This window comes from Carassius carassius, chromosome 14, assembly GCF_963082965.1.
Source record: "Carassius carassius chromosome 14, fCarCar2.1, whole genome shotgun sequence".
Taxonomy (NCBI): Eukaryota; Metazoa; Chordata; class Actinopteri; order Cypriniformes; family Cyprinidae; genus Carassius; species Carassius carassius.
In genome coordinates this window covers 3,543,339-3,687,517 of record NC_081768.1, presented here as the reverse complement: position 1 = coordinate 3,687,517, position 144,179 = coordinate 3,543,339, and the positions used below count along the sequence as shown (strand labels likewise).

General features: G+C 36.6%; 1 protein-coding gene and 1 long non-coding RNA gene across 7 annotated transcripts; both read right to left on the bottom strand.

The window, feature by feature from the left end:
• Positions 1-76,992: 76,992 nt before the first annotated feature.
• Positions 76,993-80,487, bottom strand: LOC132156469 (uncharacterized). The gene is made up of 2 exons (XR_009437430.1): positions 80,329-80,487; positions 76,993-77,598 (listed from the first exon to the last, which is right to left on the bottom strand). It is a non-coding gene; the product is annotated as an uncharacterized LOC132156469 (long non-coding RNA).
• A 2,475-nt stretch (positions 80,488-82,962) lies between these two features.
• Positions 82,963-130,433, bottom strand: LOC132156748 (fibroblast growth factor receptor 2). Of its 6 annotated transcripts, none has more exons than XM_059565749.1 (18): positions 129,938-130,433; positions 127,248-127,507; positions 119,351-119,617; positions 118,243-118,317; positions 114,759-114,928; positions 113,249-113,372; positions 107,719-107,909; positions 107,313-107,451; positions 103,885-104,081; positions 102,604-102,743; positions 98,490-98,611; positions 95,866-95,976; positions 95,334-95,524; positions 94,369-94,491; positions 92,116-92,186; positions 88,388-88,525; positions 86,363-86,468; positions 82,963-84,444 (listed from the first exon to the last, which is right to left on the bottom strand). In XM_059565749.1, the coding sequence occupies exons 2-18, from the start codon at positions 127,429-127,431 to the stop codon at positions 84,280-84,282; spliced, it is 2,514 nt and encodes an 837-aa protein (XP_059421732.1). In that variant the 5' UTR covers positions 127,432-127,507; positions 129,938-130,433; the 3' UTR covers positions 82,963-84,279. The 6 variants fall into 6 exon arrangements, with proteins under 6 accessions (XP_059421732.1, XP_059421731.1, XP_059421730.1 ...); XM_059565748.1 differs by having other exon boundaries at positions 103,879-104,081; positions 129,938-130,432; XM_059565747.1 differs by lacking the exon at positions 107,313-107,451 and adding an exon at positions 106,586-106,730 and having other exon boundaries at positions 129,938-130,429.
• Between the last annotated feature and the right edge of the window lie 13,746 nt (positions 130,434-144,179).

The following is a 144,179-nucleotide window of genomic DNA, read 5'->3' as shown; positions in this document are numbered from 1 at the left end:
GATTTAATTTTATATATATATATATATATATATGACCCATTTAACCATCTGACCCAAATACAGAAATATCAGCAAAAAATATTTATAATTATAATTTAATATTAAATGTATTTATTTTTATTTATTCAACTTTTTTTTGTATTTTCATTTCATAGAATAATGTACCTTTTTAAAAATACATATACATACACACATACACACACACATATATACACACAGATATATGTATATGTACATATATATATATATATATATACACACACATATATATATATATATATATATATATATATATATATATATATATATATATATATATATACACACATACACACATATATACATACATATATATACACATACATACATATATATATATATATATATATATATATATACATACAGTACAGACCAAAAGTTTGGACACACCTTTTCATTCAAAGAGTTTTCTTTATTTTCATGACTATGAAAAATGTAGATTCACACTGAAGGCATCAAGACTATGAATTAACACATGTGGAAATATATATGGAATTATATACATAACAAAAAAGTGTGGAACAACTGAAAATATGTTATATTGTAGGTTCTTCAAAGTATCCACCTTTTGCTTTGATTACTGCTTTGCACACTCTTGGCATTCTCTTGATGAGCTTCAAAAGGTAGTCACCTGAAATGGTCTTCCAACAGTCTTGAAGGAGTTCCCCGAGAGATGCTTAGCACTTGTTGGCCCTTTTGCCTTCTGTCTGCGGTCCAGCTCACCCCTAAACCATCTGGATTGGGTTCAGGTCCGGCGACTGTGGAGGCCAGGTCATCTGGCGCAGCACCCCATCACTCTCCTTCTTGGTCAAATAGCCCTTGATGCCTTCAGTGTGACTCTACAATTTTCATAGACATGAAAATAAAGAAAACTCTTTGAATGAGAAGGTGTGTCCAAACTTTTGGTCTGTACTGTATATTTATATATATTTCTATGCTGATAGTCTAGTCTTAAACAAGCTAATCTTCTGCCACTAATCTAGACATAAACATATAATTCATATACAGTGTAATCTTCTGTCCATCTAATAAGGCCTAAAAAATGTTATTGGATTTTCAAACCTTGTAAACAAAATTTGAGACGAAATTCACAGACAACAACACAATCAACATGAGCAGTATGAACTGTCACGAACCCCTATCATTAACATTATATGAGCCACATTACTTTACAGTGTACAGCTCTGAATCATTTTACAGCGTTTCACGGGCTGATAACATTAAATGAGACATTTGTCACATGTGTTGTGAGATCATAACCGGCCTGGCTTGTGCTCCTCAGAGATGGATGTGTATAAAGTGCTCTCTCCTCCTCATATGCCAGCTGGTGTTGTGTATTTTTGCAGATATACAGTACACCGTGTGCCCTTGGGCTGTGTCCTTTATAATGTGGACAGTGTTGGAATAAAATGTCATGCTAGATATCTAGCCGCTTGTTTCAGCATGAATATTTATTTCAGTTCCTGCGAGCAACCCATATATCACATATAGAGTAAATATTCTGACAATATGAGTCTAATAGTTTCCAGCACTCCTGCAGATACAGAACACATGGCTGCTGAATGTGTACATTTATAGCACTGATGGTAACATTAGGTTTTGACAAAGATCAGTATAAAAGACAGTATCAAACACTACTCACAGCTCATCCCAACTGACCTCATTGGGTTTGTTTTGCAGCTTTCTCAGAGTTCATCACTTATGAATTTGCAAATCGTGATGATGATGTGATGAGTGTGACATTAGCAATCTCATATTCTTTCAGCAAAGCTTTGCATTAGTTGTGTAATTGATGCTTTATCCATTTTATCATTCCTGTGATGCCGCATATTGGTCATGCAAATCTGTCTTTTCATAAACTGGCTAAACGAGTATTTCCTGCAAAGCTTTCTCACTATTCTTCATCAACATGAATATAAACTAAATTGTACAGATATCATTAATAGCAATTTGCTTCCAATTTGTTAACAGACACAACTCAGCTCTGAAAGTCATGGTTAATGAAGTATAAACACAACTCTGTGGTGTTTACATGCTGTCATGAACATGACAAAAGCATTAAAAAACTCAATTCTACAGCAGCGATGCACCAAAAAGCAACTTGCAAGACCAGTTTTGGGGAATGTTGCTTTTAAAAAGTATTTAAAAAATATTAAAATAAATAAATAGACTTTTAGATTAGATTTAGTATAGCATTGTAGATTTTAGCATTGTGTACACTATGAATTTCCTTTATTGTACAAAATGATGTACAAGGCTGCATTTATTTGATAAAAATACAGGAAGAAAATGTCAAATATTATTACAGTTTAAAATAAGTTTTCTATCTGAATATATTTTAAAATGTGATTTATTTCTGTGATCAAAGCTGTATTTTCAGCATCATTCCTCCAGTCTTCAGTGTCACACGATCCTTCAGAAATCATTCTAATATGCTGATTTTAAGAAACATTTATTATTATTATTATTATTATTATCATCATCATCAATGTTGACAACTTTACACAATTTTGTAGAAACTGGAATTGAACATTTTTGTGTGAAAATTCATATTCCTTTAATGCAAGTAGAGTTCTAAGCTCGATGAAAGAAATACAACTTTGACATTGAAGGTTTTGACCCTTGAAAGGACATACTGTATGTGCGTCAAGCCTCTCATTAAATTCTAGGAAACATTAGCTGTCAAACTAGTCTAAAAGAGTACAGAGAAACAGACTGATGCAAAGTTAAAGAAGTTGCTCTGCTTCAAAGAGCTAATTCTTGCCTATTATTCTGTGCCTAGACCTGCCTGAGTATGTTTTCTCTTCCCCAAGGAGGTTTACTTTTCGGAAAATCACTTCTCTATCCCTTCCACTATCCTATTATCCAGTTCTCCACCTTTCATCTCACTATGTATTTGTTTTGCTGTGTCCATGGGTCATCTACAGGTCTACGAGGAGTGTCTGGGGAGGCTTCAAGGAGAACATATCCTTAGCTTGCTCATTCCTTCACAGAGCCACTGTTATTTCTGGAGGGTGTTGGAAGCAGGTGTCTCTACTTTGCAAGGGTGTAAAATTTAGTGGGTAAGCTAAGGACATGTCCCTACCAATATCCAGTGAATACTAAATTGTCTCTAGCAATCATTTTGATCAAAAAAATAAACATCTGTTATCTGCTGGTTTTCATGTTTAATGTTATGCTTAAATATAATTTACAATAGACTGAATATTTGTAATTTAATATACAGTAAAGCTGTCTCTACCACAACACAAGGGCTTTACCACAACACCAACAACAAGGCAATAAATAATTTCTGATTTCACGTTGATTTCAAGGCCAGTTATACATTTAAACAAACACTTTGATCTGGAATGCGACTTTTAGTTATAAATTTATGTGACATGAATTGGAATCCAATTTTATATGTTTATATATATTTGTAAGTATCATATAATAAATACTATTATATATGAGCACTGTGCATATTTGTAAAATTTCCTAAAGTATCATGTTTAGTATCACCTGAGAAAGTGTCTGGTTATCAAATGGATCAGTTGTGACTCAAAAGTGCTCATTACAGCAGGACATTCAGTGTGCTTGATGATCTCATATTGGCAGAAATCAAATGTCTACTTTTTTCTGAGTCACTCTTTAATGATCTCCCTTTATTTTTTCACTCTACAGTTTTTATCCTCTGTCTCAGGTTTCCTGATGAGGAAGCAGCTGTTTGACAGTCAGACTGACAGGCTCATTAAGAGCTCATTATTACCGCATGCTTCCACATGACCTTCAGAGGACGAGACTACAGGCTTCTGACCCGAGCCCGCCGACATCCACCCTGCAGGAGAAACAGATGAAGCCAGCCTAATGTCTGTTCGGGCAAGGCCAACCTTTTCAGGTTAAACTGGATTCAAGTTCAAGCACCCAAAGGGTAGGATTCCAAACATTCAATTCATACTAGCATATCTATTCTGCATTAACACTGTCAAACCACTAGACATCTGTAAACAGAAAAGAAACACTCAAAAGATTTCAAATCCAGAACAAATATTCAGCAGACTGAACCAAACAGATATGAGTCAAAATATCAGATATCAGTCTCTCTCTCTCTCTCTCTCTCTCTCTCTCTCTCTCTTTGTGTGTGTGGAGAATCTGAACATGTTTAAACATTCATTAAAACTCTCCTTGGGCAAAAAGGCAGCAAAGCATGTAAAAGGATTATGTGTCAGAGGTAATTATGAGAGATTAAATGTGTTTTTGTTTGCACATTGTTATTTGTTTCTAAGCACTGCAGGCAAAGTTGAGTTCTTGGAAAGAAGATAAAAATATGACTAATGAAGAGTACATCGCTTATGAGGCTTTCATAACAAATCCAGGGATTAAACGCTTGATTTAACATCGCCACCTAACAAGAAAACCTTATTCACTGCCACATTATATAAAGTGTTAATATCTCAAATTAATGTTACGATTTAGGTGTGTTTGTGTTACAAAATTAGCAATTTATGAGTTTATGCACTGAGAAACTCAAAGTCAACATGAAATCAAAAGTTACATTCTTAAAAAAAAAAGAAAATCTCGTTGTGCACAATTTATTTGTTAAATTTTTCAGTTATTCAAAACTCCATCCATCCATCTTCTTCCGCTTATCCGGGGCCGGGTCGCGGGGGCAGCAGTCTAAGCAGAGAACCCCAGACTTCCCTCTCCCTAGACACTTCCTCCAGCTCTTCTGGGGGGACACCGAGGCGTTCCCAGGCCAGCCGGGAGACATAGTCTCTCCAGCGTGTCCTAGGTCTTCCCCGGGGTCTCCTCCCAGTGGGACGCGCCCGGAACACCTTCCCGGGAAGGCGTCCAGGAGGCATCCGGAACAGATGCCCGAGCCACCTCAGCTGACCCCTCTCGATGTGGAGGAGCAGCGGCTCTACTCTGAGCTCCTCCCGGGTGACTGAGCTTCTCACCCTATCTCTAAGGTATCGCCCAGCCACCCTTCGGAGAAAGCTCATTTCGGCCGCCTGTATCCGGGATCTTGTCCTTTCGGTCATGACCCAAAGCTCATGACCATAGGTGAGAGTAGGAACGTAGATTGACTGGTAAATCGAGAGCTTCGCCTTGCGGCTCAGCTCTTTCTTCACCACGACAGACCGGTACATCGACCGCATTACTGCAGAAGCTGCACCGATCCGTCTGTCAATCTCCCGTTCCATCCTTCCCTCACTCGTGAACAAGACCCCAAGATACTTAAACTCCTCCACTTGAGGCAGGAACTCTCCACCAACCTGAAGTGGGCAAGCCACCCTTTTCCGACTGAGGACCATGGCCTCGGATTTGGAGGTGCTGATTCTCATCCCAGCCGATTCACACTCGGCTGCAAACCGTCCCAGTGCATGCTGAAGGTCCTGGCTTGATGAGGCCAACACGACATCATCCGCAAAGAGCAGAGACGAAATCGTGTTGTCACCAAACCTGACCCCCTCCGGCCCCTGGCTGCGCCTAGAAATTCTGTCCATAAAAATCATGAACAGAACCGGCGACAAAGGGCAGCCCTGCCGGAGTCCAACACGCACCGGGAACAAGTCTGACTTACTGCTGGCAATACGAACCAAGCTCCTGCTCCGGTCGTACAGGGACCGGATAGCCCTTAGCAAAGGGCCCCGGACCCCATACTCCCGGAGCACCCTCCACAGGCCGCCGCGAGGGACACAGTCGAATGCCTTCTCCAAATCCACAAAGCACATGTGGACTGGTTGGGCAAACTCCCATGAACCCTCCAGCACCCTGTAGAGGGTATAGAGCTGGTCCAGTGTTCCACGGCCTGGACGAAAACCACACTGTTCCTCCTGAATCCGAGGTTCTACTATCGGCCGGATTCTCCTCTCCAGTACCCTGGCATAGACTTTCCCAGGGAGGCTGAGAAGTGTGATCCCCCTGTAGTTGGAACACACCCTCCGGTCCCCCTTCTTAAAAAGAGGGACCACCACCCCGGTCTGCCATCCCAGAGGCACCGTCCCCGACTGCCACGCGATGCTGCAGAGGCGTGTCAGCCAAGACAGCCCCACAACATCCAGAGACTTGAGGTACTCAGGGCGGATCTCATCCACCCCCGGTGCCTTGCCACCGAGGAGTTTCTTGACTACCTCGGTGACTTCAGCTTGGGTGATGGACGAGTCCACATCTGAGCCCTCAGCCTCTGCTTCCTCAATGGAAGACGTGACAGCGGGATTGAGGAGATCCTCGAAGTATTCCTTCCACCGTCCAACGACATCCCCAGTTGAGGTCAACAGCTCCCCACCTTTACTGTAAACAGCGTTGGTAGGGCACTGCTTCCCTCTCCTGAGGCGCCGGACGGTTTGCCAGAATCTCTTCGAGGCTGACCGATAGTCCTTCTCCATGGCCTCACCGAACTCCTCCCAGGCCCGAGTTTTTGCCTCCACAACCACCCGGGCTGTAGTCCGCTTGGCCTGCCGGTACCTGTCAGCTGCCTCAGGAGTCCCACAAGCCAACCAGGCCCGATAGGACTCCTTCTTCAGCTTGACGGCATCCCTTACTTCCGGTGTCCACCACCGGGTTCGGGGATTGCCACCTCGACAGGCACCGGAAACCTTACTGCCACAGCTCCGAGCGGCCGCTTCGACAATGGAGGTGGAGAACATGGTCCACTCGGACTCAATATCTCCAGCCTCCCTCGGGATCCGGTCGAAGCTCTGCCGGAGGTGGGAGTTGAAGATCTCTCTGACAGGAGACTCGGCCAAACGTTCCCAGCAGACCCTCACAGTACGTTTGGGTCTGCCGAGTCTGTCCAGCTTCCTCCCCCGCCATCGGATCCAACTCACCACCAGGTGGTGATCGGTTGACAGCTCCGCCCCTCTCTTCACCCGAGTGTCCAAGACATACGGCCGGAGGTCGGATGAAACGACCACAAAGTCGATCATCGACCTACGGCCTAGGGTGTCCTGGTGCCACGTGTACTGATGGACACCCTTATGCTTGAACATGGTGTTCGTTATGGACAAGCTGTAACTAGCACAGAAGTCCAATAACTGAACACCGCTCGGGTTCAGATCAGGGGGGCCGTTCCTCCCAATCACGCCCCTCCAGGTGTCACTGTCGTTGCCCACGTGGGCGTTGAAGTCCCCCAGTAAAACGACGGAGTCCCCAGTCGGAGCACTTTCCAGCACCCCTCCCAGAGACTCCAAGAAGGCCGGGTACTCTGCACTGCCGTTCGGCCCGTAGGCACAAACGACAGTGAGAGACCTATCCCCGACCCGAAGGCGCAGGGAAGCGACCCTCTCGTTCACCGGGGTAAACTCCAACACATGGCAGCTGAGCTGGGGGGCTATAACCGGCCTTCGACTGCCGCCCGATTGTCTAAGCACCGGCCCCTTACGGTCCCTCCTGTAGGTGGTGAGCCCACGGGAAGGCGGCCCCACGTCGCTCCTTCGGGCTGAGCCCGGCCGGACCCCGTGGGGAGAGGCCCGGCCACCAGGCGCTCGCATACGAGCCCCAACCCCGGGCCTGGCTCCAGGGTGGGGCCCCGGCTGCGCCATACCGGGCGACGTCACGGTCCTTAGATTTAGTCTTCTCATAAGGGGGTTCTGAACCGCTCTTAGTCTGACCCGTCGCCTAGGACCTGTTTGCCTTGGGAGACCCTACCAGGGGCATATAGCCCCGGACAACATAGCTCCTAGGGTCATTCGGGTACTCAAACCCCTCCACCACGTTAAGGTGGCAGTTCAAGGAGGGGGTTATTCAAAACTACATATAATTATGTATTTTTAAAAGCATAATAAACTATTCAAAGGTTTGGGGATTTTTTTATTTTTGGTTTTAAACAAAACTGATCATTTTAGTTAGCGAGAATGCATTAAGTTGATAAAAAGTGACAGTAAAGACCTGATGTAACAAAAGATGCCGTTCTTTTAAGACTTTAAAATATTTCTTGAACACTAAATCAGAATAGAATGATTCAGAAGGATCATGTGACACTGAAGACTGGAGTAAGGATGCAGAAAATTCAGCTTTTCATCACAGAAATAAATTACATTTTAAAATATATTCAAATAGAAAAAAGTTATTTTAAATTGTAATAATATTTCACAATATATCTGGTTTAACTGTATTTTTGATCAAATGAATGAAGCATTGTTGAGCAGAAGGATCTTCCTTCACAAACATTTCTGGTTCTGTTTTTTTTTTTTTTCAGTGAAGGAATAAAAAAAAGTTGATTGCAACTTTTTATTTCACAATTCTGCCTTTTTTTCTCACAACTTCAAGTTAATATCTTGTCATTCCGATTTGTATCTTATTTTTAATCTTTTTTAAGAATTGCACATTTATATCTTGAAAATCTGACTTCTTGTCTTGTCTTTTTTTTTTTTTTTTTGGCAGAATTACAAAAAAAAGTCAGAATTGTGCTGTATACATTTAGAATTACAAGAGGAAGAAAAAAGCCAGAATTGTGAGAATTGTAATTTCCTTTTTTTTCTCTCTCTCTCATGGCAGAGACAAGCTTCCACAGAAACAACATATCCCAAATAAAGAGTCTAGTATTCATTGCAAGAGAGAGAGAGAGAGAGAGAGAGGGGAGTAGCAATATTTCTTTCAGCAGGTTGAAATACCTGCCTGGAGCAGCGGGTTTTGTAGTAATGATGATGAATGGACATGTGGCGCATGTGGAGTGATTACTGAAACAGTCTGGTCAGTCCTCAACATTAGAGAAATCTGTCCAACAGGCTGCACATGCTAGAACAGTTTCTCCTAACGGAGATGAATGTGGTGAGAGCACGTGTGAATATTGTATTTATTACAGTCTAAATCTGAACAACATTTCCACTCTCTTTTGCTGATTCGTGCCTTTCACACAACTTTTTAACTTTCAGCTTCAGCCAAATGGTTTCTAATGGTAGCCATCTCACAACCTGCTTCACATTTAAGCGTGAAAATAAAAAGAGGATGGAAAACACACACACTTTTCTTTTCATACAGTCAATCTCTTGTTGAAACCCAGAGTTTCTGTATGCATTGCAGACCCTTCACTATACATGTGAGCAAAAAAATATGTAATATGATTTTATACATTGTTGCATTACGAAATGTGTTTCGCAATTATGCAATGCATTCTGAGGGTACTAGTTTGTTTTACAGCTCAACATCTGCCATATTTATGGCTTACACAAAGACAGAAGGAGATTCAATTCACAAAAAAAGGCTTTTGCATTTGTGTATATTGTTTGGCACATCTCAAGAAACAGGTTTATACGTCTGAGGAACGTCCGGAGGGAATTTATCCTTCTGTACACACTCGACACGCACTGACTCATTCAGCCCGTGATTAATTGTCACCGTGGGATCACATCAGTTTAACCGCACACAGCTGAAGAACATACAAAGACGGAGAGAAACCAAAGGACTAATAAAGGGATGTCAACCAAATTGCAATGACATTTTAATCCACCATACACTCAATTGGAAGTCACCATTCACAAAATATTGATTACGTTCATATTTCTAGTACTAGTAGCGCTCGCCACAACAGAAACTGCTGGGATTGAAACTGCTCCAAAACCACATGACTCAATGAAGAAGAGGACAGAAGAGAAAAAAGAAAACAAGGAAAGAAAAAAGAGGGAAAAGTGTTCTGATTTAGCCAACTTGCAGTAAAAGTGAATACAAGTATTGTCAATTGCACTTATATAAAAAAAACTGACTAATCACGTTGGTAGACCATTTTTCTAATTAAAGCAGAAATACATCATCAAACTCTGTGGAAAGGCACCATAGGGTGCCGTATTTTTGTAGTCCAATCCAGAAGTTTGCATCAGCCTTGTCCCCTTAAAAAAAAAAAAAATACCTAATAGGATTTTTAGAGGTATAGGGTTTTAGAGTATTGCACAAAAATATCTTATTTTGTGTTCTGAAGCTGAACGAAGGTCTTAAAGGTTTGGAACGACATGAGGGTTAGTAATTAATGACAGAATTTTCATTTCTGAGTGAACCATCCCTTTAAATATACATACAAAAAGTAGCTGCTATTTTCGACAAGATTATGAAGTTTTGCATCTGATGGATACTTTACGATCCCATAATGCCATAGGACAGGAACTGGGAATGGCAATGAAGAAACTAATGCTGGTACTGTAGGTCACATGACAATGGCAATATAATGAATGCAGTATGTCACGGAGCGCGTGCCTGTCACTGAGCGCGCGCCTTCACCTCTCTCCGGTCTCATGCGCTCCTTGTCACCTGAGTTCCAGGACTGCAATTCCCATCCTTCCCTTCTGCTATCATTAGTTTCCAGCCCTGTCTGGTTTTCTCATCAGCATCATCATATCCACCTGTTAATCATTATCCCCCCTTTATCTGGACTGCCTGGTTCTGTGTTTCTCTGTGAAGTGTTGTTTTACCACGCTGCATGTTGCTTCGTGCTACCTTAGTGTTTTATGCTCTGTGCATCCTTGGTTTGATACCTGCTTCAATAAAGTCCTGCAGATGGATCCGACTGCCTCTACTTCGTCATTACACAGTACATATGGATTCCATACATAGAACATAGAACATACTAGAACAATCACTAAGTAATTATTTATTCAAAAGAAATACCTACTCAGAGAGTATACGATTACAGACGCCACAAGTCAGGTGAAAAAAATGTAAAAAAAAACAACAAAAAGTTAAAAGCAAAAAAAAAAAAAGGTAAAAATGTAATATCCTCCAGACAAACAGGAAGTCCTGCACCAACCTCATGCTACTGGATGAGCCATACACTGACATTTCAGCACAGCAAACAAACAAAGTCAGAGTGTTTAGAAGGTCAGGACGTCAACCTACGAATGGCTTTTTATAGTTTAACAGTCATCTGTGCACATTATGATTAAATTATTGTAACAGTAGAATTTATTTTGGAGAATATTGGAAAGGGAATGCTGAACCTGGTCTGTGTGGTGAGCGTGTGTTTCACCTCTCTGCTCCGTCTCTTCATAGTTCATCTCTGTTTTCATCTGAGCTGAGAAGATGCTGTACAGGTTCACGCTGTCCTGACGGCTGCATGAGTGAGATTTATCCACTTCCTGTCCCTCTCCAAAAACAGGGCATGTTTAGTGTCAGATTTTAGCGTGATATATGTGACCTTGAGACAGCAGTAATCCTGCTTCTGGTCTCTTTGTTTCACAGCTTGTCAATCATGCAGTATATATAACCATGATAGTGGCCCAAAAAGACACTTAAAATGTCTGAATGCTGAAAATATCATTGCATTGGCTGTTTTTCCTCTTCACTTTTTTGATCAATGTCATTTAATCAGCAGTTTTGGTGATTTTTGTGGATATCCAATTTGACAACTAGTGTCTTCATTTTGTTTGTTTACCACAGGGTTATTACAGTTAACTAAGACTAAAGCTAAAATCATTCAAATAACTAAAATAAATATAAGCAAAACATTATTTTCAGTTAGTTGCCATTTTTTATTTTCATTGAATAACTTGATGTAGTAAAATAGCTTAAAACAAACATTTTACAATTGTAAAATAATATTATAAATAATAAATAAATTCTTCTAAAAAAATAACTAATTAAAATGACAAAAACACACAAAATTATTAAGATGAACTAGCAATGTTCATTTGTTGTTCAATGTTCTTAAACATGTTTTCATCATTTATTTATCTTGGTTAATGTTAGTTACAATTTTAGCATTTACTAATTTTTAGTAAATATTTAGTAAACTTTTTTAAAGATCAAAAGTTGTATTTGTTGACATCCATTAATGCACTGTGAACTAACATGAAAAAAACATTGAAAACACTGTAAAAATATATAGATTCTTCATGTTAGTTAAAAAATTAGCCTAACTATTTTTAGCAAATGAGACCTTACTGTAATTTCAGCCAAAGCTTTTAAAAAATTAAAATTAAAACAGAAAATATAAACAATAAAACTCATTCTAAATATTAATAAGAACTATAATAGTATATCAAGTGTACAAAAATAACACTTCTAAGTGGCCTCAAAAAATGTATTTATTTATTTATTTATTTTTTAGGTGTAATGTGTGTTTGAGCTTCCTTTCAAATAAATGTCATTTGGTTTTAAATTTTATTATCTAATGCTGTGAAATTCAGACATTTGTAAATTTGAATTTATTGTCCAAATACGTTTTGGAGCCGCTGAATATGAAATAAAATGTGGTATAGGACAGGTTGAAAATATTTAAAAGCTCTTGCTAGTTAATGCTCTACCTTAATAAAATGAATATAAATCATAGAAGGATATGTAATGTTAACAGCCTGCTTGTTCCATCAGTCACCAGGGTTCAGTATGGGTGACTTGAGAGCGGGCACTAACTTTGAGTCATAAACTGGCATTCTGCTGCCTGTCACCCACGCCAGTTTTTATATATTTAAGCAAATGTTATGGAAAGGAAAATAAAAGAGGAATATATGCGTTAGTGTGAGCCCACTCCAGGTTTGTGTCAGAACTTCCTGTGGGCCAGGGTTGGGTAATGCTTGGGCTGCGGATCATCATCGTGGCGATAGTGAGGCTCTGGCAGGGGAGGTGACAGGTCGCCTGGTCCAAAAGAAACACAGCGAGATCTCTGTGTGTGGGGTGTGTGTGTGAGAGAGAGCAGCAGCAGGTCAGGGGCAATCACTGATTTAACATTCAGAGACGGTCTCACGCTGACCTCAGTGGTCTAGTCCAGATCAGTACAACTCATGAGACCTACAGTTAAATGCTCAGACCTTGCCAACGACTGAACTCACATTTGCAGACAAATACACAACCAACTAATCACTTACAAAAAAATAAAAAAAACCTGAGAAAAAATAAAAAACAAAAAAATAGAAATTTCACTCAGACATTGCTGGTCAATTTCACAAATAATTACAAAGAAATTTGAAATAACAAATTAAATTAAACAAGAAATTGTCAAGTAAAAACAGTAATTTCTTGTACTACATTCTCCAATATTACTCCAATATAAGCCTCGAAAAAACCAAGGTATACTAACAAGAAATGTTTCGTTCAGAGTTACCTGTTTTTATTTTATTTATTTTATTTTTTTATAATGTTAGCACATTTTGCATAATCATGTATTCATCATTAATGGAACGTTTTAATCCCTGAAATGTATAAGCTGGATGTTCATGTTTTTGTTTTTGTTTTTATGTTACTACTTCTTTTAGAACATTCAAATGTAATATTATAATAATGTTTGCAAAATGATAAAATGGAATGTAAAAAATTTTTTTTTTTGAAGTTTTGAATCATAGAACATTCAGAAATAACATTTTCATTACATTTTTAACTAAATGGGAATGCTCTTTCTTGCTTATTTATTGAGGAAATTTTATTAAAGCCAAAATATACAGTATAGAAGATAAGTTGATATCTAATTAATTTTGAACAAAATGTAGCATCCCATTAGATGGCAACCGTGTAAACAATAAACATAATGGACTCTTAAAAATAAATTTTGATTTCATGGTTCCTTGAAGAACATATATATATATATATATATATATATATATATATATATATATACTGTATATAAAGAACTGATTGCTGTAAGATCTTTGGGTTTCAATAACATAGTTGCTAAAAACCCAGTCAATAAATGTAATAATCACTGCATGAACAAAATGCATCGAATGGTTATTTATGTAGAAAAATATACATAATTGTATTGGCAAAATGAAGCAATAACAAATCAAACTTAACAGTCGCTACAGCAGTAGCTCTCTCTTTCGTCTTGTTTAAAGTTTACGGGCCTAACTTGGAAACCCGGATGTCAAAATGATCAGAGTTTCCCAGTTGTAAACACGATTTGAGAGGCTATTAATGTCCAGTTTCCAATTGGGAAACTCTTATTTATGATAATTCAGATGTGCATGTGAAGACAGCACTAGGCAAGCATCACTACTACGCAGTGACTTGCAAAGAGACTTTTGGGCTTTTTTTTTTTTGGACCACCTAGCATCCATCTAGAACTCCCTAGCAACCTCCCAGAATACCATAGCAACCACATAACACCATGTTAAAAGCCACATAGTAATGCACTGGCAACCATTCATATCATGGCCTCAAATTTTGCACAGTCCAGCACCCGTCACATTTTCTTTGGGAAATGAAGAAATCTAGTTTGCTTATTTAAGTTGCACAGCCAATTGTCCTCGAAAGGCTAGAAAATACATTACAGCTTACGTAATGTACAGAAAACAGACACTAAATCAGGCTGCAGTAAGTTAGGGGACTATCACATTCACAGGTCATTTGAAACAGTCGCTCACAATGTAAGCCAAACCGAGATAACAACAGGTTAGCGTGCCAAATCCAGGCCGATAGTATTGTGTAAAGAGTACGGTCTGTTACCAGTGTGACCGGCCTCTCGCCAAAACAGACCAGTTACATGAGCAATCAATAAATCCGGTACACCTCCAGTCACCTTCTGCTGCAAACACGTTATATGACCTATTTTCAAAAGAATCTATATTTAATAGATATATATATATCACTCTATAAAGAACTCATATATTAATTTTATAAATTTCCATATGTTAAAAACAAGGGTGAAACACACAGGGAAATAACTGAAATCCCCAGCATATTCTATTTTTATGGAGTTTTTAATGGTTTAATTAAAGACCTAAAAAGTTATGCACATACTATTGGCATATATGTATTAAATAGTTTACAAATCTCCTGTATAAGTTGTTTATGCATGGATACATATACAGTATATCAACATAGATGAGCTTTAGGATGGATATGTACACAGTAATATAGTATGTGCATACAGTCATACTATATTGTATGCATATCCATAAAGCTCATCTGTCTATGTTGATATATATGTTGTTAAAATGATAAAAAAAAATAGTTTATGCATTCAGATTATCATATACATGTTGGTAGATACAGTGTTTTGTTTCACATTTTCTTTGTATAAAATAGTAGGTTGTATGGGCTACAGTATACACGCAAAATTGTTTGTATCTTGTAAATAGATTATTGGAGTATATCATTCAAGAAAATGCTACTTCAGTTTTTCTACCCGTACTCAGTTTTTCTCTTTGTGAATTTTACTAGCTAATATCTGAGTGAAAATTATTTTAAGTAAATTCTACACCAAGTTTCAGTGTAATCTTCATACTGTAATGCACACCCTTCCTGTTTCTTCCTGGTCATGGGTTTTATTTTCAAACTCTTGCATCACATGAAGTTAAGAAATATTTTCACAGGAGAGCAGAGGTATTGTGCCTTAACCCTGGCTGATAAGCAGAGATCCGAGCAGCTTTTATCTTCTGAGACCCTTTGGCATGTGCACAGAAATCCATGTGCTGCGTCGCAAAGCTGCCTAATCTTCTCACAGCTAAGCTTAACATTCCTCCTCATTTCTTGAGGAGAGCAAAGAGGGGCCGTCTTTCTCTTTTGGTGGTGGGGGGTTGCTTAATGAAAAACAGTTTCTTTTGCAGGGCTCTTATCCACATCCGCTTCTGTTCAGGATTTTGCATGCCCAAGAAAACTCAAAGGATGATTTTGGGATGTAGTGGTTGGCACATTGAGCTGTTTTCTTATGATCAGAGCCAGTGTCAAAGGATTAGGTCACTTTCACATAAAAAAGTCCTGATAAATTACTCACCCCCATGTCATCCAAGATATTTCTGTCTTTCTTTCTTCAGTTTGAAAAATTAAGGTTTTTGATGAAAACATTCCAGGATTATTCTCCTTATAATGGACTTCAATGGCTACCAAATGTAGTTGGTACTTCTGCCTACGTCAAGCATGTCTACGTAATTATGTATTGCGTGAAGTCATGGACAAGCATCGCAGAGCAGTGCAAGGCACACATTTTTGTTAATAAAGCATATACTTTAAAAAAAAATTTTAGAGAACAACTGATTCGTTTCACTAGATAAGACCCTTATTCCTCGTCTGGTATCGAGTAGAGCCCTTTGAAACTGCACTGAAACTGTAATTTTGACCTTCAACCATTTGGTAGCCGTTGAAGTCTACTATAAGGAGAATGTTCCTGGAATGTTTTCATCAAAAACCTTAATTTATTTTCGACTGAAGAAAGAAAGACGTAAACATCTTGGATGACATGGGGGTGAGTAAATCAGGAAATTTTAATTTGAAAGTGAGCTAATCTTTTAAGGAGCTAATGATGCAGCTAACCTCAACATATTTGATTAAAACATTAAAACAGCTATGAAGTTGTAAAAAAATGTTTTTAACAAAAAGTGTTGCACACACACACACACACACATATATATATATATATACACACATAGATATGAGCGATCCTCATGGACTTGTGCCAGATACACAATATGAACAATACAGATAAACAAAATGCAAATACATAAATAAAATAACATTTTATATATTTTAAAATATTTAATATTTTATTAATTAATAAATTAATAAATTATATATAATTTATAAGTGAAAAGTGAAATTCAGCCAAGTATGGTGACCCATACTCAGAATATGTGCTCTGCATTTAACCCATCCGAAATGCACACACACAGAGCAGTGAACACACACACACACACTGTGAGCACACACCCGGAGCAGTGGGCAGCCATTTATGCTGTGGCGCCCGGGAAGCAGTTGGGGGTTCGATGCCTTGCTCAAGGGCGCCTCAGTCGTGGTATTGAAGGTGGAGAGAGAACTGTACATGCACTCCCCCCACCCACAATTCCTGCCGGCCCGAGACTCGAACTCACAACCCTTTGATTGCGAGTCCGACTCTCTAACCATTAGGCCACGACTTCCCATTATACATTATAATTCCCATTACACATTATAACTATTATTATTTTTATATATATATATATATATATATATATATATATATATATATATATATATATATATATATATATATATATATATATATATATATATATATATATATAAATATATATATATATATATATATATATATATATATATAAATAATAATAGTTATAAATTATATATATTATATATATTAGAAATATAAATGTAATTATTTAATATGAATAAATTATTTTAAATATGAATTATAACATCATTATTCAATTATTTTTTCAGCTATCCTTCTGTTCTATTTTTTTATATAATGAGCTGCTTCATATAGTAGCTACATTTGTGACGCTTGACCACAAAACCAGTCTTATGTGTAAATTTTTACAAAATGTAGATTTATACATAATCTGAAAGCTGAATAAATAAGCTTTCCATTGATTTATGGTTTATTAGGATCGGAAAATATTTGGCCAAGATACAACTATTTGAAAATCTGGAATCTGAGGGTGTAAAAAAAAATCCTTTGAAGTTTTCCAAATGAAATCTTAGCAATGCATATTATTAATCAAAAATTAAGTCTTGATATAAAATGTACAAAATATCTTCATGGAACATGATATTTACTTAAAATCCTGATTATTTCTGGCATAACAGAAAAAATTTATCCATTTTGACCCATGTAAAGTTTTTTTTGCTGTTGCTACAAATATACCCCAGTGACTTAAGACACTGGGGTTTTGTGCTCCAGGGTCACATTTAAGATTTAGAGGAAAGGATGCAAACAGTGAATTAGTGCCATTACTGACAAAACATCAATTAACTCTAGAAGTTACCTGAAGGGAATTATAATGCTAAAAGTTTAGAACTTACTCCCTTTAATATGTTAAAGTTCAAGCCTGTAACTATCAGCAAACTTTTCAACATTTATTGTGGAACTGCAGCCACAGAACAGGCCAGATGGACGGCTGACTTTGAGAAAAGGTACATCATCTTCTAACAGCCCTGTCCTTACCTTCATTCACGGGTCTTTTTCTTTGAATAGGTGGCACGGTAGGAGAACACTAAGGGACCGATGCCAGGAAAAGCAGTGAAAAAGGACAGATGGAAAGTCACCATGATCCTGCCAGTGCAGAACACTGTCTGCCAATGAGAAAGCTGCCCAAAGTGCAGGAATAAAACAAGCGGTGCTGGAAAATGCAATGAACCCTCCAGCTTTTCTCTTCATCTTCTGACTCTGTGCAGACTGGTATGATGAGTCACAAAGTTCTGCGCACGTTCTCATCTCAATACACTTTCCATTCCATCTCTCTCCTACATTACCAACCAAAACGGTACTTTGTTATAGTATGTTTTACTTTTATGATACTTGACCTCTGGGGACATGTGACAACAATAAAAAGTTGTATTTCAGACAGTCTACCAGTCTAAATTTCCTTTCTTAGCTGTTTCTAGCTCAAAAGAAGAGAATGGCACTAGAAACGCCAAGGTCATGGATTCAGTTTCCAGAGATGCATAAAATTATTTATTTTAAAGTCAGATGCATAAATGTACACTTTTTGAACAATCAATTATCAGTTCATACTGAATCAGATTAAATAGCGTTTGATGCTCCTTGCTCGATTAGCCTCGAATCAGTTAAAGCAACTGTATGCAGATTTGTGTAATTTTGCGACTTTGGAGCCCAATACAGTTAAGTGAGTAGAATTCCCTGCCTCAAATATCTCACTGTCCTAATTACAGTGGATTGTTGTAGTACACAAGCATTTGTTCCACATTTCACACTTTCCAAACCTACATCCTCCTAGAAAAGACGTTTGTGAAAAAAGCCATGAATGATTTTCACAATGATTTTGAAACTGATATTTGATGATTAAAAAAACCCACACACATTTAAATAAAGTTGCTTTAAGAGATAAATTACGTCTCAGATTGCTGGTCCTGCTAAACGACTTGAAGGTCATTTTAAAACATCTGGAATCTGGTTTATCTGATTTCATATATTATAATTGATATTTATAGCAGCTGTTTAAGTTCACTGTGAAGTTAAATTGTTATTGTTTCATGTAAAAAAAACAAACCTGTTTATTGTGCATTTAACCTAAATTCAGTTTATTATTGCTATTGCAGAAATCTTACCCGTTCCATTTGTGCATGACTGACAAGTATGCATCTCATTATTTTATTAGTTCATGTTAAAACTGTGAAGTCCAGATGAATTAAAATGTTAAAATGCAATTCAAATACTGAATCTTAAATGTTGGCCTAAATATTTTGTGAGTGCAGTTTATGCATGGCTTTTTTGAGACGCCCTCCTCATGCTCTTGCTTGATAAACCCCTCCTCATGCGTTCTGTCGTTTTGTTGAGGTATGTTTGCAGTTGCTGTGTACACAGCTCCTATAGCTCTCACAGCTCTCTTTTGGCCCGGGTGAGAGGCTCCGCGATAAGGCAGGCATTAGCCAGCTGTGGGGCCCCAGAGAGCTCAAACATTACACCACTGAGTAAACTCAACACGGGCCTCTGGAGGCACTGCATTGTTGTTCAGGCCAGAGTCGAGCAGGGTTCATGTTTGCAGAAGAAAGAACGTAAGTCATATGGCTGGCTTATCACAAGATCCGAGCTCTGCTCTGCCGTCTGCTCCTCAGAGACACAGGCAGGACTCCACTCTGTTTTTCAGATATTCTCAGCATCTCAAAAAAGTATAAGAACCTTTAAGCCCCACTAAAATATCTAAATACAATTGCATTAAAACATATTTGTTTGCACGCAAATGCTTTCATTCTGCAATTTTGCTCAGTGTGAGGATATCACACCTATTATATTTCAATCATTTATCCAGTGTTTGTTATGGAAATAATTTCTGCCTCCACAGGAAAAGAGTAAAGCTTTTGGAAATGACACACAAGACTGATGGCAAACAAATGCAGTTGGAAAAATAGTGTATGGACTCTTACCAATGGCAGATCTGCTCTGCAGCACCCCCTAGAAATATTTATGAGCTATGAGAAGACTTCATAAAGATCTTTTCTTTTCCACATGGCAGTACATAGAAGAAAAAAAAGGCAAAATACAAAAAAAGCACCACAAAAGTACCTTAAAATGCACCCATCTGATTCTTCAAGTCCTCTGCAGTACACAACGGCTTTGTTAAACTAGCCAAGTTATTCATAACTAAGTTAAGTTGTAGTAGTAAATATGTCATTAACAAGCAGTATACAGTAACAAATCAAATTAAATTGAATTAATTTTAAAAGGCATGTGCATGTATTAGGAATGATTATTAAAACATGTATTCATTCTTAAAATAAATATTAAAATAAATAAAATAATTATAATATTTCAAATAAATAAAGGATAGCTTGGATGTCATTATAGTAACTAGACACATTAAAGCTATATAAATAAACACAATTTGATTATAATAATTTGTTATTTATTAATATTAAAATAATACAATATTGAAATATATTATTAAATGAAAATATTTGACAGCAAAAAGATAGGCATGTATTAGAATTTATTTTTAAACCCTGTATTATTTCTTTAAATAAATATCAATATGATTGCATTCATAATTCTAATATTTCAAATAAATTAATTAATTAATATAAGATTCATTAGGGTACAAACAAACCAATTCAGACCACTCAGTGCTACCAGAGAGAATGAAAACTTGTCAGTTAAGAGACATGAAATCAGAAATGAACCCAGTATACATTCTTGGCTTTATTGTGAAAGTTTTATTTGTGGCCACGTGATCTGAGTATGTGACATGTCATGTATGCCCAATATTAGTTTCCTGTCAAAGTTTAAAACCTAAAAGAAGGGGATTGTTTACATCCCTAACTCTGTGAAAAATCGTAAAAGCAGTGTTGGCCTTAGCAAGAGCCGCTAATTAAAAACCTACACAGAGATGTCTATTTATACCCGTGCTGTGAATGGAAAAACACTTTAGGACCTGAATACAATGAATGAGAGGAGCTGTGGGGCTGCAGAGTAACAGAGCCCCTCTGTGCCTGATGACTCACAGTGGGAAGTGAGGACTGTAAACACACCTAAACAGCTGTCAGCCTCTTCCTGTCCCGAACCGAGCCCTCGCTGGCAGGACAGCCTATTGTACACATGGCACCATTACCTAGGCAATGTCCTCAAGCTCTGGGACCTGTCACAATAGGTTATGTTTCATTTCCACGGCAACTGAGAGCCAATCAAGAGTAATGGGGTGGCGGGACACAGAACGGATGGGCTTCCTCGCCGCAGACCCTTGCATGGATAATTAAAACAGGACAGGAGCCAGAAAAACAGAACAAGGGCATTTGTTGAAAGCAGCGTGTTGGTTTCAGGGCAAGTCTCCTGCTTTGTGATGCGTTGTGTTGTGCAAATGCTGTGCATATGAATGGAAACTTTTTTTTTGACTCACTTAAAATGGAGATGTTGACGTTCAGTAGACATAAATCTCTCTAGCCAGCTATTGTAGCAATAAGGTACTCAAAGTGTGCTGTATTATGAATAAATCTTGGCTGAAGGGCATTGTTAGGCACAGTGTGAAGCGGAGCTTTACCATAAATAAAACAGCTGTTGACCTATACTGTACTGTATATGTGTGTGTGATCAATATATTAAATTATTTAAAGTATACTGAAATTATCCAAATGACTACAAAAATAGACACTCTTCTTGAAATAATATTTATAACTTTTTTAGTTTGTTCAAGAACTAATTGACTGGTTATTTTGGGTAGAAATGGACCAGTTTACTAAAATAAATGAGACTACACAGTGGCAGTAGTAACAATACTCATCACTTTCATGGACATATATAGTATACTGTACTGTACAATCTGTGTGCTTTTTAGTGCATAAAGGATGATGTTAAAGGTAAAGTGTGTGTGTGTGTGTGTGTGTGTGTGTGTGTGTGTTAAAACACTCAATGTATTCATCTAAACACATTTGTTTAAACATCCCACAGTAACACTGGCTCAACTAATAAAGTGAGATTAGGGAAGAAAGATTTATGTCCCTAAAATAATAATGCAAAAATAAAAAACGAAAGCCTCCATGAATAGGTCCCAAAGATATCATTAAAAGTTATGGATCGTTTAATCAGCATAATGAATTACTGATTGATTTAGTATCAAGTTAACATCAGTTTTATAAAACAAGGTTTATCCAGGCCAGTTTTAAAATCTGTTTGACCAAACACACTTTATGAGAGCAGTACAGGCGGCTGACCTTATGAAAACCACATTCAGATCTATTAGATGTGTCAACGTTACTTAAAAACATTTGGATTTCAGTGGGGCTTTGGATATGAATTTTCATCTCAATAATATATTCATGTTATTTTTCTTATTTAATTGAGTTCATCACTGACTGAACTCATCACACAAGCCCCCTGCAGTTCCATCATGAACCCCTAGAGGCTGGTGAAGATGGAGGAATGTGCAACATCCCGGCCACCTGAACCATCTGAACACACTTCTGTTAAGAATCCATGGAGCGTTTTCCCAAGCTGTCAGAAGACATGTTGTTCATGCATTAGAATGAGAGATATCATCTGAGAAGTGAGAGAAAGCCAGCTTGATCTAATCTTCCTAACTCTGCTCTAACTCTCTGAAACTTAATGGAGGTTGTCTATTTTCATATGCATGCTTCAGATTGTGTGGTTGAGATGTAAATGTGGCAAAAACATTGGTGTTATTTGCATGCAGTACTTGCTGTCAGCTGAAGCCTGAAAAAAGAATGATCCTGTTTTCAACATTGATAAATTAAATGAAATTAAAGTTATGCATTTAGCAGACGCTTTTATCCAAAGTAACTTACAGTGCATTCAGGCTATATATTTTTACCTATCATGTGTTCCCGGGGAATCGAACCCCCAACCTTGCACTTGATAGCGCAATGCTCTACCAATTGAGCTACAGGCACACTGATAATAATCATAAATGTTTCCTGAGCAGCAAATCAGTATATTAGAATGATTTCTGAAAGATCATATGACACTGAATACTGGAGTAATGATATAAAAGTTGTCAATCTTTGAAAAATCTTTTTTTTTACCTTCACAGAGTGCATATTAGTACCTCAAAAGAACACGATCAGTATGATTATATGATAATATGATTAGTACCAAAAGTTTACATATTAGTATGTTTTAAAAAGACACTGCCCTAGTCACAACTTTTGTACCCCTGTTTTTTCTAAGACAATACACTTTCATGCACTGAATCAGGAAGAAACCGTTCTGCTTTTAGGTAATTTAGGACTGGCTTCTTGTATTTTTTTACAAGACTTTTCAGAGCTCACACAAATACACTGAAAACTGTAATTTTTCACAGACACATATTCTGCTTTTCCGTTTGCTGTGTTTTTCCTCTTTCTGTTTGGCACACCTGGTCTGTTGTTTACAGGATAGAGACATTAGTGATTGGTTGCCCAGAGTGAGGGTGGGGTTAAGAGTGACCCCGGGCCGGGGTTCAGGAGATTGACAGACCTGTAAGCCTCCTTAAAGCCCTGCTGAAGCACGACCAGGTGTGCTGGGATTCATAGTTAAAGACAAAATAACAAAGCACAAAGCTTTTTATTACAGGCCATATTATTGTTTCATATTATGTCAGTAAATAAAAGACTCTCTAAAGCTCAAAGCCATTTCTCCACTGATTAAATAATGGAAAATGCAGCAATTTCCAGGGAAATGCAATATTTTTGGATTGTTTTCTTACCTCTACTGTGCTTAAACGTCCAAACAGTAATCCATTAACCTCACAAAAAAAAAGAAGAAGAAGAAGAAGAAAAAAAATAAAAGGCTGTTTTAAGAATTTCCATTTCTTGGTTTTATCCTTTCAGTTTAATTTAGTTATTTAACCTCTTGAGTTAAAGATTGTTAAAAGTTTGGTAAAATTGTTATTATTATTATTATTATAGTGTTCATTATATAGCCTTCTATTTTTATTATACACACACAATATAATACATGCAACACATATTACTGCATTTTGAGTAATTATTTTAATATATATATATTTGAGGTTAGTTAGATTTCTTTAATGAAATGAATACTTTAATTTAGCAATGGATGCATTCGATTGATACACTTTTAAATTCATTATAAAATTATGATTAAATAAATGTAGTGATGTTTGCAAAGGTGCAACTAAGTAATAATAATAATAATAAACTATAATAATTATAATAATAGTATTTTAAAATAATATAGCATTATACAGATATAATATACAATATTTACTAATTATATATTATTGCATTTTGAGTAATAATAATAAAAAAAGAATAATATATATTTTCATTAGTTTTTTTTTTTAAGAAAGTAGGATGCATACATTGATACATTTTGAAATTAAGTTCAGATTAGACAAATGTGTACATTAAACTTCAGTCTGTAACCTGCATGAATAATACATTATGAATTATGGTGTTCACCAAGCCCAAATAATTAATAATAATAAACTATTTTAAAAACCATTTTACTTCCATTGACTTTTATCAAGTTTAAATTCAGACTATAAACATGTTTTTTTTCTCTTTGCTCTTTGGAGAAAAAAAAAATGTTTCTGAATATGCTCACTTTTAAAAAGGTCTGAATATTCCAAACATCCATGGCACATTTAAAAACTTTTAGAAATTGTTTGATGAAATCAGTGGACTTGGTTGTCCAGTCGAATTACTAGTATGAAATGACAAAGTTTTGCCCTCATTTGAACTGATGACAGCCCGCTAGAGCATACTTCGACAGCAGAAATTCATCTTGAAATGTGAGGATGCACATCACCAACGCTAAACTGCCAAAAAGTCCCGAAGCCAACAGGCCGACCCTGTGGGGGCATTTTGTTCTGAGTGCTGCGAGGAAATATGACAGAATATATTTTGACATGGTCTTAAATGCTCAAAGACGTTCCTCACAAGGCTTGGATGTGGTCCCTCACAGATAATCACACGGCCGTGTCATGCGTCTGATGCATGGCTCTCCTTACTGCGCTCTGACAGGCAGAATGGCGTCTCTACATCGGTTATTCACAGTCCTGACAGGAGATGTTAACAAACTTTTGGGATTTATCACTTCACAGCAGATTTGGATGCATTGTCCAGCGAAGCCAAACATTGCTAAGAGGTTCTGTTATTTCATTAGAGAGTTCAATGGCAAACGTCATTTGTAATATATTGCAATAGTATGAGTTGCTCATTGTTCAAATCGTTCTTTAAAAGCAAATTATATTAAACGGATCACAGTATACAGTAATATGGTTATCTTGAAGATCATTCAGATTTTCCCCTCAGGTCCATTTATAATGTTGTCAAGATTTTTTAATGCCAAAAAACAGCCATTATTTAGTGTTTCAAGACATTTTCCACCATCATTCTCAATTAAACCTTTTTTTCTGCTGTGCCCTTAAGTTTTCTATGCTTTATTCTTTTTGTCTCTAATCTTTGTATGCCTTTAGGAAAGTGTGAAGTACAGTTGAACGGTTATCCTCAATTTAGGGTTCAATTTAGAGTTTAGCCTAAAGACAGCATAAATACTGAAGCATCACCTTCCTGACAGCTTCAAACCAGTTCCAACATACAAGAAGCAATTTAACCTATTGAGTTACAAAAACAGTACCCAAAAAATCAAAATCAAGAACAAAACACCAATAATTTGAAAGGTACCATATATCATGGTTTGCACAAAAAAAAAAAAGAATATTAAGTTTTAATCATTTTCAACATTGATAATAAACAGAAGTAATTTCTTAAGCAGCAAATCAGCATATTAGAATGATTTCTGAAGGATCATGTGACACTGAAGACTGGAGTAATGATCCTGAAAATTTGACGTTTCATTTCAGGAATGAATTACATTTTTAAAATACATTCAAATAGAAAAGTTATTTTAAAATAGAATACATTTTACAACATTACTGTTTTTACTGTATTTTTAATCAAATAAATGCAGTCTTGGTGAGCATTAGAGGCTTCTTTGAACAACATTTTTTTAAATCTGACTGACTACAAACTTTGGTAGAATGAATGGCAAAATAACCATCATTAGTTATAAAGACTATGTTTCACGCAGTGCTGTAAGTGTATCTGGTTTGAAACGGCAGTTGTTTTGTCAGAAAGCAAGGTGTGATGCGTCTTCAACAGATTTACTGAGTCTTCTTGAGTGCACATTATTGTCTTGCTTATTCAGCAAAAGAAAATATACAAAAAGTCCATGACATGGACCAAGCAAGCATGAAGCAAGTCCAATAGTCATTTCCCACTATCCATCCTCTGATTTACAGTAAATATTTATACATCTTTATGCACTCAGCAAACCCATTGAAGCAATCTCACCAAACTGTTTGTGTATTTGTGAGCACCATTTGGTTGTTTTCAGTACATTTAAGCAATTTGTGGCTCGTCGCTGCACTTCTGCATTCACTGATGTAAACAGAAGGTTGTGCAAGTTTTCCTGATGGTTTTTCTGGGTTGATGTATGGAAATAAACAAACCACACACTTAAACATTCAGCTTCCAACTTTTTTTGTTTGTCATTTTGGCTACGTGGACACATCCCATGATTCTTTGCAGCAGTGCTGCATATATTGCACAGCTGCCTGTCACATTCTGCTCAATTTCAAATATGTCTTCTAAAATTTCTTGGTACTAATAAAAATTCACACAAGGGCACCAAAGTACTACAAATGTACATGTTCTATATCTGTTGAATCTAAAAAGTTTGCAATAATTGTAATTTTTTTTTTTTGTAATGTTTTTAAAAGAAGTCTCACCAAGACATATAATTCATCAAAAATACAGTAAAAACTGTGATACTGTGAATATATTACTATTAAAATGTAATTTATTCCTGTTATCAAATCTGTATTTTCAGCATCATTACTCCAGTCTTCAGTGTCACACGATCCTTCAGAAATCATTCTAATATGCTGATTTGTTGCTCAAGAATATTTTTTTTATTATCAATGTTTCATGCTTCATATTTTTTTGTTGAACCCGGTGTTTTTTTTTTTTTTTTTTCTGATTTTTTGAAGAGCTGAAAGCTCAAAAGAACAGCATTTATATTATATTTATATATATCATTACTATCATTACTGAATAAAAGTATTCTTTTTTTTTCTTTTCTTTTTTTTTTTACTTTACTTATCTTACTTATACCAAACTTTAAAATGGCAGTGCTTCACGGATTCCACAAAAAATATTAAGCAGTACAACGGTGATCAAAATTGATAGTAATACAAATTACAAAATAAGTGATTAGAATGTTTTCCGGAGGATCATGTGACACTGAAGACAGGAGTAATGATGCTGAATAATCAACTTTTCTTCTGAGAAATAAATAACATTTTAAAACATATTTAAACAGAAAACAGGTATTTTATATTGTAATAATATAACAGCTTTTTTCTGTATTTTTGATCAAATAAATGCTGCCTTGGTGAGCATTAGAGATGTCTGACCAGTTGTGTAGCTTGACAAAAAGTTTCCACATGTACGCTGAAAAATCAGTTTCTTCTTGCTGTCACAACATGCATCCGCTTGCCAAGAAGAAACCCTCTAGAGAACACAAGCGCTGTATTTCTGTTATTTAGCATCCACGTTATAAATGTGCATTGAACATTGCCTAAATCCTACTGTTTTCTTTTTCCCAAGCCCCTCAACCGGCTTTTAGAAACAAAGGAACATTGTAGACCAAGACTGAAGCCTTGTGTTGGTTTTTGTTCTTTCCTTCACCCTTTTCACTCACTAGTTTCTCCTGCCCGGGCTCATATTTTCTTTGCATGCTGTTTTATTTGTATGAAATCTGTAGCGGACAGGCTTGTGCAGGTGGGAGGCGAGCGAGAGTGTGTATGCATATGTGTGACCTGCGGGCTGCCCCTGCACAGTAGGCCCTTTGTGTACGGTGCAGGTTTATAACACCTCCGCACACACCCTCGCCCGCCTCCCGCTCTTTTTACAGTATCTCCTTTCTGTCGCGGCTGCAGCACATGGTCCAACTTCACCCTTAAATGCATACATCAAAATGCTGCGAGCTCTTTCTGGAGCATGAAGTCCAGTCAGATTTTCCACTCAGATGAGAATGTCTTTGATGCATGTAAGCCAAAGCTCCTCGGATACACCAATAACTGGCATGCTTTGTTGCTGATTAATTCTTCTTTTCTGTCATTTATGGTGTGTAAATGATGTCTAAGTATGTCCTGTGATTGTAAGCAATGAGTGTGAGGTCAGATATAATATGAATATGTCATTTTTGCTTTTTCCCCCTCTAATGTTTTCTGCAGCTAATCATCTACATGGTCATTGGCAAGTTTGGTAACTGGTATCAGGTTTGTTTTTCCTGCTGAACTGGAAGTTTGCGTTTCTGCAATGTGCCTTCTACTTGTCTTGTTTGACTTCCTGCTGACCTTTGACTCCTTCTTTAACTTGTATTATAAGCCTTCATAACCCGGTTTTGTTCTGTTACCATTAAGGTTTTTGACTAAGAATTCCCTAGGGATGGACAGACAGACAGCTCTGGACAAGATGTATTTTAAATGCTAAATATATACTGTAAAAAAAAAAATCAAGTGTATTTCTGAAATTGAAAATATATTTATAGTTTCAGTCTTACTAAACTGTATTTCATAATACATTTTCAGTCTTCCTGTGGATGTGGATGGATAGATCAAAACTAGATTTATAATGTCTACAATTATTTTAATTTTGTAAAGTTTTTGGAACATTTTAATGTTCCTTGCTGATTTTTAAAAGAATGTGTTAAATATTTAAATGTGTACATATAGACAATATAGACAATATATTTAACATAAATAGCAAATAAATATATATATAAATAAATAAATAAATATTATTTATATATATATATATATATATAATATATATATAAATAAATAAATAAATATTATTTATATATATATATATATATATATATATATATATATATATATATATACACAGTACAGACCAAAAGTTTGAAAAAAACTTTTTTTGAAAGAAGTTTCTTCTGCTCATCAAGCCTGAATTTATTTGATAAAAAATACAGAAAAAAACATTAAAATATTGTGATATATTAATACAACTTAAAATAATAGTTTTCTATTTGAATATACTTAAAAAGAAAAAAAAAATATTCCTGTGATGCAAAGCTGAATTTTCAGCATCATTCCTCCAGCCTTCAGTGTCACATGTAACATCCAGTCTATCACATGATCATTTAGAAATCATTCTAATATTCTGATTTATTATGAGTGTTGGAAACAGTTCTGCTGTCTAATATATTTAATGAATAAAAGGTTAAAAAGAACTGCATTTATTCCAAATAAAAATAAAAATTCTATTAATATAATATTCAAATAATATATTTTCTTTACTATCACTTTTTATCAATTTAACACATCCTTGCTGAATAAAAGTATTGATTTTATTAAAAAAAAAAGAAAAAAAGACCAGTAGTCTATATTGTTATTACAAAATATTTATATTTTAAAAACATAGCTTCTTCTTCTTCTTTTTTTACTTTTTATTCATCAAAGTATCCTAAAAAAGTATCACATGTTCTAAAAAAAATATTAAGCAGCAGAACTGTTTCCAACTTTGATAAGGAATCATCATATTAGAATGATTTCAAAAGGATCATGTGATAATGATCCTAAAAATTCAGCTTTGCATCACAGAAATAAATGATAATTTAAAGTATAATAAATTTAAAAACACTTATTTTAAATTGTAATAATATATCACAATATTACATTTTTTTCTGTATTTTTGATCAAATAAATGCAGGCTTGATGAGCAGAAGAAACCTCTTTTAAAAATAGTAATATTTCCAAACTTTTGGTCTGTATATATATATATATATATTTTATATTTTGAAATGTGTGTGTGTGTGTATATTTAATGTGTCTATATGTATGCATATATATATATATATATATATATATATATATATATATAATTTTTTTATAATTGTATTTATTTACATATATAGACAATACCTAAATATATTTTAAATAACATATTTATTTATAAAATAAAATAAAATATGTGTGTGTGTGTGTGTGAGTGTGTTTATATTTTTCTGTGTGTTTTAATATTTTCATTTGGTAATATATTGGTCAGTTAAATTCATTTTTTTTTATATTTAACGATCTTCTCTATATTCCACTTAAATATATGTATTTTAATAAGCAATGTTGGTCAACACTATTTTGGACATCGGTGGTCTCCTAGTCTGACCAGTTTACAAGTGGCCCTTCTAAAACCATAACCCAGACTGGAATGACCAGCTTGGCTGAGCTGTGAGACCAATTGACCACTTTATACTTGTTCAAGATGTTTTCCAGTAAACTCAATATGCTAGCTTGTGCGCTAACTGCTTGGCTAAAGGCCTGACAAATTTGTTTTTCACATTGTCTTTTCGGTCCAAAATTGTCATTTTGACTCCAAATATTTACACACACAAACACATGTTTTCTCCTCCTGTCTCCACCAGCCCATCTTGGTTACATGCAAATGCCGAAGATGCTCCTCGATCCAGCTCTAGACTTTCCCCCTGAGCAAAGACCGTGAAGTCCTCTCTCTCCACACAAACCACATTTTCCCTGGAAGAGTAAAAGCACACAGCGAACACCATGATCCATCAGTTAGAAAACAGAGACGGTCAGTCTGCTGGATATTGCCAAGCTACTTGTGGTTTCGCCTCCAGCGCAAGAAAAACACAATCTCCTGTCGAGGCACCACAAATAACAGCATAATCAACGATTGGAGCTTGATAAAGGAGCCACAGCTCAATACCAGTGAAATATAACAGATAAAATTGTGCTGTATGCAAAGAACCAGAAGTAAAAGATCACGTCTGTGGTTTAGACTCAATGTCAAATGTTAGCCGAGGTCCACTTTCACTGACTCCATTGTAATATCTGCACAGATCTAACGCAAGCGGATCGGATTCGAGGCCACAGAATCAAACCACAGAGGCTTCTGCATTGACATCACACATTACAAGCCCAAACCGAGCCCAAAACTTCAGACTTCACCACCTCCGGCCCCTTTGTTTATTTCTTCGGGTTTCCACAGAGCCATCATATGCATTTATTGTGTATGACACAGTTAACACAGTTAGCCTGCAACATTTTTTAAAGTTTTAAACCCTATGAAGTTTGAGGACAGACTTTGTAAGGATAGAGGAGGAATGTAAAGAGAGGGGGGCGTACAGAAAGAGAAAAGAAAATTTACAGCACTCTCCCTTAAAGTCAATATGAGTTTCGGATTTCATCGGCGGGGCTGCCCAGATTTATGTTTAATAAGTTTCAGGTGGTGAGGACAGGGGGAGTTTTGACTGCTTTAGCCGAACCACAGCAATGTTTCAATTTACACGGCAGCGGCGCGTCTGGAACAACAGAGCTACCTTTGTCCCGCGGGCGGAGGTGGTGGATGGAGGCAGTCACAAACACAGCTCAGCCTCGGCTGACAGCAGAAAGATGGAGCGCCACATCAATAGCTTATAATCAAAGACAGCAAGAAGGCTGGAGCAAACTGAGCACTTACGTGAGACTGACAAGAACCAATTAAAGCGAATCTCACAAAAATGAAGAACACGTTTGGTCATAGTTCATTCCAAAATCAAAAGAGTGGAAAATACTTTTATTTTATTTTTTCCCCCACATAAATTGAATTTGCTACTGGCATTATTATAGTTAACTAAAGCAAAAAGTAGAACCACTCTAGAATAGAATAGAATAGAATAGAATAGAATAGAATAGAATAGAATAGAATAGAATAGAATAGAATAGAATAGAATAGAATAGAAAAGAAAAGAATAGAATAGAACACATTTCCTTCACAACAACAGACAGGTACATCGACCACATCACTGCAGAAGCTGCACCTATCCACCTGTCAATCTCCCGCTCCATCCTTCCCTCACTCATGAACAAGACCCCAAGATACTTGAACTCCTCCACTTGAGGTAAGAGCTTTCCCCCAACCTGAAGGGGACATGCCACCCTTTTCCGGCTGAGAACCATATCCTCAGACTTGGAGGTGTTGTTTCTCATCCCAGCCGCTTCACACTTGGCTGCAAACTGTCCCAGCGCACGCTGAATGTCCTGGCCCGATGAAGCCAACATGTCAACATCATCTGCAAAAAGCAGAGACAAAATCATGTGGTCCCCAAATCAGACACCCTCCGGCCCCTGGCTGCGCCTAGAAATCCTGTCCATAAAAGTAATGAACAGGACCGGTGATAAAGGGCAGCCCTGCCAGAGTCCAACATGTACTGGGAACAAGTCTGACTTACTGCCGGCAATGTGAACCAAGGTCCTGCTCTGGCCATACAGGGACGGGATAGCTCTTAACAGAGGGCTGTGAGGGACACGGTCAAATGCCTTCTCAAATCCACAAAACACATGTGGATTGGTTGGGCAAACTCCCATGAACCCTCTAGCACCCTGGCATGGGTATAAAGCTGGTCCAGTGTTCCACGACCGGGACGAAAACCGCATTGTTCCTCCTGAATCCAAGGTTCGACTAACAGCCGAAACTAAAACTAAAATTCAAAAAGATTTTTTTTTTTTTTACTAAAAATTAAAAATAAATATATATATTTTTTTCAAAATATTAATTTTCATACTTAATTAATATTATTAATTAATATGCAATATTAAAATTGTAAAGATTATTTTTCCAAACAGAATCATAAGTTAACATATTTATGATAAATTTAAGATGATTTTACTACAAAATAAAGTATATAATTGCTGCATTACAGTAATGAGAATGAGTTTTATTTTTAGTATTCGGGAGAAAATAAAGAGAATAACAATTTTCCATTGCAAAAATGGGAATGCACAGGTAAATGCACATCTCTCTCTCTCTCTCTCTCTCTCTCTCTCTCTCTATATATATATATATATATATATATATTTACATATATACAGTTACACATACACACACACACACACGTTTCATGTTTCATTCAGCACTCACTCATTCTTTTGTCTTAATTCTCTGTTTTGTTTTTAAACTCTCTCTTGTTTAAATTTCACCTTCTTTATCATGTGTTTTTGTCTCTCCACACCCTCTGACAGACAGGCCTGCCCCTGCTCAGGTACTGAGAGAACAATCAGCCCTCTGTGTGCGGGAGTGGCGGGCGGGCGGGCGGGCGGGACCCCCTCAGGCGGAGGGAGGAGAGAATGAGGTGGGCCGGGGCCGAGGCAGGACAGAACGTGTTGGAGGAGTGTACACTAAACACACAGAGGGAAAAAACCTCCCTGCTACTCCCTGTTAAACTTGACAGCTAATCACTGCTGGAGAAGCTATGTTTACCCTCGCTTTTTACCACTACCAGCTGCTCTAGATCTGCCAACGGCATCATGATCTTAAAGTAGTAATAATAATAATAATAATAATACATGATAACAATAATAATACATGATAAAATAGCATTAAACAATTAAAATAAATACAAAATATATAAAAAGTCAATAATTAATCAAATAAAACTACAAATTAAAATTAGAAAATAACAAAAAAAGAAAAAGATAAAATTAAAGTAAATAAATAAGTAATAGAAATTAATCAATAAATAATAAAATGTTAAAATAAAAATAATTTCAATAGATATAGATCAGAAATAAAAGAGACATGAAAAGTAAAGAGACAAAACACACAGAACCACCCAAAGGATTTTTACATTTACATTTATTGACATTTATTCATTTAGCAGACGCTTTTATCCAAAGCGACTTACAGATGAGGACAGTGGAAGCAATCAAAAACAAACAAAAAGAGCAATGATATATAAGTGCTATAACAAGTCTCAGTTAGGTTAACACAGTACACCTAGCATGGGCTTTAAATAATATAATAAATAAAAAGAAAACAGATAGAATAGAAAAAGAATAGAGCAAGCTAGTGTTAGAGGTCTTTACACACACACACACACACACACACACACACACACACACACACTTTGCATAATAAATTAAAAGAAAATAGAATACAGAAAGATCACTGCATTGATTTTGCAGCCTTTTCCCACAGAGCTGCAGTTTATTATTGCTGTTTACTGAGACAGCTACTATTGTTCAAACTCAGAGTTAGCGATATGAATAAACCCGTAACCATGAGAATTATACTTCAGCATCATTTGTGCTAAAGTCACGAATGATACCTCAAACTGACTGAGTAGACTCGTGACAGAAAGCAAATGCACTGAACTCAACAGCATCATGGCACTCAGATTTTCTGCAGAAATCAAATTTATCTTCACATCTTTCCCAGTAGGGTTCTTGTGTAACTTCCAAGTTCAGATTGTTCTAGATGCCACAGTTGGCTCTGCAGGCTCTGAGATCATTTGGACAAAATGTTCGGTAGAAGTCATTATGAGATTTGAGACTGAAAAGGGCAAAATGGTGAAAAATAGCAAAAGAAAACCATCTTTCCAGAAACTGTTTGACCTTTAGGACATAAGAGTCTCTCGTTTATTATGGTTTTTGACAACTATGTACTGCCTGGTAAAATGTTTCTGGCAAAAAAACTGTCAAATTTCTGAAGATCCTTAAGGATACTGTAACATGCACTAACCGCTCCTTCAGAAGATCAAGCGCAACGTGAAATGAGACATAATAGCTGAACATAAAAAGACAGTGTTTTAGACATATAATAGAGCATAATGTTCTTCTGTAAGTCATTACCCAAAACTTCAGAGGACAAGAAACCAAAGTGAAATCTACACATGCAGCTTTTCCAGATAAATTCTTCCTAAAGAAATAGTTCAGCCAAAAAAGATGCTAAATATTTATTCACTCTCATGCCATCCAATATGTAGATTAATATGTTTCTTGTTCAGAACATGTAGAAATGTACTGTATCATTCTACCACTTGCTCACCAATGGATGTTCTGCAGTGAATGGGTGCCGTCAGAATGAGAGTCTAAAAAGCTGATAAGAACATCTCAATAATCCACAAGTAATACAAACCACTCCAGTCCATCAGTTAACATCCTGAGAAGCCAAAAGCTGCATGTTTGTAAGAAACAAATTCATTATTAAGATGCTTTGAACTTCATACCATTACTTCTGGCTAAAATACGAGTCCTCTATGTATAATATAATTTTCTCCTGTGAAAAAGTTGTCTGGTTTGAATCAGGAGAGAAATATGAGCAAGCACTGTTTACAAGCAAAAACTGTTCAAACCAGTTCTGAATAAATACTTTGGTGGATTTTGATGTAAGAGGACAACAGGAGGACGTTTCACCTGAGGAAGTCTTATTATAGATTATGGATTTGGGCCAGAAGTGTCAGTTAAAAACGCCTAAATATTGGATTTATTTAACTGATAAACTGGAGTCATTTTTCTATCAACTGTTTGGACTCTCATTCTGACGGCACCCATTCACTGCAGGGGAGCCTTTGGTGAGCAAGTGATGTCATGCTTAAATTCTCAAAATCTGTTCATATGAAGAAAACAAAAAAAAATGCAACTGAGGGTGAGTACATCATTTGGAAAAATTCGATTTTTGGGTGAAATATTCCTCTAAGAACACTTAGTTCTTAACTTTTTTTTTTGATTATAGGTACCAGAGGTACAGTAAGTACCATTGTGCTTTTTATTAAAGCACTTTAATACAGCATCAATTGGTTTACAGCAATATAAAAAAGCATCTCATGCTCAACGAATATTGTAAATGAACTGTGAATAAATATGCTAAAAAAATATGGTGAAAATGGATATAAAGATATAAACTCTCCCTTATACATTCATATACATTTTTAACCTATAATCATCTACATAAAAACATTGAATGGGCACGTCTATTATTTTTCTGTTGCAAAAGAATCTACTGTATAAGAATGGCATGTATGACTTTTACATGAACAAAGGAACATGCACGTATATTATGAGATATGTTACTCTATCATTGACATTCACATTGCAGACACCACACAAAGCAATCATTTAAAAACTTACTTAAATTACTATTGTATGTCTTTCCGTGACGTTTTGAACAGAAATGGGATGTTTTTGTCTCTGTGAATGCTGCAGGATGTGATACGGTTTCCGTGAGGCATGTTGATTTGTTTTGTGGGCGTATTGTGAGGCATGTAAAATCATACATGTTTCTTTCAGTGAGCGCACGCTTCGGCCCCCATCTCACCGCCACACACAAAAGAGCATTTCTCCCAGGGGGTTTCTCAGGTGTATCTCTTGTGAGCCTGACCCAATTTCAATGTCGTGAAAAATACAAAATCCGCCCAATGAAACGCCACTCCATTCTTCCTATGATTCAATCCTGCAATCATAGATGGGTCTGACTTTCTGCCTACAAGACTGAGCTTTATTCTATCAGATGCTTGCAAGATGGATACATCAACGCACTGTACATTTGGATGAAATCTGTTGCAACATGTTAGATTTACATGTTACTTTTTTGTTTGCTTGTTGGTCATTATCATCCATTACTCCTATGACAAAAATAATGACTCAAAAACTAGACAATTTTTTTTATTCAAAGATTAACACATTATTTAAAAAAAAAATGTTATGCTGACACCACATCCCAAAGTTAGTCATTAATAATAATAATAACAATAATAATAATTATTATTATTATTTCTTATATTTTTTTGCTTTTGATTTTTGTGCTTAACCAATAACCAATTTTGTGAATACATTTACATCCTAAAAATACAGGGGCATATCACAGTTATCAAATTTATATATATATATATATATATATATATATATATATATATATATATATATATATATATATATATATATATATATATATATATATATATATATTATAGTAGTATTTATGGAATTGGAGTTGTATAAACTTGATGTTTCTTGTGAGATTCTTTTCACAACATGTCACTAAATTAACCATGCAATTTTCTTGCATTATCAGAAATACAGTAAGTATGCAGATTCCGTGCGTTCTGGCCATAATTAGGAGATATAAATATAGCACACAGAGTGATATGATCTCAGGTCTGACACTCTATTCCTTTCCAAACAAAAGCAGAGAAGATTCTCACCCCGCTAGTCAAGCAGGGACTCCCTCACCGTTCGCTCATTCCCACGTGCTGTAAGACACACCACCAGTCAGACAGGCCACAGTGTAACCCGAACTCACTCAAGGTCAATATCGTAACCCGGCACCACCATATCTGCTTTCTACTTTCACACAGTGAATGGTGACATGGATTGCTCTAAACCAGCTGAACAGTTACACCTGCAATCAGAATCCAGGTATCGCTGTCTAATTTGTGGTGAAACCCCTGCCACGTGTGCACAAGCCTTTTCAGAAAATCAGAATGAGTCACAGTACATATCCACCCTATTTAACATCCATATCAGGTATCTGGATCACAAGATGTCATGCAAGATTACCTGGTATTAACATGAGTCTCAAATGCAGTTTGCAGTTTAATGACTCTATCCATCTACATTCATGCATTTGCCAGATACTTTTATATACAACCCGAATTCCGGAAAAGTTGGGACGTTTTTTAAATTTTAATAAAATGAAAACTAAAAGACTTTCCAATCACATGAGCCAATATTTTATTCACAATAGAACATAGATAACATAGCAAATGTTTAAACTGAGAAAGTTTACAATTTTATGCACAAAATGAGCTCATTTCAATTTTGATTTCTGCTACAGGTCTCAAAATAGTTGGGACGCGGCATGTTTACCATGGTTTAGCATCTCCTTTTCTTTTCAAAACAGTTTGAAGACGTCTGGGCATTGAGGCTATGAGTTGCTGGAGTTTTGCTGTTGGAATTTGGTCCCATTCTTGCCTTATATAGATTTCCAGCTGCTGAAGAGTTCGTGGTCGTCTTTGACGTATTTTTCGTTTAATGATGCGCCAAATGTTCTCTATAGGTGAAAGATCTGGACTGCAGGCAGGCCAGGTTAGCACCCGGACTCTTCTACGACGAAGCCATGCTGTTGTTATAGCTGCAGTATGTGGTTTTGCATTGTCCTGCTGAAATAAACAAGGCCTTCCCTGAAATAGACGTTGTTTGGAGGGAAGCACAAGTTGCTCTAAAACCTTTATATACCTTTCAGCATTCACAGAGCCTTCCAAAACATGCAAGCTGCCCATACCGTATGCACTTATGCACCCCCATACCATCAGAGATGCTGGCTTTTGAACTGAACGCTGATAACATGCTGGAAAGTCTCCCTCCTCTTTAGCCCGGAGGACACGGCGTCCGTGATTTCCAACAAGAATGTCAAATTTGGACTCGTCTGACCATAAAACACTATTCCACTTTGAAATAGTCCATTTTAAATGAGCCTTGGCCCACAGGACACGACGGCGCTTCTGGACCATGTTCACATATGGCTTCCTTTTTGCATGATAGAGCTTTAGTTGGCATCTGCTGATGGCACGGCGGATTGTGTTTACTGACAGTGGTTTCTGAAAGTATTCCTGGGCCCATTTAGTAATGTCATTGACACAATCATGCCGATGAGTGATGCAGTGTCGTCTGAGAGCCCGAAGACCACGGGCATCCAATAAAGGTCTCCGGCCTTGTCCCTTACGCACAGAGATTTCTCCAGTTTCTCTGAATCTTTTGATGATGTTATGCACTGTAGATGATGAGATTTGCAAAGCCTTTGCAATTTGACATTGAGGAACATTGTTTTTAAAGTTTTCCACAATTTTTTTACGCAGTCTTTCACAGATTGGAGAGCCTCTGCCCATCTTTACTTCTGAGAGACTCTGCTTCTCTAAGACAAAGCTTTTATAGCTAATCATGTTACAGACCTGATATCAATTAACTTAATTAATCACTAGATGTTCTCCCAGCTGAATCTTTTCAAAACTGCTTGCTTTTTTAGCCATTTGTTGCCCCCGTGCCAACTTTTTTGAGACCTGTAGCAGGCATTAAATTTTAAATGAGCTAATTAAGTGTGGATAAAAAGTGGATAAAAGTGTAAAATTTCTCAGTTTAAACATTTGCTACGTTATCTATGTTCTATTGTGAATTAAATATTGGCTCATGTGACTAAATTCCTTTAGTTTTAATTTTATTAAAATTTAAAAAACGTCCCAACTTTTCCGGAATTCGGGTTGTAAAGTGTCTTGTGTTGCTTCTAAGCTATTCATTTTTAAATTCATGCATTCCCTGCAAATTAAACCCATGACTTCGGCATTTCTGGCACCATATTATTTAATCATGAATTATTATATTTAGAACAAGCAAAAATTCATTTCAGTACAAATACTATCAAGGTGCACTATTTATTACAATTGTACTTTAAGTAAGTATTATTTAAATGCATACTTTTTTCATGTTGCAGTATGCTGTTTAAACTTGAGATGTGGTGCCAAAAATATTGTCAAAATGTAGGAACAGAAACTATATAGAATATGTTGCAAATAGGCTTTTCTTTTTTTTAAGCATTGATGGTATCTCATATATAAAATGGCTTTAAAAAGTGATTTTTTTACCCCCATCCAAACAGCCATTGTTGCCCAGATTTAAAATGTTTATGGCATTTTTGCTGAGAAGTTAAGCCTCAAGGAATATTGTTGTCCTCTCACAGTTTAATAGTTAAGATCTTAAGCCTCATGTGTATTCTGCTCATTTTTGCTAGTTAAATCTTTGCTTGAACCGTGTATAGCAAGATTTCTTCCCCTACCTTGTTGTTACTCTGTGTTCCTGGTCAAAAATGACTGACCTGCAAACAATTGCTTAAAAAATTCCCATTATGCTATAATATTTCCAAATATTAGATATGATCTTTTTATCAACTTGTTTTCTTTCAGTTATCAAAGGTTTTGCATTTCTTTTTGGATATTATTAATCATAGTATTGAAGTCATGCACCTCAGTTTTTGAGTGAACCATGCCTAAATTATCCATAAATAATGCTTTTTTTTCACTTAACACTGAACTGAGGTGCATGAGTTCTGGTCAATCAGGCCCATGACAAAACCCGTGCTAATTGAAAGAAATCAAGCTGAAAAAAATTGTTTGAATCCAAGATTTGGTGATAATATATCATAATGAGAGACATACTGTACAAGCAATTTAACAAGCTTGCCATTTTTGACTGGGAACAACAAATTAGATTTTTAGTACATGGCTTAAAAAGTTTTTATTTTATTATCCCAGTGATTCTTAATTTTATTATTGCAAACACAAACAATGTGAGAAGCTCTAAAAAAAAGCCTCACTCTCTCTAAGGATTTCACACCTTTGTCATAAACACATCAGAAAGCTTGAGATTTAGCAGGACAAATGAGAACACAGTCCACTTATCCAGCCTTCTTCCATTCCCAGTCAGATACAGAGACAGAGTTCTGTTCCCGACAAAAGCCAGCAGTGAAAACCTGTTATATTGTGAGCCATTTGTTGCTCAGATAATATAAACAGCATTTAGCTTGTAACTAGGCAGGGTCATGGATGTAACAGTGTCAGGCTGAACGTTTGTCCAACTGCTATGACCTCACCAAACAGAGCATAAAAAATATGTTTCGTAACATTTGACTTCTTCCAATAAAGAAATTGATTGTTTTAAATCATTGTAAACTCATTATGGAGATCCTTGGCTCGTGAAAAGTGAATGTGTGATCATGGAGAAGGCTGGAGAACCAGAAAAAAAAGCATGTCAATTCTAACTGAACTCTTTCCTTCAAACCTGCATGATAATATAATGAGAGTTTAGCATATCCTGCAGGATATAAAAGTCTGAGACCAGATCTTGGATTTTGATTTTGATTTTCTCTCTCATTTAAATCTGTAAATGAACATGCAAAAAACAGATCATACCATAAAAGGGATAGTTCAACCAAAAATGAAAATTTGATGTTTATGTGACATACAGCCAGGTATCAGAATTCGAGCTTTGCATTTAACCCATCCAAAGTGCACACAAACCGTGAACACACACACACACACCGTGAACACACACCCGGAGCAGTGGGCAGGCATTTATGCTGCGGCGCCCGGGGAGCAGTTGGGGGTTCGGTACCTTGCTCAAGGGAACCTCAGTCGTGGTATTGCCGGCCTGAGACCCACAACCTTAGGGTTAGGAGTCAAACTCTCTAACCATTAGGCCATGACTTCCCCTTCCCCTTTATCTGCTTCCCCCAGGACTTCCTAGATGTAGGTGACTTTGTTTCTTCAGTAGAACACAAATAGAGATTTTTAAGTCAAACCAGTCTTTCGGGAGAGTTCTAACAGTTCTAATAAAAAAACGATATAAATACTGTTCAGTTTCTTGATCGTTTTGTGTCTTTACACATCAATGTATCGTCACGAGCCACAGGGTTTAATTTGATTTTGTTTGTCTATGATTTTTTTCTTTTTATTGTATGTTTTAGCCGTGATTCCCATTCACCTCCATTATAAGACTGACAGACCGCAACGGTTTGAGCTAAAAGTCTCTGTTTGTGTTCTACTGAAGAAACAGTCACCTACATCTTGTCCTGGGGGTAAGCAGATAAATATCAAAATTTCATTTTTGGGTGAACTATCCCTTTAAATGAAGAAAATATACTTAAGACTTTTCACGATTTCTGCCACTAACCGTGTGATGTTCTTGTTTCCAGTGATATGATTTGAAATGTCTTAGATCATGCTGGAGAACATGATCATCAGGTTTTTGCCATGCCAACTCCAAACGCTAATACGTTTTTATTCACATCAAAAAGAAAATAATGTGATTTAATGTAATAGACATACAGTAAGTTTTATATATATGTGTGTGTGTGTGTTATGAATGGAGCTTTCACCTCAAACTAACATGTGTCTGCATGCATGCCCAGTGAAATCAATCCTATGGATTTAAGCAAAAAAGACTTTGTTACTCGTAGGAGAGAGTTTAAATGAAAGGGAGAATGGATTCTCAGTAGCACATTAGTAACAGTGGGTTTGTTTATGAGAAATACAAACAGTTGCATGAAGATCTCAATGTTAGAGAGTTTCTATATACAAAACCATATGTCTGATTAGAAAACTAAAGGCATAAGGCTAAAATCCTTTAAAAGATGCATGGTTTGAGGAATCATTTGTAGCAAGAATGTTGATGAAGTTAAATAGTTAAGCTTATGTATATGGGTTTGTTTAAATAAGAAATAGTAATGGTTACCCTCACAAACTACATTAATAAATAATGTGTCCAAACTTTTGGCAATATGTAACAAATTTCTTAAGCATTTTCGAAATGCACATACATCTTTCTACTTCAAACATACTCAAAGGTCAACAGAATATCTGCTTTACTATTACACAAAATAAAACTATTGCTTACAATGTTGCTAAATAATAAAAGCTACAGCCTTCACACATTGTGAATTTAAATCTTATATAATGCGTTCATAAAGAATGGATATTAATTCAAATAAAAAAGTTATATTTAAAATTTGACATTCTATATATTATTGTAGTGCATTCTTGGTAAAATGCAGAATTAAAATTTTTATTTAATTTAAATTACATTTTAAATAAAATGAATAAAGATGCGAATAAAAAAAATACATGCGTTTAAATATACACTACCAGTCAAAAGTTTTGTATGATTTTTTGTGTTTTTAAAGAAACACAAAATCTCTTCTGCTCACAAAGACTACATTTATTTGATCCAAAGTACAGCAAAACTGTTCAATTTGAAATATTTTTGCTATTTAAAATAAAGTTTTCTATCTAAATACATTTTGTAATTTATTCCTGTAATTTCAACGCTGACATTTTAGCATCATCACTCCAGTCACATGATCCTTCAGAAATCATTCTAATATTCTGATTTACTGATCAAAAATCCTTAATTATTATTATTATTATTATTATTATTATGTTGAAAACAGCTGAGTAGAATTTTCCCAGGTTTATTTAATGAATAAAGTTCAGAGGAACAGCATTTATCTGAAATACAAATCTGTTGTAACATTATAAATTCCTTTATAATAATATTTTTTATCAATTTAAAGCATCCTTGCTAAATATATACACACACACACACACACACACACACACACGCACACACACGCACGCACGCACACACACACATAGCACATAGCACATATATATATACACATATATATATATATATATATATATATGTTGGGATCTATCAGACTTAATGAGCATTAAATAAAACTAAATGTTGTATATGTGTAGAAAATTAAATAGAATATTCGCTCATATACACTGAAAGCTGCTCCAGTCACAGTATTTTACAATTACACCTAACTATTTGGTTAACATGTGCATAAAGTATAGTTTAAATGAGGTTTTAAAACAAAGGTGGAGACAGATGGGACGGGCCGGGGATGGATGTGCTGTCATTTATCAGGGGGTGGAAACTTTAGCCTCCTGTCGCCCACAGGGGGGAGACTTATCAACGCTCGCTGAAAAATGGACATGAGTGCCGTCAGCTGGCCGAGACTGGCAGAAACCCAATACACCCATGCCCCTCATTCGTCAAGTTCCTCCCTCTGCCTTCCTGATGTCTCTCTTCCTCTGATTTCCCGGACTATAGTTTACAATTGAATAACTCTCGGCAACAGAGCTCGTGCCATATGAGAGTGGGTATATGTGCTGTGCGTGTTTGCTCATGTCACATCCTCCGCTCTCTGGACTGCATGCCTGTCTTCACATAGTCATATAATCAGAGTCTGGAAGTCACTGAATCACCTCAAGGGTACAGACGAAACTCTCCATTAACACACGGACCCTAAACTATTTGCACACTTGAGTCACAAATGCAGGAATACTATTGCATTAGATAGAAAATATCAAACCAAGTGTCCTTAATTTTAAAGAATGATAGTACAAACACACTTTTACATTACATTTATTCATTTAGCAGACGCTTTTATCAAAAGCGCCTTAAAAACACAAAGCGACACTTTTCAAACAAGCGTTTGACAGACAGCACTTAGTTAACAACTGATAAATTGTAGGTGTTCTCATTATTATGGCCAGAAAAAAAGTTAAAAATGGGGCATAAAATGAAATAAACATACATTTTAAATGATAAAACAACAGATAACATGGTTCTAGTTTGTGTGATTCTCTAAACCTGTGGTTACTTTGCTCTGTGAATTTGAGAAGAAATTAATTTGTATTATCTCTAACAATCACCTCTAACAATCAAAGAGGAATTGATCTTGCAGCATTTGAGCAGAGACAGAGACATTTCATTTGATATTTTGCTAGTGCAATAAAATTGATGTTTTTTAAGTGAAACTGAAGTGTCCAAATAAAGTAAGTTGGGGTCACTTTGGAGCTATTTGACTTGTAATGGACATAAATGATCCCTCATATGATTCAGGGAATAATTTAATTATGTATCATTGAGATTCTACAAATGTTTGTATATTTATATTTTTATATATAATATACGTTTTAGTGATTTTATTATTATTATTATTAGGCATTTCAGTTATTATTCAGTTACAAATTATTATATTATTATTTCTTAGTATTTTTTGTTTTTTCCTCTCAAACAATGAAAGAGGTTTTTATACATTTTGTTTTCATGAACTAGATTTACACTCAAACATCACTCCCATTATCATCTGACAAGCTGAAAATAGTGTATTGACTGTTCTAATGCATAAATGAAAGGTTAGTGGAATTCCACATCCTTCCATACACTCCTAAAAATAAAGGTTCTTTATTGGCATCGATGGTTCTTGTGGAACCTTTAACCTCCACTGAATCTTTCCATTCCACAGTGCAAAAAAAAAGTTATTTTGTATTTTTAAGTACTTTATTAAAATTACTGATAATAAGAAAAAAATATTATTTTAAAAATAACTGTTCAGCAAAATGTAACTGAAATGTTTTTTCTATATGGAATTGTTATGAAAACCCCCTTTGATTTTTTTACAGTGTAAAATAGTAGCAACATTTGTTGAAATTAGCATGTATTTTCATAATATGGGATGTTACTAGGCATAATGTGACCAGTCGGGTGGTTTCCCAGCTCATTTCTTCAGTGTGCAGCTTTAAATACATAATACCATTTTATCATACCATTAAGATAAAGATTTTCTGTTTAATTCAAAAGCTGTAATCATTTTTGTTTTAGCTTAGCTGGAACAATAACCCATTAACATCCTTTTACAGGGTTCAAACTGGCAGCAGGAATGTTCTGACGTGTTTGTGCAGCCCAGCGGAGGAAAGCCCCGACATTCAGACCCACAAAATGTGTGATGGCTTGACAGAACATATTATCATGAATGAACCCTTGTAAATTTCCTTACACTCTCTCAAATTTCTCTCTCAGTGATGTGTGCACAGACAACCATGAAGACAGTGTTTAGCAAGAGATATAGACACCTGCAGAGAAGATCTAACTCTGGAAGAGAACGAGAGTATAATGTAGAGGTTTTTCTTTGGCACTGGTGGTGTCTTGCATCTTTGACATCCATGGAACCTTTCCATTCCAAAATGGATAGTGGAAAAGGTTCTTGGAGATTAAAATGTTCTTCGTTTTAAGAAAAAAAAATATTCTTTTAAGAACTGCCGACTAAAAATGATTCTTCTGGCATCACTGTGAAAACCAGCTATAATTGGTTAAGAGTGAGTTCTCTTTTTTCACCATACATAAGATCTAATGACATTCAAAAGAACTGTTAAATACAGTTTAAGTATTTCAAAAAAGAACAAGTTTTTTATACAGTAATTTACAGTGATAAATATGGAAGTCTGTTTCCGATGAGGGAATGAATGAATGAATGAATGAATGAATGAATGAATGGGAGCTTTTGACATCATAAATCCAACTATTTTTTCTCACAGTTGTGAGTTTACATATTGCAATACTGATTTTTCTCTTAGAATTTTGTGATATAAACTCGCAATTGTAAGAAAATATAGGAATTGTGAGGCTTCTTTGTCCTCAGAATTGGACCTTATAACACAATTTCAAGAAATGACACACTTATATCTCGCAATTCTAAGAAAAGTCGTCAGAATTGTGAATTTATATCCGGCAATTATGACATAACTTGAAAAGATCAGAAGTGAAAGCTAAAAAGTCACAAATATCTTTTAATTATTATTATTATTATTATTATTATTAGTGGTGCTTGCCGGAGGCAAGGCATCACTATTACTATTCGCCTTGACAAAACTTTGGCACGCTACTCCTCCCGCATTTTTTGTCGCAGACCCATGAATGAGATGTCAAAACGTGCGGCTTATTGAGGAGAGGTGTGCTATGACTTTTCTAAGCAATCTGACATACGATATTCGTACAGCGGACGAAGAAAATGTGTAAAAATATCCCATAGACTTAACATTGGAAAAATTATCTGACCTTATTTCTTTGGATCAGAAAGACATAGAGGCTTGGGAGTGGGCTCATTTGACTCGGCCTATCAAGCAGTCCGTATGTAGTGACCTAACAACTTCATATCCATGCCCTAGCAACCACTTTTAGCACCCTAGCAACTGTTTAGCTACATTTAAAAGCTATATATCAGCAAAATAACAATACAGAAACACTGACTCTGGCTTTTTGGATTCAGGCTGGCCAATAGTCTTTAAATAACACCCCATAAACTATATAGCCACACCATAGCAACCATATAGAGCACCCTAGCAACCATATAGCAATATAAAGTACTTATATCATGGCTCCACATCATCACACAGGCATCATGGGTGGCTACAGGGCGCCGAGTTTTGCCACTGCAAGCACCACTCACATTTTCTTCAGGAAATGTACATTCTAGTTATTATTATTATTCCGTGGTGAAAACACGCTTCCATAAATAAATCATAAATTGACGTTCCCAGTATTTTCTGTGACACGCTTCACATTTGCTTGTTTTTCATGAAAACTTTTTCTTAGTTTTTCTTAGTACATAATGATTTTGTAACATCTTGTATGTCAAACAAATATTATCTGGATTATTTTAGTGTCGTGTATTATCATGATGGTGTTTTTTATTTGTTTGTATAATAATGCGCACATTTCATATTAGTATTTAACTCAGTTTGTGGAAAAGCTACTTGAGATTATCTTCATCGTGTGACTTTCTCTTTACAACCTGTGTTTTAAGGATTATTGTCACTGTATAAAAGAAAAAAGTACTGTACAGTCTAAAAAAATATACTTTGGTATATTAACATTATTTCAGTACCCTAAAACTTAGAATGTTGCTATTATATTGTTTAAGCTAAAGATCTTTGCAACCACAGCTGCTGTTTTTCTTTTGTTGTTGTTGTTGTTGTTGTTGTTGTTTACTGTGTAGATTTAACTCTGCTTCCTTCTTTTTTTTTCTATTTTATCGCTGTCAGGGGGTGTAGGCTCATCGTACGCTTCTGGATGACATCTTCCACTGTTCATTTCCAATCAAGTCTGGGCACAGATAGGTTGGCACACAGCTCTTTTCCTCTTTCATGGCATGACACGTCTTTTGCCACAGGAAAAAGCACTCACATGGAGGTAAAAACACTTCAGGGAAGATTCAGACATCTTAAATAACTCCTTAACAAGTAACTGTTATTCATAAAAGCACTTGAAGCGGGCACTGCTCCATACTATAAATCAGAGCTTGCTGAGGGTGGAAGATGTTTGCTCTGCGTCTTTCCAGTATATCTGACTAAAATATTAGTTTTGTATAGATTAGAAAGGACTGATATTACCAAATGTTAGAATTTTTTTGATATATTTTGGATATTAAAAAAAACACTGAACTAATGAGGAACATTAAACTGAACTACAATGGAATAGAATAGAATAGAATAGAATAGAATTTATTTTTATGGACAGAAAACAGCTGAAAATATGGACAATAAAATAAAATACATTTAAAAAAAAATATATTTTTACAAATATTTAAAAATATTTTTAATATGGACACAAAATAAAATAAAGTAAAATCAAATAAAATAAAAAACAAACATTATACTGCAGATATGGAAACTCATCCCATTACTAAAATATTCAGTTGATGTGTCAGAGGTGTATCAGCTAATTTAAGAACAAACATGCAATAATAGGAATCGTAACTCTTCCAAACAGAGTCTAGAAATCTCAGTTTTCTTCACATGGTCCAAATGTGTAAGCAATACTGAACTGAATTGTTAAAACAATATTCATACTCTCACTCAACACACACAAGTCTGTTATTATAATTGGCTGCTGTGCCATCCATGTATTACCGTGAACTGTGTACTTTTATTAACTTTCTCAGGAGAGCAGGTAATTGAGAGGTGTCGTATGCCGCCTCAACCCGAGCCCAGCTAAAATTTCACCTTAAAGATCTCACACAGTTTGTATCAATCGCTAACCCAGTTTTCACTACATGCTTGGAAATATTTGCTGTATTATTTTTCATTTTCCACATGCGGCAGCTCCTGTTACTGCAATGGACTTACCAGGAGTTACAAAAACAAACTGATTTTTTGAAAAAGGGTCAGTCATCAGTTTCAGATCTATTGCAAATTCTTCTGCAAACATCAGTCAAGTTCAATACACTGCGTGTTTAATGTATTCTTATGCTCATACAATAGAATAGTGTAGGAGGACAAAAGCAAAGTGACCAGCCAGATATTTTGCAACTCTTTTTCCATTTATCACAGCTGTGCAAAGACATTTGGCACTGCACCACGGTCCTCTGCAGGGGTCAAGACGCTCACAAACTCAACTCTCAGCCCATCATCTTCACCGATCTGAACACTCTCTCACACTCCGTCTGAGACCCGAAGACCCTTTTATTAGATTTAACATTAGAGTATCAGGTTGAGATTTTCTTAATCGTATGAGAAATGATAATAAACAAAATTCAAATATCCTTTATGAAAAATTTAACTTGCATGACATTCCTTGAGGAAGTAGACCTATACTGTAAATGCAATGAATTTTTAAACTGAATGCATATATACTGGTTAAAAGATTGGGGTCAGTTTCTGTTCTTTTTATTATTATTATTATTATTATTATATTTATTTATTTTACTTTATGATGATAGGACAGTTTAGAGTCGACAGGAAGTGAAAGACAGGGGCGGGATTAGAAAAGGTCCTCAAGCTGGGATTCTTGGGATGCTTGTAGCACAACAGCACTGTATGACGGATCACTGCCAATGCTATTGCCACTAACAAGTTTATGCTTTAAAGAAAAAAAAATTATAATTATTTAGCAAAAATTATTACAATTGAGCAATTAAAATAATCAAAAGGTCCCAGTAAAGACATGGTACAAAAGAATTTCTATTTCAAATAAATTTTGTAATCCTGGTGGTGGTGGGGGGGTGATATGTCGTGGTTGGTTTCCACAAAAATATGCAGGACAATTGTTTTTTAACATTGATAATAATAGGAAATGTTTCTTGAACATTAAATCAGCATATTAGAATGATTTCTGAAGGATCATGTGACACTGAAGAATGATGCAGAAAACACAGCTTTGATTGAATAAAATAGAAAAAGATTATTTAAAATAAATAATTCTGAAAAAATATTTCTCAGTCTTTACTGTATTTTTAAATAAAAGCATCAGCCTTGGTGAGCGATGCAATTACTTTCACAGTTTTTGAGTGATATAGGCCTATTATTGTTACATTTATAGGTCTACAATTATACAAAATCATATTTAACTGAGAAAGTCCAACAATGATTTGATATCACGATAGGAAGACAAAGATGTGGTAGGTTGCTTTTAGTGATGACTAATACAGAGAAAAATTACAGTCAGAGCTCTTAATGTATATTTTCTATAATATACAATAGTATTCAGTCATCTCTTTGTCAGCTGCTGCTTTGGATATGTAAAACAAATCAACTATCTGCTACCAAACTTGGCCCAAAATTCTGAATCTTCTCTCATCAGATCATTGTTTATGAATAATGATGAAGATTACAGATATGTTTGACCTTCTCTTGTCTCCTATCACAGTCTGCCAGGCCTCTGACCTCCTCATCCACTCAGCTCCTCTCCTGACACATACTGGAAAAACCTCTGTTTAACCCCAGTAATTCTTCTACCTCATCGTAATCATTTTTCTAGCATGTTTATCTCCTGCTTTAGTGGTTCTTGCTAAGGCAAATAAAAGCCTACATACTTATATTGAAGTACCAAAGCAATGCACTGACAACCGCTCAGAATCAACCACACAGCACAAGATCAAGACCATAGAGTCCAATAAAAACTGAACAGTAAAGTCTCTTGGCAACCACCCACAACACACAACAGCATTTTGGAGATGGGTTGAGTAAGTGTAATGTAAAAATGTAATGTAAGGGTGGATAAGACCCATTATGGATAACCTTAACATTGTTTTTGTTTTGAATGATTTCAGTGAGTTATGATGGTCATGCAGGATTTATCATACCATGTTTTATTTCACTTCATTATCATTGCTTAATCAAATCACTTAGACTTTCCAGCATACAGTTATGTTTTAGGACTAGGTGAAGCCTAGTCTTGGCCTTTGGTTTATTCCTACGATGAGAGTCAAATACAATGTACTTGTTACAAATGGCTTATAAAATTACAGTCCTTGCCAAAACTTTTTAAATGAACCCACACACACTCACACACACACAGATACACATAAGCCATATGACGGAGGGTGATGATGGGCCAACAACCTCCAAACAGAAACCTTCCAGAAAAAAAGCTCTAATCGTCAACATAAATAGAAGTGAATCAATCAGAAGTAATCCCCCCAGACTGAAGCGATGGGTGGTACCAGCCTGTGCCCAGGTGTTAGCATTTTAGTAGCTGACAGAAAATAAATTCAACTGCAGCTTGTGTGATCTCACACACTGAGCTCATGGATTCTATGTGAATGAGAAGGAGGGGAGGGAACAAACCGAAATCAAATTAAAATGAAATGAAACAAATGCATAAGTGACAATTTTAAAAGCAGTTCTAGCCTGTTGGACAGCTTTTCATCTTCACTTTCAAATACTAAGTAAATAAATAACTGTCTAACCAACTAACATATACATAAATACATACATTTAGTTAGTTGCATATATAACAACCACACACACACACACACACACACACACACATATAATAGAATATACAGTTTGTACAGTATAAAAACCATTACACCTATGGGATGAACCCACTTTTCACAAAAACAAAAAAAACGTGTGTGTGTGTGTGTGTGTGTGTGTGTGTGTGTGTTTTGTTTCAAAATACAGAATAAAGCAGGAATTTTCATCAAAGAAAGAACTTTTAAAGACTCTCATGACTATTTTTCAAAGTCATTTATATATATATATATATATATATATATATATATATATATATATATATATTCAAGGTGTAAGAAATAATATAGTTTTACGCACACCATTTGAAATCAAACAGTTCAAACACATTAAACAAATTAATAATGATAATAATTACAATTTAAAGAACTTGCCACATGCATTTTAAATTGTATATGAAAAAGTGCCCCCCCCCATCATATTCAACACCCATATTTGGTATTGACTCATAAACGCCCGTCATATCAAACCTTCCTGTCTGCAGTCAGCAGGGTCATGCATGTGTCGACATGGCTTGGGATTGGATGTGAAATTATAGCATGTTCCTGTATACGACATCTTAGTTTAATGACACTGTTGGCGTCTGAAATAAGCCTGTGTTTGCTATGGCATCAGTTTAACTTAATGGAGGAATTATGAAGTAAATGGCCTAAAATAAAGCATTACCCACAGTGCAGAATATGCATGTTCCAGCATGAACCGCTTCTCCCACTCCATCAAATCATGCATCTCAAAAAGGACCTACTTCCATAGCGTCGGAACATATAGAAACTGCACCATTGTTTTTATTGCAATTTTTTAGTAATTTTGCGCAAATTACAGTACATGTGCGGTTTAATTCAATAGTTCCTGCAGTCATTCCAGCTAACAGCGTTTGTATGGTTCGTGGAGCGCTGGATCTGATAGGAAAATATAAGGGTCCCTCAACTCAAGACTATTTCCTGTAATCAAGCTGACTGTTACAGCACAGATTTATAAGAGATCACAGTTCAGTCCAAATGTAAGCATGCATCTACACTGACAAACCTACACATTTAAAATAGACTTTTAATACAAATAGAAACATGACTCAAAAACGTAAACGTAAATATGAAGATTAACACTTAAAATAAAAGTCTGTCTTTAAAAGTCTTCATTTATAAACATGCAGCTACATATACAAAAGAAATGGTTTAATATTATTAAACAAACTATTTTTACAAATTGCAAAGGAACTGTGAGTGGCGTTTTTCTGTACTTGCAGATGGTAGACTCTCTAATATTCTGGTTCCGTGTAAGGAATTATACATTATTTTTTGCCCAAAAAGTTTGGACTTTTAATTTCTGCAAAATCTCTAAAATGCTGAACTGTACATTTAAGATTCTAATCTCTCCATTAATATTACAGAACTTTAATATTTTGACAATTTATGTTATTTTTACAAAAAAACTACTTTTATTCAACAAGGATGCATAGAATTGATCAAAAGTGACAGAAAAAAAAACATTTATAATGTTATAAAAGATTTCTGTTGTTCTTTTGAACTTTCTATTCATCCATGAATGCTAAAATAAAATAAAAAAGTATCAGTTTCCACAAAATATGAAGCAGCGCAGGAAATCATTTCTGAAGGATCATGTGACACTGAAGACTGGAGTTTTGATGCTGAAAATTCAGCTTTGCATCACAGGAATAAATTACATTTTAAAGTATATTCAAATAGAAAACAGTTATTTTAAATTGTAATAATATTTCAAAATATTACAGTTTTTACAGTATTTCAAATCAAATAAATGCAGCCTTGCTGAGCAAAAGAGACTTCTTTCAAAACTTTCATGTGATATAGCCTTATTATTTTTTCATTTCTAGGTCTACAATTACATAAAATGACACATAATATAACAAACCCCAAACTTTTGAACAGCAGCATACTGTATTTTTGTCTGTGCATACTGATGTGCGCTGCAGAAAATCGTGTAATTTTTAGTCTGGCGCTTAATTACTTGCACACTCTTATCTTCAAGGAGCAGAGGTTATCCATTTAAACTGAGTTAACCAGATAAATATTGTCCTTGCCCAAAGACCCTCCTCACTGCAGATCTCCAGTCATGTTGGTGGTCAGTTTTAAAGGCCTGATTGTAGCAGGCGTTCCCGGATGACACTGGGCTCCATTGTGCCTGAATGCTCCCTGGAAGTCAGGTCTGCCAAAGCACCCTCTGTCTCTATCTGATGGCACGCAACGCTGATCAAGCCTTCACTGATCTTATTCTTGGCTTGGTGAAGCTTTATTTGGTCATTCGATAGCTGAACCTGATAGCAGCAGGTCCTAGAGGTCAAGAAGCTCATTGAAATCTACCACAACAACTATAGAGCAGGTGCGCTGAATAAGTCAAGCTTTTTGAAAGCATCACTGTTTTACCAGAGGAATAATTCAGTCTGTTAAACACACGCATGTTGTTCCAAACCTGTACGTTGTTATATTTAGTTTGCAATGCAAAAGAATGAATCATTACACGGCTCTATTCCATACATCGTCAGTTCATGGTAACCACACCTTTCAAATGTCAAAAACAAAATAAGCACCAGATAAGCATCATAAAATGTTGATATGGCCCCCTCCAACCTATTGATAGTGGGTTTTTGACCTACGGATTGCCCTCAAACCTGAGAAGATTCAATTTGGAGCCAGAATGACACTTGATCTTGTGGCATGTTTTTACATTACAATAACAGTTTCTGGTTAAAATGTCTTCTTTTCTTATTTTATTTGGATTTTTATATATGTATCATTGTTATTTTATTAATACTTTGGATATGTTTTCATTTTAATTTGCATTCAGTTTTCTTGCGTTTAATTTGCGTTTTTGTCATTTTTTTTTGTTTTTGTTTTTGTTTAAAGTAAAAACGGTTATGGTTGTAATTGTAAATATTTATAAAATGTTTTTTTTTTTCAGCTGTTTTAGCTGTACTTTTAATTTTGCACACTGCGTTACTTGATGCATTAATTAAAATTAATGCATAATGTTTTAGCAGAAAATTACCAATTAATTTTTTTCTCCAGAATATATATGTACTGTATATGCACATATTACTGTTTGTATTTTCATACTTGTATGTACTGGCATATATTAACCTTACTTTTTTTTTCTTTTCTTTTTTTGTTCTCTTATTTCTGTAATAGTTCAATGCTTGTATTTGTGTCTTGAGGTGTTTAATAGTTTTTTTAACATAATCTGTAATAACAATAAGCTGTAAAGCTGTAGAAATTATGATGTAAACATTTTTACCCTGATAATTTCTCTTTTGATCTCATAATTATGAGCTAGTGTATCATGACTTTGCTTTCTTATCTCATAATTATGGCCAATGTTAGTTTTGACTTACTGTGTGTCATAATTGCATCTTTTTAGGTGGCTTTTTAATCTCATAATTGTGGGGTTTTATCTCATAACTATGATTTTGAATTTTCTAAACATGATTTACCAAAGCATGATTAAAAAAAAAAAAATAACATTTATATAAACGAAAAATAAATAAATAAATAAATAAAAATCTTCATATATGATTCATGTATTGCATTCCAAGTTTTCCAAAATCACACAAAAGTTTTGTTGTTGTTGTTGTTGTTGTTGTTTTTGAAGCTTGACAGGCCCTCATTGTACGGAAAACACTTTAAAGTTAAAGAAATAAACAACAGCATATGGTTTTTAAAGGATATGAGGGTGTGTCAATAATGATACAGTGAACTATTGAAGCTTTCATAACAGGAATCTCTAACAGATGAAAGCATCCAGAAATGTAAAGTCAGTAAAGTCAGTTTTCCTAGTTGTGCTGCATTTTTGTTTCACAAATATATATTTGAACACTCCATATTTCAGTGGTGATAGTGTTAGCTTCATTGGCTAAATGTGACATGTTGGAGATGTGTAACATATACCAGCGGAGTTATGAGGTGATACCAGAGAACCATTGAGATGGCGCCGAACAAATAAAGTGATAAATACACACAATAATGTCATCACAGAGATAAATAAGATGAGACTAAACATTTGTGATTTGTTCTTCGAGATCTCGTTCGCGAAATCAGCAGTGTTTACTGTTGGCAGAGCATCTGTTGGTGTTGCTCTTTCTTGAAATCGTCACCAGCGTGATTTATTTTCCCTCTCCATGACCATAAACATTTACTCAAACCCATTAAACAAATCTAAATTCCATTAGAGGGATAAACAGAAATATCTTTGCATTCTCTTAAGCAGGCGCATGAGAAATTAAACAAAAGCAATCCAACAATGGGTTCAACCAAACGGCACCATATGCTCAGTGCTCCCCGATGAAATTCAACAAAATTCTGCAGATGACAGAGAATTTGTTTGTACTGAATTGGCCTACATACAACAACTAGCAGCGGGAATCATGTTATTTATAGTTCATCCTCTCATTTTAGACAAACCAGAAATAAAAATCAAGAAAAGACGTGGGCTTGAGTTTGGGCTGAGCATTAAAACAGATTTCATGATTCAGTTTGATTCAGATTCACAAGCTCTTGATTCGATTCAATTCCATATAACATTGATTCCTTTGAAAATATATTTCAAAAACTTCTCAAATTATGCTGGGAACCTTGGTAAATTAAAGCTCTTGATTTGATTCAATTCAGATGTCATTTTCATTCAGTTCAATAAATTATTTTGGAAATATTTTAGGAACATATCATGTAAAAAAAAAAAACTCTCTCAAGTTATGATTATGATACAAACTGTACAGGGAACCTTGGTACATTCATTCAGTTAAATTTTATTGTTTTTAACAATACATATTGTTTCAAAGCTCTTTTACAGAAATGTATTATATTATTATATTAATTAACAACAAAGCCCATATTGTTATATTTAATTGTTCTTTATTATTAGATATAATAATCATCACTCAAATAAAACGAGTTGCACATAAAAATTATTTATTTTACAAATTAATTAATACATACATAACATACATATATTTAGCAAAATGCTCCAAAGTTTTGAAATAAGCATTGGCTAAATGATCAATCTTGGGATTTAAGAACCGATATCAGTTTGTTAAAATGAAGATCAATTAAAATCGAGAAATCAAGTAAACCTAATGGAAAGCCTAAAGAAATTAAATATCATAACAGCCAGATTGATTTTGTTTTAATGCACACTGAGTGAAAAATTGAGATTTGTGGTATCATTCATGTCAGTAGCACAAATGGTATACGATGACTTACACAATGAAGTTACATAATAGCTGTGATGATGGTCTTAAAGCAAATGTCTGAGAAATAGGGGGGTTGGTCTAATAAAGGATCAAATTATTCTCAGAAAACTAGAGTTGGTAATCTAAAGTCTGGCAGCCTGCAATGACAAGTTTAGGACAGAAATAGAGGAGCCGTATCTGTCGCCCCAGAGCCCATTACTAGCTCCAGAGCTCGTGGCACCATCCTGTCTGTGAAGAACGAGCTGGAGAGCCGAGGCGATACCATCACAGCAGGACCAGTGAAACACTAGCTCCCCCCGGATAATCACACACAGGAGTCCCAGTCATATCAGACATATTCTATACACCCAGACAGCCTGCAGTAATGGGCCGTGAGGAGCAGTTAGTCATGTTTGGTTGCACGTCACTAGTATATCGTTGCACTTATAGCAAGTAAAAACTGATTTGATTTGCTGCACAAATTATGTCTGAAGACATGTGGAAACAAGCAACGGAACACTAAAGTAAATTTAAAAACTTGAAATAAAGATGAAATGAAAAAATATTATATTTGATTAAATAAATATAAGATATAAGTTTTTTATAATATATAAGATGAAAAATAAAACTAAAATGAGAACTGGAAATACATAAAAATTACAAATGGAACTAAAACTAATATATAAAAAATACTAAATAGTAATATAAAAAAGCAAAAACAAAAACACATAACATTAATAAAAATTAAATAAAAAAATAAAGTAAAAAATCTAAAATATAAACTAATTAGAAAATAACAGTGTATTAAAAAAAATCCAACCACTCACACTTTCATCAGAAAAAGTACAATTATAGATTTCAAAAAATTAAACTAAATGAAAATTAGAAATGTCACCTTGGCAAGAGAAATACGTTTCAGTTGAATTACTAAAATCACTAACTAGAAATACATCAAACTAAAACTGAACGAAATCTAAAACTGAGATTAAAAAAAAACTGAAATAGTAACTTTCTAAATAATGAATACAAAAGAACATAAAAAAAAATCAATATATAAAATAAGAAATTAAAAATCATTCAAATATAATATATTAAAATTACTAAAATAACACTGTGCAACTCACCACTCACACTTTTATCTTAAAAAGTGAAAAACTAACAAACTAAAAACTGTAAATGTTACCTTAAATTAAATATTGCACTCAAATTTAATCTGGAAATGCATAAAAACTAAAACTGAAATGTAAAAATCCCCAAATGTTAATATATACGTATATATATATATATATATATATATATATATATATATATATATATATATATATATATATATATATATATATACATGTGTGTGTGTGTGTGTGTGTGTGTGTGTGTGTGTGTGTGTGTGTGTGTGTGTGTGTGTGTGTGTGTGTGAAAAAATAAAAATCTAGATTTAAATGCAGCAGTAATGGGTTGATTTTAAACCTAATTCTGCTGAAGGAATAAAATGACTAAACTGAGTGATTTGAACAGGTCCAGGTATTTAAAAAGGCTTTAAATGACACCAAAGTTAAACGAGCCCAGTCTGTGGTCAAAGCAACTGCACTGTTAATGACTTTAGACTTCCTGAACTTGCATGGATATTATTCAACAGGCAATGAGTACAATGCCAACTTTAACACCGCAGTGTGCAAACAAGTACACAAACACTACATTAGAGCTGAACTGCTAATTACCAGCAAAATCACACAATCTGCAGCATAAGTGTACATTCTGAAATCCGTACAACATACTACAAAATGTGCACTTGTTTATTGTTTATATTGCAAATGAATGCTTGGACGTGCGTTCCCAAAGACTGATTGAAAGAGTGTGTGTGATGTGAATGTATTGGCTCCAGATCTGTGTTTGTGTTCATTAGTGTGTGAGCGTGTGTTTCATTTGTGTGAGTTCGGGGCACATTTCTTTGTTTTCGTTGGCCATTTGGAGGAAAAGAAAAATAACTGCTCTCTTAAAGCAAACACATATTTCACACTTCCTACCACAGCAAGGGACAGAGACCAAAAACATCCTCTGCCATAAATGACATACATGCACATACTTTCTCTTAATTTACTTTTAGTGTACATTGTTCTACAGATGTTTGGACTTGTGCTTTTCTACCCTCTGGGCTTCTTCGTAAATGGGTCACACTTAGCTTCCTCCCGCCCGAAAACGGGCGAAGCCTTAAAATTGTACTTTACTTTTTCCCAGGATAACCAATCAAATATATTTTTGTTCTATAATGTTTTCTGATTATTATTTAGAATTTTTAGAATTTTTTATGATACTTTGAATTAATTATATAATTTTTATGAGCTATTTTTTCCATTAGAATTAATATATCATTTTTTATTTTATATTTATTAAAAAAAAAAATTCAATAAATGCAGCATTTCACATCAAAATAGAGTGCCAGCCTAAAAAAAAAAATGTTCCAGGAGAAGAACTTCATCTAGTGGCTTTAAAAAATAGCCACTTTTGTGTAATGTCCTGTACCAGCCTGTAGGCTGCCTATAGCTTCCTATATATCCTATATAGAAAGGCTTTTTGATTCCTTTTGTTGTTTTAGACATGATTTCTCTATCTTATTCGTTTTTTTATTTAGATATACATTTAGATATTCTAAAAGATGATTACTTTATTTTCTTAACAAAAATGTTTAGATAAGTATCAGGTTTTGCATTATGATTACAATCAAACTATAGCATTTGGTTAGAAAGGGAACACAATGTGTGTGTGTGTGAGTGAATGTGTGTGTGTGAGTGAATGTGTGTGTGTGTGTGTGTGTGTGTGTGTGTGTGTGTGTGTGTGTGTGTGTGTGTGTGTGTGTGTGTGTGTGTGTGTGTGTGTTGCATTTGAGCGAGAGTCTCTTTTTGTATTTTTTATTTATTTATTTTTGCATATTCTCAAAATTTGCTGTTGCAGTCTTACCAGTCTCTCTCTTTCTCTCTCTCTCTCTCTCTCTCTCTCTCTCTCTCTCTGTGTGTGTGCGTCTGTGTGTGTGTGCATTTGAGCAAGTTTTTTTTTTCATTTATTGATTTTATGTGGAATATTCTACAAATTTGCTGTTGCAGTCGCCAGTTTATCTGTGTATGTGTGTGTGTGTTTGTGTGCGTGGGTGTGTGTGTGGGGGGGGGGGGTCTTATTTGCACTCTTGATGTTCTAGAGTGTCACCCCTTCATTGCTGTACACTTTTTTTCAGCACAGTTGCTGATCTGTAGCTTGTACCACCAAAAGTTTCTCTGAGTTTTCCTATTTTTTCGTATTTCCCATTCATTTCCTATGTCGCCTGTTTTCGGGCGGGAGGAAGCTAAGTGTGACTTTTTTTTTTACGACCCTTTAACATATCAGAATCATCTCCTTGATTTTTTTGTGTGTTCATATAGGTAATACAACAAAAGTCACCAAGTTTCATCCCCATCCGATGAAGCAAAAAAATTAAACATTTCAAAACGTTCAAGTTTTCGCCCGTTTTCGGGCGAAGAAGCCCAGAGGGTTAAGAGAAATCAAAATCCAACCAAAGATGCATGTTCATTCAACAGCTGTGTTACTAGTCTTTCTCTATAATGTTCAAATGTTTCTAAATGTTTATATCTGTTTTGAGAAATAAACACTTTTTTTCCATCAAGGATGCAATAGATTGTTCAAACATGACAGTAAAAAAAAACTGAACATTTTTGACATTGATGATAATAAGAAATGTTACTTGAGCAGCTTTGCGTCACAGGAATAAATTACACTTTAATATGTATTACAATAGTAAACAGTTATTGTTTAATTTTTTTACAATGGTATCTTTGCAAAAAAAAAAAAAACTAGCATTGTAATGTCTTAAAACATAAAAAAACCACTATGGTGTGTGTGTATATAAAGTGCTTTCGAACTATTAAAAAAAAATACTAATGACACATTTTTCTGTAAATTACAATTAATCACACCAAATAAATGCAGCCTTGGTGAGCATAAGATACTTGTATATAAAGAAAAAGAATATAGAGAAAGAGCCATTTATGACAAAAATATAAATATAAATTACAACAACATGTTGGGTACTCAAATACACAAAAAGCATGTGTAAAAGAACAAACAAAAAAAAACAATGCTTTTATTTTCCTAACACTCACATCCACTTCCAAATCTCTCAACACGTGGCATCTAGAAGTGTATCAGTGCCAGCTGTAATTACAGTCATTTGTAAAATCCCCACTTCCAGCTCCAGATTTGGTTTCAGAAAATCTATCAATACACAGTGTGCTAACCCTCTTAGCAAAGCCACCCAGATAATAAGATCTATCAAACATGATTCACCCCCTAAAATTTCATATTTGCCCAGTCTATGATTTATGGTGGTCATTATGAGGATTAAAAAATGTACTACATCACAAAGGTCCTTCTGTTTCTCTGTCTGACTGAGTGCTGTGTGTGTGTGTGTGTGTGTGTGTGTGTGTGTGTGTGTGTGTGTGTGTGTGTGTGTGTGTGTGTGTGTGTGTGTGTGTGTGTGTGTGTGTGTGTGTGTGTTTAGATGGGGCGATGATTTTTGTGAGCAGTGCTCCACACACTTCTGGTCTAAATGCTTCAATAACAACAAAAAGCTGAATCAGTAAAGCGTAATGCCTGCGTGTCCATTGTGCAGCAGAGCAGGGCAGTCACTCGTTTATGAGTGTGTTTATTTGTATGTACACGCTCATGCATGATCAGGACAGTCTGTGTGGTCTTTGGGGTCATGGTTTGGCCCTCATTGGCCCAGTGAGGGAAGTACACACTTTTACAGCCTTACAGCGGCCAGGTCTCAAGGGTCTGTGTGGTTCATGCCCAGTGTCCCTTGCCAACCCACATTTACTCAGACCACAGACCAAATGACTTGCCATTTGGACATCTACCATCTACTTGAAATCAGTCACCATTTCAACTAGATAGTATTATTGAATTATGTCAACAACAAAAAAATTGCTGTATAAAGTAAAGTGTGGTGTCAAGATGGCGTTTTCATAGTATGGTAATACACAATGGTACTGAATTTGGGATTTCTACAGATAATATATAATTTACATAATATAGAGTACAGTATTATTATAGAATCATGTCCAAAATAAAATATAAAATAAAATAAAATATTAAATAATTAACATGGTAAATTTGCAAACAAAATATGGTACTAGCAGAGTAAAAATGTCTTTAAAAACAACAAACAAAAACCATATTACTGTATTAAGTCAAGGTATGTAAAATGTATGTATACCCTAACAAAATATCCAGCTAATACTGTATATGACTGGGCAATGTTATGATATATATAATAATATAGAATATTTTATTATAATGGTTCCATGTCCAAAATATTTTATTTTAATTTAATTTAATTTAATTTAATTTAATTTAATTTAATTTAATTTAATTTAATTTAATTTAATTTAATTTAATTTAATTTAATTTAATTCTTTGTTCAAAAATGTTTTTTTTATATATAAATAAATAAAAAAATTATAGCAAATCATTAGCTAAAGCTAGACAAAAATTATTATACAACAAAAATACCCTAACAATATATCCAACTAATATATGACTCGGCAATGTTATAATATTAATAATAATCCAGAATATATTATTATAATGGTACCGTGTCCAAAATAAGTTCATTTAATTTCATTTATAAATAAACACTTTGTAAAAAAAACATGGTTTTCAAATATAAATGTAAGAAAAAAATATAGCAAATCATAAGCTAAATCTAGAAGAATTTTTTTTTTAACAATCTGCATAAACACACCAGATGACCTCTGTACTCAACTACAATCAATTAGATGACCATTATCATCCATCCTTACTATGCATGATACAAAATCTATTTGTCTTTGTATTGTTTAGTCAAAATGTAACTCGTTTCACATCTGAAATAACTCTCCTTTTCACCTGACGTCATCAAGAGCTTTTATTTCTCAGCCAATATAGATACACTTTTCTCCATCATCAAATCAAACCCCAGTGGATTAAATCAAGTCCTGCCCTACATTTGATCTCATATAACATCCCGTTTGACTCCGAAATACATTCGTTTTTACAGAAGGGGTTGCGATGTGGTTTCTTGTTGGATATCTGTCATGGCTCTTAAACAGTGCTGATCAGTAGTTTGCTGGCCGGAGGTGCTGATATATGGAGAGGGGAGTCGTTGTGAAACACATGTCCAGTCTGTTGGGTCTCTGGCGCCTGTACATCCACAGGACGTCCAGTGCCCCGCAACTGTGATAAAGAGCCTTTCCTCTGACCTGTGTACTGACATGCTCTCATCCCAACACGACACTTAGTAGCTTAAATTTACAACACCCTTCAAACCAAGAGACCAACACAATCTCAGCACTCAGCGGGAAGAGGATGAATGAGAGTTCATTCATAAAAACTTCCGGACACAAAACACAAAACCATCTGATTTACCTAAAGCTACACAACCTTGACACCCAAACGGCCACAGCATTTCCCTTTACTACTGATCTGTGTACATCCTGAGCATATTATTTAGACAAGTACAACTGAAGAATTCAAGTGGGTTTATTGTCTAATATTACCAAAGTGCATCAAATTTCAGATCAAGAACTATTCATCAAAAAATTTCAAGATAGTTTCTTATGTTCAAAGATTGTTGCTGCATCTCAATCACCTTATCTTTGCATTCAAATTACTTCCTAAATATTTTACTAATGGAGAATTGCATGCTTTCAAATGTTTAGCAAAATAGAACACTAGAACTGAGAAACATTACATCAAAAAAATTATTTTTAATCGCAGACTCCTTTTATTGCATACTAGCATGTGCATAAATCTATTTTTTCTTCTCATTACTTAACTTTTAGGTTCATGCATTTAAAACTTGCTGTTCCTCACCACTTAAATTCAATAACACACAAATGGCTATAACATAGAATGTACAAATTTCAACATGCAATGACTTTGAAGTACACACTAATTCTAATCAAATGATATGCAATATAACACAATCATGCCTAGGATGATTGTGGTGTAGTTTTAAGAGAAGGGATATTATATTAACATATAGGGATAGCATATTCAACATAAATCAAAGAAACTATTTGCCATTTCAAGAAAATATTAAACAGTGCACAAATCCTTACTTATGAAGTACTTTTTATAGACAGTCACTAGATATGTTTCCATCCAGAGCTGTGATTTTTACTTACTTTTACTTACTTTTACGCAGATATCTTAACTTGTGCAGAAATTGGAATATCACTTAAAAAATCTTTTTAATAACATGTATCTTGGTGTTATATAATGCATGGATGAAATCTTAGCTACTGTAAACTTTCTGTAAATGGGATAAAACAGCATTAACATTCTGGCACTTCTTTCATTATTCGGTTTAAGGGTATGTTTACAAGACAACAGTTGTACTAAAAACAATTCCTTTTTGCATTTTCACAATGTTTTGTGTACAAATGACAACATTGTTAAACGATCTCTGTTCACATGAATCAGCAAAAACAACTTGATCACTAATTAGGCCCTTATAAACAACCACTATGGTCACGCACACATGCACGCAAATTATGTCCCAGTTTTCAAAAACTTGCACTTGTACAAGAGTTTGTGTTTTCAGCCCCCCAAACACCGCTGTCATTTAAATCAACGGCCAAAACCCATAAAAACGTATAATTTTTATTTCCACCCCCTGAAATGACACGCAGGTTAATGAAAATTATTAATTTGTTTCAACTAACTTATGTTTCTCTAACAAAACGGTCCATCTCTGTAAAAATCAGATCAACTCTAAGAGCCATGTGGAAAAAAAACCTAGAAGTTAAAAGCTCAATGGAGAGATACGATGCTATCTATACTTCTGGGCTGCGATTGCTGCTTATCTTTAGACAGGAAACGCTGTAGTCAGAAGACTGACATCACTCACACACACACACACACACACACACACACACTAACTGAAGTGATCACTAACCAGAAGCCTCCTGTCTGGAGTCTCTCTGGCTCAGCAGGGTAAAGCTTTACAGGATTTACTCAACAGATATTAAATCAAACAGAATTATTCTGAGCTCTTAGAAACGTAACGTCGTAAATCTGAGAAAATGTTAGGAAGAATAAAAGATATTAAATTCATGACTTCTCTTTAACACACTTCTCAGCCATAACTTGTGCACATATTAGTTACATATCATCACTTTTATTCCACCAGTAAATTTATCACTGCTTGAATTTCAATATATCTGGCTATGCTGATTTATATATTTAGTCATCTAGTTTATCTAAAGCGACTTCCAAATGAGGACAACAGAAGCAATCAATTGTAGTGTTAAAATAACTAAAAACAGATCCAAAACTGTATAAATACTAGCTATACACATTTTAAAAATAATTAAATTAAATAAAAATGACAAATGCGTACAACAAAATTTCAAAAGTTAACATTAGATGAAAAACAAAAGAAATAAAGCTAAAAACTATTCAAAATATTAAAGAATAAAAAATAAAAGAGTATAATAATGATTGTAACATAACACTGAGCCAAACACCAAATATGTAATGTCTATGTACAACCACACATATACACACACACACACACACACACACACACACACACATATATATATATATGTACACACACATTTATAAATTCAATATACGGTATATATATGACATAATTTCCATTTAGTTTCTTGAAGTATTAAAATAGCTCAAATTAAATAAAACTAAAACGTAATAAATAACCTATACTGACACAATAAATTCAGACATAATTTAACTAAAATTAAAATGGCTAACAAATACAAATAATATAAATGATACGACAGTAGTTTACAGAAGAAAAAAATACTTTTATAAACATAATCAAGTGTAGTGGTTCTTAATTTGTGTTTTAGTTCTGACAGCAGAGAGAAATGCAAAAAATAAATGCAACTGTGCTGCAAAAAAATAAATAATAATTTAATAAAAGTTTTAAATAAAGCACCATTATTGGTGCTTTACAACAAAAAAGAAAATATATAAATGCTATTTCAGTCTTTCAATAAAAAGAGCTTAGAGAAATGGATTCATGCACCCGCTCCGAAGTTCTGATCTGAATCAAATGATTCGTGAACCAACACAAATCTACGAACATATCCAGGTAACCGGTTTACTGCTAGCTAGTAAAACTCTGTTAAAATGATGAGCTGCACCTCAAAAAACATTATGTGCATTATAATTGAGTTTGTAGCATAATTCAACTCATTTTAAATAGTTTGACCACTGCAAATCAGCTGGTGACAATTCATTAAGGAATCATTTAAGAAAGTATCCACTCATCTCGTACCACTTTAGTGAAATAGTTAAATTTATCAGTATATATTGTAATAGATATTGTATTTAATTGTATTAGTCTACTGTAAACAGACTGATAGTCAATGTAAAAAGAGCAAAGGGGAGAAGCAGATGAACACAAAACAGCATTACAACATGAAGAGCAAATGGGAGAGTAAAATTCATCATTCAACTAAACTGTGCTTGTATGTTTTAAACACTTCGGCTATATTATATGTTCTTATGTCGCTCATGTATTCAATGTGCGTTCCTTGAAAGCATGCCGTTTTCTAGCATATTCATTTTAATTTCTCAGGTAATATCAGTGGTATGATCTATTTCAGATGTGGCCAAAATCACAACAACAATTAGTTTAGACAATTTAGTGGTCACTGAATATTGATAGGGACATGTTTATAGCTTCCCTACTAAACTCTACACCCTTGCAGGACATACAAAAATGAGAGTGTGTTATGAGGCACGCAGTGTGCAGACTGAGTATGACTGAAAATACTGAACAAATTCTGGCAATTTGCAAGCCCTAAACAGCGTTTATGATTATGGCTTTGATTATAATGTCACAACAGTGTAATTAGGCAGGTCATTATAAATGGTTCTCTCAGTCTCTGGCGGGATCGTATGTTCTACTTTCTGTTCTGTCACTATGCCAAAACATTTGTGACCTCAATGTTTCCAGCATGCCGTCTATTTACGGCTCATTCACAGGAGCATCAATAGAATTTAAAACCCATACAACAGGGGATGGTCAACAGAGTAAGATCCTCTCCGACTCATCTGAGAACACCGATAGTTAATTGACAAAGCAGACATCATTCCAAATAAGGTTAACCGAGCACTAAACGAATGACTAGTAAACAAGTTAAAGGCCCAGACATTCAGGCTGCATTGTGTTTCAAGATCTTTCTAAGACTTACTCCTGTTTGTGCTGTTGATTTCCCTCCATATGGTGCCATGATGTCACTTCCTGTATGATTATGTCATTAAGGAAGCAGCTTTTGATATTTGAAGGGATTTTAACAAAATACTAACATGGTCAAAAGTGATTTTGAGGACAGGAAGAACATAGAAGTTGTTTAATAATTAAAACAATATTCACAAGATAACGTATAATAAATAAAATAAAAACAAAACATAATTTCATGAGACAAACTCTTGGCAAACAGTTTTTCCCCAAGTCAGGTTGAAATATAATAGATATATATATATATGTCTGGGAGTTGCCAAAAAGGTTACTTAGTTTCCTCAGAAGCCTGACTTTGCTTCAACAGCAGTATTTCATTATTATCATCTCGTGAACCCTTGCAGTTCCATTCAGAACCTCTAGGGGTTTGTAAACACCCTCTTCAGACCCTGACCCAGACCTCTGAATGCAAATTAGAGGTACCAGTGAAGAGAGAGTGCCAGCTGCCACATGTCCGCTGTAAGTGCTGGTGTTTATGGTCTGCACAGTGTTGCTCTGAAGTGGAGATGATGTCACTAACCAGCTCGAGATGGGGAAGCACTTCACACTGGGGTAAACAGTAACCAGGTAATGAAAGGCTGTCCACTGCCGTGAGGCCCGTGACCCTCAGCCGCGAGGAGCACGCATGACTGGTCTGTTCTTGTTTTAAAGAGACAATTTTATAATGTTGAATTTAGAAAATTTATACTTTCTTTCTTTTTTTAATTTTTAAAGGTGGAGAGGGTAATTTTAATGTTAAAGTACCCCAGTTTAATCTGCAACTTACAGTAAATGTAGTACAAATAGTACAGTTTGAGGTTGGTAAGATGTTTTTTTGTTGTTGTTGTTGTTGATGATGATGTTGTTTTTGTTTTTTTGTTTTTGACAAAAGTCTCTTACACTCACTAAAGATACATTTATTTGATCAAAAATACAGTGTAAAAAAAACTAAATATTGTGAAAAAATATTACAAATTCAAATAACTGTGTTCCATGTGAATATATTGTAAAATGTAATTTATTCCTGCAATGCAAAGCTGAATTTTTATCATCATTACTCCAGTTTTCAGTGTCCTTCAGAAATCATCCTATTATGCTGCTTTGCAGCTCAGGAAACAAATATTTTATTTATCATTCTTTTTTTTTTTTCTTTTTTTCAGAATTATTTGATTGAAGTAATGTTCAAATTCACATTAATTATTTGAAATATACATTTTTTTTAATAAATGTTTTTACTGTAGTTTTTGATCATTCTTGCTGAATCTCTAAAATATTTATATCTTTCACAAAAATATATATATTTTTTTTTTAAATATATATTGTTTTTGTAAAATATTTGTAGTGTTCCACTGATTTGAGGTTTCATTCATGTCTAATTGGTTACACATTGATTTCTGTTCCTCTTTGTTCACTTCCAGAAAGTTGGATTTTGGATAAAAACTCCACACAGACACAGGCAAACAGTAATTCCAGACCGTACCAAGAGGCATTTAGTGTTTTTGCGTGACTGAAGTTCATATAAAAAGACTTTGTCTCATAATTTGCTTGATTTGGATAGCGTCCATCAGCGAGGGGGTTTTATTTGGTGCTTTTGGTGTGACGGACTGAACCTTCGCTCACAAACCCCTTTCAATATGGTTCACACTTCTCAACTCATACTAAACGCACCATGAATCATCTGTCGTCATAACCAATGAATACAGGCTATTGATCTTTATAAACACGCTGGCATCCTCAGGGGCTTGACTTCTATCACATTCACCAACTCAGACCACTGACAGAATGAATGCTGAAACCGTAGACAATTGAATACGCTCGGCGGAAAACTCTCATTTCTCTTGCTCGTGAATCTATGCGGCAGACTTCCATTTGCTAACCATTAAATGAGCCAGATTGAGATCATCTTCCAAACCGACGTCTGCCTGTCCTCCACTGAACTTCAAACCACACAGTAATCGAGTCGAATGGATTTATAGCTGCTGCGTTTCAGCCTCATCAAAGGAAAGTGTCTTACAAGAAGTCAACACTTCTCACAAGCCAGTTTATTGATGCATCTGATGAGTTTCTGAATGAAACAGGATATTCAGTGTGATTTCAAGTGGAAAAATGAATTGTGCCCAAAAAGAGTAGGAACATGCTTTAAATAAGTAAATGGGTTGATTTTGATGTCTGTTGACTTTAGCAGTTGCAATCATGCATGCAGAATTCCAACTGAAACAGGCAACGTTGACGTCGTTGACAGACACAGTGAGTGTGTCATCAGCATCATAAATCATTTTTGATGACGTTCATTCGGCCAACACAAACTCCTTCCAGTTCACGAGTGCTACAACACATCTTGGCGTTCATAACCTGCATATCCCTTCACATTACCCAAAAGTCTCCAGGTTCAGAGCCACCCTTGTGAAAATAGAAGTGCACTTAATAGTACTGAGTTCAAATCTTAAAAGTATATTTTTAAAACACTGTACTTGCAGACAATCTAACATTAATTGATTAAAAGGCCGAAGTACTTAAAGACTTTTATGATTATGTTTCTTAAAACACTTAACTACACTTTTAAAAAATGCATTTTGTAATGATGTCAACTTTGAGTTTTTCTTTTAAAGTACATTGCAAATCATTATGTTTTAATAATCTTCTGTAGTGTTTTATTGCTGTATATTAGTATCATGGAGATACTATTATAATTTTTATGTTTTATATTTAAAAGTTTTAGTAGTTTTGTTCAGTTCCTCTTCAGGAACTCGAGCTGTGTCAAATGTGCTTTGGGGAACGCGCTTAGCGCGAGCGACTCTGAATATCGTGTGTAATCAGTCCAATAGAAGAGCGTGACGTCACAGGCGGGGTGACGTAAGCGACCAGGAAGCTATAAAAGCACGTGCCGCGCAGCTGGCGTCAGCTTTGCGTCTTTCAGCAAGCGCTCTGTGTGTGAATGTAACTTGTTTGTCTTGTGAGTCTTATTTACTGTTGTCGGTCCATGGCAGCTATGGTGGCCGCGGAGAGGCACTTATGGTTGACCCTGTCCGATATGAAAGAGCGGGACAGGGTCTGTCTCATGGACGCCCCGATTCAGCCGACTGGCCTGTTCGGCGACGCAGTCAATTCTGTTGTCGACAGGTTTCAGGAGGCCCGAAAACGAGCGGCGGCGTTCCATAAGTTCCTCCCTCATCGCTCTCTCGGGGCATCTGGGCGGGAGATGCCCCAGCCGCACCCTAGCTCCTCGTATCATGAGGCCCAGAAACAGAGCGAGAAACAGAAACTCTCGGCCGAGGTCTTCTAAGCTTAAAGATCTTAGGGCAGTCATAGAAGCTAAGAAGTCCTCGGCCAAGAAACCCTGACGCCAAAAGCCCAGGGTTTCAGAGGGCAGCCTCTGCTGGGGTAGAGCGGTAAACACCGCAGTACACGGTGCCCGTCTCGCCTCAGCGCCCTCTGGGGGCTGATCTGCCAACCCTGCCAGTGTTCCAGGGCGCAGCGGTCCCCAGCGAGCATCGTTCTCAGTATCCTCCGCCCGTGCGCGTAGCAGACGCTCGCCGCCCCTGCGGGGGCCTCTTACACCAGAGGTCAGTCTCGAGAGACTGATTACCTTAGTAGATTATTTAGCAGCGTGGAAACTACTGCCAAATGTATCTCAATGGGTCCTGCACACAGTAGAAAAAGGCTACCGTATTCAGTTCGGCTCTGCGCCGCCAATATTCAACACTCAAGTACACTCAAGGTCCTTGATAAGAAATCGGTATATTCTCATCATTGTCCAATACTGGAAAAATATAATTTATTGAGTTGGGAAAACACGATTAAGTATGCAAATGTATGCTTGATGTATAAAATTATTTATGGTTTATCTTCTCCGCCTCTTGGTCAGCTAGTTCGTATTAGAACAACTGATTATCGCTCTACAAGAGGTGCATTAAGACAAGACTGTATCATACCACTTAGACGAAGTAAATTTAGTCAATCTGCTTTTTCTGTTAAAGCTGCAAAAGAATGGAACACTATTCCAACAACTATAAGAGATCTAGACACTTATGCTTTATTTAGGGCTCAATTGAAGAATTGGTTAATCAGTACTCAGATCTGTCATCACTAGAATCTTATATCTGCGTATTAGATATAATATTGCTTAAAATATTATTACATCCTCTTATTGTTTGTATTTTGTTGCATTGTTTTTAATTGATCTTAAATTGTTTAAATAGATTTTTTTATTGTATTGTGTAATTATTAAAATTTCTATTATGTATTCTTAATCATATTTTGTTTAGGTTGACTTGTAACATCTTGTCCAGGGACTACGGATGAAAAATAGCCCTTGGCTAATTCTGGTACATTTACAGGAATGTTTTTATTAATGTACAATGTCCCTGTCAAACTAAATAAATAAATAAATAAACGGGGTCATCCCGATGAAAGTCGGCCCCAGGCAGGGTCTGGTTATGGAACGGGAAGTGAAAACCCTATTAGAGAAGGAGGCCATCGAGGTGGTCCCTCCTCAAGACAGGGAGTCCCGATTTTACAGCCGGTATTTCATAGTTCCAAAGAAGGATGGGGGTTGCGTCCGATTATAGACTTGAGGGTCTTAAATCGTTCAGTTATGAGATTGAAGTTCAAAATGCTCACAATCAAGCATGTTGTAGCTCAGATCAGGTCCGAGGACTGTTTTGTCACAATAGATCTCAAAGATGCATACTTCCACATATCCATCCTTCCACAACACAGGAAATTCTGAGGTTCGCTTTCGGGGGCGAAGCTTACCAATATCGAGTACTTCCCTTCGGCCTTGCACTCTCACCCCGCACGTTCACAAAATGTGTAGACGCGGCTCTTGTCCCCCTGCGCATGCAGGGCATCCGCATTCTCAACTATATCGACGTTTGGTTGATTTTAGCTCAGTCAGAGCAGGTTGCGGCTCGGCATCAAGATGTCGTTCTCGCACATATGGGAGAGCTGGGTTTGAGACTGAACGCCAAGAAGAGTGTAATTTCTCCAGTTCAGAGAACCACCTATCTAGGCGTAGTATGGGATTCGACCGCGATGCAGGCATGATTGTCCCCTGCTCGTATCGAGTCAATCCTCATCTCAGTCGAGAGAGTCAGAGAAGGCCAGTCACTTACTGTCAAACAATTTCAGAGATTGTTGGGTCTGATGGCAGCTGCTTCCAACATGATACCTCTTGGCCTGCTGTACATGAGACCCCTACATTGGTGGCTCAAGACCAAGGGATTTTCCCCGAGGGGCAATCTACTTCGCACTATCAAGGTCACGCGGCGCTGCCTCCATGCCTTAGACATGTGGAAGAAACCTTGGTTCTTGAATTAGGGCCCGGTGCTGGGAGCTCCTTGTCGCCGTGTAATACTACGGATAATACAACGGACGCATCTCTCACCGGCTGGGGTGCAGTCATGAGTGGCCACCCTGCCCGTGGTCTGTGGAGCGGTCGCCATCTGACATGGCATATCAATTGTCTAGAAATGCTAGCAGTTTATCGTGCACTGAAGCACTTCCTCCCAGACCTAAGGGGTCACCATGTGTTGGTGCACACCGACAACACATCGGTGGTCTCTTACATCAACCACCAGGGAAGTCTGAGTTCACGCCCTTTGTACAAGCTGGCGCACCAGATCCTGGTGTGGTCCCAGAGCAAACTCCTCTCATTAAGAGCAGTATATATTCCTGGGATATCTCTCATTAAGAGCAGTATATATTCCTGGGAAACTAAATATGGGAGCAGACATACTGTCGAGGCAGGGGCCGAGGCCCGGGGAAAGGAGGCTTCACCCAGAGGTGTTGAAGCAGATATGGAGAGTATTTGGCAGGGCTCAAGTAGACCTTTTTGCGACTCAAGAGACATCTCAATGTCCCCTTTGGTTCTCTCTAGTTCATCCAGCTCCTCTGGGACTGGATGCTATGGTACAGACCTGGCCGAGGCTTCGTCTGTACGTCTTTCCCCCTATTGCTCTGCTCCCGGGAGTTCTAGCGAGAGTACGCCGGGACGGGGTCCGTCTGTTGTTAGTAGCCCCGTTCTGGCCGGGCCGAGTATGGTTTGCAGACCTGGTCTCGCTCCTCGGCGGCTCTCCATGGGAGATACCGATCAGGACAGACCTACTCTCACAGGCGCAGGGCACGATAATTCACCCTCGCCCGGAGTTGTGGAAGCTGTGGGTGTGGCCCCTGAGGGGGCACAACTATTAGCAGCTGGTCTCTCAACCGAGGTTGTTGAGACCCTCCTCGAATCCAGAGCTCCCTCAACGAGGAAACTGTACGCCCTGAGGTGGAAACTCTTCACCTCATGGTGCAGAGACCGCCAGCTAGACCCAGCAAACTGCCCAGTTGATACAGTTCATGAGTTTCTACAGGCCAGGCTCTCTGCAGGGTTGACCCACTCCATTCTGAAGGTTTACGTGGCGGCCATTGCGGCCTACCACGCCCTTCTCAATGGCCAGTCTTTGGGAAGACACCCCCTAGTTACACGTTTCCTCCGCAGTGCGCTGAGGCTGAGACCTCCAGTACGGTCCTGTATTCCCCCGTGGGACTTGGTTGTGGTGTTAGAGGCAATGCGCAAACCCCCGTTTGAACACATTCAAGATATTTCAGACAGACATCTTAAGCTTAAAACCTTCTTTTCTGACTATCACCTCTCTGCGGAGAGTAGGAGAACTTCAGGCCCTCTCTGTGGCCCCCACTTATCTCGAGTTTGCAACTGGTATGACCAAAGCATTCATATACCCTCGAGCGGGATATGTTCCTAAGGTTCCCTCTGTTACACCACGACCTGTAGTGCTGCAGGCCTTCTGTCCTCCTCCCTTTCGGGAGCCCGACCAAGCGTAGCTAAATTGTATGTGTCCAGTTCGAGCACTGGACACATACGTCCACAGAGCTGCCCTGTGGAGAAAAACTGACCAATTGCTTGTATGCTACGGTCCCCCCAAGAGGGGTTCTCCTGCTTCTAAGCAGACTATTAGTCATTGGATAGTCAACGCCACCTATGAGTCCTCTGGTCGTCCCCCACTGTCAGGAGCCAAGGCTAGCTCTACTTGGGGTATGGCGGCCTCCAAGGCCTTCCTAGCAGGAGTGTCCATGCTGGACATCTTCAATGCTGCGGGGTGGTCCACGCCCTCTACGTTTGTTCAATTCTATGGCCTAGATACGCCAGTCACTCCAGGCGCTTCTGTCCTCTTGTCCTAAGCTTTGCTCTTCGGATACACACTAGGCAGGGGTTTGGTAGTCTAGCGGCGTTGGTATTCATTCCCCAAAGCGCATTTGACGCAGCTTGAGTTCCTGAAGAGGAACGTCTCTAGGTTACGTATGTAACCCTAGTTCCTCTAGGGAACGAGACGCTGCGTCTCGGAGCCATACCCCCGGCACCCCTGCTGGCGCTTGCTGGTACTCGAAGCTGACGCCAGCTGCGCGGCACGTGCTTTTATAGCTTCCTGGTCGCTTACGTCACCCCGCCTGTGACGTCACGCTCTTCCATTGGACTGATTACACACGATATTCAGAGTCGCTCATGCTAAGCGCGTTCCCCAAAGCGCATTTGACGCAGTGTCTCGTTCCCGAGGAACTAGGGTTACATACGTAACCTAGAGACGTTTTTCTTTTTTATTGTTATTTACATTTACATTTATATTTTTATTGTTTTTTGCATGTAGTTTTATATTAATTTTAATTTCAGTTTTAGTTTAAATAATTTTACAAAAAGTTAACCTATATTAAAATAAGAAATGTTGCCTTAGTTGCTAGATAAAATATTTCTTTTATATATTTTATTTCAGTTCATGTTTATTTCAAGTAATAATTGTTACTTAACGGTTGCAATAATTGCTAACAAAAATGTTTTAAAGGTTTCTCATTATTATTATTATTATTATTATTATTATTACTATTATTTTATCAAAGTTATGAGCCTGATTTTGATGTTCTATGTAACATACTAAATCAAATGTTACCACATATATATGTGTGTGTGTGTGTGTGTGTGTGTGTCACACACCTGGACTCATTTTGTGTGTTTTTGCCCCTGTGACCCAGTTTCTGTCTCTATGTGGTTTGATTAGTTCCCAGGTGTGTCTAGTCATTTCCGCATGTGTTCCATGTCCCTGTTAATTTAGTCATTCCATCCACCTGTGTTTTCCCTATTATCCCTTGTATAAAAGCCTTGTCCTTTCAGTTCTGTTTTGTCGGGTCTACTCGTCAACTCGTCAACTTGTCTACTTGTTACCTGTTACTTGCCACTTGCCACTTGCCACCTGTTATTTTCTACTTACCTTGCCTATGTTTGATTTAATAAATCCTTGTTTCGTTTATCCCTTGGCTCCGTGTTCCTTCCAGCAGCGTAACTGCGTGTTTTCCCTCCATTTTGTTTTCCGTTTTTTCACAATCTTTTTCTTTCGGTAGTGTGTCATGGATCCCCTCTATCGCCCCGACCCGTCCACTCTGGACCCAGAGCCCAGCCTACAATCTCCCCACGGTACGAGGCATAAGCCCGAGCCCACCGATGATGGAGAGCCAGAGAGCAACCCGTCAGACCAGGTGCGAGAGCCGGCGACACTGCCCACCACGAGGGAGCAAAATGTGGAGCGCCAAATGGGTCAAAATGAGGGGGTTTCCAATTCACCTATGTCAGTTTCTCAGTTAAGCCTAGGACGGGCTCCTGTTCCCCCGTTAAGCCCAGGACGGGCTCCTGATCCTCCTTTAAGCCCAGGACGGGCTCCTGATCCTCCTTTAAGCCCAGGACGGGCTCCTGATCCTCCGTTAAGCCCAGGACGGGCTCCTGATTCCCCGTTAAGCCCAGGACGGGCTCCTGTTCCCCCGTTAAGCCCAGGACGGGCTCCTGTTCCCCCGTTAAGCCCAGTACGGGCTCCTGATTCCCCGTTAAGCCCAGGACGGGCTCCTGTTCCCCCGTTAAGCCCAGGACGGGCTCCTGTTCCCCCGTTAAGCCCAGGACGGGCTCCTGATCCTCTGTTAAGCCCAGGACGGGCTCCTGTTCCCCCGTTAAGCCCAGGACGGGTTCCTGATCCTCTGTTAAGCCCAGGACGGGCTCCTGATCTTCCGTTAAGCCCAGGACGGGCTCCTGATCCTCTGTTAAGCCCAGGACGGGCTCCTGATTCCCCGTTAAGCCCAGGACGGGCCCCTGATCCCCCGTTAACCCCAGGACGGGCTCCTGATCCTCCTTTAAGCCCAGGACGGGCTCCTGATCCCCCGTTAAGCCGAGGACGGGCTCCTGAACCCCCGTTAAGCCCAGGACGGGCTCCTGATCCTCCGTTAAGCCCAGGACGGGCTCCTGATCCTCCGTTAAGCCCAGGAAGGGCTCCAGCCCTAGAGCTTACTTCAATGCCTACTCTTCCAAAATTCCCACCCTCCCACCCACTCCTGCCTCCTCCTCCGCTGTCGTCTGGCTTCCCCTCTGCTCGCCCTCAGCCTACCATCATTGTGGTGCGAGCTCAGCGGGACCGCCATCCTCCAGCGACGCCTTGGTCGGCGTCTCCCTCACCTCCACCTCCAGCCTCTGAGGCCTGGACTCCGCCTCGGCCCGTTGACCCGTCGGCTCCACCATGGCTCCTAGCTCCTTCCTCTCCGCCGTGGCCCGGCAGTCCGCAGGCTCTGCCTGGCTCCCTCGTCCCTCCGGCTCCGCCTTGGTCTGGCGTCGTCCATCCTATGCCTCGGGACTCCACTCCTCCGGCTTCGCCTCATCCCTCCGTCCCTCCGGCTCCGTCAGGCTCCTTCATCCCCTCGGCTACACCTCAGTCCTCGGTCACTCTGGCCTCACCGCGGCCTTCCGGATCCACATCGCCGCGTCAGTCACCAGAGCCATCAGTTCCGCCTAGGACCTCCGGCTCCTCCCCGTCACCCTGGCTCTTCGGCTCTCCGTCTCCGCCTCGGGCTCCTCCTCCACTTGCTCCGTTGCCGTGTGTCGAGTCCCTGGAGTCGGTGACCATTCCTCCTCCATGGCTCCTTCCACCGTCGGCCCCACCTTGGGCCGTTATGGCTGTGGCCTGGGTCCTGCTGGGTACCTCCTGCTTCAGATCCTTCCTGTCTCCTCCCTGGCTCCTCCCTCCGTCATCTCCTCCCTGGCTCCTTCCTCTGTAGTCCCTGTCTGCTGGCCCCCTCCTGGGAGGCTGTCCTCCACCGGAACCTCCTCCCAAGTTCCCACCCACGCCTCCCTTTGTTGTTTCTACGGTGCGAGGACGCACCTACCGGGAGGGGGGAGTACTGTCACACACCTGGACTCATTTTGTGTGTTTTTGCCCCTGTGACCCAGTTTCTGTCTCTATGTGGTTTGATTAGTTCCCAGTTGTGTCTAGTCATTTCCGCATGTGTTCCATGTCCCTGTTAATTTAGTCATTCCATCCACCTGTGTTTTCCCTATTATCCCTTGTATAAAAGCCTTGTCCTTTCAGTTCTGTTTTGTCGGGTCAACTCGTCAACTCGTCTACTTGTCTACTTGTCTACTTGTCTACTTGTCCACTTGTCCACTTGTTACCTGTTACTTGCCACCTGTTATTTTCTACTTACCTTGCCTATGTTTGATTTAATAAATCCTTGTTTCGTTTATCCCTCGTCTCCGTGTTCCTTCCAGCAGCGTAAGCCGTGACAGTGTGTGTGTGTGTGTGTGTGTGTGTGTAGTTATTCAGTAAATTATTATGTTTATTGTTTATACACTTTAATTTACTAAATTGCTAAATGAATAATATGTTTAAATACAGGACATACAGGTTTCAGTAAAATGTATTTTAGTTTAGCATGAATGTTTATCAGTACATTCGGCAGTGCACTTCAACTATATTTCAAAGACAACAGAAGTAATTAAGGTAATTACATATAAAGATGAATAGATTAATAGGAACTACTTACATGTGTCAGAAAAGTACTATTGAGGTCAACTAATTGCATTTAAAATACACTTAAACTATAATACATATTAATTTAATTGCAATTAACATGCAAAGAAGTGTCTGAAAACATTACACTCAGTTTGCACTTATTTTAATGTAAAGTATATTAGTTTTGTAATAAAGTATGCTAAGTATACTTGTTTTGCACAGGGGGGCTGAGTCTGCAGCACAGGGCTCTGGTTTGTTTTTCCATCATTTGTGGTTGGTTGCAGTTGGAGTTGGGCTGGGTTGAGATGTTGAGCCCAGCTGTGTGCTCTGCAGACGGTGCCAGAGAGGGCCTGGACGTCCGCCTAGAACCACAACTGCTGATGGCCCGCGCCTCTGTCAACCTGGAGCCCAGGACAAAGCACCTTTTCAGAACTCGCTCTCCTTCAGACTCACTTTTTTCCCCCCTTCCCTTTGGTCTAGTCATCTCCATGAGCTTGGGGGAAAAATGGGATTTATCATGATTTCCATTACAACTTTCATCCTGCACTGACTGAAATGGTCCTCACTGCAGAACACAAGATCCATAGGGCATGGTTGGATCCAGATCCAACTCCTCCCACCTTACATATACCTAAACCATCCCGTCTCCACCCCCTGATCCCTAAACCTACCCGTCTCCAGCCCCTGATCCCTAAACCTACCCGTCTCCACCCCCTGATCCCTAAACCTACCCGCCTCCACCCCCTGATCCCTAAACCTACCCGTCTTCACCCCCTAGATGTGGATCCAACCACGCCCCCTGGATCTTGTGTTCTGCACTGAGGGGCTACTGGACTGATGGATGAGGATGGCTGTGTTCAAGGCGTATCTTTTTAGATCAGTTTAAGTCCTTAAAGAAAAATAATGAAAATTCAGTCATTATTTATATTATTTACCCTTTTGTCATTCCAAACGTGTCGTTTTTTTTTTCCTGTGGAACACAAAATAAAATAAAAATGCATCTTAATGCATCTCTTTTCTATACAAAGCTAAATTTCAGTGACCACATCAATCAAGTTTTAATTTAAGTAACACACATACATTTTCTTAAACTATTTAAATTATATATTTTTTGGTTTACCCTAAAAAATACACACACACACACACACTGTGTATTACAGTATTTATATATATATATATATATATATAGAATTAGCTTTTATTTTAATTTTTGTTATTTTTTATTTTATTTCAATTATTTTATTTTATTTTATTTTATTATATATAACATTTATTTTTATTTCAGTTTTAGCTTTAGTAATTTTAGTTCTTTAACTAATTTTATTTCAGTTTGTCACCAAGATCAAGAGAGGATGTAGTCGTATGAGAATGGACGAGTATATAGTATAAAGTGTTTTACGTTTTGTTGTTGTTGTTTGTTTGTTTGTTTTTGTTTTGTTGTATCTAATAATTTTCATAATAAACCTAATAATTAAAAATCAATAATTTTTAATCATTTAATTTAATTTCAGCTTTAAATAAAAAGTTTTAACAAATTAAATTTTTGTCAACAATAACAACAATTATTTGAAGCAGACGAAACAATAGACTTTGTTTCCCTAGGTTTAAACATTTTTATTTAATTTTTTATTTTTTGCATGAAACGTTGTTTAGCCTATTACAATTCACGTGTAAATATTACTTTTTTTTTTTTTTTTTTTATTTATTTATCTTTTATTTTAATTTATATATTTATTTTTTCATAAACTATTCCTTAAATGCCCTTTAAGAGAACTTTTTAAACTTCCCAATTAAAGAACAAACTACTGTGAACCTTTTTTGTTGTTGTTGTCGGCTATACTCTGTTTTGGCCAAGGGCACTTGAATAATAACAAGCAACAGAAAGAGGTATAGAAAGCTAGGGGGTGACGATAGTTGGAAACTGGAATTAGCGTTTCTTGCCAGGACAAGATGGGAGAAGTTCTTGTCCTCACAGGTAGTCAGCATTGAGTCACGGCCAGGAAGAAAACTGATTTAATTACATTCTAACCCCAAGACAAGCACAGACATTCCTGAGCTTTTGGAAGGACAGCTTCTTCAACCTGCAGCCGGCAAGCTAATTATCCACACAATAGACACTGTGTCCAGGTAAATGACTTTAGATATTGAGAATTAGCTGAGGGAAAAATCTCAGGGAACGTGAGCAAGGAGGTCATCCTTCTTCTCTTGTATGGTGTTGGATCTACCTTATGTATGTGCTTGGGATTCTATGGCTCCTCTGCCAACTCAAATGAGCAGCTGTCTCTGATCCGCCAGCTACAGACTAATCAAGTCATGCTAACACTGAAGCCACCTTGCAGCCAGTAAATATCACTCTAAACATTATAAAAAGCAGCAACGTTAAGAATCAAGTACCAGTTTTAAATTAGAACTTATGCAAAGCGATTTGTTACTACTGGTTTCAGACCATTTAGCAAACATTTCAAAGTTTTGTTCCCATAATGTTCGAAAAAATATATTAAATAGAATCTGATAAATTTTAAAACAATCTTTTAAAATCTGGACCTTTTCACATATTCAGAAAATTAAGAAATAATGTTGTTCTCATAATATATTTTTGCTGGGTTTGACTCTGCATTCACACGCGAAAGACTCTTAATGAATTTGAATGAATCTGTTAAAAAAGTATGAAACGAGTGAATTCATAACTTTTGACTTCATAACTTAATGTCTAAAATTAGCTAAAAATTAATTTCCAGAAATGATGCATTTCATGTTGTTTTACAATAAAAATGGCACTTTAATTAAATGATAAGTAGACACACACACACACATTTCTACACTATCTCTTATGTCAAAGAAAATAGTTAAGTATAAAACAATTTCTAAGAGAATTGCTCAAGAACCAGAATAATTCACTGGAATCAGAGGCGATACATTTCTTCGTGTTGATGCACAATTCTGGATTATTAGTGTTCAAAGCATCACGTTCCACCTCAGGATATGAGGAAACTGAACTGCTCATCTGCTCATTTTCAATTAAACCTCATTTATGAGGCTGCGCTTTTTTATTGCTGTTTTTATTGGCTGACTTTATGACAGTAGCTGCACATCTGCTAACCCTCTTAAGCTTCGGAGACTCTATTGACAACTTAAGCCCCGTGGAGATACCCAAGCTATATTATTGTACTTGATCAGTTTTAATAAAATGTTGAGGTGAATCTGGGGATTTGCATGTACCTACCTCAACCTCAATCTTTCACATTTTTCTTGTGTAGATGATCTCTGCACTGAAGAAACTATTAACAGGGTGCAACTTTTGAGCAACTGCAACAAGACACTTCAGCTACTGGCTTGAAAAGTGTACAATCTTTGTCACACCAAACAGAACTGCTGATACAATCTTTGCTTTACAGTCTATGTTTCAAACACACTTACTGAGCACTTCCATCATTGGTCAGGAAACTGATAGTCCCGCCCCCAAACTCACACTATTGGCTGAATGTTTCTCTGGCTGCAATATTCACATCTTACTTCCTGTAAGATCGGACTTGTTTATTTCTAAATTCCATTGGTCTAAAATTGGTGTGTCTTACCATATTATTTATGGTTAATTATTATGAATTCACTCGTTTGTAGTGCAAACAATTTTACCATTTACCACATATTGTTATTCTTCTCTTTAATGAACCGGAAGTCTCGGAACATCCTTGTTGATCCTGGAACAACAATCCAATCAACCAATCAGAATTGAGATAGAACTTTTAAGGAAATATCAGTTTTAGGCTTACAATCAGGGTTAGGTTCTTCTACACTCTTGTTAATCAGCTATCATTTCCCACTGATTTTAGGAATAAATTATGGGTAGGGTTAGGTTTAGGTGTAGGGATTAAGCTATATTTTTGGACAATAATGTTGATCCAGGATCAACAAAAGATGTTGATCCAGGAACATGTCGTATTTGGCAAAATCAAGGCGACCGCTATAGTATTAAGAATTCACCAAATTGAATGTTTAATACGTTTAATAAAAAGCAACTGTTTCACAAGTTTTCTGAAATGTTATGTTTAAATATGCAAATGTTGCATTTTCTATATCATATTAAATATGTGCTAACTTGCAGACAATTCCACAACAGAAATGTTAGCTAGCGCTACTGAAGTAGAGATTTCTGGCTCGGTTAATGGGAAATAACTTGTAAAGTTATGCATGTAACTGAAATATACAGACTTAAAGTGCACTAAAATTAACACTTTAATACATATTTTGGATGCTTTCTTTCCACTAGTCTTGAAAGTTATGGAAGCAAAACAGCACAAAATCTCACAATTCATTAATGCATGAATGATGCACCAATTTAGGTTGTGTGAGTTGAATGTTAAAACATCACGCTCTAAAAATGACCTCTAGAAATTCCTCTTGACTCTTCTAAATGAGAGGGCAAAGCTATGAAAGCGTCTGTAGCACTGGATGTGGTTTATGTTACTGATTAACTCTCTCCCAGTGTCGCCCGTGTGTTATCTGTGAGCGCGGGTCTGTCTCACACCCGACTCATGTTGACATTCCAGAGGACTGGACCTTGTGCAAACAGCCTTTGACAGATGGAGGCTACGAGAACCAGATTGAGATGGCAGTCTGCACTCTGATGGGCCTCCTCACGTATTTCAACGGCTCTGAGCTGAAGAACTTTATGTGGCAGATGCTCATCGCAGACTCTCATTTGGAGGATCATACAGGACGGTGGAGAGTAGTAACGAGGTCAGTGAAAGGCATGACAGGTTTCAGTCACCATAGTTTTTGTCATTTTTTCAGATGAGGAGAAGATTTTGCTTTCCTGAGTGGCGCCATTGAGCTTTCAACTGTTTTTTGATAATTTCTTTAGTATCTCAAATTGAAATCAAATGGAGATCAAATAGATGCTTCTTAGAAGTTTCTAGTGAGAAAAACACCCCAGTAATTTCACGTGTCTCCTCCAGTGCCTTAAGATCTCAACATGGTCTCAAAACTCACATATGCATAAACAAAATACAGAAGCTTGAAAACAATGTCCTAGGTCTCGATATGAATTGATCAGATTCTACTTTTTTACGTAAAGACTAAAACTACAATAAAGATGCGTTTACAGGCTTGCAATTTTCATACTGTATTAAACACTCCTGATTTTTTTTTTTCGCAAAACATAACTATTATCACCCAGCCTATCATATGTAGTAACATTTAAATATGTACAACTTTATCTGCATATATACAAGGGAAGAGATACTATATAGCAAATCTCAACTGCTTGATTGCTTGTATCATTGCAAAATATAAACTGTATTATCTGCTAAATGCGACTATGATGCATGACAATATTAAGATACTATGAACATTAACATGATTTTCTGCAAAGCTGCTTTGAAACTGTGTACTGTAAAAAACGCACTATATAAATTCTGCTTGAATATAGACACCAGAAAGGGATTTACTTGGAAAAGCGAAACAAAATATAAAAACAAAGCACACACAAATCATTTTTTCATCTTTAATTTTACAAATCTGTCAGGAACACTTGTTGAGAACAACCTCAGCTCATTTGTCTGGAAGAAAATGAAACACTTGAGCGATTCGTAATACTTTCGAGTTGATGTGGGTAAAACTGCGCAAAATATACTGCAACCTTTTTTCCAGTATTTCATCAAATTCAAATGCAAACTTCAGTGTGAGAAAAACAGCTGGATAAAAACGAGATCCTGTACTAGAGAAAAGGGATTAGCTGACTATAAAAAATGTATGTTATTTTTGCATTTTAACTTACCATTCACATTTGTATATATATATATATATAAAAAAGACGTAAGAAATGCAAATCTTTTGATACCAGCTACAAATAATTCTGGTACCACTGCAATGTCATTTTAAATTACAAAATAAACATTATGAATCATTATTGTTTCTACGGTCATCATTAATATTATTATCTCTTTAATATTTTGATCCTTTTTATCCATTTGATTATTTTTTATCACAAGTCAATAAATTAACACGCTATCTCTTTCCCTGAAAGCCAATACGTGACTGTGTCAGCTAGTGAGAGTTGCGCAGGACCCGACATTAAACTTTTCCAAAAGATTTTGTGTGCCAGGATTCGAACCAGCACCACGGCTCAATGTGCCTGGAATATATGCATGAAAACTGAGAGTTTTGTGGCTTTTAGTCCATGTTTGTTAGTTTTGAGGTCATCTAAGCGCTTATACATTCCCAAAAGATGACAAAGAAAAGAGACAAAAAAGAAAACTGAACTTGTCAAACAATTTCATGGTGTTTTTTTAATGTCGAGTCCTGCTATATATGTGTGAATGTAAGTCTGGGAATGTAATAGAAACATCTAGATGTGTCTACATCTATTTCTCACTCTGCAGGAAAAGGGAGGAATTGTTCGGAAGTCCATACAAAAAATAATTCATTGTAAATATATAATATATATTTTTACATTTTTGAATATATTTACAAATATACCCAACACTATATACCATGTATTATTTATTTTTTTAACCATTAAGGATAACTGTTCTGGATTTTTGTATGATAACTGTGTTATCATGGTAAAAACGGAGCATTTTAAAAATTAAAAATACAAAAAAATCAACTGGAGGCAGTGTTATGTTTTCTTCTACTTCTTCTTCTGTTAGTTGTGTGTTTCCTTATTGTACTCATATCCTATTTTCTCCTTTTTGTCTCTTAAGAGTTTGGTCCATGTGCTTCATCATTCATTTCTCTTGGGAACACAGAATCCTGGAATGCCAAGCAATGGAATGATGGCAAGAATGTAATAGAATTCCAACACAAATGGAAAAGAATCATCAAAATAAACAAAAAAAGCAAGAGGTGGGTCATTAAAAGCAGTCACTTTTCTTCAGTCCTCATCCTCTTTTTAAGAGCTTGGTCACATGTTTTTGTGTGCGCAAGTGTGCGTTTCCACAAAAAAAGGCACCAGCGCTTCACACACTTCAGTTTCTTTCCGGAAAAGCAGCACTGCTGGCGTCTCAGCCTCCTTTGGCACGCTCCGAAAGTCCAGCGGGAGCTTTGCAAGGAGTCTAGAGGCAGCATACGGTTCTGGATCGGGACAAGGGAATTGTGGGTAAAAGTCTCTCAGTCTTGTTGAGAACTGCAAACGTAGCTTGGATATGGTGGGTCTGGAGAAGGTTGAAGAGGCTCATGTTTTTATGCCTCCGTTAATGTGCTGGTACTTGGGAAGGCAGGGCTCGTCTGCTAAGGGCTCGTGGGAGAAGACCGAGTCGTCTCCGGAGGAGCAGGAGCTGCGTGTGTCGGGGAAGCTGGGAGAATACTGCTCCACTGGGGCGCACAGGTCCAGATACTCCTATAGACACAAAGATGAAGCTGTCAGTATAAACATGACCAGAACTACAGCTGCCACATTTACTAGGGAAAACTTCTATTTCTATTAGTGAATTGAAAGAGAACGTATTACATGGAAATAAAACCTATTTCCAGAAATGTTCTTTTAATTTTAACTTGGTTGTGTGTCACTTTTATTAATTTTCTTTTAATATGTAAGTAGTTTTTTTTTTTTTAGTTTATTTAATTGTTTTAGTAAAAAATAAATAAATGCTGAAATTTTTAAAAAATGCAACGCTTGAAAAATACAAGTTTTGTTTACATTATATAAGTATGTTTACTGTGTATTTTCCTTATGTATAAATAATACAAACGCATGTATATATTTAAGACAAAATATGTGATGATTATATTTAACATTTTTTATATATAATATAAAAATAAGAATATGAATATATAAATGTATAAACGTAAGTATTTTCCAAATATATACTGTATGTGTGTGTACTTATATATATGCACATATATAATGTAAACAAAAACCCTTTTTTCAGATGTGATTAATCATTTGACAGCACTAATATATATATATATATATATACACACACACACACACACACACACACACATATAAATCTTTTTTAACATTATAATTGGCTTTATTGTCATGGAATTAATTTAATTCTTTAAAAAACAACTTTTGAACTATTATATTGTATATAATGTATATAGTATATATTGTTTATAATAATAATAATACATTTCTTTATAATGATTATTTTAAACAATACTTTCTGCTGTTGTCTTGGAATAAGTTCAAGTTTTCCTTATTTTATTTATTTATTTTATTATTATTACTTTTAACATTTAGTTAGTTCTCACCATTCTCCGGTTAGTTTTCAAGAGTCTTTGATGAATAGAGAGTTCAAAAGAACAGCATTTATTTGAAACCGAAATCTTTTGTGACATTTAAAGGGCTTTACTGTCACTTTTGATCAATTTAATGTGTCCTTGCTGAATAAAACTAATAATGTCTTTCTTTCAAAAACAAAAAATACTGAACCCAAATGTCTGAATGGTAGCGTATATAATAAAATAATTATTTATAACTCAAATAATACTTTCCGCTGTGGCTCACCAGCAATAACACTGATCTACTAGCCGCTTCCTTAAAAATGAAGTGCACTCAATCCGAGTTTAACCATCCTGGAAACCACGGAGCGAGATCCCACGTCTGAACAATCACCTTCAGAATGTCAAATCTCACCAATATTTGCTTATTGAATTTCAGCGAATCAGTAACAGAACAGACCACACCTGAAGACATCTATATATTTCTGAAATGCATAACTAAACAGCCAATGCACATAAATATATATGACTTTAAACGATGAATTTCCTGGTTCATTCCTCAGACAAAATTGGAGCCATTTTCTCTTTGTGGCTGGTATTGAACTATTTGACAAGAGGAAGAGGGGGGTTTTAGGTTGCTGAAAATGAGTGTTGGATTGAACTCTCGCTGCTCAACACAAGGCAGCTCACATTACTAAAGACCTTCACATCTGTGAGCAGTTTAAGACGGGGGGAAGAAAGCAGAGGCACTTTATTACATTTCTAAAGTTCAAAACGGCGAACGAGAGTGGGGCTTTTGGCATCATCTCTTCCACGGCTCAATCCCCCCCTTCGACAAGTTCTGACAGATTTTCATCCCTCAGCCCGCCACACGGATATCACGGATGGCAGTTAGGGAACGGAAAGAATCGTCTAGTAGGGATCCATCTGACAACTGAGCAACGTTAGCATGGATCTTCACGGATCTAGCGAAATGTTGCGAGCCGGAGCCAGTGTTGGCACAGGTTTGATGGATCCCAGAACTATAGGGAAAGCAGGAGTGGTTTCGAGTGTGTTTATGCATGTGTGTAAATGTGTGCACGCCTCACCTCGTTGGTTGCCAAAGTGAGAATCCGGTCCAAGTCCTCGACCAACTGTTTGAATGTGGGCCTGTGGGAAGAGATCGCATGCCAGCAGTCCTTCATCATCATGTACCTGGGAATAGACAACGTGACATCATTTATTTATTTCTAAGCTCTGTTTTGGAAATCAACCATTTGTGTGAACAGACATGCTCAGGCGAGTACACGTGCGCTAAATAGCAGGTTTCCATGAAAGGGAAACTGTAATTTTGTTGCTCACGTACAATCTCAAAACTAATGCAAACGTCTTATTTTGGCAGCAAGTCAACGTGAAAGTCTGTTAGGTCGCCAACACGTTGGCTTACAGGTACTTTTTTGTCAATTTAGGATGTGAAGGAGCTCTGCGAAAGGCCATGAGAGCCCGATTAACAACTTTCACTGTGAAATTACTTAATTAATCTGTTGGATGCTCTGAGAAATTGCAATGTATCTTGATAGAGCTGGGAAACTAGCTTAACGTTGACATAAACAGCATTTTACTATTTTACTTTCATAATGGGATGTGTTTCTGAGTAAAACAGAGAAAAAAAAACAGATTGATGCTAGCTGAACTAGTTCACACTAAATGCAAGCCAAAAAATGTTTGCAGTGAAACAGCTAAGTGTAAGAAATTAGCTTAACTAGTACATGCACACACATACATGCAGGTCACTAACGCATTGCTAAGCTAAATGTAAAACAAAAAAGCTAGTAGAAAATTAGCTTAATTAGCTTAACTTGTACATAGTATATGCAAGTGAAAAATAAGATTAAAACTCTTATCAGCTTAACTAAGCGACACAAAGACTCAATAAAATACATAAAATGGCAGGAAAACAAAGAGATTAGTTGGACACTAGCTTAAATAGCTCTCTGACACGTTAAATACAACTTTAAAAAAAGGCAGCAAAAGTAAATGATTGCTTTTTGAACTAGCTCATGATGCTAATTAAATTATGCTAATTACTAGCTCACTGACGAGGTAAATGCAAGACAGAAAAAAATAGATTTAAAAGTAGCATAATTACTGACACACTATATTTAAGAAAAATATATATCACGAAAAAGGTGTGTTGAATGCCAGCTTGATTAACTCAATGATACATTAAATTAAAGTTAAAGTTATTTATTATTAATAAATCGCCGGATTAACTAGTGAACTAACAATGTAAATGCAATTCTAGCTCATTGAAATGCTGAAGGCAAAAGAAAAAAAATCTAAGTAAATGATTAGTGGAACACTAGTTTGACTAGCCCACTGACAAGGTCATTGCAAACCAGAAATAAAAAATAGTAGAAATAAAATTATTAGCAGGACAGTAAAAAAAGTAATACTAATACATGGACACACTGAAATCAAGTAAAGATATGATAACTAAAATGTTAATATGATGCCAGTTTAAACTTGTCAGTAAATTATTAGCAGTATGATAGCTTAACTAGTGCGCTGACTAGATAAATACAAGACCTTAAAAATTTGAAGAAAAAAAGATTTGCGCAACATCTGAACAAGTACAAAGACATACTAAATGCAAGCAACAATAAAGCAAAAATGGGGCGCTAGCTTGACAATGTGAATGAACGTACGACAGTTAGCGGAAGCTAGAGATTAAGGTTTATAAAGTTGTAAATATGGATTTTTCTTACACAAATGCTTCATTGCTTCAGAAGGCCTTAATTAAGCCCTCCGAGCCATGTGGACTTCTTTTATAAGGCATGTGTGAAATTTTTTGGACTTCAAATTTTGGGTTACCATCCACTCCCATTATAAAGCATGGATTAGCCTGGACATTATTTAATATAACTCTGATTGTTTCTTCTGAAAGAAGAATGTCATATACACCGGGGATGGCTTGTGGGCGAGTAAACCATGGGCTCATTTTCATTTTTGGGTGAACTACCCCTTTAACAAGCACTAAATTATGGCAAATGCAAAGAGATTTTATTGATCCATAAAAGATTCCTATTACATACAATGCAACATGAAACCTTTGAGAAAACATCGACACTCACAATTCGTTGGTGCAGTTAGCAGGCTTGTCCATGCGATGACCCTCTTTTAGTAGCTTAAAGAGCTCCTCGACAGGTATTCCAGGATACGGAGAACCACCGAGCGTGAAGATCTCCCACATTAAAACCCCGAACGACCAGCTGAAAGAGACAGACACACATTCATCAGATCACTTTACCAGAAAAACACACAACAAACACTTCTCTCGTGGTTCATATTACACATTCAATCAGTGTTTTGATTGCAAATACAGTGGGAGTATATTGGCATTTGACAATCAGCATTTTGTTTAGTTATTCTTGATTATTTAACAATAAATTCCAGCCTCTTCTGTGGTACCATTACTTCACTATCCCCAAAATTTGGATGAGGAACACTCTGTGAAATAAAGCCTTTCCAAAAATCCCAATTTGATCCATTTACAGTAGTGATATTTGTTGGCACTAACAACACAGTTGCTGTTGAGGTCTCAATGCGGTCTTTCTGCCAGCGTCCCGGACTGTGGGACCACTTTTACACGACTCAAATGGCTCTGGACTCAAAGCTGGCTTTTGTCCTCTATGGAACGCCACAATGACACATATTGTCCAGCCAAAACAAACATTAGTGAGACCCACAGGAAACTAATGTCCAGAGGGCAGGAGATTGTAGCGGGGAATGATTTTTCAACACATGCCAATTCCGTGTTGCTTCATCTAAGACGAGGAGGGAAAATAAAATACGCAAATGATAAGAGTTTCCACAGAGAGTTTCTGACCTTTGACTCATCATATGTGTGTTTAAAGCTTCCCAAAAATAGGCCAGGGGACATGCAGTGCCAGAAACCCTTATCATCTGCATACGCTTTTATTTATCCTGCTGAGTTAGCAAAAGCATTTCACAGTCACAGCGGTTATAATGGTTTGAAATCAATGCGTTACACAATGTGCTTGAGAAATACATCTCTACAACTATACACACAGGTTAGTAGAAAAGAAAAGAGGTGAGATTTCTTTAACATCTCAATTGCTTCTCTTAAATGGCAATGTTAATCAGTGGAGAGCAAAAGGCTCTCTGCTTTTCTCTGCATGTGTTTGTTTGTCTTCTTCTCGTTTTTATCTAGCGCTGCATCTTCTCTGACATGTTTGCCAAATTCATCATCTCTATTCAGTCACCCCATGTAACCGTGGCCAACCTCCCCATGATCAATCACTCACACTGAGAGAACAAAGAGGTTGACTGCAATGTCCTCTTGAACCCTTGCGCTTCAATGCAATAGGCCACAAATGGCTTGTGTGCAAATGATACAGCTGTATGCTAGACCCTAACTTGCTAAATAGCAATGAATGAATGACTCATTTCACTTGAAAATTAAGAGAAAAAAAATGGAAATTTGATTTTGCGTAAAGAAAATGTTGGTCAGGGAAATAATTCCATAATGCATAAAATACATTTTCAAAAATAAAACCCAGACATGATCTTGACAAATTTCATGAAATGAACTCTAAATGCTAACTAGGCAATAAAGGCAAAAACCAAATTTTCTAGGGTTAAAAGGGCCAAGCCCTTTCTTTAATCTAATTTAGCTGACCTTGCATGAGGCCGGATGAACCTCAACCATAAAAGCCATCAATTTAACATCCTGAACAAACCGGAAATTCACACATGCACCCATATTTCCATTTTTGCAAACTCTGCAGCTTACATCCCATTCCCCTGGGGTCTTATTTGTCAAAACATGCCAATATTTATTATAATTTATGTATTAATTTAATATGATGTCATGTATATATCATGTCTGCCTCTGAGCCAATCAGAAAGCTCGGGTCCTTAGTGACTGATGGTGCATAATTAGACAAAACATTCAAGCGTTTGCCATCAATAAGGGTCTCTATGCTATTGATTTGATTTTACAGCAAAAGACCACACAAAGAGAAGGCAAACATGACAAAAGATAATGGGCTGCAAGAGATTACACAACATATATAATCAGGGGTGGACAGTATGATCACATTCTTTTATGATAATATCTGTTTTTGTACATTCCAATGCCACTAAATACTTCCATTAAATACTTTACAAATTAGTAATTTGGAACTTGATGGATGCAAACCAAAAGATCAGAATATTAATAACAAATGAATGTAGAAATGACTTCAGCCTGTGCATGCAGCCAAACCTAAAAAACATCCCACAGAGGTCGCATGAAAAATCCAACATGCCCCAAAGCATAACTTCCGCTTCATCTCTTTAAGAGATAAAAATAAATAAATGAATAAATAAATATGTGAACTTAAAATGAAAGGGAACAAGCATGCACTAGAGGATGAAAGCAAGCACAAATTACAGAATTATTTAGACTTTCAAGTCTAAGAAAAACAATGAGGTAGAGAAGAGCTGGAGTGAAGGGAAGATAGAGGGCCTTTCCGTTGGGGCTCTGGGAGGTGAGAGTCTGGCCCGTCTGAAGGACTTTGAAGCTGGGCAGATTAGTAACACGGCACTGGTCGCAAGTCGAGCGTGAAATCTCTCACTTTTTCGGTGTAGTGCTGGCCGCGAACAACCCTTCTTCTTTCTCTTCTGTCAGACAAAAACACTTCCTTAACTTTCCATCATTCTTGCTCCTTTTTTTCACAAGGGAAACAATTCTTGTACCCCTGAACTCACCTGCCAGCAGTTCCTATTCTTTCCCAAACTACTCGTTTTACACAAACACAGAGCCACTCCAATCACAGTAGAACTGTTTTAGTGCACTCTCCAAACCACTTCAGAGAAACTTTTTAAATTTGTAGAAAGAAAAACAGCCTTAACAATATAATTTAGACTTGGATCCATAACAACTTGTGCAGAACCAACCAGAGCAATCCAAAACCAATGAGCAGAAATAACAAGCCATCGTCACTAGATGCAAATGATCTGTTATAATTGGCAACACAGTTGCACTGATGTGTTAATATGCATTCAGGTTTAACGTATTTGTTATTGCTTAGATCCAATGAATAATGACCCTATCTGGACAGCCTGAATCCCCGACGATATACAAGAAACAGCCAAAAACTCTTCTCTTTTATGTATCTCTTTTCTTTTCTTTCACTGCATTGTATGGAAGCCTGTTTCCTCCACTAAACAAAAAGAAAAAAAAAAATTAACTACGACTTTTTAAATTCTGACTTGTTTCTCACAATTAAGTAATTGAGTTTACATCTCACAACTTGTTTTCTCGGAATAGTGATATAAACTTGCAATTCTGACTTTTTTCTGAATTATAATATTATATATATATAATTATAATTTTTTTCATGATTGTGAGACGTAAACTCAATTACGAGTTATAACGTCAGAATTACATGATATAACGTTGCAACTGCAAACTGCAAACTCACAATTGTGAGGAAAAAAAGTCACAACTATTTTTGAAAATGTATTTAGTGGCAGAAAAGTTTACTTTTTCTATGCTTTCACTATTTCTTAATACTTATACTATTCTGGACGATGTTTGAAACTTTGTACTGCAAGCAATTCTGTGTTTTTGCATCATTCAGATGAATTGCTTGTGTATTCTTCATTTGTAAGTTGCTTTGGATAAAAACATCTGATAAATGAATACATGTAAATGTGCATGAACTAGGGTGGGATATCAAGTTGTACACATCAACAAAAGAGCAATACAATCTTGTTTTTCACGACATGTCCCCTTTAAAATGAAAAAAATAATTAATCAAACAACAACGAAGGACATAAACGGTTGACTTACACATCGCTCTGGTGTGTATAGACTCGGTCGAACAGTGCCTCTGGAGCCATCCATTTCACCGGCAGACGACCCTACAGACATCAATAGGAGCAAAGGTCAAAGACAGGCAACACAACCAACATCCAGACACTGTGACACTCACATCTTCATCTGCACCAGACCCTTGTTAGCCTGGAATTTCATTAAGCCCCAAGCAGCCAATAATGATTGCCAATTAAATCTTGTTGGGACGTTTCGCCAAACTCTAATTTCCCTCAGGAGTCATTGTGGGGTTATACATTGGAGCTAGTGGAGAAGATACAAGAGTCAATGACATTTGGAGGAGAGCCCTGAGTTCACAATCTCCTGGCTCACAGTGTTTTATTTAGATGGGGTTGAACTAGTGTAATTGAATCTAACCCCAGCCATTAATCAGTCATCAGTATCTCTCAATCTGGGCTTTGCTCGTTGTTTTAATAATGCTGAACTATGTTTAAAATATTCATGGCCAGATCTATGTGACCTTGATAAGAATGGAGAAATAAATCAGGACTAAAGCCGCACTGATGATTAACGTATGGAAAAGTTGATGCTTACATTTACATCCCTGTTGTAAAATCCAAGTTCTACCAGTTAAAGACTGTCAAGCTGGGTTTTTAAACAAGGTTGTTGGTTTTCTACTGGTCCAGCTAACTCTAATAAGCATAACCTAGAAGGTCAGATAGTTTGAAACATGGTTCACCAGTTGGAAATCCAACTGATCTACCATATAAGCCAATTAACCTCCATAAATATCCAACTAGACTCATGCACAATAAGACTAAGAATGTTTATTAAGAAATAAAGTTTGATAAATTTTGATTTCGACCCAACTAACAACCAACTAGAATTACGCACAATAAGAATACAAATGTTTAATAATTAAATAGGGCTAGTTTTGAATCCAACCGATCAACCATGCATGCCATCTAACAACCATAAACACACAACTAAAATCATGCACAATAACACTAGGAATTTTATTAAGTAAATAGGTACATTTTGATTTCATGTTGATCTTTCATGAACATTGACCCAAACATAATGATGATAACGATGCTATCAATATTCACACACTCTTTCTCTGCCACGTCTGATGACCTAAACTCTCAGATGAGTGAATTACAGCCTAAACAAGCATCAGAGACAGGCTAGAGACTGGTATAATGGTGGGAATGCGAGTTACAGCTATGCTAATGTGTTTAGGTTTGTCACTAACATTTCTTTCTCATGAGCTTGAACAACAAGCTTTGGAATAAGAGAAGAGGGCAGGCCCAAATAAGCAAAGAGCTGAAATCACTTTACACACCGACTGCCTGGGAATCAGCAAATCATGCCAAGACTGGCAAGAGGGTTGGGGGGGGGTTGTGGCAGATAAACAGAGGGAAAAAAAGAGAAATGAAAGAGAGAAAAGGTAAGAGAACAAAGAAAGAGATGGCAGGAGGCTGAAAGGAGTCGACCGTGAATATGTCTGTATAAAGGGCACTTCAAGACCCAATGAGATCTGAATCATAGCCACTTAACCCTGACAGACTTAACATTTAGTAGACGCATTTCATTTCATTTAAAGTCTTTCTTACCAGAAAATGTGATCGAAAAAGTACTGAGGACGTACTATTCAGACTGGTGTCCAATCAAAAGGAGTTTTTTCTATCTTTTTTTTTTTTTTGAAAGAAATAAATAAATATTTTATTCAACAAGGACACATTAAATTGATCAAAAATTACATTTATAGTTTTGCAAAACATTTCAATTTTGAAATGGTTCTTTTGTATTTGTCGATTTCTAATACTTTCTATTAATAAAAAATCCTGAAAAAAGTATCTTGGCTTCCTTAAAAATGTATTAATAATAATAAAACAAATGTTTTTGGGGGGACATAAAAAAAGATTTCTGAAGGGTAATGTGACAATGTGAGTAATGGCGAAATGGAGAATGTTCATGGAAATGGAGAAATTCAGGTTTACATCAGATCATTTTTTTTAAATTTGTAAATATATTCAAAAAGAAAACAGTTATTTTAAACTGTAATAATATTTCATAATTGTACAGTTTGGTGAGCAAAAGACACTTCTTTCAAAAACACGTGAATGCCTTTTTCTCAACTCCCTGTTTAGGTGTCGTTACATGAAATATATCTATAAATATCGACAAATGAATGCATAGTGAGATGAAAATCAACAAGAAATGTGTTTTATGGTAAAGAGGAGTGTCTCCTGATGAAACGAAACTCACATTTGTGGTCTTTTTATAGTAATCTATGTTGTGGACGTCTCTGGCCAGGCCGAAGTCTGCAATCTTCATAAAGTTGCTTTCCGTGACCAACACATTCCTGGCAGCCAGATCCCTGTGTATACACTGCCATAGAGATGAAGAAAGAGAGAGAGAACATAAATCAACACAGACAAAAATCACACACGCAGACACAAACACCACAAAGGTTTTAGGTGCTTTAGGGATAAACCGCAGGGCGGATCCGCATGTGAGCGCGTCTGAGGCACGATAAGGACAGGAACACATTCCAGACGGGAAGGGGAGCGTGATGACAGTGTTTAGTTAGCTAGTGAGAGCGTTGTGACCGTTGTGCACATCTGCCGTGATTCATTCAATAACTGTCTAAAAAATGTTGCATGAATCGTTTTTTTTTTTAAGTGCATGTCAGAATAAACGGCCTTAAAAATGCGTGAAAGACCAAACTGTTCAATTGATATCCTCTAAACAGTTTAGCAAAGCCTTCAGCATGAAGTCTGGTCCATTTCTGTTTATAGACAGCACAGATTTAGCCGCTTGTTAACTTTTTTTTTTTTAAGTTTAGGGACTAGTAGATGTGTCGTCAGATACTCTGAGAATGAACCGGAATATGCAGGTGTGCACAAACAAAACCCTTGAATAGAATTCATAACGTGAACCTTGCAAACTATCCAGCAACTTGTTTCTTCTTTTTGCTACTGCTTATTTTAACAACACTGTTACTGAACTAAACTGAATCAACAACTGAATTGAGCTGAATTATGACACTTGTACAGTTGTTACGGTGCAAAGTGTCATAATTCAACTCAATTCAGTTGTTGATTCAGCGCTACGGTGTTTAAATAAAAGTGGCTTGATTAGTAAGATCAGAACTGAGCCTAAGACAAGCACCATTTAAAGCCTATTTAAGTGCATTTAATGGTATTCATATAAAGTGCATGTTCAGATACCTTCTGTGAGGCTAAATACTCCATGCCACGGGCTACTTGATAAGTGCAGGACACCAGATCTTTGAAGGTGAGAGGCTCATCTGAAACTCGTGCAATATCGTATGAGTACTCCATTCCTGGGGGCCGCCGGGCCCTTAAATACTCCCGAAGGTTTCCCTTCGATGCATACTCTACTATGACATATAACGGACCTGTGAAAGAGAGAGAAAGAGACAGACTGTCATCCCACTGTTATTTATACGAATGAGAGCTTAAATGAAAACTGTGTCATCATTTACTCACTCTCATGTTATTGCAAACCTGCGTGCATTGCTTTCTTATGTAGACCACAAAAGAATACATTTTGAAGATGTTGGTAACCATAGACTTTCGTAGTAATTTTTTTTTCTATACTATGGAAGTCAATGCTAACCGTTTGGTTACCAACTTTCTTCAAAATATCTTTTGTGTTTGACGGAAAAACATACAGGTTTGGTGAGTAAATGATGACAGATTTTTATTTCTAGGTGAACTGAATGAGATTTCCTCTTACCGTCCTGTGTGCACGCTCCCAACAGATTGATGATGTTCTTGTGCCGGCCAATCATCTTCATCATCTCCATCTCTGACACCAGGTCAGAAAGATCTTTCTCTGTTGCATCATCTAGAAAGGTTAAAAATAAAACACAAAATAAACCACTCGACGAAATGTAAATCCTGTTAGTCCTTCCTGATTCCTGCTCCCCACACTGTAAAAGTGGAAAAAACTTATTTACAGAGTTTGTAGCATAATATCCATACACATATACACATAATGCAATAGTAGTATGAGTGGTGTGTTAGTATGCTATACATGAGAAGATTGGCCGGACTATCTGTCTGTGTGGTTTAGTGTTACACTGAAGAGCCGCCACACAGCTCTCCTTTCATTGCCTCACAATTAAAAAGTGCTTCTTCTATTTAGAGTAATTACCTTAGAGACAGTCGCCTTTTCATTATCTGCCTGCTGATCACTGGAGCGAACCTGACACAATCCACTGACCACCATTCCTGTCTTATCTTACTCCAGTTTATTCTGCTAAGAATGCTGTGCGCTCTTCCTTCCACACCAGATTCATCAACGTTTCAAGACCTTCTCTAAAAATGGGGGTTTTGTGGATTCTGTTGAATACTTTACTGTAGCAAAAAAACATGTTCATTTAGTGTTATAAATATACTTTTATTTTATTTATTTATATTTTAACCTAGCTTATATTTGTATTCTCGATTTTAATTTTAGTTCATATTTTAGTCGTTTGGTTATGTCCTTTTTCTTTTTTGTTATTTGATTATTTTTCTATAAATCTTTACTTTAACTTTTGTTTAAGTTGTGCTGCTCTAAATTGTATATATATTGTATTTTGTTTTTTGTTTTTGATTTAAGTTTTTCATCTGGTAGCCTATTTATAATTTCAGTTACCAAAAAAGATGTTTCATAGTTTTCCAACACTGCCGCTTAAAAAGATATTCCTTCTAAAAATGAAAATTCCAAGTTTTATGAAAATATTTTGAACAGCCACACAACTGTCCACACAGTGAAAACCAGTAGAGTCTAAAAAAAATACTGGACCTGATTTCTTTCACTCTATTCACAAAAAAACACCAAGATATTCTTTAAAATATCTTCTTTTGTGTTTGACTGAAGAAAGAAATTATAATGGATTTGGAAGAGCATCAGTTAATAATGCCAGAGCGTTCATTTTTGGGTGAACTTTCCCTTTAAGCTTCTAAATGTGTTCTGTCTTGGGCCAGTAATTAAGGCAGGTGTAAGTGATGAACATGTTCTTGTTTCAAGTGTTTTCTCCGCTGCAGCTCTGCCCCCTCGGCCCTCTCAACATCCTTTAAAACTTCTTTTGAGCTGCTGGCTCCCTCCCTCCCCCACTCTCTTCTCTTTCTTTGTGCAGGTGAAGAGCGAGAGCTGTGCAGCTGGTGAGCACTGGGTCAGCTATGTGGCCTCTTGACCCGAGCTCTACCAACATCCCTCAGCACCAACAAATAACCCTCGCAGGCCCCTACAGTCAGGACCTCCTCTCCCACTTTCTCCCTTTCTCAACATATGCACATTCTCAGATCATAACAATACCGTCACTAAAATTTGCACCCAACTGAAACACTCTTAGCTCATGTGAAGAAGTTTTTTCATGTTTGCGACTGGACTGATTCGGGAGAGGCCATTATACCTGCCAGAACAATTAATCATCTGATATTGATATTAAATAAATTTGCTTATACTAATAAAAGTTTATAGTAATAAACAACCTGAAGTTTAATGTTTGCATTTCTTTCCCTTACTGTACCGAAAATGAACCGAACCGTGACATGAAAACCGATGTACATACCGAAACGTGATTTTTGCGTACCGTTACACCCCTAATAGATATAAATATTATATAGTTTCCTACACTCTGAAAAACAAAAGCTGAGTTGAGGTGTCTTCGTGTTCCTGGGATCACAACACACTGCTCTTTTTATTGAAAATGTTCCATCTTTTCACTGATATTTTAGTCTCATAGGGTCCATATGACAATATTATTCTGTCTGCATTGCACTCTGCATGTCCGTCTGTTGTTTTTGCGAGATTTCTTTAGCTGTTTTAGCAACTGCCTTGTCTGTGCAGGTAGACATTATTAGAGCTTTCTTGACATGTTTGCATCCCTTCATCCCAAACACTTCGCTTTCCTTCGAACACTCCACTCATAAAACGGTCTAAAACTCCAGTGTGTTGTTCTGTAGAACATCATGTGTGATTTGTATCTGCCGAGCTTTGATCTTTCACTCGAGTGCCATCCGTATACGAACCAGTAGTTTTGTGATTCACAACATCAGAGAAGTAGCTCCCTTGTAAAAAGCAATGAGAACCATTCGAAAGGTGAAGCCCACATCAATTTATGAGCTGATGAGGTTAAAAGTCAAGTAATTCCCACAATCCTACATCTGATGAAGCCATTAGTGGTGAAATGTTTCAAATAAATTAAACTAAATGCAAAAATGGACCAGTTACACAGAGTTGCAAAGACCTACATGATTAAAACCCTTCAGATCTTGTTAACATGCAAGTAAACGAAGGCTAAATGTTGATTTAGGACATGCACCACAGCACAGTTTTACTCACACGGAAATTAATCCATAAATATTTACCTTTCAGCATCTTGACAGCCACCGTCACAGCCTCTTTAGGTTTGTCTTTGTCGATGCCCAGAGCTTCAGCCATCACAACCTGCCCAAAGCAGCCCTCGCCAAGAGGTTTACCCAGAGTTAACCTGCACAAACCAACACAAAAATACACAGACACAAAATATTACAGAGAAACTCAAAGCTCTTGACAGACGTTATTTATGCATTTGCATGAGCATTTCAATCCATCCAGAAAGATGTTTTCAGTCTCCAGATGCGATTATGATGCAAAGAAATGCTGTCTAGTTTGGAAACATGTTGCATTTAACCGTATATCAGAGCTGCAAGTGAGCGTGTTGTGTTTACTTAACTCGTAGGTGTTAAGTGGATGCCCTTTGCCTTCCATTGCAAAGCTTACATTAGACATTAGCGAGTGTGACAGCCGAATGTCTGGCTGGGAGATCTAGAGTTACAGTCCTCTGGGGTGAGCAACAATATGCCTTTGGGGATCTAGAGACTTTCTTAAAGTGTGCAAGAGAAGGGCTAGACAGAAGGGGTTAACGCTTGACTAGCACGCTCTGGTCAAGTGCAAAAAAGATTAGAGCATGTTTCAGGAGAGTGCTGTAACATATACATCAGTTAAGAGAATTTAAAGTGTTTTATTTCGGTGCAGAATATCAAAGACATTTATACATATAAAGCAATATAACATTTAAACATACTGTATGTATATTCTCTGGGAATATCAAAATATAAATTTATAACATATAGAACATTACCGTAGTAATATTTGTATATGTACACGTTAATAATATCAATATAATTATTTTTTTTATTATATGTAGCAACCATACATATCAACAATATATTTTATGTATATATGCAACTTTATATAACATTACAACATATATACATATATATATATATATACACACAAAACAAACTGTATGTTTATATGTCTTTTATATTTATTTACATAATATCAATATGTATACTGTTTTTGTTTTTGTTTTTATTTAATTTTTAACAAAATTAAAATATTTTATTTTATGGAACAACTCTCCTTTTGAGAACAAATATCTTAATTTCATCAAAATGAACTTTAGGTAAATTTTCCAGCTAATTGATCCCCTTAATTAGCCCTAGTTTGGAAACAAACACCCCCTCAAACATTAAAACACAATCACACACACTTCATCTTCATCCCTCACGATAACTGTGACATTTGACCTCTTGCCCTGCCAGTGGCCCCCAGTCAACCTTTGATTGGCAGGAGCTGGGGTCTGTCCCCGGCCCCCTGCAGCACTGGGCTATGTAAACATTCACACCCGCACCGGGGCCCGGGGCCGATCTGAGGCTGAGATAACACAATCCCCCTCTGTGCCGTCCGGTCAATGGTGGCCTCTGTCTACTCCAGCCCACCACAGATAATCAATGTTATGTTTATCCTCCACGCCGACCGCAAACGGTAACATTCCACAGTTTTCAGCCCGGCGTGTGCCCTGGGGCACGTCATGCAGAGATGAAGACAGAAGACCAAAAAACTAAACTTAATAGCTCAAACTGTGCGCTGATAATAAAAGAACGAATGAATATTTATGTATAATGTATATGTATAAGATTATACAATATATTAATTAATTAATTAATTAATTAATATATAACCAATTTTATAATAAATGCTATAATGAATAATTAAAATAATTGTTTTATTTTATAATTATTTTATTTAATTTTTATAATAATAATAAAAAAATTAAAAACTGTATATGACAGTACTGTTAAAAAAAAATTGAAATTGATTTTGAAAACCTAGAATTGATATGTTTCCAATAAAGGTTATCAAAATATTATGTACAGTAAAACGACATTGTTATTATTTATGATGTTTAGTAATAATTAAAAAAAAAATACAAATTAATTGAAAAAAAATGTCACTCTTCCAGTAAAATCAGTTTATAGTATTGTGCACAGTAAAAATACAGTTATTTATAATATATTAAATATTTTATATAACAAAAATATTTAATTATGTACATACAAGACTTTAAAATTATGTTACACATTTCTAAACATCTAGAATTAATGTAAAAAAGAAATAACTTTACAGTATTTTTTAAATAATAAAAATTCACTATTTACTGTTGTGAATTGACAATTGAAAAATGTAGGCTCTAAATATTTTCTACTTTCAATATTAGAAATGTAAAAAGAGCGAGAGAGAGAGAGAGAGAGAGAGAGAGAGAGAGAGAGAGAGAGAATATCTGGCAATATTGATATGGTTACCAGTTGAAAACATTTTTTGTTGGAAAGGTTTCTAACAAAATCTTTTAATCCATCTTGCGCTCCTCACAAAAACACGTCTTAGCTTGTCTGCCTATAGGCAACAATTCCTTTAGTGGGTGTGAAGTCAAAAATATATAAAATAGTTCTTCCCTTCACCTATAGAATGAACATTACTGGACATTAATTGAGAACATATAAGGACTGTTAAATCATGAACAGCTTAATCCAGCGAAAACTGAGCAACTCCACCTGCACTTGTTGGGTTTCAACCATTCATTTAATAAATAAAACTAGAGTTTGGAGTTGAATAATAGCATGTTAAACTGCTTACAAATCATCCTTGAGACAATCAAAGTACAAACAGACTCCTATTTAACCACCCTTTTGTTACCTATTGCTTAAACAGGCTTTCTTAGTCATTAATTAGGAATCTGTAATGTTTTGGCAACACCATGATAGTGGATCCATTGTAAACCTCCAAACGAGAACGGAAGGAGTCTGAGTTCCTCTCATTAGTCACACGATCAATCGAGGACACAGTGTCAGAAGAGAACAGAAAGTTATCTGGTAGCCACTTGTACATTCCATTATATAATGAGAAAAATGTGTTTGGTTTCTCGAAGAATAATAACGGCTACCGAACAGAGGCCTGTGTTGTGTTATGAATGATTGATAGTACATTGCGTCTGCATAAGTCACAGGTTAATAATTAGACATAATGGGATTGTAAGCGTATAAGAAGATTAGCTTCACATCACAATGATTTACAAGTCAAAAAGATGCAAGATTATGCTTTGAAGTGACAAACGCGAAACGACTCACTGACTGACACCATGGTAACAATAGCTACGTCTGACCTTCTCGCACCTTTAGTATGTGCTATTTTTAGTAAAACAGCAACCAAAGACTCGTTACGTTCAGTGATTTTTAATTAAACCACCGTTGAGTCTTGTTTATATTTGGGAGGTTGAAGGGCTGTCATGACCAATTACTATTAAGCATGGCTTGTTTTTATTTGACGCTTTTTTCTAGCAAAAACATGCCAAAACTAATGTGTAATCACTCTGATTTCTTGCACCTCAAATGCTGAAAAAACCCAACTCTGAAATGTGTTTAAATACATCATTAACAATCAGTTGTTTGGTTGGTTTCGTACACACTGTATAGAATTTCCATAAATTCAGCGGTCCCTACACTATTTTTTAGTCAATTCAGGTCACTCCCGAAAAAAGGTTAAGGCTAAATGCAATACAGAATTGTATATTGGGCATGCACACATAAATATAGCATAACTTTTTGTCACATTGTATTGTAATTTTCTGCATTATTGTAAGGGGTAGGTTTAGGATTGGGGTAGGTATAGACATTAATAAAACACAATCTAATAGGGAATTTTATATATATATATATAACACATGATATGTAAAAATTGAATGCACTGTAAGTCACTTTGAATAAAAGCGTTAGTTAAATGCATAAATTTAATTTAAATTTAAAAATAAATTTAAATTTAAATTTAAATTTAAATTTAATTTTAATTTTAATTTTAATTTTAATTTTAATTTTAATTTTAATTTTAATTTGAAATTTAATTTAATTTAATTTAATTTAATTTAATTTAATTTAATTTAATTTAATTTAATTTAATTTAATTTAATTTAATTTAATTTAATTTAATTTATATTGTTAGCTCCTGGTTTCAGCAGTATCGCTTCTAGAAACAAGCCGGTAAAACTTCACTGCATGTAAAGAACAGGATTAAGCACTAAAAGGTGAACTGACAAGCGAATTTAGCTGCAGTGTGTATGTGGGAATCATGAACCAGGTGAATTTGAAGACTGAAATGGCTCACTTGTCTCTGGAGAACTCCCAGCGAGGGTCCTCAGGGAGGTCGTACTCTGGGATGGGGTCGTCGTGGGCGGAGCTACGGCGAGTGGTGATCCTGACCAATGGTGTGCTAGAGCTCATGGAGGAGCTGGAGTCAGACGACACCTGTAAGGGGAAAAATGGATGGCTGATAACCTGAATCTTGAAGACAGCACCAGACATTATTAACACCTACATGTGTGTTTGTGATTGTGTGCATTTAGCAGCTCAACATTGTGACAGCTGTGACTTACATGACTCAAATAATAGCATAAAACATAGAGTAAGGTATCAGGCTTAATTGAATATACCTAGACCTAAAAGCCATGCATTTTTTTTATAATTTTTATTTTTGGTTTTATAATGCATCATCAACTTGCTGGTTTCAAAGAATGTTTCCAACTTACCACCATATAGCATACCTTCAACTTCTCAACAAAAAAACTTGGCATGTTATTCAGAAATTTATAACGAAGGCACTGCTGTACAAAATTAAAATTTACTAACTTTATTAAAATATTTGATCTAGAACAATATAAAATGTTTATATACATACATATATGAACAATTTAATATCCTAATATTCTATTAACATTCATATAAAATTTAGATTATAACAACTGTTCTATTATTCTGTTATACACATAAAAAATGTAGATTATAAATAAAAAAAATTAAAAAATAATATATATATATATAAAGTTATAATCAAAAATATAAATTACAAATAATAAAAATAGTAAAATAGAATTATCTTCTCTATTATCTCAGTCTCAATTATCTTTATATAATACATTATATACATCTTAATATTGTAAATGTCAACATGTTAAACCAATAATTGAGATTATATTTGAAACTATAATTACATATAATGTAAAATCATTAGAAAACATTATATATAAAACGTAGATAATAAAAGGTATCATCACATATCAAATATAAATATAAAAAGTCATATTATGTAATTATATTATCAATTATCTCTGGCTCAATTATCTTCATACAATAAATTATGTTAAAATATCATGATTTATTATATATAAAAATACATTGAAATATATATAAAAAATAACTTGATTGGATTATTTTAAAAATCATTTAAGTCCGTAGAATAAATGTCCAAAATAAGTTACCGTATTTTTCGGACTATAAGTCGCACCTGAGTATAAGTCGCATCGTGTGTGTGTGTGTGTGTGTATGTGTGTGTGTGTGTGTGTGTGGGTATGTATAAGATTTCTAGAACTCTTTATCTACTTTCTGTTACCTGGCGGCGCAGAGGGATCTGTTTGGTCAGCTTGTGCACTGCTGGCTGACTTCCGAAATCAGGCTTCTTAGCCGACGTCCTCATTCGACAAACCACCACGATCACCACCATACAGGCGATGAGAAAGACACCTATGCAGTAGATGGCGATCTCCACATAGTCTGGAGGATAGTCCGGCTCGATGGCATCTGGCTCAGCTGTAGAGCAGCGAGAAGGATCAGAAAGAAGTGAGGCGGCAAACTAAGAAAGATTTCAGACACTTCTCAAGTCATACAGCCGAGGAATAACGCACAGAAACCTTAATGTTGGACACAGCACAAGACGGTTATGAAGAACATTAAGGTTTTCAGAACAAGATGTTCTGCCAGTGATAACAAAACAAGAGAGGAAAAGTTAAAGGTGACTAAAGAATTACAAGATGAACCAACACACACACACACACACTTGACATATTGATCAATTTTAAACTATTAAATGTTCTACATACAGTAGTAGTTTTCTTGATCAGTCAGATTGAAATTTTATTTAGATGTTCCTCATGGTTAGCTCAAAAAACTTTTCATTTAAAGTGCCCTTATTATGGATTTTTTTAAACAAGACCTTTCAATGCAGTGTGAATGAAGTGAATGAAAACATCCTGCAAATGTGCAAATCTGAAAGTGCACCGTGTATAAAGTTAATGTCTCTTAAAAGAAAGAGTCGACTCTGAATCATTGAAACAAGTCGTTTTTAACGCAAATCCCATATTGCTCATTGCCCATATTGCCCACCCACTTGTTGGTTTTTTCACGTTGGTCTGAATGAAAATGCAAATTAATTCTTTGCCACTAGGTGCCGCTTTTGGAGCAGTAAAAAAGCTATTTCCCCTGTAACGCTGTACACAAAGCAGCACTGCGCTCACAAACGCTGCTTTATCAGGCATTACAGGCATGATGAGATGAAAATGAGACCAATCGGACAAATCACCGCAGATTAGCGTCACACAAAGGAGGGGTTTCAAAAATGAATCGTTAAACGAATCGTTTGGGAGTCATTGAGCAAATAAGGTAAAAATAAATGCATATTATAAGACATTTTAAGTGTGTTTTGACCTTGCATGCATGTCAACCTGTTGTTGGGGTCTCTCAAAATCTAAATATGACCCTTTCATTACCCATAATAGCGGTACTTTAAATATCAACTTAAGTAAGAGCTATACAATTAATTTAAAGAGCAGTTCAACATTTGGAGTTCATATTAACACACGTGCAATTTCTGGTTTCTTAGAAGAAAAATCTGAGACCTAAGCATCGATTTGATCTCAGTTTAATAACTGAGATATTAAAGAGATCTCCTTGGTGATCTTTCTTTCCATCACAGTATATTTCCTGACATTCAGTGGGCCCTGCAAACATACTCACGCTCACAAAATGGTTTACATATGACCACGGTATCGAAGCACTTCCTGACACTTAAGGTCCTTCAGAAATGCACACTTCATGGTTACGATCAGACACATACACACACCGCACTCACACACAGTGACTTCTATCTGTCTGACCGCAGACCAGTAAGTGGTGCCACTTGCGGTCAAAGATTTGGTCTGTTTCCTGGTCAGGAAATGGACTCTTATTAAAATGCAGTTAGGTGCACGCTGTTGCATTATGCATGTTAGCATGCACACAGGATGCTGTCTTGTGCATGACGACAGATAGCCTTGTTTTCGTACAACTATATTGAATTCACTTATATTCAGTTCAACCTGTCCAAACTGACTAAACCTTTCTGTTCTAAATCACACTCAAAAACACACACAGGCACAGACAGAGGTTGTGACGTGGCTCAAATAACTAAGAAAGTCCATCATGTGAGAAGGTAAGCAAACCTTGAGACTTTCTTTAGAGAACAAATCAGTTATTAGAGCTGAAATGGAAAAAGACTTTGAAATATATAGGACATATTTTATCATTATTAATACCCTCATGTCATTTTAAACCCATCTGATGTTCGTTCATCAACAAAACATTGCTCGTTTCTGTACAATACGGTGACCATACAGTTCTTAAGACTCATGCAATATAGTCATATGTAATTTTTTTTTGTGCAGTTTTGTGCTAAGAAGAGACTACTGAACAAATTCCCTAGGTCTCCCATTCGAAATGTAACAAATTCTTTGTTACATCTGGACATTTTTTCATTTGGTGTTATACGGAAAGTCAGTCAAACTTTAAAACAACATGAAGGTGAGTAAATAATGACAGAATTGTAACCTTTACATCAAAACACATCTTTCCAAACATGCAACCATTAAAATGTTAGTTGAAGAAGAAAAATAATAGGGATCTCGAGACACTTGGGTGCAGTTGTTTTTTTTTTTTTTTTTGTGAAATTTACATTTGTAATTTTATTATATTTCTATAAAGAAAATGACAAAAACAAAAATTTATAAACTTAAACAGAAAAAAGAAATATAAAAATAGCATGTAATTTAAAAAAATTAATCTATTATTAATACATTTATAAATATTTTTTTTAATCTGTAATTTTAATGTGCAGACATTTTTTTCTTTGTTACCAACTATAATATCACATCCAGTACAATGCTACTAAAACAAGCACTGTTGAGCACCATCCCAAGTGCCTCTTGTTCCCTCTCAAAGACCAATGGTGCGATATCAACCAACGTGGCTTTGACATAAAGCAGTAGAGGACGAGTGTATACCTGGAAGCACCGTCAACCAAGCAGTGTGATAGGAGATCCCAATAGAGTTACCCGCCAAGCATGTATACTCGCCCGCATCCTCGAAAGTTACATTAGGCAGGTTGAGCACCTCGATCTCTTTGTCCGTAGTGTTCACACCTGCCGTCTGAGAGAAACAAAGCAGGAAACGCAGGAGAAGAGGAAGATGGGAGGTAGGTGAAAGAAAGAGAAGAAAAGAAAAGAAACAAATCAGACCCATAATACCAAGAAGAGAAAAGGAGACGTTCAATGTTGTACTTCCCATCTACACATTACACAGATGGTAGATGTTCCACTTCGGGAGAGAAAAGGATCGTCAAATAGGAAGGACAGGATAAAATTGTAAAATAAATGTAGATCTAAATGAAGGCTCTGTACCCAACATAGGTGAACCCACCAGGTGAACACAAGTGAAGAAACATGGAAAACAAGCCGCTGCCTTTTCGCCAAGAAAGTACTGAAGAAAAGTGATAAATCAAAGTAGGAGGGAAACTTGACACAGAACAGAACAGGAAGGCAGTGGCAATGACAGACCAAAGGCTTGTTTCCATGGCTGATTGGACACCAGAAAAGATCCACCAAAAAAATAAGAAAAACACCAAACCACACCACAACGCCTCAGCGAAAATCCCAGGATCCCCACAACCCTAAACACCAGCAAGAGTGGAAGGGAACGCCAGGGGATCGGCGTCTCTGTTTCGTTTTTTACCTGGTAGGACAGTGAGCCAACCGGACTGGCTGACCTGACCGATATAATTGGACACTTGGCACGTATATTCACCAGAGTCCTCTTCTGTGACGTTGGTGAGCACAAGCACTTCCACGTCCGAGCTGTTTATGCCCGAACGCTAAGGGGCGCCGCAACGAGGGACAAAAACACACATATGGGAACCTGTTATAATCTCACTTACTCTTTAGAGGAAAAGGAGGGAGCACCACCCATTACATGGAATAAGATATATGAGAATATCTCCTGCAAGAATGAAGTGTTTTTGCATCTTCTCATTCTTTCGAAATCAGCTGCATCAAAACATTAAAGTTCCACCAAAAATAGGATAAGGATAAATACATGGGAAAAAATAGGCCTATTCAGGCAAAATGTAAACCGAGCCTACCTTCAACACCCGGACGTAGGGGAGTCCATCAGGACCGTAACGGCTGCCGTTCTTCATAATGTGCTGCAGCCACTGTATGTGAGGTTGAGCGTCACTGTAAACTTTGCAGATGAACTTAGCGTCCTCTCCGACTTGCACAGTGACGTTGGCTGGAAGGCCTGCCTGAAGAATGGGCCGGTGAGGAGAGCGTTCTGACAGATAGGAAGAAGAATGAGCATCATTATATTAGTATTTACCAAGGACACAACTGCGGTCTGTAAAGTCTTTTTGAATGAAGTTTTATCTTCACCAAGGCTGCATTTATATGCGCAAAATTATTGCTATTTAAAATAACTGTTTATATTTTAAAATGCAATTTATTTCAGTGATGCAAAGCTGAATTTTCAGCATCATTACTCCAGTACACTGATACATGATCCTTCAGAAATCATTCTAATATGTTGATTCGCTGCTCATTTCTTCTTACTATCAATGTTAAATGCTTAAAAAAAACATTTGTGGAAACTAGCCCAATCTGCATGGTAAGATAGTGAAACTATATGCGTACATGCAGTGTTTAGATCACCAAATCTACCGTCCTATTAGGCTGCTGTTAAGACTTCACTAAACAGAGGCTGTTGTGCTATCTCTGCTGATAAGGACTGAACAAACAGATGAAGAAAGGCAAAGTGGGGGGGGAATAAGACAGATGTACAGTGTCCACCATATATCAGTGGCAGTTCCTGCAGCGTTGGCGTATCAGAAACCTTCATTTCATTTCCTTTTTCCCCTTAGAAATGATCATACAAAATAAGAATGCTGAGATCTTTGTTTTCCAAAAGCCACAATAATGAGCAAACTTGTTTTGAGTAGCAAATACATGTGAAGTTTGTGAGAAGCTAAGTTTCCTATTATTTGAAAAAACTGACTGTTTATAGGGACATAGAATTTTCAGTGTTACTTTAGTATAATTATTTTTAATAGTTAGATTTTTTTTTTTATTTCTTTGCCACTATGTGCCGCTTTTTGAGCAGTAAACTAATGGTTTCCCCGGTAATGCTGCTTTATCAGGCATTACAGACATGATGAAATGAAAATGAGACCAATCGGACCAATCACTGTAGATTATCGACACGCAAAGGAGAGGTTTGGAAAAATGAATCGTTAAACAAATCCTTTGCGAGTCGTTGAGCAAGTAAGGTAAAAATAAGTGGTCAAAGTTAACTATAATAACACTGCTTTGGCCGTTAGAACTACTGCATCACGTTTTCCAAAGGAAAAGGAAAAAAAAATAACACAAACTAAACAGACGAAACCGCATTACAAACACACACCTCATTGTCTTCACAACACAACATTACTCTTGCCCTGTAATTGTGACACGTCTCCTGGTCCCCCGAAATACACAGACACACAGATGTGGAGAGGTCAACCTTCACAGACATGCAGGGAAGGTTTGTGGGAGAAGTAAGTGGATTTAGGATTGAGGGGCACAAGAGGGGACACAAGAAAAACTCAAAACAATTGTGCAAAGCAGAAACAGAGAGCAAAAGAAAGAGGGGTTGGGGTCAAGGGATGCAGAGTATAAAGGATGCCCAACAGATGGGCAGTGAAAAGAAAAGAAAAGAAAAGACAGACAGATGAAGAAGAACAGATGAGAAACAAAACGGTGGAGAGACAAACTTTGCCGACACAAAGATCTAAACCTTACAAATATATCCAAGCCTGGCAGAAAGTCTTCATTTGGAGATGCTAGCAAAGTATTTTAAACTGATTGTGTTTAGGGTTGGCTATCGAGAACTGGTTCCAAATTTCTAAGACTTGGAAGATTTGATAAGACAAGCAATTACAATTCAGCTTTGCGATTAAGGTGTGTGCATTTTATTGTGATTTTTAACTATTTAAGCATAAGAATATGGAAAAGGAAACTAAATCTGGCACTTGCGCACATTTTCTCCAAAGCATGCGCACAAAAATGTGAATTCGGAACTTTCTTTCAGATCGTATTGTGCTTAGATAAATACACAGAATCATAGGGCTGTGCAATTAATCGAAAAACTATTTTGGCCTCCAAGGATTATGAAAATACAATAATCGCGATAAAACGATTTTTGTGCCCCATCCTGCCCCCTCTCCAGTGCTGCACTTTTGTTCCTCCATAAAAGCCCGGTTTCACGTGCAAAGCATAAAATTACAGTGCATAAAAAGCATAAAGCATAAAAATACTTATGTAACGTGAAGTGCAAAATGGGACGTGCTTGATTTATTGAAGTATATTATATTTAGTAATGTTTTTAAAAGCGTGAAAGAGAACCTGCTCTGCTCCTCAGGAAGATAACGGAGCAGAACACGGACATCACAGGCTCAATGTGGGCGCCTAAATGGTAAAATACACACAAAAATTGTGAAAATGTGTTTAGTAATTATTCATGCATACCTTCGTCGGTCATGTAATAAATTAATGTAAAGAGTTGAGAATGAAATATGCATGTAACAGTAAATTCTGATCTGTGTGGCTCTTAAAGTGACAGCGGGCTAATATTCCTGCAGCAACTATGTGCTTAATATTAATCAAACGACAAAAAACGAATTCAAAATCACACACTGCTCTCGAGTGACAGACTTTTGTAGCTTTGATAAAAAACAAAGAAGGTTAATTCCTTCAGTGAAGATTTTTCTGTTGTTTATTCATTTCTGTGGTAGGCTGTTAGCTGCTTGACACTTGCATAAAAAAACATTAAAGCACAGTCTGTTTCATTTCATTTTTTTATTCTACTGAATTTGTCTTTTTTTATTACGGACAGTTTAATTGTTTTAAATAATTTTGAGGAATTTGTTTTATTTGCTTTGTTTATTTGTTACTAATAAGCTAGTTACTTAATACAGATTACAATATTGACCAAAATAATTTTGATTATGATTTTTGCCATAATCAAGACCGTCCTACAGAATTACGTTAAAATGTCCTTGTAAACACAGTAGGTTTTGTTTTAAGTGAATGCAAACATGTTTAGAATTATATTGGATTTGTGCATTAGGTCTTAAAGTGACAGCAGCGTAATATTCCTGCAGTTGTTTGTGCCTTTATTGTTTATCAAAAAACTCACTGAACTTGACTTAATAACTTTTATAACTTCAATAGGGATAAATCTATATTTCATTCTAAATAAACTATGCAGTGTTATTTTAAATTTTTTAAAGACTCATTATTTTACTTCTGTACCTCTTCAGTTTTACTTATTTGTGCTGTTGCTAATTTGTTTATTTGCTCTTATGCTGTTACTGACTGTTTACTTGTTTTAAATGATGTTTGAAATCTATATTAGTAAGTCTAGTTGTTTTTGCTGTGGCATTTTTGGTAAAAGAATAATCAAAAGTTCATTATGCAAGTATTCTTTAAGCTGTTGATTTTTTTTATGGTATTCAGCTGCAACAGAATGTTTTGCCAAAAAATGTTTGATATCTAAATGTTTAACCTTTATTATCTATACCTTATTGGAATCTAAACTGGTAATTGTGAAGAATCATAACCTGATTCGAACAGAATCAGAATCACTAAAAAATATTGTCACAATATTGCATACTCAAGTTTGTTAGCCACTACCCTTACCAAAAAAACAGTCCAAAAACCAAACTGAAACTAGGTTGAAGGTCAGATTCTCCTGTAAAATCCCATTGAGTCAACCACAAGTTAAGCCAAGTGCCAGTCGCTCTCCCGCATTCTCCACCAAATCACAATCGATCAATTACATCATTAGCCAGACATTTACAGGCTGCTCTGGCATCCTGAAGCAGGATTGTTGAACTCTAGATAACCTGCTGACTTAGCATACGTGGACCAAAAACAGTCAGGGAGGGGTTGCTTGGGCTGTGGCACAGGATTGGTTGAGAGAGAAATCAGGGTGGAGATGAACAAAGTTAATCTTGCCAACTAGGTCTGGGTGGTTTGAAAAGTCGATCAACAGAGATATTGCTGTATGCATGGATTATTATGCAGAAGATAGGTTTATATGGAATTCAGTGCAGAGAACTACTTCATATTATTTACACATGAACAAGATTAAGGTTAAATGCATGAAGTAATAAAAATCAAGATGAGTAAAAACTTAAATTGAATTATTGTGATTTATCTCCAAACTCTAGTGCCAGTGGTAGTGGATGGTGACCATGCGTCCTGAGCTTAAATATGTATATAATGTGTGCACAAATTGGTAGAAGAGGCTATTGTTGGAAGAGAGCTACAGCAGAAGTTTCTGGAATCTGGCCGACATCCACAATAAACAGCGATAATTAAGAGTCTTTTTGGCTCTTTTAAGTGTCAGCGCTTTGTACTTTGTCCAGCTCAGAAATGCAGGCCAGTTCAGACTGGCGCAACTTTCATTGACCTGTTCGATGGGTCAGCGAGACTCCTATTCTCTCCCCTGACCTTCTTTTTCTCATCTTGTCATTTTCACAGACTTCCCAGGTAGGTTCGTCTGACATTAAAGTGAAAAACAGCGGCATTATGCCTTCCTCTGCCTCTTTTCTCTCCTGCTTTCTCTGCGATGAGAGTATTAGACTGAGCCAGACACAAAAGGGCTTTAAGGCCATGCAATAAAACAGAAAAGAAAAACAGAGACCCTCTGAAAGACTGCTTTTACTTAACCCAGAACAGGGGCCCTAAATAGGGAGCGTGTAACATATATGTGATTAAGCCTGGTGTGTCTGCGTTTTGTACGTGTGTGCATGTTCTTGGGTGTGTGCAAGTAAAAATATAGTTTGGTTCTGAAGTTTAGATGAGGCAGTTCTACTCACACGATAAACTAGTGCAGACAGCTGTGAATTAAAGGGACAGTTGAAAATGAATCTTTCCAAAGCTGCATTATAGCATAGACACATGCACAATACATACAATAACACCATGTATGGCTTTAGAAGACTTGAAATATAGCTCACATTTCATATGGAAGAGAAAATAAGTGGTCAATCAATGCTAATTTTTAATGACTACTGGCAATGATTTGATAATATTTTAAGTTTAGTAAGGATGCATTCAATTGTTTAAAAGTGAGAGTATAGTCATTTTAAAGTTTCCTCTTTCAGATAAATGCTTTTTAAAACTTTCTATTTGTCTAAGAAAACATATTTTCCACAAAGATATGAAGGGACATATAAGCACAACTGCTTTCAACATTGACGATAGTTAAAAATGTTTCTTAAGTAGAAAAACCGCATATTAGAATGATTTCTGAAGGATCATGTGACACTGAAGACTGTAATGATGCTGAAAATTTACCTGCGCATCACAGAAATAAATGATATTTTAAAATATATTCACATAGAACAGCCATTTTAAATATATATACAAACACACACACACACACACACATATATTCTCACAACGGCAAAATGGCATCTGTTTTATCAGCCATGCCAACATATAGATCTATTAATATGTAAATAATGACATCATTTTCTTTCTTCTTTTTTTAATACACACTCACACTTTATTTGCTCTGCTGACCAGTGTCCAAATCAGACAAGTATCTAAACACATGTAAACAGGACTCACCTACTACATCCAGCGTGTAGGTGTGATTGATGGATCCGTAAGCGTTCTCCACCACGCAGGTGTAGTTTCCTTTATCAGAGGGGACGACGCTCTCCATGATTAGAGTCCAGTGCTGGAGTCGGAGCTGAGCGGGACAAATAAAAAACAAACTTAGTACAACAGAACACATTCTGATAAGTTTAGTCACTTGTTTACGCCCAGTTAACATAGCCAAATACAGGTGGTTGGTTTTGTTATTCATCTCAAATAAAACTCCAGGTTTAGTCAAGCGTCTATTATCCTCAATTTCACACCTGTGTGTGACGTCTTACAAAATGAAGGGCGAATCTGACAGCAGCACTGACTGAACAAACAAGAGAGAGAGAAATTGGCCTAGAATTCGAGGGTTTTTCGAGCAAGAGCACCATGGGAAAAGTAATATTGCTGTGCGGACAGACGAGCGAGCTCCCACCCCCACCCCAGGAATGCAGCTCTCGTGACTGCAGGCCACGAAATCCAGTGTCTCTTCCATGGAGACTTTCAGTCCACAACCCTCGGCCTTCTGAGACCCTTCAAATGACAGCAAAATAAGGGTTCATCCACCTGAGGAACGCTAACAATAAACCATAATCTCGCTTATTTTATGAAACATTTTTGGCTTATTCTGACTAAATTAGATTTTTTTCATGAAGATTTGTATAGTATATTCTAAAATGCAATACTATAGTTAGGCTTAACTAAAACTCAAATCGGAAAATACGCTTTCATTAAAATATATAACACAGATATAAAACTATATAGATACATTTAAAAGCTAAAACTAATAAAATGATAAAAATGCAACAATTACTAAAACTTTAACTAAAATTTACATGAAAGCAGAAAACTATAAAAATGTAATCCAATTAAAAAACAAAAACTATAAAAGTACCTCAATCAAGCTAAAATAACCTCTTTATCTTTGATGACATTTTCATTTTTTTATGTTTAAAAAGCATATATTTTAAAATTTATTATTGTTATTATTACAATCAGAATTAAAATTAAATCACATTTTATCATTAATAAACCAGTTGTTAGTTGTCATGAGTTTCATTAAAATGTTTCATCTGATCAATTAAGGTTCTTCATAATAAACGGTCATTTGAGTCTGGATTATCAAATGAAGCAGTTCTTGGTCCTGTAGTCAGACACTGACTCATATCTGAGTCTTCAGATCAATCGAGCATGAGCAGCTCAGTCATTAGTGACCTTCTGTGTGGATCAGCTGGGTTTTCAGAGAGGGAAGTGCAAACAGACACTGATCGGGGTACATCGGCCAATCGCCTCGCGCATCTATTACACTTTAACCAAGAGTCAGTGCTTCGCCAGCTGTTTCATGCCTACAATTTAGACTCATGTGGATCTGCATGTATAAAGAAAATACTTAAATGTAACCATTTTGCTTTCTTAATAGCTCTAGTTTTTAAGCATTAATAAATTTACAATGATGAGTTGCATATCTCATACAGCACGAGTCGAGATTTCTTACCTTGTAACCGCCCATGCGGTCCTCCTGTTTGAAGGGTTTTCCGTTTTTTAGCCAGCGCATTTCAGGCTTGGGATTTCCTGCCGCCGCGCACCGAAACTTCACAGTGTTGGCCGCGGGGACGGCATGCAGCTTCTTCTCCATCTTATCCGGCGAAGTCCAATATGGCACCACTGCAGGAAAGAAGAAGAAATGACAAACATTTGCATCATCCAAATATCAATATGTTGCAGTGCACTATGTATTTCTTTGATGTGTTGAAGCCTTTAAGATTACATGCAGCTTTGATATGCATCACATAAAACCTCCATGCAAACTGGAGATGTATTTTTTATCTACGCCTCCTCTCTTATCTGCTTTCAGCCTTTCATAGATCAGCCCCTGACATTTACAGTGTGTTTTCTATATCTATGTTTATGGAAAAACTTAGGATCAAAGCCAGAAACAGTAGCTTTTGGATAGTACAGTAGATGAATCAGTTTGGATTGTACAATACACCGAAGATGAATCGCTAAACATGACTTTTAGTTCAAAAGACCAGTATTAGTCATATAAAAAATCATTTCAAAATCAAAATTGCAATATGACCTTGTGCGACTGCTAAATCAATCAGCAATTTTTGAAATGTATTTATTTATTGTGCAGTGAAGGCGGTCTTGTTATTGTAAACTATTTGAAATTGAAATAGCATTCAATTAAAAAATGCATTTAATAAGTGGACAAAAAAACTCAAAATTACAAAAAGGCTTAAAACAAAAATAAATAAAAAAGCATGGCAAGTAAGTGAAATAAAGTAAGTTGAAGTACTAAAATTACAAAAATTCAAAAAGATTTAGCCTGCTATTTTTGTCCTGCATGCCATGTGTGGGACTCCGTACATTAAATCTATATAGAAAAATAAAATAAAAATCTATTCAAAATGTACAACTTCAACTAAAATGAAAACTGAATACAGCACATAAAAAATGCCAAAGGACACTGATTCAATGACAGAAATGGCAAATAAATCCGAAGTCCATTTTAATTCAACCCCAATATCCCAAAAGAAATGCATCATTGCGAAGAGAGAGAAAGCAGGAGCCCGTCTGAATCTCAGCAAGGGGAAACAGGAAGGCATGACCACAGATGCAAATCGAAACAGTTATTCACACTCGCAGCACTGCATGACTGCACCGCCCATCTGCTTAATGGAACCCTGACACTCACAGTGAGTGGCTTAAATAAAAACATATTCCCATTTGCTCTGAAAACACACAAGAGAAAGAAGAATAAAACAAGTCAGTCCAAAAGCACAGCGGCTTGCCAAGAAGGAACTGGACCATCACGTCCAATCTCTTTTGTGCGACAGACATGCTAACCGGAAGGTTGCAAACGACTTGATATCAGACGTGTAAACAGACATCTTCCCCTCAGCGTGAAGGCATGATAATTGGTTTTCAACTCAACCCTTTTCTTCAACATCTATCTGTCCGTCTGTTTTCTTTCCCCACCACCCAACTTTTTCATCTCACCTCGTGGGAATTCTTTCGTAACGGTCGTTCTCTTTGACCTCAGTGCCCTGGCGGACAGCAGACTACATGTCTGTAAGCCCGACTCCTTTTAACTTTGTAAACGGTTCAGGTTTTTATTGAGAAAACAAAAATGGGAGTGACCCTCAGACATTGGGGCAGTAGGGTCGGATGTCCTGGGAAACCCCAAAACAGGTGACCTCCAGATGGACTGACCATTGAACCTTTATTGACGTTTTTATTCAAAAACTCCGCGACTATCAACAAATACCACCGGTATCTGCAAAAATCTATCAGTAAACAGAAACACTGAGACATCCCAGCAGCCAATTCCATCAAATTACACAGAGAAAGAAAAAACATGCAAACCAGACCTTTAGACTTTAAACAATCCCAGTGTTGTCTTCTCCAGCACATCTCATTCAAAGGGAAAACATCTCACAAATAAAGGAAACTTTCTCGTGAGAGGGGGAAAAATTGGTGTTTTTGTTGAGGCCCCTTTACACAGAAATATCAAAGAGTTCTGAGTGGTTCAGCTGGGCACAAATCCAACCCACTGAGCCCGAAACCACCCCAGGCACAATGCTAAACACCCCTCCATCCCAACCCCAATCCCCCCACACCCGCCTCAGCTCCACTCGTACGCGGCCAAAGGCTAGACCTCCAAAGATTACACAGAAAAGTGTTGGTGCCGATCCAAACCAGAACCCATTATCTGGAAGACCTCGCTCCACCCCTCTTTCCAGCAACTCTCTTTAATATTTAGTTTTGCACAACTGAAAACAGATTCTGGTGGGTATGGGGCTCGTTTAAACAGAGAAAATGCAGTCAATATCCTTTCCTCACCTGTCACGGCTTCATTTTCACATAAAGTTCTCGAAAATGTAAAGCGATTTGGGTTAACCATGAAAAAAAACAAACAAAAACAAATACATATATTACTGAAAGAGTGAATCCTGAAACTTGGCATTTTTGATCTTCCCAAAGTCAATGGGTTTTTAGCCTGAAATAAGGTCTGTGGTTAATACAAGCTCAAGATATTGTCCTGTTTTATTTTACAACATAAAATACATTGGTAATACCCCATTCGTGACTTTTTTTCGTGGTTTTATGCATCTTGAAAAAGATGAATAGGGTGACTTCAGAATGTGACTATGGAAGTTGTTGGATAAATTAAACATCATTATGTTGAACTCGTGAAACTCACTAGTCGCTTTTACAGCTTTGTAGTGTTTATAATCAGGCTCTTCCAAACTATTCTAACTTTCCAACTAGTAGATTTTTAAGGACTTAAAGAGTTGTAGTGTAGAAATGTAGTGGTGGGGACGATAAAGTTGTGCATCTGGTGTAGTTTGTTTATAGAGTAGTTTTAGCTTTTTACCTCTGGCCATTGTATTTAGGCTTTAAAATTCATACAAGTTGTGTTCATTTGTGAAGATTATCATAATGGGAAAAAAATGGAAGAATCATAAACTTTTGTCGGTCACACAGCTTATTTTCTGCAGTAATCTAGAAGCCAATGGAAAAAGTACTTGGCTTTTTGTCGAGAGAACCAGTTAACTTTAGGAGTTTGCCTACAAAAAAACTAACTAAAATATTAACAAGATTTTTAATGCACCTCAGGTCTTTCCCTTTTACCATTCTTAGAGAAAAGCCCAATTCAAAACACATCTCTTAGCCGGTAATTTACAGACAAGCCTCTTATGGACCTGAGAAGTGGAGAGCACAAAGAAGAAGGAAAGAGAACGCCTGGAATTCTGGGAATGTGTCTGTGCTGGAATTGCTTGGTGATATAGTTAACATCAGACTCCACAGCAGGCTTGTCCTATCAGTAACAAAAGTAGCAAAAAACAATACCTGTGCTAATATAAAAACAGTATGCCAACCGTGTTGCATTTAAATTCAACATCGGAAATACAAGTGCATTTCACATGGTACTCTGTGACAACTGGTGTTCGGCCCCCGGTCCCGATACTCACGCATTTGCTCGCCGTCCACCCCGACATCTTCCGATCGCTCCGTGTCGTCCTCATCATCACCGGATGAAATGGCATCTGCAGAGAGTACCGGGAATACTGTAACCAAGCTTTGTTTCTTCTGCCTGTCACACACGTCCATCATTAATCAACTATTTGCTCTTTTTAACATATTAACATTGCTGAACACTGCTCATCCAGTCAGAACTTTAAGTAAAGTTTTAGAGTACAAGAAAATAGTATTACTTCTACTATTTGGCGTCTTTATTTTTGTAACTCAAGTCTTAAAAATGTGAACCTGTTTTAGCCATAACTTGTCATTCATTTGTTATGAATAATCATTGTGTTAATGCAAATTCAAAGAAAAATAAAGGAGACAAAGAATACAATAATTACTGTATTAGTTTGACTGATTGAATAAAATATTTATTGATAAATATATTTATATAATTAATTTAGAAATTAATAAACTAATTCAAAATATATGTTTGTGTGTGTGCATATATACAAGTATTTTTCGAAATATAAATTAATTTATTAAAAAATATACAAATATATATAAAATGTATATATAGAAATGTGAATATTTTTTAATAAATAAATGTACATTTCAAAATAAAATATGTAGCAAAAATAACTGTAATGTTTCATTTAATGTTACTGTGAGATAAGATTGTGTCATAATAACCCAGAGCAACTATGAATGCTAGCTAGAAAACTGTCAAAAAGATGAAAAATTTTGAAAATATTTTACCTTGATGTGTTAAATCAGAAAAAATGTCTGTATAACTCAATGAAAAAAGTGTAAGACATAAGCTACAATCAGAAATATCAACTAAACTAATCTTAATACTCAATTTACAGAGCCTACGAATGCTATGAAAACAATACAAACAAATATCAAACTCAGGACGTAAATCCGAAAGCTGCATGCAAAGTCATTTTAAAGACTACATCTTCCACTGCATTGCAAACTGTAAAAATGCAATGAAAACAGACAAACAGAACCATTCAGTTCAGGCAGATGCGGCGTGCGAAGACTCATCTACGAATATCAAATTCGTAGTCTCATTCAGTAGATGGCGCCACCTGTGGTAGACAAGCGTCTCACCTGTAACGTTTACGATGAAGCAAAGTGTGTCACTGGCCCGGGAGCCCGCGGCACTGCACGCATACAGGCCCGAGTCCTTTTGGGTGGCGTCGCGGATCTGTAACCACTCTTGATCTATGAGCGTGCGGTTGTCAGGGCCCAGTGAGGAGCCGTCTTTGGTCCAGACGATGGCGGCCGCCTCGGGCAGTGGGCAGTTGAGCTTGAGCAGTTCACCCGGGTGCACCGAGCACAGGGTGGGCTTAGAGTTTTGGTTTTTGGTTGGAGGCTCTGCAGAGCGAAGGGGAAAAGAGAGGAGGGCAGGAGGAAAGGGATGACAGGGTGCACAGAGAAAGAGAAAGAGTGTAAGATGAAAAACACTGCACCAAAATAACATCCCTAGAGTGACTAGTGTGGAGAAGAGGCTTCAATTAAATGAACAGTTCACCCAAAAGTTAAAAAATCCCAAATACAGACACCTCAGAGCATCCCATTAGCTGTGAATTGTGTATACAGAGCATTTCTGGAAGCATTCAGCTGTACCAGTGGAAAAAAAGTGTGGCGTTAGCAGTGCACGGACATGAAAGAGGTGCCAGACGAGAAATAGAGCTCAATATTTGTTCATTTCATAAACAGAGCCTTCGGTTTTCCTTTCCATGTCATTTCAACCTCGACCTCACGCATTAGAATTAAGCCTGTTATTGCCAGTTTATTCCATTAACTTTAATCATGCTCTACATGACTATATTGCCTAGCCAAACACTAAGGAATGCCACAAGAATGCCAACTGTCAGGTGAAAGAATGCCAAGAAGGTGCCAAAGTGAGGCACACTAAAACAGAAAAATCAAAGGCTTGATTACAGACTGAAATAAGGTGGCATGAGCATAAAGGGCGGATAAAACCAGTGTCAAATGCAGGAGTGCACATCACTAATGCTTTCCATATAGTGTCAGTACAAATATTTAGTTAATTTTACATAATATTCTATAAAATCATGTTGAAAACCTTGTTTACATGGATATACTTATACTTTTTTTGGTATATTATAAAACCTATATCAGCTGACTTCTAGTTATGTGAAGCAAAACATACCAACTATATCCATTTCAATTCACCTGAGATTGCACTGAGAGCAAAGCCAAGATGAACAGAAATCAAACGCCCCAATCAGGTCAGAATGAGAAGGAAAAGAGAGGAATTCAAGTTATTCTATCCATTTAATTCACTTAATCTTACGGGTAGAGTGATAAACAACGAATAACACAGCACTGCATAGAAACCACATCGGTGCCTTGATGCTGATACACAATGACTCAAATGAGGTCGAAATTGCCTTCAGAAAAAAGCCATCAACACTTGCTAATACAGATGGAAACTGTACAATCTGTATGATACAGTCTGAGCAACACCAGCACAGATATTAGATTTCTGGGAAATTAACATAGCTGGATGATTAAACCCAGACCACAGAAATGCAGCCAAAACCACAAACACGTTCAGCAAAACCCCAGACTAATTGTTCAGTAATTTGGCCAGTATCCCCTTCTGTGACAACAAAAAGTGAATGCAAAATGCAAATGCGTGAAGTTTAAGGACACTTTAGAAGATCCCATGGTTCTATAGTACTAACAAAACCTACTGTATGTAGGTGGAAACTATGAATTAAGGCAGACTAAACAGCTTTCTAAGCATACAAAATGAAATAAACTTTGAAAGCGAGAGGTATGGAAAAACATGATCAGACTTGTCAAAAATAATCAGCAGCGCAGAGACACTCCCAACCGTTCTCGTAGTAACACACCTATCTTTCTGCACATTCTTGTCCTTTTGTGAATGTGTTTGGCAGATTGAACTACACACCACAGGAAGGGAAAGTCGCATGACTTGCGTTCAGTCCTCGAGGGGTTTGGAGTGTGCTTGAAGGTCTAAATCTCTCCCCAGGCAAGTTGCCCTACACACGTTTAGTTCCCGTATTGTTCCTTTTTTGCTACTCCGGAAGCAATTACCTTTTCCTTTATGCCTTTCGCGACGGTGCGGCCTTAGAACGAACTCTACTGTTGATTGATGGGACCGGTATTCATTGCCTTGCTCTTCCGGAGGCCTCTGTTTGTCCAACTGTTATTTAACTGTAATTGGTTGTGCATTTCCCTCTGTTGTACCATTAAAGACAAACTGAAAAAAAAAAAAAAAACGAGGTCTGCTCCCACTCAAGTCCTGTTAGAAAGTAAGCAGTGCAAAAGACTAAAAGACTGTGCATGCTGAAAGCAGAAAGAGCCATGCAACAAATGCAGAAAAAAGGAGACAGAAGAGCTCTCCAACTAAATAATCCAAATTATTATGGTTTTATACATGTATGCATTTGGAAGACAACTGTATTAAGAGTAACTTCTTGTACTTTTAATTTTATTTTAAATGTTAACTTAATATTTTTTTTTAATCTACCGTCATGTTTCACCAGCAGTGCTATGATGAAAATTTCAATTTTTATTCCAGTTTTTCAGATCAATTTTGTGAGGAACTTGATGCAAGCTCAACCATCTTTAAACTTTTGATATGCTTTCATTCTCTTTACTCTTCAGGTCCAGTACATCTGTTCTTTACTATCAACACCACCTCCTGCTCCTCTGATTTGCAATTTGACCTTTCACCTCTCACCCTGCCAACCGGCCCCCCCGCCGTCCACAAGACACCAACCACCCTCCAAAAAAATCAAAACCTGTTGACATCCTGCCAATTCCAATTTTTTCTTCTTGGGAAAGGTCAGAGCAGCATCCTACTCTGCAACAATAAACATAGTCTTTTCCTCATGTGCTTAAACTGAAATAATATATGAAACAAATGCAGTGAAAAACCCTCAAACTCCATTTCTCGAGGTGTGACTGTCTCTGTTCTCCTGTGTTTTGATGGGAAGGCTATTGAAAAGCGTGCTGTGAGTGGCGGTTATTATCAAACGGGACGTCAGGAGTGACAGATACGGACTGTCTCGCACTTCCCGTCTGCTCCACCAAGTCTCATTTGCGCCTCCGCTAGAACAGATAATTAGGCTCTTAACCAAACTGTGACAAGATCCAGTCTGACCAGTTCTCACACTATCATCCTTCTGTCTCCAGCCGCTTGGCGACATGGAATCAAGACCGCTGTGCGCTTCACTGAGTGCTCGGGGTCAGTCGGATGAGATGCGTCTGCGACGAGACAATGATGAAATGGCTCTCTTATAACAGACATATAAACTCCATTTCCACTTGTTCAGGATTTCTCAACCAGGGAGTTGCAAACCCCCAAGTGTTTATAAAGGTACTAGTATATTTGTTAAAGCCATATGTAGTTTAATAAAAATAAGAAATATTAAATAAAATTAATCTAACTAAAAAAAACTTTTTTTCATATTCTTAAGAAGATTTTTTGTTTATGCACATGTCATAATTGATGCCAAATCTAATTGAATAAAAATGCATAATCTTGAAATTACCTGAAATCACTTTTAGGTTAAAAATAGGCATTTTTGCTTTTTTTTTTTTTTTTTTTTTGCTTATGCAAAAGTCTTCATTGATGCCTATTGTGATTAAATAAAAGTGCAAAGTTACTAATTTTAATGAATCAAATTTGAAAACATTACTTTAATCACAGAACATGATTCATTTAAAAATGCATTTTTGCAATTTTTATAAACTACTTTTTGCACGTGAAAAAAGTTAACATGGATGCCAAATATAATTTTATAAAAAAGCATAATTCTTTCATTTAAATTAAAACATCAAAAAATAAAATCTATTTCCATTAAATCTTATTGACAAAATGATTCACTGAATGAACAAATGATGAATGATAATTTATCACACAAAGTACTTCAATTTAGAAAATGCATTCATTGCAGTCACTGCTGATGCCAAATATATTTTAATAACAGCACTAGATGCAAGTCTTACAATTAAATTAAAACATTAAAAAAATCTAATTTGCTTCCGTTAATCCTATGGGCAAAAACATTACTTAAAATCACACAAAGCACTTCAGTCTGACAAAAAACTAGTGAGAATGGTTTTTGCTCATTGTTATGCCATTGCAAAACTATTTTAGATGGTTGATATGGTGTTGTTGGTGGGTGTCTTGATGACTTTGTGGACCCTAGATATTCCTCAGGTCTTCCTTACACAATTCAAATGGTAAAAAGCATTAGCACACCTGCCCTCAAAAAGTGTGGGACGAGTCACACTTCATAGTTTAGTAATTAGAGTTAGGGGTTTGTTTAAACACAGTGATGCATACTTTAGCAAGCACTGATAATTAGATCAGAGGGGTTCAGCAGACAAACCAGCCGCCCCACTCAAGTTAACTCTATACAAGCTGCGCATTTGCCCTGTTCTCTTATCACATTCCCCTCCTTCCTTATTTTCTCACCCTTCCCATTTTCTACTCCAGTTAAATCCCAACACTCTTCCGTAGCCGCTCCTTTTCTTTCCTAATCACAATTGCCTTTCAAATTGTAATTCTGCAAGCTTTATTGTCATGACAATGGCATGCCCAGCCAAATACGCAGGCCTCTCAGGGGCGCCCACGGCAACACAAGCATCCGGGCAAATCTCATTGGCCAACTTTCCCTCCAAAACCTGTGGAGTCACATATAAACACAGGAGTTTAGAGGGGGAATTGAGCAAATTGCCAAATTTAAAATTTTGCACGTAGCCTGCTCTGTGCCATTTGTGCTACAGGCATGAATCATGCGGCTGCTTGGGGAGATGTGTGCTAGTTAGTTTCTAAGTGAATTAAGTGATTAAAATTGGGTGGGAAAAACTTTAAAGTTACCCTTTATGACTTGAAACCACCTAGCAAGCACCCAAAATACTCCTAATAATGTGCTCAAAATTGAAGAATTCCAACAATTACCCATCAAATCCATTTGTGTTTCCTAATATACAGCATATACAGCACACATACACAAACAAAAAACACTGCAAAGATTGACAACAGCCAACAGCAACATAAACATTTTCTGGAGAAACAAAAAAAAACTTTTAGTTTGTTTAGTGGGAGAGTGATGCTTTATTCAAAACACAATAAACCAAGGGTGTGAGCTGACACTTTTATTACAGGGACTTACTATCATGATTTAGGACGTTTGGTATAAACAGAGAATGATTCGCCCAGGAAACCCCCGACTGCATGCAGGTGGTCACGCTTATCGAGAGGCTGAGCATCTCTCACAGTTCTGCTGTTTATGCTTTGGGTATTGTCACTGTCATGAACAGGAACGTCTGGGTTATGAGAAGAAAACCCTCGGGCTAAAGAGGCAAAGAGCAAAGAATTGGGGACAATTCCGATTCCGGAAAAAGTGATGGCAGGAAAGACAGAGAGAGATTCGCTTGGATCTCCAGCCAATGTTTTAAACATCATCAAAGCTCCGTTTGACTGTGTCTAATTCTGTCCAAACCAACAAGGCACACACACACACTAAAACACCAGCAGAACCACTCCAACGATAATAAATAAATCACACAATGCAAATAATAATGATCCGAGCAAGCTTATCGGATTCCACATTTTCCACCACTGGGTCAACCTGGCCATACCTCTGGTTCCAACCATAAACCTTATGGAGCGGCAGGGAATGAGAGAATAAAGGGCGAAGATCTTCAACTCTATTGTGCTCTAAGCCCTGTCAGATTACATTTGATCCAAGTTTGCTTTCCCACACTTTCACAATGTGTTGTTTTCCAACCTCTGAGAAGATTTCGACCGCTCTCCCAGCCTTTATCACGTCTACAGAGAAGCCTGTTCCAAAAAGTTTAAGCAACGTTGCCGAGTCAGGAAGGTAATGGAATATTTATATCACATAACTCTCACAGAAAAACCAGCTCACGTTAAAACTCTGTAGGAATTCTAAACTGATATGCTATCTTAAACAATTACCCCTCCCAGAAACACAACCGAGCCCTTGGTGGGCTTTGCATGCATCAGGTGGGGGCTGTTGTAGTTTCCCTCCAGGGGTGGGCGTTTAATGGCAAGCTTTTTAGTTGAACTGATACATATAGTGTTCATTGGAACAAAAAGTAAACATGTTTAGCACAACCATTCAACTACTTGAGTTGCATCTGTAACACAAGATACAAGAAACACCAAAACCTCCAGCCTTTCCGCATCACATGACACCACTTCAGCCACTTAATCCTCTGTCACATGACCTCTCGTAATCTTGCATCATATGATAGGAGAGAAAAGTGCAAATCATCTTACAAAGTTCTACAACATACATCACTAAGCATTAGAAGATGAAAAACGAAGCCTCTGACTTGGGGCAAAAGGTAACCAGAAGAACAATGCAACGCGATATTGCGCAATAGACCGTCTTTTGTATTTGAGAAACCTTAAAGAAACCTTTCATTTGCTCAACCTTTTGTCATTCTAAACAAGTGTAAATTTCTTTCCCATACAAAGGAAGAATAAAAAGCAACATATATAAGTCTACTCCAATTTTCAGTGAATAACAACTTAAATTTCTAACAAATCTTTATCAAAAGACTTAGAAATACGGTGAACATTTTAATCCTTTATTGTTGAAAAATGACCTTAAAAGCTGTTTGGCAAGAGCAGAAATTCGTCAAAACATCTTGCTTTGAATTCTAAGTAGAAAGGAAAGTCGCGCAGGTTTTGAACAACGTGAGGTTAAGTAATGTCAGAATTTTACTTTAGGTTGAACTTTCACTTTAACCCTACTAAGGACCTCCTTTAACCCTGAGGTCAAAGGGCATCTGGACAGTGTTGGTTGGGGGTAGGATGGCCACTTCCGGTGATTGTGTTTGACAACCCTTTAATTAACATAGTGATTAAAGCCAGAGGAACAAAAGCAGACTTATCCAACGCAACAGTTCTCATTGCCTGCTGCCCCAAACGAAATGGAAAAATCACATCAATAATCGCAACTACTAATGGTAGAATGTGGCAAAATTGGGCCAGGACACGCCACTGGGAATTCACCCCTTCAGAAAGTGCCAAAGAACCAAATAAAATTAGTGTTTTTACTTGAGTTAGGAATGAAGACGATGACAAACCACATCCCTTTAACAGGAAGTTAAGAAACCTCCAAAAAGAGGGTAGCGGAGAATCTCTTGTTTCATTTTAATTCAGATCTGAAAGCAAATAAGTTTTATTTTTTTCCCAAACAAACTAATACTGGTTGGTTTGCATCTGCATGCCAAGCAAGCAGGTATGTGTGTGGTCCTCAACTCTGAACAACATTAAACTCAGACAGATGGAGAGAGAAAATATGGGGGGAGAAAGGAAAAGAGACGTTACGAGTGGAACCACAAAAATCCTAAAAGCGACTCTTTTGAAATGAGCTGCTGTGAATATATAGCATACCAAAAATAATTCCATACATTATGAAACCTCAGGGTTCTCAGTTCAAAGATGCCAGATATAGGCTTAAACCGCGTTCGCCACATAATTATCAGAGTTTCAAAGATGTGCTCCATGCAAAAGTAGTACTTCCCAGGGTTTGCATACAGAAACTCATAAAACCTCCAAAACACACATCATTGCAAACCAGCACCTCCTCAGAACTTTCCTGGCTGTCTTGAAGGGCTGAACACAACCGTTTATGAAAAGCTTAATCCCATAAATCTGCACTAACTAATGATGTATGAAGCCATGAGGAATCCTACCTATACCACGAGAAATTCAGTGTGGCGATGTTTTGTTTCACCCAAATTCCTTATTTTCCCCAAGACTTCCCCCAATAAAAACCAAATATTTTCACACATAGGTGCAGCTGCCTAGGAGAAGAAGGTTGTTTTTATAGCGATTAAGCAGTAAAGAAGCATCTGTTTTCTTGTCACCGCTGAAGTATCGAGAATTCCTAACAAGATTCTGCTGGAAAAACTAGGAATGTTCATTTAACGATATTCCATCGCTCTTATTCCTTACCTTCACGTTGACTCGCAGTCTCCACCTTTTCAGCAATCTTTGACGACGGCCTAGCCACGGACACTGTTGCCAGGGTCAAAAGCAGGAGCGCACCCAGAAGCCACCCCCAGGTGGACATCCCGTCAACAGTGGGCGTGTCTCCCCATCCCCCCCTCCTCGGCCTCCCCCTGGACACGGATCCCATCTGAGGGGCTCCACCCAACCATGAACTGCAGGCTGTAAGGTCGGTCACTCACTGGAATTCCCACCAATCACTTGGGCTGAAGAGGACAGCAGAGAGGACAGTGATGGGGCAGGGGTCCCAAAATAAAAACAAGAGGAGAAACAATTAGGAAAAAAGTATTTTTGCCATACACAATCTATAAAACACTCTGGCTAACACACAATAGCATGGCCCTACACATGCGTGGGCCTAGTTATGAAAGAGACTGATAGAAGCTAAAGGCCCACGTGTCAAAATGCTGCTAAACGAGCCTTGCCACAGACATACCAAAGCTCTGATGCTTAGACCTACCTACTATCTGACACCTACACACTAATCAGAGAAAGCAAGCACCAAGAGCTACCTGCAACTTTCTACAGAACTGACAGGCTACTAATGTAGAAGACCATTTTCCAACATCACTATTAAACACTGATTTATTTTATCAGGGTGCTAATTCATCTAGCAAACAATCTATTTTTGTTCCCATGTATTCGTTTGAATACATTTAGATATTAGGTAAACCCTTTTATCCCACGCATTAAGATATACACTGATCTATATATTTATTTTTCTAACGATCTGTCTATCACATCACTTCTATCACATGACTTGCATTCCATTCTTATTCTAAAAGAAACAACTTTATTGGCAGTTTAGAATTCATTTGCACAAACAAAAATGTGATTTCAAACATTCAAAACAAGACCACTGAATGAATGGAATGGAAACCGCGGGAATCGGTCAGTTACTCTCTGGAGATCTGGCGCGTGAATTGGGTACTGATCTGTTCTGTGATCGTGCGCGTGCCTTAATAACATGACTGACAGCTGGTGGGGTTCCTTCCTCTGCAGAGATTTTTTTTTTTTACCGTGAGAGGTGAGCAATGCAGGATTTTGATCCCCTAATACGAGCTCGGACACGAGCACTGTAATTTATTCTCTTTTCTAATCATGCGTAACAGGTTTGATTACTAACGTTAATGCAGATTGCAAGACGCATTTCTGCTCATGCTGGATAGAAACAGGGAGCAATCCACCGTCAGTGCTTCCCGTGTTTGTTGCATGAGCAGGATTTTGAAAAAGATTTCCCAACGCAATACATGACGTCACCTCTAGAGAACTTTTCTCGCGAAAGCGTTGTTTTAATAGACCGCTGTCTGCGGCTCGTCATGCGTGCACAAGCAATCTGAAGGCGTTAATCAGCGTCCTATTCATATTCAAAACAGAATACACAGAAAGCATGGAGTGCCAATGCAAAGGAAAACACCGATGTTCCCCTAGAATCAGCTGTACTGTGTTTCTGATTACATTTGAATTGTTATTTTAACCTAATGGGCGTTCTTTATCGAGGACCAATATACAAAAAAAAAAACCCTAATGAATTTATCATGATTTTATTACTGAAGACTAACTAGATCACTTTGTGAATGCACAGATTTTATCATTAGGTCAATTCTAATTAACATCTAAATTATGATTAAAGTTAGTTATTGGTTGAATTTCCAAATAACATAGAGCTTTACTTTGTGAGTTTATCACTAACAGGCTATTGACTAATGAAATCCAAAACCCAATTATTAATAATGGCAAAGTCAATTTTCTAAAGCAAACTCATGTCAGTCCGTTTCATTTTTATAAGATCTTTAATCGTGTCCACAGATTTGAGGGCAGGAAGCCTGATTATACTTTAATTGCCACTACAATGATTAAACGACACTTTAAAAAAAAAGGAGAGAGAAATTAGAAAAGGAAACAACAGGTAGGCCAGGCTGTTCCAGAAAAACACACACACAAAAAAGTGGTTGCTTTTTAATTCTGAATCCAGATTTGAGTGTTCTAAAAATGTGCACGTTTTAAATGATTGCACTGTTTAATGCATTAAAATCATACTTTTTGAAAATCAAGGAGGACTTGAGGAGGAACTACAAATATAAGTGGTGATTTAACCATTTTGACTTATTTGTGACTTTATTCAATACTTCAAAACAACAACTAAGAACGTTAATATAACGTTTTTATGAACGTCTACTTTTATGATTTTTTTTAAATCACATATTACATCGGCGTTGGCTTGCAATCTGATGTTTCATAATAAGCAAACATTCATAATTTTACACTTTAAAAGCTGTCTTTATCTTTCTTTATAAAACATTAAAAAGCAAGCAAGAAAGTATGCATACGTTTAAATAAACTAAGTGAAAATATTTAGCTAAATAACCTTGACAAAAGAGTCTGACAAGGCCATCGCTGATCATAAAAGATAGAAGTTATGACATTTTCAGTGGACTTTAGATATAGCCTGGAATATCCAAATTTGTGCCCATTTAAAGTAATATATAACCATATTTAGCAATTAAGATACATTTGCGTATTATAAAAGGTAACGAAACACGCGTAAAGGCGCAACAATTAACATAAAAGTTGCATTTTCATGAAAGACGAGCAAACCTCCGCTTAACATATAAACAGAGACACAAGTAACTTACAGAGAAGGAGCTGATGGTGAAGTTCAGGATCCGCATATAAACAGAGAGCTCATGGGCCGAATCCAGTCAGGAATGCGACCAAAACTATTCCCTATTCCCAAATCCAACAGGGGACTAACGACAGAATCGCATACCAATAGCGAGCCACCGATAGCATCCGTCCGTGTTTTGGTAAATCCTTCCAGAAAACGAAAAAAAATTACGCGTCCCAGAAACTTTTTTGCGTCCGTCAAGTAGCTGTTGCTTCACCAAACGGCTCGTGCAGACGCGCAGCAACCTTCAGCTACACGAGATGAGACATTGCAACAAACAGCGAATAAAACATCCATCCCAAAATACACATCCAGTGACATGAGCGCAGTCTCTGAGGATACTGGCTGTTCTCAGACGCTTTGTCAGGTTTACACAGATTTTTTCTCTCTCCTTCCAACCCCCTGAAGAAATGTCACTCCCCCCTGAAACCCGAGACGTTTCCTGGCTGATAGTTTTTGGACTCGGTCGTTTTCCTCCAATCACAGATCTCAGAGCTGGAGCAAGCGACTCGAGCAGTTCTGCGCAATCCTGCAAAGTTTGTCCGGAACTGGGGGGTCTCCCTCCACCCCTGCACGAGCCCCAGTGCTGCAGAATGTCATTCATTAGCTGCAACAGCGCCACCTAGTGGCGGATCTGTCGGATTATTAACCCTTTGGGGGCCCCAGAGACCCCAGGGCCTTTTAAATTGCATACATACTTGGGTCGTGACACTTTCCATTCCATGGATTTGACATTTTAAAAAATTCTGTCAGACAAAGAATGCATTGTGAAATTTTAAAGATTCATTCAGTACATGTTGAGATTTTTTTTTATGCAATAACAGGTTGAGAAATTAATATGGATATTTTCACAAACAACCAGTTTTTACTGTACTGGACTATTTAAGATCATCAACTGCTAACAAATGTAACAAAACAGATATTAAAAATTTAGTCAAAAATGGTCAAAGGTTTGAAATAATTCAGATTTTTTTTTTATGTTTTATTTTTAAAGAATTCTTACCAAGACTGCATTTGTTTGATCACATACACAGTAAAACATTTTGCAATATTATTTGAAATATAATCAGCATATTAGAATGATTTCTGAAGGATCATGTGACACTGAAGACTGGAGTAATGATGCTGAAAATTCAGCTTCGTTTCACAAGAATAAATTACATTTGAAAAAATATTAAAATATAAAAGTTATTTTTAACTGCAATAATATTTCACAATATTATTGTATTTATGTATTTTTTAAAAGTTATAATAAATGCAGCCTTGATGAGCATAAGAGACTTCATTCGAAAACATAAAATAAAAATATTAATTATCCTAAACTTTTGACCAGTAGTGTATACTTTTTCTGAAAGACTAAATCAGGTTTTAAAAAGTCTAAATCTAAAACTCTTAAAATAAATTAATAAAAATAAATAATTACGTTTTTTTATTTCTGTGGAATATACCATATTGTCAAAAACTGCCATGGTCACATCATAATTTTGTCTTGTTTTTAGCAATGTCATGGTTTAAAGATTAAATATAATTTTTTCATGGATTTACCGTCTCAGATTTCAGAGCTTCAAAAGAGCAGAAAATTGTCAATCTTTCTAATACAAAATGATCAATCAATTTTATATAGCTTTTTTTTTTTATCTTAAAAGAAATGGGAACTATAAACGTATGCAAAAGAGCTGTGTAAAGGTTGATAAAAGGTTTGGAAAGACACGAGGCTGAGTAAATAATGACAGTTTTGTAATTTCCTTTAATCTCTGTGTAAACTGCACTACATATCATCCATGCTGTTGCATACGGAGCCTGTCATTTTCCCAGCATTACTACTGTGCCTGATAGACTCCCTCACGCAGCTCCCCCGTGGAGCCTTCTCTGTCCCAGCACTCACACAGGGAGGCTCCCTAATCAATGACCCCTAAATGTCAGAGACTGAGAGGCCCCCCTGCTGCGCTCCACACTCCCCTTCTAAACTGTCTTCTCCATTGGACAGGCCCTTTCACCGATCCGAAGGAGAAAGCTAAAGAGCCACGCAGGAGAGCGAGATTAGGAGAGGAGGAGGGAACTGTGGCGAATATGCCTTTCCCTCTTGTTTTTCCTCTCTCCTCTCCACCAGGCTGCCCGAGCCTCCTGCTCCCCCCCCCCCCCCCCCTCCTTCCTCATAAAAGAAACGTTCCCATTCACTCCGAACGAGCCAGCTAATAAGGCTGTTAAAGAAAGCAGAGAATGGGGCCTTCGATCACGGCTTTTCTTTCTTTAGCCCAGATTCTCTTGCTCACTCATACACAGTGAAGCCATCACACACTCCCATAAAAGGTGACAGTTTGGATCGCAATGAGAGGGAAGCAGGAAAAGGAGGGGGCAGGCCACAGGTTTAGGGGTGTGAAATAAAAGATGGACTATACAGTCTTTCACGCGCTTCCCCATCGCCTGTCCTGGCCAGATTTACATTGTTTTTATGGCTGTCTTACAGGCCTGCCACATTTGGCAAACACAATAGGGCAGCTAGTGAGAGTCAGAGAGAAAAGGACAGAATTGAAAGAGGTGGGTCACGTCGGGCTGTTCACTTTTCCTCCTCGTCCAGCTGAAGATGTTAGGATCTAACCAACGGTATCAATCACAAACAATATCTGATTAATTAAAATCATAAAAATTATACTAACTCATCTGCAAAAAGAGAAAGCAAGAAAGTGGCTGCACGCATCCCAGAATTGAATACCAGTTTACTGCACATTAATGCAACATGTTGTCACAAATCACCTTGCATGCTCGTGGAATCCTGGCATAAAACTATATTTGCATATGTTCTGCTAATCTGAACATAGCCAATGTGTCTCAAATCGAAAAACATTTTTAATAGTATGCTATAGATGCAACCACATATGCTTTTCAGCTAATAGGCTAATGGCCACAACCCCTGAAGCAGGGTTATTATAATTCACTGAAATTAAATTTAAAACCATAAAAAAATAGTTTTGTCACTTTACATAAAATAAACATTAATGAAATAAAATACCAAAAAAAACTTATTCAACTTTTTCTGCTAGTTGCCAAAAAAATATTTCGAATTTTCATTTTACTTGATGTACTTAAATTTAACTAAAACTGAAATACAATTGTAAAAAAAAAAAAATCATATAGACCAAAGCTAGTTAAAAAAAAAAAAAACATTTCCTAACACTTTAAAAATGGCAAATACAAAAATTAAAAACCTTTTAAAATGTTTAAATGTTTGAAACCTGTTCACAAACTGTCATATATTTCAGCAGTAGATCGCCCAAAAATTAAAATTCTGTCATTAATTACTCACCATCAAGAACTTAATTCACCTTTGGAATTATTGCTGAAATTGAAGAGCTCTCTGCCTCTCCATAGACAGCAAAGGTCCTACCATGACCTATGATCATAAGTGCAGAGGACTGCCCCAAAGAGAAGAAATCGTTGAATAAAGTCGTTTTATTATTTTTTTCTTTGTGCACAAAAAGTATTTTCGTAGCTTAGTAAAATTACAGTTGAACCATTGATGTAACATGGACCTTTTTAATGAAGTCCTTACTACACTTCTGTGCCTTGATCATGGTAGGACCCTTGCTGTCTACAGAGGGACAGAGAGCTCTCGGATTTCATCAAAAATATGATATTGGGTTAGTTCACCCAAAAATTAAGATTTCAGACGAATCAAGTCGGAGTTTAATTAAAAATGGTCTTTGATCTGTTAAGCTTTATCCTTGCAGTCAGTGGGTGATGCACTGCTTCAATCCAAAAGACGTGAAACAAAAAGTGCCTTTCTTAAAAAAAAAAGTGTCTTAGATGGCTCCGGGGGGTGGATAAATGTCTCATGTAGTGAATCAATGCATTTTTGTAAGAAGAATATCCATATTCAAAACGTTTTGATCACTTGAATCTACCTTGTGAGCTTCTGAGTTGTGAGATATAAACTCAGAATTGTGGTATAAAATGTTGCAATTACTTTTTTAATTTTTTATTCCAAGGCAAAAACAGGCTTCCAAACAATACTGACTACACAAATAGAACACATTTCAGTGTGAATCATCTTTCAAACACTATGATGTCAGTTGTTCAGTTGAATACAACTATTTTGAGAGAACTGTTTAACAAACATTTTACACAGATTCATTCTGTTCGTATTCTATGAATACAGTGAGTACAAGTATGCAATTTGGAAAGCAGCTCATGACATAGCAGTACACTAAGAAAAACACACAAACACAAACACTGGTCATTTATTTAGTCAACAGAGTAATCAGAACAGCCTAACGGATGCTTAGCATTCATTACAACTGAGTCCTGCTGTTATGCTAATGTTGAGTGATTTCAGCGAGACCGTCGACACTACGGTGTTATTTTACCTCCAGCGGGAGTCACATGACCGGCCTGCTGCGTGCTGCCCTTCTGTCTATTGACAGCAAAGTTATGATTTATGCTAGACAATTGTTTGGACAGCTTTTGGTTTCAAAACAATCCTAGCAAAATGCAGAGTTTGTTTTACTCAGAGAGGAGACGAAAATAAAAACTATTCACACGGAGAACAAACACTCACTCCCAGCGTCACTATGAGGGCAAGAATTCTTAGAAAAACATGATGTCACGTATCATCTCCCTGGCAACCTGCATGAGAATAAATATTCATTATGATCATTAAGAAAACACTTTAAACAGCGTTTGGTGCATTTTGACTTAAGGTGTGCCAAGTACCTGAACTCCTAAATTATAGAGAACAAAATAATTGTAGGATAATGCCTGCGTAGGTGTTCTTTGCCATGTTTTGTGTAATAATCCACTTGTAATGGCACATATGAAAGTCAACCATGCACAAGTACTATAGTTAGTCCTGATCATTACTTAGTATAGAAGACCTATAGAAGAAAGCTTTTTAAACTAGATAAAGGTAATGTGAGTGATTCTTACACATGCACAACTCTCTGCCATATTTGCTATGTGGTTGTTCGCTGGCCTGAAAACGGTCCTGCATCAAGCCATTATTGTCTTGATAGTGCCATTAGCCGAATGACTTGGGACCAAAGCTACGAGGAAAACTATATTTTTAAAATGGTCGTGGTTCACCAGTGTCACTTACTGTAAGTAAAAGGTGGAAAAGTGTGTGAATATGATTTTTGGTCTTTTAAATAGCACTCTTTTATATTTATATGAATGACAAAGCCAGTTAAGGAGCTTGTGGTGTTCCTGACTGTGAGATTGGCACTTCTGGACAGCAAGCGTTAGCAGTAAATGACCCTGTGGTGCAGCTTTAGAGATGCCATTAGTGGTTGTGGTGATGATCTCAAACTGCGGTCCATCAAGCGTTATATGTCGCTTCCTTGTGGATACTGTAGGAAGAACAAACTACCAGTTAGGAACCGAAAAAAACACATTCATTTAAGAAGCACAATAAATTAGAGCGGAAAGATTATGTAACAGACTTTATTAAACTACAGATTACAAGATCCGCTACGGATTACAAAGATCACACAGGTCCTCACAGGTAAAAATAAATAAATAAACGAACAATGCTTTTGTGAACTATAAATAGAACTATATTCATGTATATAAGCAATACAACAGTTTTGATCAGGTTATATCTGAAATATGAAGCGAGCTGCCAGAACTGTTTGGCATCATTTTGGGCATCATTGTTCCAATGTGTGGAGAATAAAAGTGTAAAACATTATCTCTAGGCATGCTTATCTTATCTAGCCAATAAAATAAAATAAAATTAAACTAATTTAAATTAAATTTAATTATTTTTGTAATTCAATTTAATATTTTTTTATTAAATTTAATAATTTTTTTAATTAAATTTAATTATTTTTTAATTACATTTAATTATTTTTTAAATTAAATTAAAAATAAAACAATAGCATAAAAACATTAAAATCATAGTTTTTCTTTTCTTTTCTTTTTTTAGATCTCATCATGAATTTTCCAATCAAATGCATTGATCTGTATGAATCTTATTACCAGTCAAGTCTGATACTAACAGCGATAAGTTGAGAAACCAACCCTGTTCATTCCAGGAAAGATCTGTGGTTTGCAATGCAATACAAGATCTTGGTTTGTTCATAAATCTAAGAACTGAACTCAGTTGAACCTTTGCGTTTCAGTTGTTTTATCTTTCAAATTTCAGTTATCACTAGTTAGTTTTGTAAACAGTGATATAAGTACAAAATAGTTAGAATGTTAAATGTACTAAATTAAAGATATTCCATCTGATTTTCACATTTTCTGAAGGAAATGTGAATTTAAGTCGTGTCACATATATCACAGATAAGTGCAAAATATGTAAAATCCTTCTAGTTTTTGCATAAGCTTGTTTCTAGAAGGTACTTAAATACATTAATATAGTCCATAATAATATATGCAGATTTTACAGATTGATCAGGCCCCAAATGAGAAATCTGCTGCAGAAGTCTAGTGACAGGCATGCAAAATATTCCAGAATCTGGACACTTCACCAACACACACACACACACACAGACACAGAGAGAGAGAGTTATAGGGCTGGATGAGAAGACACACTGGGTGGAAGGATGAGGGACTGTTAATGCACCGAGATGACAGGAAAGGTCAGAGTTTAAGAACCTTCATCGCTACAAATCACCAAAGACTGACATTTATGAGGCATTTAAGACAAAGGCTTAATTAAGGAGACTCATTATCATGCTATTCTAAAGCCACGTCATATTCCATGTGCACTCTACCACGGTTTTATGGTTGTAGGTGTAAGTTACCGCAAAAAGATTTCTTTAATCTGTGTGATGAAAACCTATAAATGATTCTGCAAATTTATAACACTCAAAATGTGAGACAGCTTCCAACAGTGCCTTAATTGTGGTTGCTGAAGTTGCTAAAAGTTTTCACAGTCTGGTCCGATAGGAGAACCACAAAAATAGTTTGTACTCTTATTCTTAAAGGAATAGTTCGCTGCTAAAACTGAAAATTATGTCTTTGTTTACTCTCTGTCATGTCGGTCCAAACACATATGCTGTTGTTTTTATCTTTGGAACACAAAAGGACAATTCTGAAATCATTTTCCATGTGACAGTTCACAGTGAACACATTTTTTCAAACAAAACATCATAAAAGAAGTCCATATGCCTCTATTTCAAGTCTTCTGAAGTCATAAATTTGGGTCATTACTCTAAAAAAAAATCCTCCCAGCAAAGCTCTGAAATGTCATTTGCATATGCATTTGGGCTTGTTAGGACTTCTTAGTGTCTTCTTAGTTCATTCGTGTGATCAAAAGTACAGTAAAAAAATTAAATATTTTTACAATTTAAAATAACTGTTTCCTATTAGAATATAATATAAAAATGTAATTTATTTCTGTGATGCACAGCTGAATTTTAAGCATCATTATTCCAGTCTTCAGTGTCACATGATCCTTCAGAAATCATTCTGATATGATGATTTGCTGCTCAAGAAACATTTCTGATTATTATCAATGTTGAAAACTGTTACGTTTTGTGGAAAACATGATACATTTTTAAAGGATTCCTTGATGAATTCAAAAGAACAGCATTCATTGGAAATAGAAATCGTTTGTAATATTGTAAATGTCATTTCTGTCACAGCTGATCGATTTAATGCATCCTTGATGAATAAAAGTATTAATTTCCTACTGACTCCAAAACTTTAGATGGTACTATATGTATATGAAACCTCTTATAGGAAGGTTTTTTAAGAGCTGTGGAGGTCATTATCTCTGAAGATTCAGACTGAGAATGAATCTGGATAAGTTCAGAGTGACTGTTCACTGCATCCTCTCTTCATACAAAGCAAAATGTTTCTACAGTCAACTTATGAACTTATGGTTCATATCAAGGCCTGGGGGGTATGTGCACACACACACACACACACACACACACACACACATCTTTTCACATTTGTTTCATATTCCACTAAGGATATGAGTCATCTACCTCTGATCTTTTAATTATAACATGACAAAAATACATAGGAAGAAAAAGGAAATCCCCCCAGACTTTTAGGAAGTCTGGGCCTAAAGTGCTGGAATGATGACAATTAAACTCCAAGGCTGATAAAGCTGTGCTATCAAGGTGTTGAAGTGCATTTTAACAATCTAGTCATCCTGAAATCTTCACATGTGGGAGAAGTAGTGGCCAAGACCAGCTAATTACTACAACGGTAATAGTGAAGAAAGTGACTGGACATTTACACAGCTGCTTTTATTCAAAGCTATTAAAAGAATAGTTCATCCAAACGTGACAGTTTGTACATCCAAGATGTACTGTAGATGAGTTTGTTTCTTCATCAGATTTGGGGAAATGTACCATTCCATCACTTGCTCACCAGTGGATCCCCTGTAGTGAATGGGTGCCGTCAGAATATTATGGACTCTTATTTTGCCCAGAAGCAACAGTTGGAATTGTTTCTTATTAATTTAGATTTTTTATATACAGAATGGATTTATTTCTTACACACACACCGCTTTTCACTTCACAAGATGTTAATTAATGGACTAGAGTGGATTATTATGATGTTTTTAATCAGCTGTTTGGACTCTTATTCTGATGGCACCCATTCACTGCAGAGCATCCATTGCTGAGCAAGTGATGCAATGCTTACATTTCTCTAAATCTGATTAAGAAACAAACTCACCTACATCATGGATGGCCTGAGGGTGAGGACAGTTTCAGCAAATGTAAATTTTTGGATGAACTCTTTCTAAAATATGTATGATGAAAAACTAAAAGTCCACCGTAATGCAAATGAAAATCTTATGGAGGCAGAAGCACACAGCTCTTTCTGCTAATATCTGTGTATGTGCCGACCACAGGTTAAGCATTTGTGCTGATCAAGTGAATCCATGAACTCATTCCGTCTGGACAAGCAGGAAACGTGGTTAAACTTTAGCACTAAAACTGTCACAAACAGGCCTCGACACAAACCCCAAACACTCCCCCATGTGTCATTAGCAGGATAATTAGTCAGAGGAGACACTCGTTGCAAACTGTTTTTGTAACATTCATCTAGTTACATTATGACAATTCGAAAAAACAAAGTCAAAAAATAACATTAACTGTTCCTCAGTGACAAAAAACACTGACAAATGAATGGTGACAGTCAAATATATCAAAGGGCATAGTTAGTGTAAGCTAAATATACATGCTTAATAAATAAACAAGTCCTTTAACCTCAAATATAAGATTCTTACAATACTTGGGTTTGGTAAGATCAGCACTTGCATTTGTTTAATCAAAAATACATTAAAATATAAAATATTCTTATTAATTTAAATGACCATTTTCTCTTTTAATTTTAAATGTAATTTATTCCTGTGATGCAAAGCGGAATTTTCTGCATCATTACTCCAGTCGCTAGTGTCACATGATCCTTCAGAAATCATTCTGATCTGCTGATTATGAAACAATTCTTATTACTAAGTTAAATAGTTAAATCAGTGCTGCTTCATATTTGTTTGGAAGCCATGATACTTTGTTTCAGGATATTCAGAATATAAAATTTGGTCACACATTATTTTAAAGTCCAATAAGGCATTAATATGTGTTTTATAAGCACTTATAAACAGCCAATATGCTAATAGTGTTACTAGTGAGAATAATAGAGTTAATTGTGAGAAGAATTGGTCCTTAAAATAAAGTATTACTGAAAGTTTAAAAGAACAGCACTTATTTGAAATATCAATCTTTTGTAACATTCTTAATTCAATGCACCCACGCTGAATAAAACGAATCCTTTCTTTCAAAAAATAAAATCCCTAAATTTTGAAAATATAAATCGAATCAGTTGTGTTAGCACATTGTTCCCGTTATATTTATCTTTCATGATGTGCACACTCATCTCTCTTCTGTCTAAACGCGGCCTCTTCAGTCGTCTTTCATCTGGAGAAGCATAAAGGCTTTGAGAATCTGGGCGAGACACTAGAGAATGTGAAGTAGTAGAAAAGAGGACAAGTAGGAGGGAAGACTAAAGAAACAGGTTTATGATGAACCTCTTCAGCTGTGTGTTGACAAGTCGTGGATTGTATTGTGACAGCACCTGGCTGCACCTCAGTGAGGAGGGACACGCTGTCACCTCATTAAAACATTCTCTCATCATTTATTCACCCTCGTGTGGGTCCAAAACAGCCTGACTTTCTTCCTTCTGTGAAACAAAAAAGGAAATATTTAGTAGAATGTTCAAGCTGCTCTATATTAAACAAAAGCAGAAAGTGACAAAGAGTTGTGAAACCCATGTAACGTCAAATATTTACTTGAAATACCTCCAGAGATTATACATTTTTAGTAATAATTAGTTAATATTTAACATGTGGTAATATCAGCTCAAATATCTGTTTTTAGTAGTACATTTGCATGTTCATGGTTGACTGATGTCAGTTAATGGACACATGACATGCAAGTAAAAATGATTTATTTTACACCATAAATGAAGTCTATAGTACACTGTTTTCCTAGACTACAGAAATTATACACTGTCAGAAAAAAAAGATATCGCAGAGGTACAATTTTTTATTCCTAGGGGAACAAAAAATACAATTGTACCTTTAAAGGTGCACAAAAGGTGCTTAGGGTACAATTATGTACCCAAAATATGTTTTAAAGGTACAGGCTAGAGCTACAAAACTGTACTCTTCACAGTTTACTATGAGAAATAAAATACAATTTAAACCAATCTTTACTTAATTTCAGTGAAATAGTTTTCTAATTTTTTGAAAGAAAAAAGTTTTTGTTTTTTTTCCTTTTAATGAATATTTGTGTATAGAAAATATATAAAAGTTTGCACATACTTGTTTACCTTTGTTTAAAACTGGTTGAGAGATATATATATATATATATATATCTCAAATGTTTGAATAATAATTTATTTATTTATTTAGAAGGAAACACATCAAGTGCAGCACACTTGTGAACTCCTTCAAAAAGCATCATTGGATGCACAGCTGGAATAAAACTTTTAGTGACTACAAATTTCCATTCTTAAATGTATTCTTCAACAGTTTTGATGTTTGGATGTAAAATGTGGAAAGAAGTAATAAAAAAAAAAAACATTTGTCCAAACAATTGACTCGCCATGTACTCAGAAAGCATCAAATAACTGCTGTTTACACACGTCTCCAGTTTTCTTTGAGAGGCAGTGTGACCGTTTCTAGACGTTCCTCAGATTTTCCACTTCCATTTGTGCCTAAGTTTGAGTCAAACATGTCAAGTAACTTCAGAAGCAGAGCACCAGCGATCACTTAATCTGGATTAAGATGAGATCTCTCGTTCTCGACGGAGGAGTGGAAAGAGGAGGCGGAAAAATGAGGGCTTTGAAAGATTTATTGGCAGTGTTTGCTCATTTCATGCTCTCCAGGCTCAGAGGAGGGAGGTTTGTTTTCACACACATGCTCGTACGCATCAGTCCCGGCCCATTTCTCACAACCTCACTGTTCAAAGACCAGGAATTTCAGTCAATGCTCGCTACTGTATCTGACGGGCTGCCTACACCCTTTGAATAAAGCCTGGGCTGGGCTTGAGCCGGACGTCAAGTCACAGCATGTAAGTCTGCAGGTGAACGAATGACAGATTTACATTGTCGTTTCTCACCTCCGCTCTACTTTCTGCCCGCCTAATGACTCGATTACACAACGCCGGCTTCCCCTGCGGCGAGCGGAAGCGTGTTCAGCTGCTGGCACACAATGATACCCCTCAGGCCTTCACTAAATTTACGCCAACTTGTTTGAAAACACTGTGGGCAAAGTTATATTTAATGACTTTATCAGCAGGTAAGAATGAAAGGAGGATTCGCATGTTAAATACCAAAGGTCCTTGGAGAAACAATCACTGGGTGACTATTAATTAACATGAAAGTGCAGATGAGGAGGAAAGTGTAGTCTACAGATCAAGCCATCAAAACAGACTTCAGCATGTACTAACACAAACATTACGATCATTGCATATGACTTAATGCAGACTGATGAAAGCAGAAGCCGGTCAAACCAGATTTCAGACCTGTTTATTCCAGAAATATAGATGCAAATATAAATAAATTAAAAATATCTACACTATGGCTCAAAGATTTAAAAAAAAAAAAAAAAAAGAAAATTAATGCTTTTATTCAGAAAGAATGCACTTCATTTGAAGTAAGTGACAGTAAAGACTTTTGCAATTTTACAAAAGAAAAAAATATATATATATATATATTTTTTTTTTTTTTACATTAAATCAGCATATTAGAATGATTCCTGAAGATCATGTGACACTGAAGACTGTAGTAATGATGCTGAAAATTCAGTTTAAAATATATTCATATAGAAAACATTTTGAACAATATTTCAGAATTTTACTGTTTGTACTATATTTCTGAACAAATAAATGCAGCCTTGATGACCATAAGAGACATAAAAAAAATCTTACCAATCTCAAACCTTTAAACGGTAGTGTATATATTTCATTAAATGCATTAAATGATGCCCAATTGGTAAATTTAGATTGGCTGTAATTTCTGGAAAACATCATCATCAATTTAAGAAAGGAAAGGCAAGATCTAATTGTGTTTGATCTAAAGAAACTAACTCCTGCTGAGTCCAGATGGGATGTTGGAAATGGTTGTCCAGTGCTGAAGGCCAAAATCAAACCCAATGCTGTAACTCTCTCACACACACACACACACACACACACACACTCCATTCATCCCACCCAGTGAGAGCCATCACTCCTCCAGTGACTCAGAGTAATTTACTGTGACAACACACAATTGGCCTCACCAGTGGGCCACCATGAGCACATTATACAGAGACTGTGAGGGTGAGAAGTGAAAACACAGACGGAGAGATGGAGAAATGCATTTGAGAGAGATATTTTTAAATTCTTGTTGAATGTTTTGATATTTGAAATCAGGTAGGCCCTGTTGATATGCCAAGGTATATTAAAACACATTTTCCTTCAGAAAATAGTTAATTAAATAGTTCAAAATGTTATTTTATGCCAAAAATCATAAAGATATTAACTAAAGGTCATGTTCCATGAAGATATCTTGTAAATTTCCAACTCTAAATATATCAAAACGTAGTTTTTCATTAGTACTGTGCATTGCTAAGAACTTCATTTGTTCAACTTTAAAGGCAATTTTCTCAATATATATATTTTTTTCACTCTCAGATTCCAGATCTTCTAATGGTTGTATCTCGGCCAAATATTGTCTATCTTAACAAATCATATATCAACGGAAAGCTTATTTATTCAGCTTTCAGATGATGTATAAATATCAGTTTCGACAAAATTTACCCTTATGACTGGTTCTGTGGTCCAGGGTCACATTTGGGACGTTTCATCAACGCTGTCACCTATTGCAAAAAATATGATAGTTAGATGTAGAACAGACTGGAGTAAATGTAATGATGTTTATTTTTTTTATTCTTTATTAAATCTGCTTGTATTCTCCTGCTTAGTTGAGAGAAATCTTGTAAATCTTCTGGCAAAGACTTGAAGAACAGTTAATACCATATTTGATTTTATGGTTATGGTTATAAACAACCACCAATACCATATACCAAAGTAGCATGGTTCTACCATCTAATATCACTACAGTACTTTTTTGTAAGGGCTGTGAGGAAAAGATAGTGGTGTAAGTTTAAAGTAGAATGACATAAACATGTGACTGAAACTCAAAATGTAGACAGCTATCAATCAAAGCCAGTGTGAAGCCTCCGCTTCCTCAAATGGAGAGAGCAGACTGAAGGGTCTGATGTTCCAGAAGTGAATAATCAGTTGTTTGTTTTCCATTAGTCTTCAGAATTAAGGCTGTGAGAGTATCAAGGTTTTCTCACCTTTAGGAGCTGGAGGAGGGTTAAAACTTCACACACAGATGCTTGGGAAACTCGTCCTCTTATTTTCTCCATCAACCCCCACAGCCTCAAAACAACAACAACAACAACAACACAAACCCTCACTACAGATTCACAAAAACTAAATGCTACATGGGTAAGTTTTATGAAACGTCTCTTTTTCCCCCTTTTTTTTAAATTGAGAACAAGGAACAAAGGGTCATCATTGGTGTTACAAAGTCAAGCCAATACAATTTCCATAAATTCTCTGGAGTATAGTATTACACTTATCCTCAATGGTGTGTGTACACAATCCATTTATCCCAGTACTTAACACATTTTTCCAATTTAATCTTACAGTAAATGTAAGTCTCTCCATTCAGTTTATTTCGTTTACATTTCCCAACCA

Excerpts from the sequence above, each read along its gene's own strand:
- LOC132156748 (XM_059565746.1), bottom strand. The coding sequence starts at position 127,431 with ATGGGATCCGTGTCCAGGGGGAGGCCGAGGAGGGGGGGATGGGGAGAC. Across the intron at positions 88,526-92,115 it reads TATACACACCAGAGCGATGT|CTGGTCGTTCGGGGTTTTAA; the intron begins GTAAGTCAACCG and ends TGTCTCTTTCAG. Across the intron at positions 86,469-88,387 it reads GCTAACTGCACCAACGAATT|GTACATGATGATGAAGGACT; the intron begins GTGAGTGTCGAT and ends GTCTATTCCCAG.